This window comes from Lepisma saccharinum, chromosome 3, assembly GCF_977018435.1.
Source record: "Lepisma saccharinum chromosome 3, izLepSacc3.1, whole genome shotgun sequence".
NCBI classification, from domain to species: domain Eukaryota; kingdom Metazoa; phylum Arthropoda; class Insecta; order Zygentoma; family Lepismatidae; genus Lepisma; species Lepisma saccharinum.
In genome coordinates this window covers 113497324-113641502 of record NC_139231.1, presented here as the reverse complement: position 1 = coordinate 113641502, position 144179 = coordinate 113497324, and the positions used below count along the sequence as shown (strand labels likewise).

Genomic DNA, 144179 nt, shown 5'->3' with positions numbered 1-144179 from the left:
GATGTATCAGATTGGTAAAACTTGATAGCAATTAATCAGTCCCATCCTTGTTTTATAGTAAAAATGATTGAATGGATTGTTTCGATTGCTTTTGCATATGATACATAGCATAACAGGATGATAAAACTAGGCCTGTATTTGGTTCTCTTTCCATATATTGCAATTCAGTAGAAGTTCAATTTATTCTTTCTTTATTTCTTCACTACCTTCAGATGGTGGGAAAGCGTGGCTGTCCAGTGCATGGAAACTGTGTACACCTGTTAACACCACAGATGATGTAACTAAACTAAAAAAATGGCTGTCTGAGGTCTATACAAATCTAGCCATGCTGGATTATCCATATCCAACTGATTTTCTTCTGCCTCTGCCTGCAAATCCAATCAAGGTTTGTATGGACTTTATCTTTTACAGTACCATCTATCAATTACTGTACAATGGTTAAAAAGTAGTTCGAAATATTGTAATATGCAAGTATGCCGTTGGAACTATACCATATAAATCTGCAGAAATTTTACATGTCAGAAAATCTCAGTATTAAAATAACTGTCCTTTCAGCACAAAATTTTTATTTCCGTGCTATACTGGTGTAGAGTTAATCAAATAGTGCTTTGTGCATAGTTTCCAGGAGTTTGCATTTTACACATACCAAATGTCTGGAAAAGCGTTGGTAAAATTCCAATCAATACAATTCTGATAGCATTGTATTGGCTTAGTCCTATTCATAATATATCGTTTATAATAAATAACTTTGTAAAAATGTGACATTTTTAACAAGGGTGGGTCAAATGAAAGTGAGCCAAGCCCATGTTTTATACAGGAAGTCAATATATATTTATTCTTATGCGGTAAAGAAGAGGACCGTACACGCACAGTAACATACGTACAGTAGTTAGACATATGCACCTCCAGCATTGAGACACTTGTCCCATTGTTGAATGAGCCTGGTAATCTCATCACACTACGCTGTTCCTTTTTGAAACCTTCATTGCATGATGGACCAGTGTTTAACATACACCAACTCCAGAGCCACTGTGTCTTGCTGCATGACTATGCACAGGATGAAGGCACAAGGGCTGCTGCAGGGTGCCCACTTAATGCTACGTGACTGGACGAAACCATTAGCTCCAGGGGAGGGTTGGCTGACTTTCAGTTGACTCGGCCTTACATATTTGGTGAGAAACTGCAAGCATCTGTGTAGTAAGGAAAATGAAAGGGGGGGGGGGGGGGATTGTTAACTGTCACAGTCTGTTCAGTTCTTCAGAGTTAACTGGAATTTGATTCTTTGTGCATTATCCCCAGACATACATGGTCACACTGTGTTCTTGTATTTACGCAAACATTGTGTTTTCTCAAACTGTTGATATAACTTATGGATATTCTGAGCCCTTGTGAAGCAGTTCTGTAACACTGATGAATCTGAATGCTGCACTTTGACTACCAGTGTTCAAAATTAGCAGTCGCAAGTTGTAAAATTTGACCTAACTCAATCTGTAAGGTTGTTATTTTTGCTGCAACTATGCAATTCTGATCCTTATGAACCTGATAGAAATTTACATCTTACCTTGACTCTTAAATGGAGGAGCATGGACTATTTGATTTGGATAACTGGACAATGAGAAATGTCCAGGTTTCAGTTTATGACACATTTCAATTCTTTATGGAAAAGTTCAGCTTCACTAATTGTATTACGTGTTTTGAGATCCAAATAATCATAGTGATGTAGGTTCCTTGTATACAAGTTTCGACATCTGATGTTTTATTGTCTGAATCAAGTTTGGCTACCAATTTGTTAACTTTTGTGCCTAAAACTTATTCATTGGTCACAAAATAGCACCAACATATCTGTCTGGTTTTGAAACCTGGTGACTACCATCAGACTGAAAACTGGAGCACCCAGTCAAAGTTTGTTTACGTTCACGATATGCACAAATAGGCTAACTTGAACTGGACTTAGAGTTTTAAAGTGAAATCCGAACCACTATGTGACTCTGCAAGTTATTGAACCTAGGACCCTTTGATTGCAATATAACATTTTTACTTACCACTATACCATCAGGGAGGCCATGGACCACACAGAAAGTCTTGTGCTAAATAGGTGGGAATTTCTCACAAGTGTGTGTCACAGGACCTCATTGACAGTGGTGACATCTTGCAATGATTCTTGAGGGCCCTCTTTTTACTTGATGTAAGCAAATTTGATCCACAGATGCTTTATACGAAACAGTAATAATGTACTATATTTATTTTTCAGGCTGTGTGCAAGCAACTTCCTGATTCTACATTGCAAGATAAACAGCTGCTGTTGTCACTTTTTAAAGCTGTTAGTATTTACTTCAACTCCACAGGAAGTGTGAAGTGCTTGGATAGAAACTCCAGTGCCAAACCCGAACTGGGGGATGCAGGGTGGAGTTTTCAGGTGAGATCAAAATGCCTGGAATAATTTGTATTTTGTTAGTTATTGATGTTGCAGAATATTTTTATTTAGTTTAAATGCCAATGGTTATCATGAAGTTAACTCACAAATGCTTAATGTGTAGGGTGACCATAATATTTTGCTCCCAAAATGGGACATCACAAAATATTTTGCTTCCAAAATGGGACATCCTAAGGAGCTCAGTTTAACCCCAACCCAATTTCTGAAAAGTATGTTGCATCTAATTATTAAATTATTGTCATTATTGACGTATTAAATATATTAATTATGGATTATATGAATACATTGATCACATCACAAACAATAAATAAAATATGATCTCATGTTGCAAAATTGTATTTATAATTATTTTATAATAATTGTTAGGCTACTTACATATAGACGTCCCTGGTCCCTTCGAATCACCCTTTGATATAAATATCACACAGACGTTGAAGACGGCCAAAAGTAATTATCTGAATAACCAATCTTCTTCAGAACAGCTTTGTTCTTAAGTAATCGTTCATGAAACTCCCCGCAACTCTCGGTGAAATTTACTCGCACCAGCAAGAGAGACTTCATTGTTGATACATGCAAGGATGATTTTTCACCAGTCCACATATTGTTCACAATTGAAAAAACAAGCTCAAATGGGATGGATGTTCCAGGCAAGCACAACACCATTTCCACAGCTTTTAATAGAACGTCAACTTACTAAACACCTGTACCTACGAGGGGCAATCAGGTTGCTCTGACCCTAACATAGAAAGAGCGGCTATAGGGTTTCAATTTTTTAATTATTTTTCAACATACTCCCCTGCAACTCCAATGCACTTTACCCATCGGTGATCCAACGCGTGGATAGCTTGCAAAAAAAATTCTTCCGGCTGGTCCCCCAACCACGAGGCCACAGCCCTTATCACCTCAGAATCATCAGAAAATTTTTGCCCACGAATGTCATTCTTCAAATGTTTGAACAAATGGAAATCACTGGGGGCCAAATCTGGAGAATAGGATCGGTGGGGCAACAATTCGAACGATGCATCTGCGATGGCAGCCCTCGCAATGCGTTAGGTGTGGACAGGTTCATTGTCCTGGTGAAGGAGCACACCTCGAGTCAACATCCCACGCCTCTTTTTCTTGATGGAATCACGTAATTTCATGATTAGATCACTGTAGTATGTGCCAGTGATGGTTTGGCCTCTTTGTAGATAGTCCACAAGAAGGACACCCTTGCAGTCCCAGAAAATTGAGGCCATCACCTTCTTGGCTGACGTTTGCACCTTGAACTTCTTCGTTGGTGTAGAATGTGGGTGTTTCCACTCCATACTTTGTGATTTTGTTTCTGGATCGAAGTGATGGACCCATGTTTCATGCATAGTTACAAATTGGGCAAGGAAATCATCTATATCAGCACGAAACTTGTCAAGACGTTCTTGACGGATGAGCACTCGGGTACGCTTCTGATCTGGGGTGAGGTTTCGAGGGACCCATCTTGCAGCAATTTTTTTCATTTGCAATTCCCAGGTAATTATGTTTTGCACAGTGCCATATGACAGGCCACACATCTCAGCAACATGACAGATAGTGACTCGACGATCCTTCAGCACGATATCGTGGACTTTGTTAATGTTTTCTGTCGTCATGACAGTTTTTGGTGCTCTTCCTGCATGTTCATCCTCACACGACTCTCTTCCACAATTAAACTCACGACACCATCTCTTCACCATACTGTATGAAGGAGCAGTGTCCCGTAGTGTATCCACCAAGTCCTCATGAAATTTAGATACCGTCCACTTCTTCTTCACAAAATATGTAATCACCGCTCTCACCTCAGTTTTCTCCATTCTGGCACATTCACACAACTTCACTCAGTTATACCCCTGTAAAAAGAAAACTGTACGCTACTCAGACTTGCAATTCAGAATGAAAGCATATAAAGGATCACTAAACAATAACCAAGTAAAAAATCAATCATAACGTCATTCCTTCTACGTTAGGGTCAGAGCAACCTGATCGCCCCTCGTATTTATCCGAAATACAAACATTTTCTTCCCAGTTCTTTTGGAGTTGTATTATGATTTCTCTTGCACACTGCCGCTGATCAAACAGTTTTGTTTCGTCTTCTAAAGTAGCAAATATATGAACATTTACTAATTTCTCAGGAATTGTTGACATACTATTTTGGATAGTTGGCGCGAGCTAACTTCACAATGCAAACTACTCGACGACAATGATTCCTTCCTTCTTTGGTTGAGGCTTACGGCCAATTGACGACAATGAACAGAACATTTAGCTTGTTAACAGTTGGGCTGAAAAGTTCGTAGGCTAACATAGTAAAAAATATTTTTTTGACAAAATTCGATTTTATTATTCAATATAGTTGCCTTCGAGGGCGATACAACGATTATAGCGGTCATACAATTTTTCGATGCCATTTTTATAGTACGATTTCTCTTTAGCCTCAAAATAGGCCTCAGTTTCGGCGATTACCTCTTCATCAGTGATAAATTTCTTTCCAGCGAGCATTCTTTTAAGGTCTGCAAACAGGAAAAAGTCACTGGGGGCCAGATCTGGAGAATATGGTGGATGGGGAAGCAATTCGTAGTCTAATTCATATAATTTTGCCATCGTTTTCATTGATTTGTGACATGGTGCATTGTCGATTGTGAGCACGCGCGGCACCCGTTTTGCACACAGCTTTCGCTTGTTCAAATATTCATGCACAATATGTCCAACACGTTCCTTTGATATTTTTAAAGTCTCAGCTATCTCGATCAACTTCACTTTACGATCATTTAAAATTATTTTGTGGACTTTTTTGATGTTTTCGTCGGTAACAGCCTCTTTGGGGTGTCCACTGCGTGCATCGTCTTCGATGCTCATTTCGCCTCGTTTAAATTTAGCAAACCACTTCTCAACGGTTGATTTTCCTGGTGCAGAGTCCGAATAATGTTTATCAAGCCAAGCCTTGGCTTCAACCGTATTTTTTTTTCGCCAAAAAGCAATGCTTCATTAACACACGAAATTCTTTTTTATCCATTTTTTCACAATAACAAAAGCTGCTTCACTCACAATGCTATATCTCACGAACTAATTATCCGGCAGCTGTGAAATTTATACACGTATCTTTTGAAGGTTAGTACTAAGTAAAAATCACATGGATTTAATTGTAGTAACGCCATCTATGAGTCAGCCCAACTGTTATGAAGTGCTTAAAAAACAGTCAGCTGTGTTGTCACGGTGCTGTGTTGCAATACTGCTATTGTATCACTTTTTTAGTTGAAATATCTCCCAAATTTAGAATTGGGTTTCACATTAACTTTTAGACTGTTATTAAAAGGGACAAATAGCACTTTTTAAATAAAATGAATGGGATGGCCGGGACATGCCTCGAAATTGCGACTGTTCCGGTCAAAACGGAACGTATGGTTACCCAACAATGTGAGCACCCTCCGTTACTCTGCGCACATCAAATCTGTAATTTAACTCCATCCAGACATGTTTCAGCATGTTCTCATCAATGGTTTTCACTGCAGCACTAATGCAATAGGGTTCTTTGCTGGTCGATCTTTATGAAATTGTGCATGAAACTGACGTTGCACACTCGCAACTGACCTACTCTCTCGCAAAATGCTTTCTCCTCACCACTGGCAGCCATTTTACAACTGGTCAGCTTGGCACCTAGTGACAGAATTTAGGACTACTGGGACCATTAAAAAAAGAAAAAAGAACTTAATGAGTGTTCGAATGTATTTCACGGGATCTTCAATTGGCGATTATATTGTATTGCACATGGAATGTGTTTTTATCGTTCAAATCATTTTGAAATCACTGTATAATAATAAACGTGTCCCCTCCTGAAGAAGGAATTCAGTCAAATCCACTATTCTCACCTGAAGGCTGCTGCAGGACCCTCCTCATGAGGCAGAGGAGGAAGGGGGGAAGTCTAAGGGAAGGCATGCAGGAATGAATGCAGAGGATCCTGATTCCATTTCCTTTTTGCCATCCTGATTTTTTTTATTTTTAAATTCTTTGTTTTCAGTTTCACAGTTGTCCAGTTGGTAGGGCATCTGAATGTCAGGTGAGGGACTCAGGGTTCTGAAGGTGGGAATGTTTCTGAGGTTATTCATGCATCAAGTGGCTCCAGGGTTCACCCAGCCTCTAATAAATGGCAAGGCTGGCCAGAGCATGATGCTGATCACATCACCTCTAAAATTGGCAGAGATTTAGAATGTGTGGAGTCATAACTCAACATCCCCGTGTGTCTCTTTATGGCATGTTGCATTTTTTTTCATAAACAAGATAACCAGATCACAGAACAGTATTGCATGTACATACAGAATGTATCCTTAACCTTTTGGATCCCAAGCGTCTCGATCGAGATACACAAAAGTAAGCCTCACGGTCCCAAGCGTCTCGATCGAGACTCTGTGTCAAGGTTGTAGTTTTTACGTTATAACTTTTCTATTTTTGGCTAGAATTTGGATTTTTTTTTATATTGTTCCTAACACATGTATTTAACAGAAATGTTTCTTGCACCTTTTTTTTTCTTCATGAAAATGGAGGTGAAAAGGCGGGAAAAGGGACTTCTCCTTTGCCTCTCTTTTCAAGGGAAATATAAATTTCAACCATTTCAACAATTTTTTAAAATAATTTTGGGGGGTTTTCTCCCTTCCCCCTCCATATATACGCCAAATTTGCATAAATTTTGCATTTTGTGCATTTTGACATTTTTTTCGGGGGGAAACCATTTTTTTTAAGAAAAGTATTTTCAGGGGATTTTCCCCCTTTCCCCTCCATATATATGCCGAATGTGCATAAATTATATATCGTCTGAATCTGTGATTCATTCTGCGTACAACGGTATATAGTTCATATCTCCAGGGCAAATAAATAGTCTCTGAGCTAAACTCATTTCAAGGTACCGCTGCATTTTGAAGCTTGAATCAGTGGCGTGCCGACCATTCCTTTTGGGGGTACAACTCAAGTTACATTGGTCATATGATAATAATGCAGATATTTTTGTGTTCCTTACATGTCAACGATCATTTCCATGTGCATATCGACACTGTCATGTACTTTTTTCAGGGGGACGGGAGGGGGGCGAAACCCCATTTTTTTTTTTTTTTTAAAAAAAAGTATTTTCATATATACGCCGAATTTGCATAAATTTCATATAGTCTGAAACTCTGGTTCATTCCGCGTACAACGGTATATCACTCATCTCTCTAGGGCAATTAGTCTCCGATCTACACTCATTTAATTGAAACTCTGCATTTTGCTCAAAATCGGTTCGGGGCCATGAGGCTTACTTGTGAAAATGGCGTTGGGATTCAAAAGGTTAAATCATGTACAGATCACCGTTGTATATTGCATTATATGTTTTTGAAATGAAGAGGGGCTTTGTAAGGACTGTATTTTCATTTCATGTTTCAATGTTGCCAGGCATGCACAGAGATGGTAATGCCAATGTGCACAAATGGCAAGGAAGATATGTTTGAGGAAGCAAAATGGGATTTCCAAAGGTACTCTGATGATTGCTACAAGCAATGGAAAGTCCGTCCTCAAGAATTCCTGGCAGAAAAAATGTATGGGGGAAACCAAATTAATGCATCTAGCAATATCGTTTTCAGGTGAGTCTTCATTTTACAACAAGAAGCAGTGATATGTTTTACTAATAAAAAAAATCAATTGGAAATTGAAAAGCAAATATCCAAGCTGCTTCCATCTTCTACTTATTGAGATATACACATGGATAAGGTTCATTACAATCTGTAGTGTGACCAGTTGTATCCTTATGATGATACAAACAAAACACCGATAATCAGATCAGTAAATTCATGATAATTTTGCCAATTTGATATATCTATATATAGTCTGTAATTTTGTGCAAAATGTTGCCATTTTGAGTTTTAAGTCTACTTTATGCACAGATAGCTAATCGGGACTGTATATACAGTTTAAATTAAATTATAATCCGATCAATGTGTATCAAACCTGATGCTCTTTGTTTACAAGGTGTCTATATTACCACCATGCCATCATTGAGGCAACAATTTGTTCTTATTTTATGAATGTAAACATATAATTTGTATGCACTGGTTTTATAAAGTAAAAGTCTATAATTATGCAATTTCTTTTTCTAACGTATTGATCTTAGAGGTCCATTAACATATTGCTCATTTACACAAAGTGTAAACACTTTGCCTTAAAGAAATTAATATCTGCCAATACCATTGCAACATACTTTGTGTTAACAAATAATTCCTTCAGGTGTTCTATTCTTCTAACAATCAGCAATTATTTTAGCAATGGTCTTCTTGATCCATGGTCTAGTGGAGGGGTACTGCGTAACTTATCAGATTCTCTGATATCCGTCATCATACCTGAAGGAGCCCATCACCTGGATTTGAGGGAAAGCAACCCAGCAGATCCACACTCTGTGCAGGAAGCACGAAAAGTCCATGAAACGTTTATTCAAAAATGGATTGGTGTGAGCAAATCTTCATTTAAAAAAAATACGAAAACCCACACTTACAAGTATTCACAGAGAATACTTATTTGAACAGCAAGAGTATTATAAATGAAGACGGCTTTAATGTTCTGAACAAATACATATAAAATTTAAAATGTATTGATATTTTGATAAAGAAAGTGATTGCATCCATCAAAAAAGTTGTTTATTTCATAGATTAACACTGAAATTCGTAAAACCTAAAGGTTTATTATCACAACATAAGCCTTCCATCTGCCTCTATCCTAGGCAAGTTCATACAGTTCTTTGCTGTGAAGTTTCCTAACAAGAATCTTGTAAACAGAGGCAACAGAATAGAGATATTCCACTGGGATTGTGCTGTGTGGTACCCCCTTGACTTGCTTTCATCAAATTTGGTTTGCCTACCATACTAAATGCAGTGCAGCATTTATGATGAATCATTTTCTTTTCTTATACAGACTTTGCTAACAATTTATTACTACCCTAGTGAAGAAAGAAAATGACTGAATTCACAGAATAGAATGTGGCATTTCCTATGGTGTGTTCTGTCTATATTATTATATCCAGATATAAATTTCTGCATACATAAAAATTCCATATTTGACTAGGAAACATTTTTCAGAAAATTAAATTTCTAAAGACAAACAACTGAAATAATAAGCATTTTCTCACTTATTTTAATTGTGGAAGATGAAGATGGAGGGATAGGGTTGAGATGGACCTAAAGGAAATCGGTAAGGATGGAAACGATTGGATTGATCTTGCCCAGAATAGGGACAGGTGGAAGGCTTGTGCTGCTGCAGCCATAAAGAAGACTAGTGTGTTAGTTAGTTAGTTCTGGAACATACATTGGAACCCTGATTTTACATTTCTCCATATTATATATTTAATCTTTATTTTATGATCCTAATAAAGCACCAACTTATGTAGTTTTTCCTTCCAGATTTTGAGTCTACTTCACCTTCGTCATCTGAAAAAATGTTTAATCAAGGTTTCACTGTATTTGGTGTTAAACACACAATTTCAAATGTTTCAAACAGATTCATCAAGTGAGGTAACAAGTATAAATCAGATGTTCAGATAGCATCAACCTTGGCATTCTTATCTCACCTGATGAAAATTATTTGAAATATTGTGTTTAGAATCAAATAAGTACCAGAAACACCAATGATAGTGGGAAAAGCTTATTTATTTATTATTAATATTCACACAGAACATAAGCTATACTTCAGTTAAACAACTTCATGGAAAATTACAGGTGTGTCAAAAAATTATTTCTCAATCCATTAGTCTTCCCTCATGTGCTCTTATTTTTTGCATTTTGCAACAGTATTGGCTTACATAAGTACAACTATTGTGAGATTTTGGCTAATGGCACCCTGGGAGGTTGCCTGACTCATCCAGGTCTTGGTCTCCAATTTAGTATCATATGAGTCTGCTCACTGACAGTGTTGCCAAACTGGATGCAAATTAAAGAGATGTGTTGCACGTTAATGCTTGGGTCCCACTTGAAAATATCTGTTGGGAAGTTTCATTTTAAATATCACATAAAATTAATATTAGTGCTAAAAGTTCATGAATTACAAAGTTTATTTATTATTATTATGACAAATTGTGTAGCCATAAAGGTATGAGATGAGAGATTTTCTCCTATTGATGGCCATCTGCGAGCAAGTAACTTAATGTAGCATTTCGGAGGGAAATCACATGTCAAGTTCCAAGTATTTCAATGGACAAAAATTGTTTGAGCAATATTTTTCCGTCAATAAAAAATAAAACAAAGTTTAGCACAAATACATTAATTGGGACTATATTTACTAGACACTTAATAAGCCAATGGAAGCAGCTCATGGCAATCCATCCTTCAAGACGGTGGAGGTGCTATTGCAGTTTCCCATGCTTCACCAAGCTTCTTGTTTTCTCCTGCATGACATCACTAACAGACTCGAGCGGTAGGTCGTGTGACTTACTTGACTTATTTCCTATTGCTCCGTGAAGCTTTTCCATCTTGTCCAATTCTTCGCCAAGCTCTTGACTTCCAACCATGTCTTCTCTTGTTGCAGCATCTCCTGCTCGATTGTCCTTCTCCATGTACATCTCGGGCATCCTCTCCTTCATGCTCCCTGGTGGTTCCAATCCAAAGCGTCCTTTTCTATTGAGCCATCCGGTTTTCTCAGGGTGTGCCCTATCCAATGCCATTTCCTCTTCTTTATTTGTTGCATGATTGGTTTCTGGTTTGTGATATCCCAAAGTTTCTCATTTGTAATTTTATCATGCCACTTTATATTCATGATCCTCCTTAAGCACCTATTCACAAATGTTTGTAGTTGGTGTATATATTTTATTTGTTTGCTTCCAGGTTTCACAGCCATATAGTAAAACTGACTTAACATTTGTTTGAAATATCCTGAGCTTTGTTTTCAATCCAATTTGTTTACTTTTCCATATTGGATACAGTTGAATGAAAGCTATATTGGCTTTGCTTATTCTGATTTTGACATATTCTTCTGCTCCTCTATTTTTGGTTATTATTACTCCAAGGTACTGAAATTTTTCCACTTCTTCAACAATTGTGTTTCCTATTTCCAATTTCTGCTTTTTGTGGCATTTATTCTCATTTCTTTTGTTTTTTTCCATTTATTTTTAATCCAACTACTTTTGATTTGGTTTCAATGTCTTTCAATTTGTTTTCCATATCCTTAAAGGACTGTGAAAGGAGGCAACCATCATTGGCAAATTCGAGGTCCTCGAGTCTTATCTGTTCCTCTTCTCGTTTTGTCCAAAGCTCTCCTCATTACATAGTCCATCACTAATAGGAACAAAGTTGGTGCTAACACACACCCTTATCTTACTCCAGTTTTATTTATTGTTGGTTCCAATAGCTGCTTGTTGTGTATAACTTGACACTTGCTTCCTTCATACATGTTTCTTATCAGATTTAGTATTTTACTAGGCATACCTGTTTCGTGAAGAATCTTGCACATTTTGTTCCTATTTAGTGAATCAACAGCTTTTTCGTAGTCTATGAAGACTGTATATAGTATTGTTCTCCATTCTGCTAACTGTTCTAGTATAATTTGGAGAGTATTTATGTGATTCACACATGATTTATTGGAACAAATTCCTGCCTGTTCCTTCCTTATAGCTTCTTCTATTGCTTTCTTTATTCTATTTAATAATATTCTTGCAACTACTTTACTTGGTATTGATAACAAGGTTATTCCTCTCCAGTTACTGCATTTTGTAAGATCTCCTTTCTTTGGCAATTTAATAATCAATCCTGTTTTCCATTCTTCTGGATACCTCTGTGTTGTCCAAATTTGGGATATTAAGGGATATAAAAGGGCTGCTGAAGTTTCTATATCCGCCAACAAAACATCCACTGGTATTCCATCTTTGCCTGCAGCTTTACCTTTGTTTGATTGTTTAATTGATAGTTTAGTCTCATCTAAGTTAGGAGTATTTGTGTTTACTTTCTTCAAGCCTTTAATCTCGTACTTCCTCGTACTTCTCACCAGTTGCTGATGCTTCTAGATTTTGATTTGTATTTCTTCTTGATGTTCCCTGTTTAATAATTCTTGGAAGTAATCCATCTTTCCATTTGCTCTTTCTCTGATGTAAGCAACTTCCCATTAAGATCTTTAATTGGTTTGTTCTGCTGAATTTTCTTCCTTGCTAATTGTCTTGTTATATCGTATAGTTCTTTTAACCCTTAGACGACCGAGCATGTTTTCCCGGTAAACGCACGAACGGCCGAGGCGTTTTCAGCGGGAATTTTAAATTTCCGCTTGCTTTTATATAAAATTTTATATCTCTGGAACTAAGAATGCTGGAGTTACAAATTATACCTTGTATTGTTCAGTACAGATGTGGCTATAAGCCTATGACATAAAAGCATTATCATACAAAGAATCACACACATATTCAAAATGCTTTCTGGAAAAAAAATATTTTCCAATCTGAAGCACCTGAGTTTTTTTGAGTGGGAAATTTGAAATTCGGCGCACGTACATTATTTTTTTTTTTACTCTGAAACTAAGAACACTGGAGTTACAAATTATACCTCGTTTTGTTCAGTACAGATGTGGCTATAAGCATATGACATAAAAACTAAATTTTCCGCTATCGGATAGAAGAAGAAAGAAGGAAAACTTTTTTTCTTTTACAAAATTTGAAAATCGGCAGGCTCCCATGCGGCGATGCCACGACGTAAATGTGCAAAAGGGAAGCCGGAAGATTATTTTAGTGCGTTCGTTCCCTTGGTAAAAGTGCCATTACAAATCCCAGAACTGAGAAAATAATAATAATAAAATTTTAAAAAAAATGGAACGAGATTTTCTGAGGGCTGCTCTCTCCCCCAATATAACCCAAATGATATTAAATCTTACTGATTGTTTACCACATACCTCAAGACTCATGCAGAACTAAAAACATGTATATCCGAACAAAAACAGTGTCACAGTATGTCCCAAAAGTCAGATACTACACGCAAAAGCATCTTTTATCCTATAGGGCATGAACGGCCGTTGGCGTAAATATCTGCTGTCCCCTATAGGGGACAAACGGTCGTCTAAGGGTTAAGTTATTTCTGTTTGCAGCCTCTTCTGCTTGATCTGCTAGTTCATCTACCCATTTTCTTTTATTCTGTCGGACACTTCTTTTAATATCTTCCATCTTTTTGTTTGTATAAGTTTTCTATTTCTTGTTTTTGGTGTCTTGTCCTGGCGTTGTTAAGTCTTTGTTTCAATCCTCTTCTTTCTTCTATTTTCTTCCATGTATCAGCTGAAATCCATTTCTTCCTTTGAGGATTTTTGTAACCGATTAGTTCTTCAGTTGTTGTTTTTAGTACTTTAGCCATAGCCACTCTCTCCTAAGCATCCTCTGGGTCTTGAATTTGATCTGCTTGTAGTAATTCATATCAGTTTCTGAGTTCTATTGTACTCTGTTGTTTTACTTGTGGTATTTTAAGTTTATCTATTTCATATTTCCGTGTTTTTTGCTGAATTTTATTACATGCTGCTTTTATTTTGAGTTTTACTTGTCCTATTAGCATGTGATGGTCACTGTAAATACCAGCACTGCACAATTTTCTTACGTCTTGTAGACTTCCTTGCCATCTTCTACTTATTATGATATGATCCAGTGGTGACTCGTGACTTTTTCGGAGTGTAGGATGAATTTATGGTAAACCGAGGAAGGTTTGAAAGATTCGTTCAATTACATTCACATGTATCGCTTGTACTATCCTTTGCATTTAGAATGTTAGCTGCAGGCCCATGCACAAGGTAGAGCAAGGGACCCTTGTTCCTCACTTTGAACTATGACATATTTAAATGTGAACCTATAGAAACCGACGAAAATAACATGAACGATATTTCATATTTTTCAAGAATTTCAATTTTCTTCTCCCTCCCTGTCGTCAAGTGGATTCACGATAACAAAAGTGTTGCTTAAACTTCGAAATTATGCTAAATGTTTCTAAATTGTGCTAGGATTTATTATTAATCACTTTTTTTGAATAATTGTAATTCTGCATCTACTTTTCTAGAGTTTTGAACGTGCGTTACTTATTCTTAACAGTTATGTAATAGTATAAATTTCCCCCCAAAATTGTTTACCTCCAAATTTCCACGGATTTTCTACCACAAAATCTCGTGATGAACTAAATCAGGCAGGGTGAAGAAAATATAGAAGATGGATCGTGGCATGGTTATAAAAAATCTTGCTGCTGGATTGGCATACTCCCTTTCGTTTGAAACATGTCCGCTGGTGAAGTAGAAATAAGATTTGGACATAATATTATTTCTATTTCCTGAAAACATATTCCATTGAGTTTGATTTTTCCTCTCCCAGGGACTGGCGTTTGCAGATTTTACCATTATGTCAAAAGCAGGGTGCTAAGTGCCAACAAATATCACACTCTGCTTGGTTTAGTACCATTTTGCTGGTATTGGCAACGCTGATTGAGGAACAACTTACTGGTTCCTCAGTCCTCGCCGATCTTCGCAACCTCGATGCCCCTCCCTTCACTGCCCCTTCCACTCCTCACCCATCTGTCTGTAGGATGACCGCCGTGGTTCCTCAGCAAGCGACAGAAAGCCTGTGGCCATTGTCTTTCGGCTGCTGCTGGTGCGTGTGAAAGCAGTCAACTCTTGACAGTAGCTAATCTAGTCAATTGTACGTACATTGCGCTCATAATTTTATAACACATTAAACTCCTAAAAAGTAGAGAACTCGAAATAAGTACAAATGAACTGTAGGAAGTTCCTCACTTCCTACATGGAGGAATCGCCCCTAATATGATCTATTTGATTTTTTGTTTTTGAATCTGGAGAAACCCATGTAACCTCATGACAATTCTTATGTGGGAAGATTGTTCCGCCAATTATTAAGTCGTGCCTTTCACAAAATTCTGCTAGTAATTTCGCGTTCTCATTCATTTTTCCTCATCCATGTCTTCCCATTACATTTTCCAATCCTGAATTATCGTCGCCTACCTTAGCATTGAGATCTCCCATTATTATTTTTATGTCTTTTTTTATGTATTTTGCTAAGGGTATCCTTCATTGCTTTATAAAAGCTTTCTTTATCTGCTTCATCTGATGGAGCATAACATTGAATAACAGATATGGGTCTTATTTTAGAATAGAATCGAGCCATGATAATTCTATCTGATATTGGTGCCCAACTTAGTAATGTTTTCTTGGCTAAAGGCGACAATAAGAATCCAACTCCATTTCTGTGTTCTTCCTCATGTTCTTTACCTGAGTAGAGAAATGTAATTTTATCACTGGTTACCTCCCCAAATTCCTTCCATCTGGTTTCACTTACTCCCATGATTTCTATGTTTAGTCGTTTAGCTTCTTGTATCATCTGCGTCAATTTACCTTCTTCCCTCAGTGTACGAACATTCCATGTAGCTATTCTCGACTTCCTCTTCAGGTTGATCGATCAGTCTGACTATGCTTCACTTTGGTTTCTCTAATAATTGAAATTTTGGTGAGTGTGGGTTATCAGCCCTCAGCTCCCTAGTACCCTGATGGGGCTGCCATCTAAGCCTGGACACCTGCTGGCCTTTATGTTAGTATGTTTTATGGTGTGGTTTATTGATCTTTCCAGGCCTTCCACACCAACCTTCCTCCATTTTGAACCGGGCTTAGGACCGGCTATGGCGGAGTTGGTAGGTTGTATACCTACACGTTAAGTGCAAAATAGTTACTCACCACAGAAGCAAATAAAATCATTCAGAATTAACAGGTAAATCACGATCACACAATTCTAGAGCTTTCTGTCTTCTCAAGTTAAACCTGGCAACCTAAGAAATTCATGACACACTCAACAGATGTGTTGTTGTGTGTTTTTTTAATGCCTCTTCTGTATATCTTTAGAAAAAGCTGGATGCAACAATGAGATTAATGATGATTAGGAAAAAAAAACACAATAGAACATCCATATCATGAAGGCAGAAATCGCTGTTATATAATTTTCCTTACCCAGATGGGCAACATTGAAAGGATCCTTCTTGTTAGCATGCAGATTTTCATTTGTTTGTTTGATGTACACCACACCAGCAGAAAAATAATTCTCTGCCAGTCGATTAGATGTTTATGTATGGTTATGTACATCATTACTGTAACAATAATTATTTTACCTGTTGAGAAACCATAAAAGAAAATGGACTGGAAAACAAAAAAAATATATTGTTTTGATAAAATTACCTTTCCCACAAATGCAAGGACCACTTCATATAATATAATATAGAGACGAGACATTACAAGCTCAGCGTATGCTTTGTAGATTACAATTTCTTGATTAATAAAATTAATGACTTGCTTAATTGATTGACTTAGTTTATATTTACATCGCTTTTTTGACACTTCTGGCTATAGTGAAGATGAGGATGATGATGTTGATGAAGGAATACTCAAGAAGAACACCCATACCCAGACGGAAATTGAACCCAGGACATCTGGCATCGTAGCACGCCGTGCTAACCACTCCTACACTGAGGTCAGCTAACTTGCTCATATCCCGGTCATGAAAAATGTATAGTATTCGCCCAGTGAAAACCGTTTTGCTGTGTGTGCCATGTTTTATGTATTAGAACATTCTCCTACATACAATTGTTACTTGAGATGTTCTGTACTTCTGTCATTTCCTCAAGATCTTCAACCTCGCCATGGAAAGCAAGATGAACAATGCTACATGTTCCGGAGTGAAGGAAAGAATGAAGAAGCAAACTATTTCAGCGTTGAAGAAAAAAAAGGTGTCCCTTTCAAACAAAGATATTGAAGCTCTAGCAGAATTGTTCAACATGAGAAACTAGAGGCTTGTTCATGTGCAATACCTTTCCGAAAGATGGACCCTGGAGCGGTGGCAAAAACACAGTGGTCAACTTGGATAACTCTCTCAACCCGGGAACCCTCTGGATATGTTATTGGATGGAAACAAATTGAAACTTATGGTATATACAAATGTAGACACCATATACACACACATGTACTTCAGTGTGGTATTTAAGAAATTTCCAGAGGGGGGTGGATTCTACTGACTATCTAGAGAGCATGAGATAATGCTTACATACATACATATACACTAGAGGAGAGGGGTTGTGGGTGAGGTTTTCTCGACAATTTTAAATAGTAAGTGGAGTCACTCCCCACTTCGTTTTATGTCACTCAACTAAAAAAAAAAAAGCTTGAATAAAAAATATTTTAAATAATTGCTGAAAATTGACGATTTAAATTTGTATCAGAAAGAAAAGGCCAAGTCCACTTTATGATCAGAACAGCTAATCGGGACTGGGCCTACAATTTTTAAAGTGAGATTTTGACACCCACCCCTAGAAATCTATAGTATGGGACCTAACTTTTGGGGATCTGAATCGAACTTGGGCATAACTTGGGGGGGGGGTGGAATCACAAAGTCTTCTACTCCATAATATTAGCACCCAAGACTACTTTGCTAGGTTACGGTTACATTTGCGAAATCATAAAAATTACTCATTAACTTGCTTCTCAGGTCCCAGGAGGTTAACACAAGTTCCATTAGCTTTTTAATTCTGAAAATTTGTTAGATGGGCAAGTGCCCTCGCCAAGTTACAGCTAATTAGTCTGGTGCTCCTTGAATACAAAACAATAGCGATCACCACTATTATACAGTGCGATCGAAAAGTCCCCACACTCATACTTTGAAAATATGCTACGAGGTCAGTAGGCAACATGAGTTGGCAACGTTGTTAGTAGTGACTGGTATGACCTTGAAGAATGCGATAACGTCCCGGGAGAGCTGCACTGCTATTACAGTCAGTGGTGTGAGTCATTATTGTGCAGTCGGTCGACAATGCCTTTTAAGCGAGCGCAGCGAATCGCTTTGTTAGAAGCATATTTTGAGTGTAAGACATACAGAGGTTGTGTGGAGAAATGGAGACGTCTATTCCCTGATGATCCGGTGCCAGGAAAAAGTGCAGTGTATGATCTTGTTCGCCGATTTCGTGAAACAGGCTCAGTGCATGATCGACAACGAAGTGGAAGACCCAAGGTCGTCACACACGAATTCCTAGAGAACGTGAGTCAGCGAATGGTGCAATTTCCAAGAAAATCTATACGACGTTTGTCACAAGAAGTTGGAGTATCATATGGATTCACACAGAAGGCACTGAAAGTAGCCAAGTTTCACCCATATCGTGTGAAAGTCGTCCAGGAGCTGAAAGCGTTAGATAAAGATAAGCGTATCAAGTACTGCCGTTGGTTCCGTGCTTTCACACGCAACAATGTGGCCATTCTCGATAAAACTTTTTTTTACCGACGAAGCATGGTTTCATCTCAGTGGATACATCAACTCACAAAACACCCGAATGTGGGCAACTGTAAACCCACATGCCCTGCATGAAGTACCGCTACATTCTGCAAAGGTCGGTGTCTGGTGTGCCATTTCGCGACGAAGGATTGTTGGACCCCAGTTCTTTGAGGACACAGTGGATGGCGATGTGTACAGGGATTTGGTGCAACAATTCGTGGCTATGTTGGAAGAGGATGAGCGTGAATGTTGGTTCCAACAAGATGGGGCAACGTGTCATACTGCAAACGACACAATGGCTATGTTGCGCGAGTTTTTCGGGAACCGCATCATCTTCAAAAATTTGTGGCCCCCTCGTTCCCCCGATTTCTTTCTTTGGGGGTTCCTGAAAGAAAGAGTATATACACACAACCCTCGCACATTGGATGAACTCCGACAAGCAATTTCTGACACTATTGCTGCAATTCCAGCGGAAACATTGAGGAAGGTGTCGCGGAACATGTGTAAGCATGTAGACATGTGTTTACAGGAACATGGCCATTTTCAACACTTCCTATGAACTGGAAACCAAACACTACTTTGCAATGTCCATAGAGAGTGCAGCATAACCTCCATTGTGTATTTATGTGATTATGTTGTGTTTGTGTTGCGTTATGTTTGTGTTTTGGAAACTTTTTCCTCATGCGCTTAAAGTTATATGTAATCTTGTTTGTGTTTTACCGACCGTTGCCATTACAGTATACCTCACTTTTGGTTTACACATATTTTTCTGTGTAGTACAAGGACTAAAGCATTTATATATGTATTCCTTTCGTTCCCATGTGTATTACTTTCTACACAATAAATTCTTAAAAAGTGAGTGCGGGGACTTTTCGATCGCACTGTATATCTAACGCCCATCATTGTGTATGTAATTTCATAATCATTTTTTGTTACGGAACTGATCAAGAGAATGAATTTAATATGGATTCTTCTGTACTCTTTGTCATGATATTTTATAAATGTGTTTAGCTTGAAGCAAAATTAAAAAACTACCAACTTGACAACTGTTGCTGAAACTGAAAAATATTTCCAACAAAGGATACAACATTCCAAATCGCCAATGTGTTTTAGTTTGATTGATTGTTTGATTTAGTTTATTTTACTTCACTTTTATGCCACTTTTGGCTAATTTCGAAGATGGGGATGAGTGATGATATGATGAATTTGATAAATGGACACTCACAAACATCCATGCCCAGGCCAGGATTCCAACCTGGGACCCTTGGCATCGTAGCACAATGTTCTAACCACTCTGCCACGGGGACCGACCAATGTGTTTTAATTCAGTGATGTTGAAAGATAATGTATGTGTAACATCACTAGATACATCAAGCCATGGCAGTGTAATTTTTCATTTGTTAATTTGTTCACAGGCAACCAACAATCAAAAGGAACTCGCCACTTTAATACTCCTGCCTTCTTGTGTAGATGCACTTGCAAATTTTCAGAACCTATCCTTTGATCAACACAGCCTCCACTGCCACCAGATTTTGTTCATTTTGATGGCAGATTCCTGATATTGCAGAGTCTGGAACTCTTAATGCTCACTTTCTTCACTAACATTCTCGCTTCACAAAGAAATCTAGTTTATTTTTCTAAAAAAGAGCACACTTGTTCTTTGAAAAATGACTTCGTAAAGGGCTATCGGACTGACGTAAAAAAATCCATGTAGGCTAACTTCGCTTCATACATTATTGTTGCACTCATACAAATACAAGCATTCTGTGGTGACAAGTTTGAGTCACGTGACAACTCATTTGTAACTTTCACACTGATTGGAGGGGGGGGGACATTTTCTAACCAAATTCCGTGGACAAAGATAAGAGAATAGGGTAGGTGGTCTTCAACCCTGGCCACTTGTTTGACAGTTCCAGGAATAAGCAGCACTTGATGACACATCTGAAAGCTTCTAGTTATGTGACACAAAATGTTGCAATTGAATGGCGAAGTGGGAAAAAGTAAGTAAATAGTCAATATTTTATTGTTCCCCCCTCCCCCCTACAAATACCATGCCACTGTGTACAGTGGGATCCACGAGAATTATCGTGCAAATTGTCCATGACTGTTTTTATTAATATTTCTCTTACATCCTGTGTGTTTTTAAGGGATGGACTTTAATGTATGCTGGTACAGAAGTTGTCAACAGCTTAATTTGAGTTGTCTATTAATTCTTGAAGCTCTTATATAAAGTGCACGAACATGGTGATGAACAATTTGCACAGTAATATTTATGGATCCCACTGTACTAACATACTGTATCTCGAAACTGTGATGTAATACACAGGTATCGAGACTTTTTCTGAATTCCTCGCACTGGAATTAGCAATTACATTATTTCATCCAGGATGCAGAAAAAAGTTGAAATTTGTTCCCTAGCAGTAGCGGCGATTATTAGGGGGCGTGGTGGGTGGGTGGTTGCCCCCACAGGCATAACTTGGTGGGGGCAAGGGGGAGACTTGCCCTCCAAAATTTTCAGGTTTATTAAAATGTACAAGTTACTGGTACTTCTGCTAACCTTCTGAGACCTGAAGAGAAAAGTATTAAAGAGTAATTCTTGTGATTTTGCACATGTAACAGTTATTTTACAAATTATCCTGAACGATTTTTTATGGAATCGAAGACTTTTTGATTCTGCCCCCCAAAGTTGGGAACCAAGTTTGATTCTATCCCCCAAAGTTAGGCACCAAGTTCGATTTTACAACCTCCCCAGTTCGATTTTTATCCCCCAAATTCGATTCTGCCCCCCCAAGTTAGGTTCCAAGTTCGATTCTATCCCCCTAAGTTAAGCCCCAAGTTCAATTTTGCCCCCCCCCTAAGTTGGGCCCCAAGTTCGAATCTACCCCCCTAAGTTAAGCCCCAAGTTCAATTTTGCCCCCACCCCCAAATTCCATTCTACACCCCCAAAATATTAAGTCCCAAGTTCGATTCTGCCCCCCCCCCCCAACATTAGGTGCCAAGTTACGCCCATGATTGCCCACATACTATGCTAAACCTTATCTACCAAGGAAAAGTAACATGACCTTGCTCCCCAGTTTTGGCACCTTGCCCCCACCGTTTTGGAACCCAGTCGCTGCCACTGTTCCCTAGTGTTGTCTGCTCGTATAGCGTATGCACGTTGAAGTGCGACACCACGTCAGATTTTTCTCGCTGTAAAAGCCAGGTTTCGTATTCCCGCACAGTCGCCTGCAAACCTCATAACTGTCGAGGAAGAAAAACAATACCAAACCGACTAACAAACGATCTGTAAGCAACGAAATATTTGCAATTCAGGCAATGTACAAACATACATGGATGTTAATGTAATGTTTGTTCACTTGTGGTTACACATGGAAGTGCAGCTTCCATTTGAACGGCCCTATCTGGTTCTTCAGCAGTTTGCGTCTACGTTGATTGTCCTCGAACTCATGGCGGATTGCTTTTGGGGGAGTTCCAGCTTTACCTCCATATTTCATGTTTGTTGTTTTATCTAATTTTTCAGATGTTGGAATTGATATAGCGCCATGCATCTGCCGCAAACGGTGATTTAAAGGTTGGTGTTTGTCGTTTTAGATTAGGTGTACTTCTTAACGGGTTGGAGGAAAGAGCCGACGCGCTCCTTCGCTGGCGGTCACCCGGCGTTGCTTCACTTCAGTGTCGGGTGGGAGTGGGCTGTTTTCTTAGTTCAGTCGAGGCAGTTTGTATGTTCTGAGGGCTGGATGGACGTGCCCGATTAATTGAATCATCGGGTTCTGGTGGTAGGTATCGACGTCCGGGAGGAGGAGAAAGGGTGCGTGCCCCCTCTGGAAAATTATGAGGACGTCGTCGCCTTGTAATCAAGGCGTCCCGGGTTCGATACCCGGTGGAGGCAGATAGTGGTTCGGATCCCACTTTAAGTTGTAGGTCCAGTCCCGATTATCCTTATTGTGCATAAAGTGAACTTAAAACACCAACTTAAACAAACAAACTATTAGGGGGAAATATGCTTCCTTGCGTCCCCCTTCCCCTCGCTGGAAATACATGCTGGGGATGTCCATGGTGATACGATTGCATAGCCCAGAATGACATTGCCTGATCCAGATCGTGGTGTATCTATGCTGTTTGGGTGAAATAGTCTGCACCATTGATTATACGCAGTTCTCTATTTTGGACTTTTTGTAATGCATCTAAGCAACATGTTGAAATGTGAAGCCAAACTGCACAGGCGTAAGTCAGAAAAGTTCTTATAACAGTGAGGCGTGTTCGGAGCGGTAGCATCTGATTCTTAAAGATGGGAAATAGTTTTCCTATTCGCTGCGTCTTTAAGATGTTTGCCGATCGTAAGGCCGTGATCTAGCATGACGACGAGGTATTAGGCCGAATCTGTTTGAGGAATATCGCGCTGGTGGAGGCGTAGGTGGAATACCTTTTTCGTCTTGATGAAAATCACCGCAGCACTTTTTTCTGGGTTCACTTTAATGCGCCACAAGTTTCATATTGGTGGAGGTAGCGTTGTCATCGGCGAAAACAGCTACAGTAACTGAGGTGAGGCAGGGGCCGTGTATAGAGCGTAAAGCAGTGGTTCCCAAAGTGTGCGCCGCGAATTGTTCCATTATTTTCACTGAAATGACAGTGATGAAACTTACGGAACATCCAGCTCACGTAGAGGAAGCAACGGTTATTGTGCGTCAGAGAGATATTTTTCTTCAAAAATACGCGTACATGAATTCCCGGTCGAATAGATTCCACGATGGAAGAAAATACCTCCACGAACTTTCAGAATACTACAGAAACTCATTTCCGTAAGTAGTTTCTTCTGTAAAAATGAAGAGATCCGTTCGGCAGATATCGCACTGTTACCAAATTTTCATCTCCTGAATGAAAGAATCCCATTCGATTGCATGTGCAATAATTTTGGAGTCAGTTTTCTTATCATTCTTCCAATCAGCAACTGGAGATAGTAACGTAATTGCCATGAGTTTTATCGTAGCTTTGGGTGATTCGTTCTTTCATTTGGCACGTTATTGTATCTATTTCATATTATTGTATTTTCCTAGGTGTTTCCTTAGTTGTTTCAAATTTTGTCTTTTCTGTTGGATGAGGCATGTGTTCGAATCTCCTAGGTGCCTTTCGTGTTCTAGGCATTGTATAATTCCATCTTTAATATTCTGTTCAAAAGTGCAATGGGAAAATCTCACATAGAAATCGAGAATTCCACTGTGTCGGGGAATTTTGAACATTTCCCGTCCCGAAAATTTTCCGACTTGGTCTGGAAGTTGCGAATTTTTCCCGTCCAGACCAAAAAATGTCTGTTCCGCACACCCCTAAATACACCTAGGGGGACAGAATAAAATAGACACCTGCTGACAGAGCATCGTCACCACAATGGTGCTTCTAACTGATGACGTTTTCCATTCCAAGTTCGAACAAACAACAGGAAGGAAGGAAGTGAGACTGTCAACCATGCCACGTGCGACAGGCACTAAGGATATTAGCGACTTTACACGAGGGTGCATCATTGGGCAATGGGACCGTGGCAACAGTGACAGGGTGATTGTACAATTTAAAAAGGACAGGAAGACAAGTGTATATCACAAACCCGACCGACCAGGGCCATCGGCACGTGTCAGACGAACGATAGTGAGACATGTCCTCCGATATCCAGGGATCAGTGTGGCGGACGTCGCGCAAGCGGCACAACTTGCGAGAAGAACAATTGGACGGGTTAAAGTTACTGTGGTGTAAGTCACTTTCTTAGAAAACAAAATAACTCTGACTCACAGCACTTTGCTGATCAACAGCAGCTGTTTCCTTTATCATTAGACCTTAAACTGTCATATGTTGACTGTTGAATGGATGTCTGATTGACTTCACGTTTTCTGTTAGCAGATTGAATTATATAGATCTGGTTTCTGTGTCTATGTCATTTTTTTTTCAAAGTGATTTACACCACTGTAACTTTAACTCGTCCAATTCAGCGTTATCTCCATAAGGAAGGGTTTTATAAACGAGTGGCAAAAAAGAAACCACTGCTCACAAAATTCCAAAAAAACAGACATTGCAAGTGGGCAAAGGACATGACATCGCACGGTGACAACTTTTGGGAAACTGTCATCTTCTCTGATGAAAGCCGGTATTGCCAATTCAGCGATAGCGGGAGAATTTGGGTGTGGAGGTGTGCCTCGAGCCAGCTGTATGACAGATTTGTCAAGCAGAGGGTGAAATATGGCGGCATCAGTGTGATGGTGTGGAGGGCAATTGGGCATGGTGGACGTTCGCCACTCATATTTTGTGATGGACATATCAGTGCAGCAAAATATACTGCCATCTTGCACGATGGACTGCTTCCAGTGTTTCACAACATTCTGGATAAAACCCGGTATGTTTTTATGGAAGACGGGGCCCCATGACACAGAGCCAAAAAAACAACTGTTTGGAAACGTCAGCAAGGGATCCGTATCTTGCCTTGGCCTGGTCAATCGCCAGATTTGAATCCAACTGAGAACGTGTGGCACATTATGCAACAAAACATGGACAAGAGTTCCCAGAAGCCCTGCAACAAACATGAGTTAATGGAACATGTGTCGGAGGAATGGGGACGTGTACCACAAGGCGCCATTGACGGTTTGATTAAAACCATGCCATGTCGGTTACAGGCGTTGGTGGCTCACAAAGGTGGACAAAGCAAGTATTAAGATTCCACACTCACAGCAACCGCCTGTATAGTTGCTTTGCCAATAAATGTTGGTGTTCCGTATCATGGGTGTCTATTTTATTCTGTCATCCTCGTGTACTACTGTTTGTAGAAGGGTTTGTTAAAGGTCCAGGAATTTTAAATAAATTGAATTCCGGTCCAGGAGAAAATCAACAGCGTAAATGTGTTCTCGACCGTAAAGAACCTTTTTATCTGTAAGGGCCGTATTCATAGTTAAATCTCAAGACACTGTGTAAGAGATTCTTAGCCAAGACGATCTTGGGAAGGTAATCTCGTCTTGAGACAGTGTCGTTTCATAGTCGTATCTTGAGAAACTCTTGGCTAAGAGCCTCTCTTCCCAAGGAAAGAAACTTTCTCTTCGCCAAGACGACGATCCTGAGATACGATTGCCTGAAGTGATACCAACTTAAAAGAACTGCAAGAGAAATTGTCAAAAGAAGCAACAAAACACATTTTGAAATACATTAATAAATTACGTGAAGTTATGAACAGAGTCGTAAAAGTACATTTATTTCGATAAGTGATGATTTTGTTACAGAAGATGAATTACTTTCCTGGCTTTGTATGTTTTTCTTGGGTTAGCGATAGGGTTGTATGTTGGTAGTAAAACAAAAGAAAATCACGCAGCGGTGAGCAGTCAAGACGTAAATTCACAGCAGGCGCTGTGCTGTAGCTTCATGTTTTGTTGTTCATATACGTTGATGAAAGAGAAACAAGAACAACAAAATAATTATCTACTCACGGATTAAAACTTATAGATACTCGAGTTTGGATTCAAATTAAAAATGAACCAGTAATTAGTCTACATAGAAACGAGTTACATCAAAACTCAGCGTACTCAATTCTGCGTTAATCTATGCTACGCATTTTTTTTGTCTTGAGAAAAAAGTGTCCCCCCCCCTTTTTTTTGCATACGATCGCTCTCTTTGAAATTCTATAAAAAAGAAATGGGTGGTCCGATTCTAATGAAATTTTATTACGGTGCAACCTGGAAGGTTTTAAACAATTCTTAATTTTCAGATTTTTAAAATTTGTCAAAAAACTATTCTTATAAATTTTTGCGAAACTACATCCATATGCTACATCTCTTATAGTATTGTAGTCCTACAAATACAATTTTGGTCTTGCTTTGAAGGTCTTGGCATCTGTTTTTCAAATCCATTATCATTTTCAATTCACATTGCAAAACAGATTTTTAATCAACGGAGTACAGGGTGTCTACCAAAATAACAAATCCAAAATTCTTGATCTTTCTTCCCTTTTTCTTAACCTTATTTAATTGCTCACTACTTAGGCATAGTTGCAAATTTAGATATTTTTATTCAGTGAAAAACCCTTACCAGAAGGCTGGTGAAAATGGAAACTGAAGCTGTGCTTCACTTGCTTTAATTATTAATGCATGTAAAAATTAATGCTACAGATATCATCTTAGATGGGGAATGGCCACATTATGTTATGTAATATTTTTACAAAACTTTATGCATACAAATAGTAATTCTTAAGAACCAAAGTAAACAAATTTTAAACACAACTCAATATAATTTAAATTTCCAAATATTCAATATTATTAAATTCCAGGACAGGTATATAACAATTTAACTCGCTACACTGTAATAAAAAAATAGCAAACATTCTTGACCACAAGCATGATTTCTTGACTATCTTGACTGGTACACAGCCTGGAGTAAATATGTACATGGAACGTGTCCAACACTGTTAGCACTAAGAGCCTGCAGTTTCTATGGTTCAATGGACATCTATGCATTGATATGTGCGAGAACCATTTCAATTCAACTTTTTTGGGACACAAATTTGATACATTATATATTAGAAAAATCAATTCATTTGTGAATATATATCCATAAGCATAAGATAAAAAAAAAAGTTTTAGTTGAGCAAAATGGGCATTTACAGCTGCAGGCATACATTTGAGGAATCTTATGAACTTGAAGGTTACCAACCTTACCACTCTTTCACTGTAGCATCAATCTGTTTGAACATAATTTCCTTACATCAGTCATATCCATAAGTATAAGATAAAAAAAAAGTTTTAGTTGAGCAAAATGGGCATTTACAGCTGCAGGCATGCATGCATTTGAGGAATCTTATGAACTTGAAAGTTACCAACCTTACCACTCTTTCACTGTAGCGTCAATCTGTTTGAACATAATTTCCTTACATCAGTCTAATACTGGGATGCTTCTCCATTTTCTACCCAAGTATCAATTTGCAACAAATGAGAAAGGGCTATCTAGTCCAAACTTACCTGCACATTGTCATGTTCTTTTCAGAAAACCATAGAACAGATGTTGTTCACTTTGTTAATATTTACAATTTTTTTCCTGAAATCTACTTGATGTCCTCTTTCCACATACATAAAATAGAAGAAATCATGAAACTAAAAACTTCAGTAAATATCTGATATTCCCCGGACACCTATAACTTCTTTGTTTTGTCAATTTTTGACATTTGTATTTACCTATCTGCTTCGCGGAACATTCTTTAATTCATTCACGTTTTTTTGATCAAAGTAATTGTATTTTTTTTTTAATAAAAGTGTTTTTGTAACTGAAGAACGTACGTTTCCGCAAATGGTTCGTGGGGCTATGCGAGAATGGTGTGTGGGGCTACGCATATTTCTTTCGAAACCAATTTTTAACTATCGTAACCTAAACGTGACCCTACCTTACCTAACCTAACCTAACCGGGAATCGTTCATGGGGCTATGTGTCAATGGTTGAATTTCAGCTATGAAACATTCCCACATCACACAAAACACCTTCCAGATGTTAAACAATGCTACAGGAACTTATTACCGTTAAGTAGTTTCTTCTGTAAAAATGAAAAAATCTGTCCGGGGAATATCAGATTAGTATCAAAAGTACTTCTATGGATTCGAAATCCCAAGCGGAATACTCATAATGAATTTCCACAATGTGCATATAAATTGTTCACTCCTATTCTCAAGAGTATAAGCGAAATGCAATGACATAATTCGACACAAGTACAAGTAAAATTCATCAACGAAGAAAGCGTAACATCTAGAAGTTGGAATTTCAAATGGGTGGTTACAATACACGTGAACAAGATATGCGGAGCGATTATAGCCTGGCATTTATGCACAAAATGAGTGTATAGCAAAGGACATCAAATATTCAGAATATGTTAAGAGCTAAACTTTTGACAGAAGAAAAAATAAATCTACTGTCATTTAATGAATATCTGAGATGTATCAAAGTTTAATGCAAAAGTGTATACACTGGGTGTGTTTTTTATTTCATCATAAAACAGAAGGTACAAGATTATGGGATTCTCACATATGAGGAGATGCACAAACATTACCAAACTAATTTATCCCACTCCCTAATCACAGCCTCTCTGCCTTTGCTCATTTACGCTGTACCATAGGCTATAGAAACAAAGTGAGAGTCCATGGTCACAATAAAATGTTCCAGCGAGCTATGATCAATTGAAGGGCTTGGGTGGAAAACATGGTAAGTGACATTTTGGTATTTTTGAGTTACAAAGTAAAATGTGCCATCCTTCAATTTTAGAGTGAAATTGCCATGTCATACAATTTGCATTGGACTCGGTGAAGCCTTCTGAAATTGGTAAACACAACACAAAAACAATTTATCTACAGTATAGCGTCTAATAATTTTTTTCATAATGAACTCTGAAATGACCAAGGTGTCACTTAGCATGTTTTACACACAGAGACCTTCAATTGCTTCCTATGAACATTTCTCTTGCATAAGTTACTCATTATTTTTCAAATCGTATAAGGAGTATATATTTTTTTACCCAGTCAATTAGAGTAACATTAGCTTGATGGTACACTATCATCAGGCCTTTTCCCATTAATGAATGATATCAAGAGAATTTGATGCACTTACTTACCTGAGTAACTCTCAACTGTACCAGGCTATACTGAATAGTTGAAAGCATATAATTCCTGTTGTAAATAATTTTTGGTTTGATACCACAGATTTTTATGTTACTTTTTTATCGATTGTCTGTGCATGTGTGCACATGGTGCATACATACTCCCTCCCATGGCTTCCAAGAATATCCACATGTTACAAATTCATAAAATTGATTGATTGATTTAGTTTACTTTACTTCGCGTTTTGTGCCTCTTGGCTAATTTGCGAAGATGGGGATGAGTGATGAAATTGATGAATGGACATTCACAAACAACTTAGCCCGAGCGGGATTCGAACCCAGGACCCTTGGCGTCGCAGCGCAATGTGCTAACCACTCAGCCACAGGGTCCGGCACAAATTCATAAAAGAAACAAAGGAATTAAGATAGTTAATTTTCCTAGACACATGGACATCACTGAGAAGTTAATTTTACTAGACACATGGACATCACTGAGAAACATTAAACTGTGTAATAAATAAAAATCAAAACTAATTTACAGGTAAAGCACTAATTTATTTTGAGAATAATCTTGTTCACTGGTCATACATAAAGGAAGGTCACATTTCATTATTTTCTTTGACTCTAAAAAAAAGGGGAAAGAACATAAGTTAAATGAAATTATGTTGTCCACGTATACAAAATACACATGTTTTTGGTGACATTAAAACCATGTAGTAAAATGCATGGTTTTAAGGAAAATACAGTTTTGCAGGATAACTTTTCGATATTCTTAGTATCAATCAATAGTATCAATGCCCACAGTACTTGGATGAATACGAATTTAACGTCATGGAAAATGCTAAAACAGCGTTCACAATAAAAATCAAACGAAGAGATACCCAGGTGGCATCTCGTAAAACTAGGATTCCTAACACTATAATTCACTGTCACACACACATGCTGACGCAGAAAATTGTGTGCGAGAGAGAAACATTGAAAACTGAGTGAATAGTCTTTGACAAAGTATAAGCTGACCACATTGTTATATTCATATGAACAGTCTATTCACAAGAAGCTCCTTTGCAGCTCACCATTGTTACGATGCACACGTGTATGCTCTATTTCTACAGACATGATATCTGAGGTTCCTTGAAAATTTCAACATCGCCACTATATATGATACCCATATTGTGGAAAACTGCACACACGATAGCAATGTCTCGAACTGTTTCCAAGTCTTCTGGACAAACGTGGAAAATGTCGCTTCCATATCCCAAAGGTACTCTCCACAACATTCCTCTGCTGAGCATGGGCATGGTTGTACCTCTTTCAGGGTCAGTTGGTGGGTCTTGGAATGGACTGTAGAGGTATGGTCGAGCTGAGCTGAATATCCCTTGCCATGAAGAATTGCATCTTGGAATATCGAATTATCATAAATACTTCCTGCCCATCTAGCCACGAAGTCAATAACTCCCTTTTGGGACCTGCACTACCTGAAAAAATAACAACAAAATATCCTTAAGACTGGTCTCACAATTTAAAATAAAAACATGGAAAGTTGTAAAGAAAATTCATTCCACATAAATTAATGCCTAACCACAAATTAACCCAATACACATACCTGATTATTAAAATGTCCATATCTTGTGCATTTTGAAATGCAGAAAATACTCATTTCTGAAGTTAATAACATGAAAATAACTGTGATTGTAAAAGTTTTTCAGTATTATTCAAATCTAAACAATTGCTACATACCTGCCTAAACTACTTGCATAAGTGCACACGAGCAGGATGGTAAAATTATTCTCATCAGAAAAACTGTTCAGTATTTGCTTATAGGCACATGTAGAATATGATTTATGTAAATGCATGTGTGTACTATGAGAATATCGAAATTACAAAAGCAGAGTTTGGACCTATATTAATTTATGTCAAATAAAAATTATCTGAAGGGATACAGCCTCTTCTGTGTACACCTTTGGAATGGAAAATAGAAGAGAAATATTCATGATTTCACAATTATGCTTGTTCAAATATGTTCATGTTAAATCATATATTTTTGTGTAATCATATCTACTGTAGTAATAAAATAAAATCAGCGACTACCTTCATTCACCAGGTGATGAACCAAGCTTTGGGGCTATTTTCACCAGGTCTCGTGATTTGTCACTGTGGAAATTTATTTTTAAGACACAAATATTTTCTTGTATTCTATCTTTTGCACTGCATGTTAGGGAGGGCAGTTAGGTATTCAATGTGTGTCTAAAAATAATCAGAAATGTCTATAGTGCACAGGTTAGGTAGTTTGATTAACTGTTATTGTCTTGTTTATTTTCCCAAGTTAGTGTGAGTAATTTGACATAGGTACATACATTGAAAATGTGTGAAAGATATATCTGGTCTCACCACATTGTGCCAGTAGTTGCACCCAAAATAGAAATACTAGGTACCCTTAACAATCTGTACTCCCTCAAGAAAGTAAATGCCTTGCATGGTTTATGTTAAATGTTGAGGTTTTTCACTATTTTTAGCTCGCACAGATGTGTCATTGTGAAATAAAGTACGTCTGTTACCTTACTGTGAAACAGCTTGAGGGCTTCGTGCAAGTGAATATAGCACCCAGCACGACATTCCACAACAGGAGCTAAAATTTTTCGTCGTTAAGTTAGGAGTGTTAGGTTTGGAGTTGACGTGTTTTTTCGCTCTTTTTGTGTGCACATAAACGGTTTTTTACTAATAAAAGGCGGCGAAAGTAACCGTAGATGGAAGGTTTTAAGTTACGCCGGTCATACTTTGGAATCAAATACATCCGTTATTTGTGTTTTCCGCGAGTTGGAACCAATTTAATATTACGTAAAACATCGAAATCTGTCCATTAAAAAGAAAACAAAACAATTCTCGAGGGAGTACATTGGGTTAACGGCACCGAAATCCTATTGTATTCCATTATTTTGATACACAACTGAGTAACAAATCGATGCACTACTTCAGAATCAAATAATGTTCATGCAGAAGCAATATTATTATAATACAGGATTACACTTTTCTTTATGAATCAATAAACCGAAGAAAGAGAGGCAGTACAACCAATTAACAAGGTTTATGTTTCCTCAAACTACGATAATTACGTAGAGAGTAGTTCAATTTACATACCTGATGCAAAACTGAGGCATAAAAACTGGACAAAACAGCTGTTGCAATGAGAAAATCTTCAAAATATCCATCCTCTTCATCATAGTTTCTAACTGCAACGTCCATTTTTATTTTCTCAAGAGAACATTCTGTATCTCAAGAGACCTGTTTCGTTCTCTTGGCGAATACAGGATCTTAAGGCCCGTATTCATAGTCGTTTCTCAAGAAAGGAAAGCGTCTTGAGACCTCTCTTAAGACGCCATGCTGTTTCATAAACGTATCTCAAGATACTAGCCAAGAGACGGTTTGCTTCACCATCTTGGATAAGAACAGTCTGTGCCAAGAGACACTTTTGGCCTGGCGTTTCATAGTTCTCTCTCAAGATCCATCTTAAGATTCGCTGTTTCATAGACACTTCTTGGCAGCGTAAGAGCGATATTCGGTCTCTTAAGATCCTGTATTCGCCAAGAGAACGAAACAGGTCTCTTGAGATAACGAATGTTCTCTTGAGAAAATAAAAATGGACGTTGCAGTTAGAAACTATGATAAAGAGGATGCATATTTTGAAGATTTTCTCATTGCAACAGCTGTTTTGTCCAGTTTTTATGCCTCAGTTTTGCATCAGGTATGTAAATTGAACTACTCTCTACGTAATTATCTTAGTTTGAGGAAACATAAACCTTGTTAATTGGTTGTACTGCCTCTCTTTCTTCGCTTTATTGATTCATAAAGAAAAGTGTAATCCTGTATTATAATAATATTGCTTCTGCATGAACATTATTTGATTCTGAAGTAGTGCATCGATTTGTTACTCAGTTGTGTAGCAAAATAATGGAATACAATAGGATTTCGGTGCCGTTAATCCAATGTACTCCCTCGAGAATTGTTTTGTTTTCTTTTTAATGGACAGATTTCGATGTTTTACGTAATATTAAATTGGTTCCAACTCGCGGAAAACACAAATAACGGATGTATTTGATTCCAAAGTATGACCGGCGTAAGTTAAAACCTTCCATCTACGGTTACTTTCGCCGCCTTTTATTAGTAAAAAAAACCGTTTATGTGCACACAAAAAGAGCGAAAGAACACGTCAACTCCAAACCTAACACTCCTAACTTAACGACGAAAAATTTTAGCTCCTGTTGTGGAATGTCGTGCTGGGTGCTATATTCACTTGCAAGAAGCCCTCAGGCTGTTTCACAGTAAGGTAACAGACGAACTTTATTTCACAATGACACATCTGTGCGAGCTAAAAATAGTGAAAAACCTCAACATTTAACATAAACCATGCAAGGCATTTACTTTCTTGAGGGAGTACAGATTGTTAAGGGTACCTAGTATTTCTATTTTAGGCAACTACTGGCACAATGTGGTGAGACCAGATATATCTTTCACACATTTTCAATGTATGTATGTCAAATTACTCACACTAACTTGGGAAAATAAACAAGACAATAACAGTTAATCAAACTACCTAACCTGTGCACTATAGAAGTTTCTGATTATTTTTAGACACACACATTGAATACCTAACTGCCCTCCCTAACATGCAGTGCAAAAGATAGAATACAAGAAAATATTTGTGTCTTAAAAATAAATTTCCACAGTGACAAATCACGAGACCTGGTGAAAATAGCCCCAAAGCTTGGTTCATCACCTGGTGAATGAAGGTAGTCGCTGATTTTATTTTATTACTACAGTATATATTACACAAAAATATATGATTTAACATGAACATATTTGAACAAGCATAATTGTGAAATCATGAATATTTCTCTTCTATTTTTCATTCCAAAGGTGTACACAGAAGAGGCTGTATCCCTTCAGATAATTTTTATTTGACATAAATTAATATAGGTCCAAACTCTGCTTTTGTAATTTCGATATTCTCATAGTACACACATGTGTTTACATAAATCATATTCTACATGTGCCTATAAGCAAATACTGAACAGGTTTTCTGATGAGAATAATTTTACCATCCTGCTCGTGTGCACTTATGCAAGTAGTTTAGGCAGGTATGTAGAAATTGTTTAGATTTGAATAATACTGAAAAACTTTTACAAACACAGTTATTTTCATGTTATTAACTTCAGAAATGAGTATTTTCTGCATTTCAAAATGCACAAGATATGGACATTTTAATAATCAGGTATGTGTATTGGGTTAATTTGTGGTCAGGCATTAATTTATGTGGAATGAATTTTCGTTACAACTTTCCATGTTCTTATTTTAAATTGTGAGATCAGTCTTAAGGATATTTTGTTGTTATTTTTTCAGGTAGTGCAGGTCCAAAAAGTGAGTTCTTGACTTCGTGGCTAGATGGGCAGGAAGTATTTATGATAATTCGATATTCCAAAGGACAAGATGCAATTCTTCATGGCAAGGGATATTCAGCTCAGCTCGACCATACCTCTACAGTCCATTCCAAGACCCACCAACTGATCCAGAAAGAGGTACAACTATGCCCATGCTCAGCAGAGGAATGTTGTGGAGACTACCTTTGGGATATGGAAGCGACGTTTTCCACGTTTGTCCAGAAGACTTGGAAACAGTTCGAGACATTGTTATTGCGTGTGCAGTTTTCCACAATATGGGTATCATATACAGTGGCGATGTTGAAATTTTCAAGGAACCTCAGATATCATGTCTGTAGAAATAGAGCCTACACGTGTGCATCGTAACAATGGTGAGCTGCAAAGGAGCTTCTTGTGAATAGACTGTTCATATGAATATAACAATGTGGTCAGCTTATACTTTTTCAAAGACTATTCACTCAGTTTTCAATGTTTCTCTTTTTCTCTCGCACACAATTTTCTGCATCAGCATGTGTGTGTGACTGTGAATTATAGTGGTAGGAATCCTAGTTTTATGAGATTCGTTTGATTTTTATTGTGAACGCTGTTTTAGCATTTTCCATGACGTTAAATTCGTATTCATCCAAGTGCTGTGTGCATTGATACTATTGATTGATACTAAGAATATCAAAAAGTTATGCTGCAAAACTGTATTTTCCTTAAAACCATGCATTTTACTACATGGTTTTAATGTCACCAAAAACATGTGTATTTTGTATACGTGGACAACATAATTTCATTTAACTTATGTTCTTTCCCCTTTTTTTTAGAGTCAAAGAAAATAATGAAATGTGACCTTCCTTTATGTATGACCAGTGAACAAGATTATTCTCAAAATAAATTAGTGCTTTACCTGTAAATTAGTTTTGATTTTTATTTATTACACAGTTTAAAGTTTCTCAGTGATGTCCATGTGTCTTGTAAAATTAACTTCTCAGTGATGTCCATGTGTCTAGGAAAATTAACTATCTTAATTCCTTTGGTTCTTTTATGAATTTGTGCCGGACCCTGTGGCTGAGTGGTTAGCACATTGCACTGCGACGCCAAGGGTCCCGGGTTCGAATCCCGCTCGGGCTCGGTTGTTTGTGAATGTCCATTCATCAATTTCATCACTCATCCCCATCTTCGCAAATTAGCCAAGAGGCACAAAACGCGAAGTAAAGTAAACTAAATCAATCAATCAATTTTATGAATTTGTAACATGTGGATATTCTTGGAAGTCATGGGAGGGAGTATGTATGCACCATGTGCACACATGCACAGACAATCGATAAAAAAGTAACATAAAAATCTGTGGTATCACACCAAAAATTATTTACAACAGGAAATGGTATGCTTTCAACTATTCAGTATAGCCTGGTACAGTTGAGAGTTACTGAGGTAAGTAAGTGCATCAAATTATCTTGATATCATTCATTAATGGGAAAAGGCCTGATGATAGTGTACCATCAAGCTAATGTTACTCTAATTGACTGGGTAAAAAAATATATACTCCTTATATGATTTGAAAAATAATGAGTAACTTATGCAAGAGAAATGTTCATAGGAAGCAATTGAAGGTCTCTGTGTGTAAAACATGCTAAGTGACACCTTGGTCATTTCCGAGTTCATTATGAAAAAATATTATTAGAAGCTATAAGATAAAGGTAAAGTGCTCCCCTGTGCATAGCACCACGCCATGAAGGCATATAGGGGGTGTGGGGGTAACGCCCCACTGTAGATAAATTGTTTTTGTGTTGTGTTTACCAATTTCAGAAGGCTTCACCGAGTCCAATGCAAATTGTATGACATGGCAATCTCACTCGAAAATTGAAGGATGGCACATTTTACTTTGTAACTCAAAAATACCAAAATGTCACTTACCATGTTTTACACCCAAGCCCTTCAATTGATCATAGCTCGCTGGAACATTTTACTGTGACCATGGACTCTCACTTTGTTTCTATAGCCTATGGTACAGCGTAAATGAGCAAAGGCAGAGAGGCTGTGATTAGGGAGTGGGATAAATTAGTTTGGTAATGTTTGTGCATCTCCTCATATGTGAGAATCCCATAATCTTGTACCTTCTGTTTTATGATGGAATAAAAAACACACCCAGTGTATTGTTATACACTTTTGCATTAAACTTTGATACATCTCAGATATTCATTAAATGACAGTAGATTTATTTTATCTTCTGTCAAAAGTTTAGCTCTTAACATATTCTGAATATTTGATGTCCTTTGCTATACACTCATTTTGTGCATAAATGCCAGGCCATAATCGCTCCGCATATCTTGTTCACGTGTATTGTAACCACCCATTTGAAATTCCAACTTCTCAATGTTACGCTTTCTTCGTTGATGAATTTTACTTGTACTTGTGTCGAATTATGTCATTGCATTTCGCTTATACTCTTGAGAATAGGAGTGAACAATTTATATGCACATTGTGGAAATTCATTATGAGTATTCCGCTTGGGATTTCGAATCCATAGAAGTAGTTTTGGTACTAATCTGATATTCCCCGGACAGATTTTTTCATTTTTACAGAAGAAACTACTTAACGGTAATAAGTTCCTGTAGCATTGTTTAACATCTGGAAGGTGTTTTGTGTGATGTGGGAATGTTTCATAGCGGAAATTCAACCATTGACACATAGCCCCATGAACGATTCCCGGTAAGGTTAGGTTAGGTAGGGTCACGTTTAGGTTAAAATAGTTAAAAATTGGTTTCGAAAGAAATATGCGTAGCCCCACACACCATTCTCGCATAGCCCCACAAACCATTTGCGGAAACGTACGTTCTTCAGTTACAAAAACACTTTTATTAAAAAAAATTACAATTACTTTGATAAAAAAAACGTGAATGAATTAAAGAATGTTCCGAAAGTGAACAACATCTGTTCTATGGTTTTCTGAAAAGAACATGACAATGTGCAGGTAAGTTTGGACTAGATAGCCCTTTCTCATTTGTTGCAAATTGATACTTGGGTAGAAAATGGAGAAGCATCCCAGTATTAGACTGATGTAAGGAAATTATGTTCAAACATATTGATGCTACAGTGAAAGAGTGGTAAGGTTGGTAACCTTCAAGTTCATAAGATTCCTCAAATGCATGCCTGCAGCTGTAAATGCCCATTTTGCTCAACTAAAACTTTTTTTTTTATCTTATGCTTATGGATATATATTCACAAATGAATTGATTTTTCTAATATATAATGTATCAAATTTGTGTCCCAAAAAAGTTGAATTGAAATGGTTCTCGCACATATCAATGCAGCGATGTCCGTTGAACCATAGAAACTCCAGGCTCTTAGTGCTAACAGTGTTGGACACGTTCCATGTACATATTTACTCCAGGCTGTCTACCAGTCAAGATAGTCAAGAAATCATGCTTGTGGTCAAGAATGTTTGCTATTTTTTTTTTTTTTTTTGCAGTGTAGCGAGTTAAATTGTTATATACCTGTCCTGGGATTTAATAATATTGAATATTTGAAAATTTAAATTATATTGAGTTTTGTTTAAAATTTGTTTACTTTGGTTCTTAAGAATTACATTTTTGTATGCATAAAGTTTTGTAAAAATATTACATAACGTAATGTGGCCATTCCCCATCTAAGATGATATCTGGAGCATTAATTTTTACATGCATTAATAATTAAAGCAAGTCAAGCACAGCTTCAGTTTTCATCTTCACTGGCCTTCTGGTAAGGGTTTTTCATTGAATAAAAATATCTAAATTTGCAACTATGCCTAAGTAGTGAACGATTAAATAAGGTTAAGAAAAAGGGAAGAAAGATCAAGAATTTTGGATTTGTTATTTTGGTAGACACCCTGTACTCCGTTGATTAAAAATCTGTTTTGCAACATGAATTGACAATAATAATGGATTTGAAAAACAGATGCAAAGACCTTCAAAGCAAGACCAAAATTGTATTTGTAGGACTACAATACTATAAGAGAAGTAGTTTCGCAAAAATTGATAACAATAGTTTTTTGACAAATTTTAAAAATCTGAAAATTAAGAATTGTTTAAAACCTTCCTGGTTGCACCGTAATAAAATTTCATTAGAATCGGACCACCCATTTCTTTTTTATAGAATTTCAAAGAGAGCGATCGTATGCAAAAAAAGGGGGGGACACTTTTTTCTCAAGACAAAAAAAATTGCGTAGCATAGATTAACGCAGAATTGAGTACGCTGAGTTTTGATGTAACTCGTTTCTATGTAGACTAATTACTGGTTAATATTTAATTTGAATCCAAACTCTAGTATCTATAAGTTTTAATCCGTGAGTAGATAATTATTTTGTTGTTCTTGTTTCTCTTTCATCAACGTATATGAACAACAAAACATGAAGCTACAGCACAGCGCCTGTAGTGAATTTACGTCTTGACTGCACACCGCTGCGTGATTTTCTTTTGTTTTACTACCAACATACAACCCTATCGCTAACCCAAGAAAAACATACAAAGCCAGGAAAGTAATTCATCTTCTGTAACAAAATCATCACTTATCGAAATAAATGTACTTTTACGACTCTGTTCATAACTTCACGTAATTTATTAATGTATTTCAAAATGTGTTTTGTTGTTTCTTTTGACAATTTCTCTTGCAGTTCTTTTAAGTTGGTATCACTTCAGGCAATCGTATCTCAGGATCGTCGTCTTGGCGAAGAGAAAGTTTCTTTCCTTGGGAAGAGCGGCTCTTAGCCAAGAGTTTCTCAAGATACGACTATGAAACGACACTGTCTCAAGACGAGATTACCTTCCCAAGATCGTCTTGGCTAAGAATCTCTTACACAGTGTCTTGAGATTTAACTATGAATACGGCCCGACCGAATATCGCTCTTACGCTGCCAAGAAGTGTCTATGAAACAGCGAATCTTAAGATGGATCTTGAGAGAGAACTATGAAACGCCAAAAGTGTCTCTTGGCACAGACTGTTCTTATCCAAGAACAGTCTGTTCCAAGAGACACTTTTGGCGTTTCATAGTTCTCTCTCAAGATCCATCTTAAGATGGACCATTCTTATCCAAGATGGTGAAGTAAACCGTCTCTTGGCTAGTATCTTGAGATACGTTTATGAAACAGCATGGCGTCTTAAGAGAGGTCTCAAGACGCTTTCATTTCTTGAGAAACGACTATGAATACGGGCCTAAAGTATTTCAATTCGGTCCAGGAACTTTTTTTTCCGGATCAATTTAAATACGATGTAGGAACTTTTTCCGAATGAATTTAAATACGGTCCAGGACCTTTTGTTCCTAAGTGCCTTCTTGTTTGTCAGTTATTATTCGGAAACAGCAGGTTACTTTTTATTTTATTTTATTTTGTAATGTCAAATTCACATCAATATCAAAGGAAGTGACTTGTAATAATATTTACATATTTTTAATTGCCAAGACTACAAATTACAATTGTGGAACAGCAAGTCATGCATGGTGTACATTTCGTGTATTGTTCTTTTGTTGAGGGAATTTGTTATAGCTAGCACGGTCATTTCCACCTTTATTTGGAATGCAATTTTAATTTTATTTAGATTTTGCAATCTTCAAACGCATTTCTCAGAACCGTTGTATTTATTTATATAGCTGTTGTACTGGCATGCATTCAAAACCTTGGCAACAGCACATGACAAGAGACGGGAGTCGTGTAGTTCCATAGAGAGTAAAGTAATTTTGTGCGATAACTGCCAGTTGGTAAATGAAGATGTACTCGTTTCGGCTTCTGATCTTTAGTAGTCTTTTATTAGTGTGTACTTCGGGTTATGAATATGAAACAAAGTTTATCGAAATGCCGGTAAGTTACGTGATGCATTGTGTTGAAAAGATTAGTAGTGAAGTTGATAAGTTTCTGTTACGATATTGAGACATAAAGCTGGTTTACATTGGTCGAGTGGGCGTGAAAGTGACTGGAACGAGCTGCTCGACTCAATCTTTCTATGGCGAGTAGCTGTTTACACACTTTCTACTCGAGTCTAGGAATGTGCGATAATGGTTGCAGCTGTTTGGTGCTCTTTTGACTGAATGAACCCATTCGTAATTCGCGGTCACCTTCGTTGGCGAGAGAAAGAAAACTGCATGTGTCGCTGGACTGGGCCGTTTTTTCAATATCGTGCATCATGTCGTTTGGTTGTTATTTGCGTATATGTGCAGTGGCAGTGAATGGTTTCCTTTAGAGAGATTTCAGACCGCAGCGTCAAGCGACGCATGCCGTTTGGGAAAGAGCCAATCAGCAGCAACGTTTCACACCGTAGCGGCATACCAGGCCGCACAAGCCTGTGTTCGATCGGTGAAATCCTCAAGCGACAGGTGTCGCTTGTCGCTTCTGTGCGAATTCTTCCTTAGACTGAGGGGCCGGTGTTGCTTGTCGCTGTGGTGTGAAAAGTTTCCATGTCGCTTGTCGCTTGTCGCCTGCCGGTTGCAGCTTGCTTCGGTCTGAAAGCTCCCTTACTATTTGAAGTAAATTCGTTGAGGCATAAAGGTGAGTTGATAGCAAGTGACGGCATCAGGCTGTTATAAGTGGAGGCTACAGATTTCCTTTTCAAATTCTCGAGTGTGGGCGTAACTTGGGACCCAACTTTCGGGACGGGGAGGGGGGGGGGGGCAGAATCGAAAAATTTCCCATAGCATAATAATAGTGTTCAGGACTATTTTACTAAATTACTGTTACATTTGAGAGAATATATAAAGCACTCAACTTCTAGTTACCAATTCGATTACACTTGATTTGCCGCTGTTTATGGGGCATGCACATTGCAATAACACAATGCTTAAAAAGTGAAAGGCAATTTCGAACGTTTCAACCATTGCAAGCAAGGGTACTATTATGAGTCCTCTCTGCTTGGTAGCTTGCCATTACTTCAGGCATCAGCTTTAATTCGGACTTTAAACTGTCCGTATCACAACAGTAGTGGGCGGCGAAAGATTGTAGCTTTTCGTGCTCAAGAAAATCAGCACTTTCTGAATTGAAACGGCTAACTCCAATTAACACATCACTGCCCTTAGTAAAGCTTTCCTTTAATTTAGTAATTAGGTGATCAAGAACTGGAAAATAGATCCTAACTTTAATATCCTCTTCACATGTAGCTATTTTGCTTTCATATGCTGGAATCGAAATGAGCTACTATGACAGTAGTGCAGAAATTATTTTTTAACCTCACAAGTGATAATTAATTAATATGTAGGCCTAGGCCTAGGCTTAAGAGCATTAAAATTGCGCAAACGTGCTGCTTTTTGCACCATATTGCAATATTTACTAATAGTTGGTTGAATTTGTATTCACGTCCACTGCATGCACAGAGGCTAATCGGGACGAGATCCACAGCTTATAGTTAAACTTATAGTTCGTTTAATTTAAAAAAAATATATTTTACTCAGTGCCGGATCTACAAGCCGCAAAACCCCGCAGTGCGGGGGAGGACAAGTAAGCCTTTAGGGGGCCTTCAGCTATTCACATAGTAGAGGGTTCGCGTATCTAAAAAATAAACGTAGTTACTCAGAGGTACAGAAACGAATACAATATGTAGAACTGTAAAGTTAAAGTTCCCTGCGCATATAGCACCGTGCCATGAAGGATATATGAATATATGGATATATGGGGGTAGGGTCCCCACATATTTTCGATGTCGGACATCTTGGAGCTGATGTGATCGGCACCACTCTACGGCCGCCTTTACCCCCCACCGGGTGCCATTTGATTTGAGGCTGGGTAGGCCCTGGAGCAGCTTTTTGCGGGTACATAGCCGGAAAAATTCCGACCTTAGATCAAATCAGGCTACAATTTCACGAGAAATTATGTGGTGAAGGTTTCTTCAACCTATTTTTAATGAGGAAAAAGTTATGACTGCATGATTGTAACAAATGTATCATTTTCCAGGTGTGAGAAAATAGTGTCATATATATATATCACATCACCACCGGCGCCGAAACTGGGAGGAAGGAACACGGGGCCCCGGGCCCCTCCATTTATCGTTTTACCTCCCTATAAGGGGCTCAATGCATTTAACTTCCAACATAATACATAACTTTTGCACACAGAAACTTCGCATACAACAGGGAAATTACGCAGGATTCTGCTCTGAAAGGGAGAGAATTAATAATGTGGGATTATCACTCAGTTTGAGTGTCTTTCTTGTGCTTGTGCGTTTACTATTTCAGTATGTCATTTTTCAAACCGACAATGAATTAATGAAAACGCATGGTATATTATCAATGCATATGTGCGAGAATAGAGGATGTAGCATAGGAATACTGTAGCCTTCATGCTCTTGAATGAGCCAGTCCGTTGCAAAATAGGCACCTTTGTTTCCCTCGCCTAGATGGAAATTTTATCTTGGGCCTTCCTTTTTTATGTAAATACGTGTGAAGATATTAAACTCCTATAAAGGATTGTAGGAATAAGTATTGTAAACCGAATATGATAATAAATTTCTCAGTCAATTGTTGTATAATTACATAATCACAGTAGCGCAGTGATTTTTTTTGTCCAGCTAATACGAGTAGAGTTCGATGTACCCTGATATACTGTATATTTTATGTTGTCAAAGATAGTTATTGTAATTACTATTTTTCAAAGGTTATCTCAAGTGTATTAGGTCCCAACTTAAAGGAAAAGAAAAACTTTGGCCTTCTCCCCGCAAAGAGAAAGAAATATGTATATGCAGTATGTAACATTCTTATTCGTACACACGGATTTTCAAAGAAAATGCTTTAATATCTGAAAGGAAATACACTATTTTGAAATTGTTTCTTTACAATTCAATAACTAATATCATTACGAACATAAAATCTTACCCAAATTCTGTATAACCAATGACAATAATAAATTAAATGAAACTGAAAGAGAAACATGCCATTTTTTCTACAACTTTTCTATTCCTACACTTAATAATATAAAAGAAAAAAGTGTATTCAGTTCAAATTGACTGACAGTTCTAATACTTTGATGCGTATCCTTTGGCTTTAATTACTGCTTGACACCTGTTCTTCATAGAATTAACCAGTTTCCGACATGTTTCAGAGCTTATTTTATTCCACTCGGCTTGCACAACAGTTTTCAACTCTTGTTTGGACGCCTGCTTTATGGACTCGCCTCTTCAAAGTTGCGTATAAAATGCTCAATGGGATTTAAGTCTTGCCTTTGAGCTGGTGTTGTAGTAGTTTGGGCACATTCCATATTAGCCAATTCATGTTAACTCGCGCCTTATGCTTACTGTCATTGTCTTGTTGGAATCTGTTGATAAGCGGCACTCTGCTTTACATTGTTCTTCAATATGTCCAAATAGACATATGCTTCTATGATACCATCAATAAACTGGATGGTACCAACACCTTTGGACGACATACAGCCTCAAAGCAATAATGACCCACCACCGTGTCTAACTGTTGGAACTGTGTTAATGTGATCATTGTCTTTATTTGATTTTCTCCAGACCCTATTTATCCCATCTGACCGGTATATATTAATCTTGGACTCGTTTGACCATATGACACTATCCCAAAATTCCTGGTCCTTGTGGATGTGTCTAACTGTTGGAACTGTGTTAATGTGATCATTGTCTTTATTTGATTTTCTCCAGACCCTATTTATCCCATCTGACCGGTATATATTAATCTTGGACTCGTTTGACCATATGACACTATCCCAAAATTCCTGGTCCTTGTGGATGTGCTCTATTGCGAATGAAAGTCTATTCCTGCGATTCACCTTATTTACATACGGCCTCTTACGTGGTATTCTGCCATTATATCCATGCTTCCACAAGGCACGTCGAACAGTTTGATCGGACATCATCTTGCCAGTAACATTTTCTACTAACGGTCGTAACTGTGGAACACTTAGTCGGGGGGTTTTCTCGCACTCTTTTTAAAATAAAGTGTTCACCATGTTTATTTAACCGTCTCTCTTTTGGTTTTCTCGGCACATTCTGTGCTGAACCTTCCTATCTAAATTTGTTTACTATGTATTGAACTCTGGAGTGTGATTTATTGACTGTTTGTCCAATTTTTCTTAACGAATAACCTCTAAGGGCCAAATTTATAAAACATCCTTCAGGTCGGAACTACGTTCCTTCACCTTGCCCATTTCGAACACGCTGATAGATAGACGATAGGCCTACAACAATACCTACGCCAGCATTCCACTTGACGGGGAGCGCGCCTGCATGTTCAAACTTGTTACGAAGTTGCAAACTGCACGAAATCGCCCGAATAGCGGTGGCGCTCTATGCGAGGAAGATTTGCCTGTACGAATAACAATGTTGCATGAAACAGCGTGGTTTTCTCTTTTCACACAAATTATACGATCTGTTTAAACACTTTGAACATACATTTTTATTGACATTTGTTGGTGAAACCTTCATTAACAATAATTTCCAGTTACATATGAAAATGATTATATTTACTAGTAGATATGACATTTTTTCCTCGGAAATTCTATGTGTACGAATAACAATGTTACATACTGTATGCTTTACTTAGATTTGCTCCCCTCCCCCAATCTTTTAAGAAATCGGCGCCTGTGCACATCAGCAGTGGCGTGGTGTGACCTTTTAAAAAGTGTTACCGGCTATCAGTACGACTATTATGCCTGCCAGACGTTATTACAAACCCCCTTTCGGTAAAGAAAACATGTCTTCCAGCTAGATATTTGTTCATTTCGTTCTTGTTTTGCAATCAGCACAGTGATTTAGCCACAAACACTCCTAGAAAGAACTACCACTCACGAGACAGTTACCACGAAAATCCAATGAATGGTGATAGACCCTTGTCAATTCTTCATCTGTCTCCGTTTCTTTGCAATGAGCTGCGAAGGGGAAGAACCACACTTTTCCCGGGCCAGTTTGACGTTTGTGTGGTGAGCACTGAGCAGACGACAGAACTCCGCTCCTTCGTGGAAGGGAAACCCAGCTGTACGTACTACTGTTGCCAACTTAGTATTTTGGAGCAAGGTTTGTCCAAATCACGAATCACACCAAGGAACAGTGGCGTGGCGTGGTATTTTTAAAAGTGTTACCGGTTATCAATAGGACATTTAAGGGAGACTTGGGCGCGTCCCCACTTCATGCCCCCCCCCCCCCCCAATGTCTTCCAAGTAGTTCGTATAATATTAATCTGGTACGTCTGCAATTCAATGGCTACTAGATTTTGGTAAAGTTATTAATCAGGGAAAAAAATGTTCACATAAGGACTGAAGTGAAATCGCAAACATTGGTTGTTTACACAATAATACGTAATTTGATACTTACAGAAACATCGAAGGCTACTTATAGAGCAGATCAATCCGACGACTCTTCTTTGAAAATAGTTATATGATGCTGGGGTCCCGGGTACGAATCCTGGCTTGGGCATGGACGTTTGTGATGTATATTCATCAATTTCATCATATCATCACTCATCCCCATCTTCGCAAATTAGCCAAAAGTGGCACAAGCGAAGCAAAATCAATCAAATCAAATCAAGAAGTTCTATAATGCTGTCATAAAGTGAAGTTTTTCATTTGAATTTGAATTTTTGGGTGCGTCATGGTCATTGTTATCCACACCTGAATTCCACACGTTTTTTTTCACCCGAAAATAGAGTACATGGCCAACAAAAGAGTTTCGACAACTGCGCACATCCACATAACCACGGATAGTCGTTATACCACGAAACATTGAAATGTCGGTCATATCCAGCAGACGACTTGGTTTTTAAATCGTTCAAAATAGGCTTTGGCCTCCCTTTCGACACAATTTTGCTTTTTTCTGCAAAAGAATGAACCGAAACATTGCTTCAAAATATCTTTTATCGCACAATTACACACACTGTTCTCATAGGATGAATCCGCCACCTCGGAACTCGGAGCAAGCTCCATTAATTAATTGACAATGCTCGAAAACAACATAAAGACGAAAGACACCACTCACAAAACTCGCACTGCAGAGTCCCTCCCGCAAACCGTTGTTTACTTTTGTAACACGTGAAGCACCCTCCTTGCCCCCTCTCCTCTCAGCATCGGCCCTTCCCCAATATTTCCTTCGGAACCTGCAAGAAGTCCAGTTCTACTACTGTTGCCATCTTAGTTCTTTTGAAACCAGGTTTGCCCAAATCGCGAAACTTTTCGTTTCAAATAAGACGTATGCAGAGTAGATGTAGTCTTCATCTGTTTCCTAACTACTCCCACTCCCATGTTTAGCTAAATCTACAGAAATCTCATTTCTGACACCATTACTATTTCGTATATCTTACGTCCTTTGCTACCTTTAAGGCTTTCGCTTTATAGGATAATCGTGACGATGAGGATGCATGGTGAATTATTGAAATAAAATTATTATTTCTTTGTGTATGTAATTATTAATTTTTATAATTATGTAAGTAAAATAATAACAACGAACATTGAAATAACCATTTCTTGCTGAGGATTCGAACCTGCGACACCTGACACTTCAGAGCGTGTTAAGATAACAATCGGAAAATTATGCTTGTAAGTAATGTTTTCGCCCAAAAACAGTTCTACCACCTCAAAAACATTGCTTCAATCCGAAATTATTGCATTCCTGCGACAACGTATGTCAATCTCAATCGGCCCTTTCAACAATTATCACAAATTCCTGTAACCGAAATAATATTATATGTGTGAAATATAGAATTTTAGGTTGACATTTTTAGGACAGCGGACCCCTTGATCATACCCATCCCTCTCCTCTCCTTCTCGCCCATGATGTCGAAAAAGGACAAAGAGGACTTTCGTAATCGCTGATATTTAGAGTAAATACAAAGTATCACTTGGTAGTTTGCTTTTCCCCCAGTGTGATTTGATTTTTTTAAATTTTGATTTGGCGATTTAAGTGCACTTCATGCACAGTAATACTAATCGGTACAGTTTCAAGTTGGATCCGAACCACTTGTGCCTCCACCGGGTATCGAACCCGGGATCCCTTGATTATAAGGTGGCGACGCTACCACTGCGCCATCGTTACCCAGTGTGAGTGGACACCTTCTGAGTAAGATAGACCCGATTAGGCGACTTAGCTCTTTTCTGTCAATTGAATATGGCAACACTGATCTGTATCCGGTAAGAATCACCGGCAACTGCGCCGGCTAAACAGGCATGCCTAAAACCCGCCTTCTCCTCCCGCGTTCAGTCTTTGCTGCTACGCGAAGTCCTCCTTGCGGTGGCTCAGGGCCTTTTCCTCATGTTGCCTGAGGAGGGTACCGGATCAGTCCTCCTCTTCGCTTTTGCCGGTGTCAGAAAAAATGTCAGTCTGCAATGTTTACTTTATGACAATATTACCAGTTTATGTACGTAATAATATTTTAAGACGGGTTCTTCAATTCTTTATATTTTGGTGTTACCTGCGGTAACAGCGGCTACATGCACGCCACGCCTCTGGTCTCTATTACCTAACTGGTCTCAGTTGTAGTTAAATCCAGCCTTGGCTTTGCAGTCTACTCTGGTTGCTTCACAGAAATTGTATTCCTATTTTAGGCGGGATTTAGCTCTTTTCTGTCAATCCGATGTGACAACACTGGCTGCTCCGGTGGGTCTGAACGGCAACAGGGCCCTAACAGGCATATGAATAATACACCAAAGTCCTTCACCGCTCTTTCCTTGCATTGGCGCCCTATTCTCCCTTGTTGCCTCTTCAGGGTAGCGGAACGGCCTCCCTCTTCGCTTCTGTCGGCTGCAGAAAAAATGTCCTAGGCAATATCTACTCGACGGCAACGGTGTTCATTAACGTATTTAACAATGTTGTAATTTTATTGAAATAACTTTTAGATTCTTTACATTTTGCTGTTAACTGCGGTAACACCGGCTACATACCCTTCCCATTTAAGAGTTTTGAGTAAAATTCAATATGGCGCTTGGAACACACCAATACACCAATGTGTTTTGCCATAATCCTAACATGGTTCTAAGTTCTATCATGATCAATTGTACCCAGCCTAACTCCTTTACTTTATATAGGGGGTGTTAAGGAAGTTTTAAATCACCCTGCCGGCCCTTGTATGTGACTTTGTCAACATGAGATCAGGAATTACACACACACGTACATTATATATGTGTAATATATATATTAATGTGTGCATGAAGGTAGGTAGGTAGAGGGGGGGGGGGGGCGTTGGTAATATTTTGCAGGGGCTCAAGATTTGTAGATCCAGCACTGATTTTACTACATTTTTATTTTCAGAGTGAACTAAATTTTAATATTAACTATTATTAATTCTAATACAGCGCGTCACTGCACTAGTAGTTAATCTCGTTTCTGTAGTGCAGGGATGGCAACAGGGGTGGGCACGGGTGGGCAAGCGCCCACCCAAAAATGTCTGTGCCCACCCGATTGCCCACCCAATCAAATTCAATAAGTACATATACTTGGGGATATATGAATGATTCAATAAATTAGTGTATTCTGATGTTCATGACATGTATATTTTACTTGTAAATATTATCTATGCTAGAAATGTTCACATATTAGACTATCAACCCATAAAAAGCCAATTTTGTCATTAGAAAGTGAAAGTTATTACTAGAGCCATTGAAACAAAAACTGTGATCAAATGAATACTTCTATGATTAAAAGCAGCTAGTAGGCTTAGGAGGCTCAAAATTATGCAGGGTATGATCAAGATTAGATCAGAATTTAGGGTGAACGTGAGAACTGCAACTCCAGGCCTCCACATACGTATATAAATCCCGGCCTGGGTATTGTTAAAATAATCTCCAAATAAACTAGTGTTGCCTACGGGACGAGACGGGACAGGCTTTTAAAAATTCGAGACGAGACGAGATTGATCATGTGTCTCGAGAACAAATGAATATTTTCGAGACGAGACAGCATTTCCACGAGATGAGACAGGCCAAAGTCTCGTCTCATGGGCAACACTAAAATAAACCAATAAAAACATCATCTTAGCGTTAGTTCCTCCAGCAACACAATAAATTATTTCGATTCTTTTATTATTATTAGAATAATTTAACCAAAAAGACTTAGATGGGCAGGCCATGTGACGCGAATGGCAGAGGAGAGAATAGTTTACAGGATTCTTGTTGGTAAACCTGATGGTAAGAGACCAGTAGGAAGGCCAAGACGAGGATGGAGGGATGACGTTGAGATGGACCTAAAATAAATAGGTGAGGGTGGGAAAGATTGGATTGATCTTGCCCCGGATAGGGACAGATGGGAGGTTTGTGTGGCTGCAGCAATAAACCTTCAGGTTTAAGTATGCTAGAGAGTATAATATAGATTTAATTAGCTCTGGATTGAAATTCCAGAAGTGTCCAATTTTCATTTCATTACAATTGTCATCTTCAAATATCAATATGGTATGTGTAATATCGAATTTATATTCGTTCTACTAATAAGAATGAATCATAATAATCACTACAATACCGAAGTAAATAAATTTTAATAAACCAGTTATGTATTGAGAAAGCTACAGAATTATTCAATTGCTTATGAGTGGCTTATCCTATTTAGAAATCCTCCTTCCACACATAAATTTTGCCACATGGATCAGCCGAAAATATCAACAGAATCTGTAGTTGCAGCTGAAGTAAAGAAGAAAAGTTATGTCACGACGTATATAGAAGACGTTTTCGTTAGTTTGTTTTTAAGCCCACTTTTATGCTCAGATAGGCTAATCGGGACTAAACCTACAGTTTAACGTGTAGTCGGAACCAGTGTGCATTGTGCTTCCACTAGAAGAGGGGAGAGTCGAACACAGGACCTCTTCATTATAATGCGACAGCGTTATGTCATTGGAGAAATATATACAGAAAAAACTCGCACCAAACGTGTCATTTTTTCACCACAGAAGATGCGTCCGTTTTAAGAGGGTGATTGCCTGAGACAAATATTTGAGACTTTCGGAAAACAACGTCATTGTTCACGGAATTAGCTGCCTTGATCCACTAATGAAACGCTGTGCAATTGAAAGTACCACCTCAACTTTCTAAGAGCTATGAACTAATGGAAGTTCATTTTTGGAAGAGTAAGTTGTGATTGATTTGTTTTATTTAAAGCCATTTTCTGCTAATTTTGATAATGACAACGATAAGGTTCAATGGTGATAAGATGGAAGTAACGAAGGGGCGAAAACAAACAGACGCTGACACTCAAAATACATACCCTCATAAATTATTACTTCGACAGTGGTTCCAGGCGCCAGAGTTCCGTAGCTGAGCGGGTTAAGGCGCTCACTCGTCTTGAGATCGTTCGCTGTGGGATGGCGTGGGTTCGAATCCGGCTCTGGTCGGAATTTATTCGGCCTACGTATAGGGCCGGTGGCAACCCACCATTGTGAGGAAATTGGGGAGCTCCAAGTGAGTGAGCGTAATCCGGTCGCGAAGTCCTACAACGGCTGGGTGTCGGTCGGGTTGATCACCCGTCCCCCTAGTCTGGCTACAGATCTCCACGCCCCCTTGGTGGCTCGAGTGGGAGGGAGGCCAGCAGTCGGTAGGTAAGCCTTGGCCCGATATTGGGCTGTTGCGCTATAGGATTATATATTATGTTAATGAAAGTAAAGCATTCAGTTGCATGAACATTTCCATTTCTAGCCATGACTTGATGAAATGTGCCTCTACCACTTCGTTGGAAGACAGCCCGGTCATGCAGCTAGACTACTGGGTGTTGGGCAGAGTATAATGCTAAGTTAGTAGCAAGTTCAGCGACTCATGATTGGCCAAATGGAAGTTTTATAATGGAAAATATTAAGTAAGAAAACTTCGTTTTCTTATTTTCGGTCGAAATGCGTCTACCGTACTATAAAAATCTGGGGGCTACGCTGAGGTCAGTTTTGGGGGTAGCACCATCCCTGTTAATAGCACACATATTTTACCAGCATTTGTATTGGTCTCCTCTTCAGCATACATTATAACAATATCATCAGTTTTATAGCATTCTATTTCCCCTCACTTCCCCATTCACAAAATAATTGGAAGAAATACATCTTTATTGGATAGTCTGAATTGTAAAGGAAATCATAGACCATCATAACCTTACATTCCCTGCATAATTATTATTTTCTCTTCGAATGTAAGCGGCTTTTCTGTCTGACATAGACACTGTTATTTGGGGGTGGCGATCTCAAAAGTAAAAACCCATATGAGCCCATACTGAACTCTTATGTTAGGATTGCCAATAGAGACTACGGGTGCAGATTATACTATATCACTTATTTATCCAGAGTTTTTCATTTGGGGGCAAGGTTAAATTTCGCACCAATATAGCTAATCATAAAGGATGTAATGCAAAGTTTTGTAACAAATATAACATAATAAACAGAAACCAGCATGGATTCCAGAAAGGGAAATCAATAAACACAGCTCTAGCACAGTTAATCGATTATGTAACCGAAACATTAGAGAAACACGAAGCTGCAAACACTATATATATCTAGATCTTTCCAAGGCATTTGATAGGGTAAAACATGACCTGCTTATGGTCAAACTAAGCAATATAGGAATAAGGGGGATAGCTTATGAACTTATACAATCTTATCTACAGGACAGAATGCAAATTACTCAAATAAGCAAAACAAGTGTTAATGGGGGTACCCCAAGGATCAATCCTGGGGCCCCTGCTCTTTATTTTGTACATAAACAATGTACCAGAATACCCAAACACAAAAATTGTCACCTATGATGACACAACTGTTCTTGCCAGAGGTATCGACCCTAGGAAGCTTGAAATAAACACTTTTATCACCATAAACCAACTGGCACAATACTTAACTTCACATGGATTAATAATAAACAACAATAAAACAAAATTTATGATATTCAATACAATCTGAAACATGGATTTTGAGTCACAAACACTATGCATAGACAATGTGCTCATAGAAACTGTATCTTCAGTAAAGTTTTTGGGAATAACACTAGATCAAAAATTAACGTGGGAAGAACAAATTAAAAACATCTGCAGTAAATTTTCATCTAATCTATACCTGCTAAAACAAATGGCTGAATATAATTTAACAGAAATTAACAAATGCATATATTATGGACTAATTTACCCCTATGTTGAATATGGCATAATAGCTTGGGGTGGATCATTTTATAATAATACTGTCAGAATACTGAGACTTCAAATGAGAGCACTTAGAATAATGTACAAACTAGGCTGTAGGGAATCTTGCAAAGAGTTATTCAGGGAGAAACAAATAATGACAATATACTCACTATATATCTATAAGGCTATAACGTTTGTTCTAAATACTGGACGCATGACTAAAAATAACCAATTACACAACCACAATACAAGGGGGAAAGATAATTATTACCAGAACCAACACAGACTCAATATCTCAAAACAATCACCAATGAATGCCGGAAAAATATTCTACAACCAGCTGCCTCATGACATAAAACTGATATCTCCAAAAGATAAACAAATACTAACAATAAAAAAATATTTGACAGAGAGAGCTCTCTACAGTATCAGAGAATTCATGGAACAAGACAATACAAGGCCAATGTACTAAAAAATTTGTATTTAAATTGTATTCTTATTTCAATCATGCAACAATGATAATGTGTTTTTTATTTTTATTGTAGTGTAATGAAGTGTATTTTTTTATTTTTACTTTGGTGTAGTGATGTAATGTACTACACAATGTTTCTTCTTTTTTGTTATGATGTACTTAACTAATTATTATTTCATTATGTATCTTGACGTTTTCCATGCCCTTTTAAACAAAGGTCAATGGAAGAAAAATAAAATTCAAATTCAAAATTCAAAAACTGCAAAAGAGCATAGGAAAACTAACATGCGTTGGGGGTGGGGGGCACTAGGTGAAGGACCGCAGGGAGGAGTGGGGATTTTTGGGATTTTGCACTACTAGTAGTGTTTTCTAACAACTGACCAAAATTCAGTTTTTAAGGAATTATTTCCGACAGTCAACGTTTTTTTGTCCTTCATTGACTGAGCTACATGCTTTCAGTAGCACCACCTCTAAAACCTCCAATTGATAAAATGGCCCAATCCGACCAAGATGTGCAGCTTGTCGTGTTGCTTCGGTTTGGAAGGTTTTGTTTATTTCTGAAGGTTGGTTTCCGAGAGACACACAGTCACTACAGTCTGAAAGCTTCCATTCGAACCGAAGCGACACGACAAGCTGCACATGTTAATCAGACTGGGACGTTTCCTCATTACCATGCATCGTGTCACCTCGGTCCATTTCTTTTGCATGTGTGGTGAATGCTTGTTTGTCTCTCGTCGCACCGCTTGTCACTTCAGTGTGAACTCATGCTGTCACTTATCGCCTGTCTCTTCGGCCTGAAATCTTCCTATGGGATATTTCAGTTCGAAGCGAAAAGCGACATGTGTCTCTTGGAACCAAACCATCAGCAACCTTTCAAACCAAAGCGACACGACAAGCTGCATGTGTCGCTCAGACTCCCAATAGCCATGGCGTGCATCGTGTCGCCTCACTCTGTTGTTCGCCCATGTACGGTAAATGCTTGCTTGTAGACTGAAGGGGCCTTTCTCGCTTGTCACTTCAGTGTGAACCCTTGCTGTCGACTGTCGCTTTGGTCTGAAGCCTTCCTAAGAAATGTAGATACAGATAAACGATCCACATGATTGTAACAAAATGCAAGTCATACAAACGACTGTCTTGAGCTGGGTACCAATCCTTTCTTCATATAGCTAGTATCCACATATTTTTTCTCTCTATGTCCGAACCACTAAGTGCCTCTACCAGGTATCGAACCTGGGATTCCTTGATTACTAATGCTGTCACCTTATAATTGAAAGGTTCTGGGTTAGTTTCCTGATGGAGGCACATTGTACAGTGTATCAGATTCCATGTTTAAGGTTCAGTTCCGATTAGTTTATCTGACCACAAATCAGACCTAGAACAAATCCTTGTAATTGCTGCAATGATGAATATTATTTTCTACATATACAACGTGCCAAAATTGATTGATTTTACTTTGCTTTTCTGCCGATTTTGGCTAATCTGAATATATGGATGAATGTTGACAACATTATATTGGTGAAGGGACAATCACAAACATATGTGGATGACACAACTTGAGGATTATACTGGACGTGAGCCCAGATGTCAGAGCTTTGCTAGTCTGAAAAATACAGTCTATGGTGTGCCATGTGGAAGAGAGGTTGACATTTGGGTGTCTCAAAGAATGGTACACCCCACAATGAAGAAAAGGGCTTTCCAATGCAACATTCATCGTCCATTTTGGTACATTTTGCACATCTACCAGCACACTGATGATGTTCCTGATGCAATGTGAGCATGACATCACCAGAACACTGATCCGTTAAACTTGGCAGAACATGTCAGTTCGGACAAAACCAGATCCAATGTGAGAAAAAAAATATTGTATTTTTTATTATTATAATAACTATACCTTGTTTGTATTTTTGTGTAATTATAGGTTGACCATTTTAATTTTGTGTCCAATGAAACTTTCCAACTAAGGTATCTGATAAATGGAACATATTGGAACCAAGATGGTGGACCTATATTCTTCTATACTGGAAATGAAGGTGACATTGAAATGTTCTCGAACAACACGGTAAGAACCATATTTCATATCAAGAGATAAGTGATGTGTGCATTTTGTACCAACACAAACCATTATCTTCTTTCCTTTTCCATATTTTAATACTGCATTCTAATATCACAGATTGCAATCATATCTGTTAAGTCTGTGGTGTAGAATATGCGTATTATGTCACGGTCATTGTTGGACATGTAAATCCCTGTCTAATATTATTTTTATTATGTAATTAATCAATATGTTACTGATGTAATGCGTGAAAATTGGGTTTTGAGGTTTGAAAAGTTCATAGGTATCCATCGGCAAAATGAAATTCTGACGAGACAATGGAAGTTGGGGGAAGGTTCGGAGTCACGGCGACGATTGTCACAAAGGTTCATTTATTACGACGTCCCACCTGTACAAAAATAGGCCTTATGGAATATCTCCATTTCCAGTCGGCAGATGTACTTGAAATTTGGACAACCGCATGTTGTAAAAGATACCTGAATGTAATTTCAAGATGATCAACAGAATATCGAGGATGTAAGATCAAATTGGTTGTAAAAAGGCAAATCATGGACCATGTACGAATCTGCAATTCTGGCACCGGGAAGATGGAAACTTAATCCCTCCGTACCTAGTGGAGGACACGTGCTGCCCACGTGAGAACACAATGCACCCAGGGTGAACAAACCTTGCCGGAAGGGGAAGCGACGCTTGTTTTAACGCTCTTCCAACCAAAATTTCAAACCAGGTATAAAACTACAGAACCCTGAAGTTCCGACATAGCTTGCCGCGATTCTCGTAGTGAGAGCACTTCTGTGCTGAATCTCAGTCTACTGTGTACTTAGTATTTTTCATGAACCACCAGCGTGTGGCTGCCAGTGATTTGTGATACAGGTGTGCTTACATCAATCGCTGGAAGTCGTCGAAGTGAGACTGTGATTCTGTGATCATATACAGTTAATTGTTTTGTGAAACGAGGACAATCAAAAGCCATGGCAGGCTAGGAGGATAAAGAGAAGTCTCTAACGATGCCGTCACTATAGATCGACCACAAGGAAAAAAACCTTGGGACGAAATGTCCCCGTGCAGCTTTCCCTTCTTCCCTTCAGCTCAGGCCATAAGGAAGCATGGTTCACTCTCCCCCGCCCCTCCTCGCGGAAGTATGGTGCACAGGAGTCGCGGGTCTGCGCAGGTTGTTTTGCTTGTGGTTGCACTATACCATCAGGCACGACGTGACCCAACAGAAACGATGCACCATGCCAAGGAAACCAGCCAACAGAAATGACGAATAGATGCCAAATGCCTGAGAGGAAGGACCCCAAGCCAACGCTCGGGAGATGCCCGCTAGATGAAGCACGGAAAGATGAGATGCCGAGACTACCCCAAGAGACGCCCAACGTCAGAGTGAAGAAGAGATAAACGACAGGGAGAGGTAGTGAAAGTGCGAAGTGTCACCATCGACGCCCTTCGTCGCGGTTGTTAACCGAAGAAACATTTTTCGTCACAATGGAACCATATGTAATTACCCGCACCTTGGAAAAATGGACCACCCAATGATGCAGCAGAGTTTGGTACAGTATTCATCTGTCGGTTAATATCCACGTACGAAAGTATTGTTTTCTTTCATCGCCCTACCACGAAAGATTAAAGCCATATTGATTCGCGAACTTTGAAATGACTCGGAATCCAGAACCTAACTTTCGCCCCTTGTATTTGAGTATTGTTATAAAATATGTCATTTTGTGTTTGTTTTTAATCTCTTTTAATGGTCAGAATTTAAAGATAAAGCTCCTATATTGCGTTAAATTCTATTGTAACTTGTCAAAGTGTGCTCCATAGTACAGTAATCCGCTGCCCAGTCGTTTGAATAACTAATCTAGGATTGACTGTTTAGTCTTTTATTTGTTGAGTAATGTGTGTTAAATTTGCCCAGGTTGCGCAAGTGAGGTTTTCTTTGTTATAGAGTTGTAATGTAATTGTTGCTCGCGCCGAAGGTTAATTGAGATATTAAGACAGCTGGAGTCTATTTGAGTATTGCGTCACGCAGCAGAGTTGTAATTTTTTTTGGAGGACGAGAAGGGGCTTGTAGTAAATATCCCTGTCTGAGGAAACTGGTTAATTGATACTTGCTGTCTAGATGCGAATGTTCTTGTTGAACGAAAAGTTCAATCACGTCGACCGATTACTCTGACAATTGTTTTTATAGAGGGCTGGCACATATTAATTGTAAGGAGCACAGGAGCAGAGATTAATGACCTAATTCAAGGAGTTCATGTTAAAAATGGAAAGGGTACATTGATTAAATATAAGACTTGCATGTATAATTTTATTATGATATGCCTCAGAGAATGAATGAGTGCTTCAGCTGTACTGTGTTTTGTTTTTTATATGTTAGATTCCAATACATATATTTTTTACTGGATGTACGCGTCATTATTTGTTGTTTCAGTTGTGTCAGGTACAATGCTATTTGTTATTTCTTTTTGGTGCCGACAGGTGTCAGGTAAAATTAAAATGGTATATTTTAAGGTATTATATCCCCGTCCCCACACTGAATGAGCAACCATCACCGTCCAGAACACGAACTCAAACCTGTATCGTTTGCTTACGCATGAACGGCACTCCCTGCCTACTAGTGTGTGGTAATTAAATGTGATTTTTTATTAGGTTTATTCTGTTAAAAATATCAGAAGTAGCAGGATTCTTAGCTGTGACCTGATGAAAAATTCTGGCTAAGGATAAGATAACTTATCCACGAAATCTGATACAGGAATATCTGCACATAAATGCCACATCCCAAAATAAGTCTAATAATATTAGGATAAAAATAATTAAACACAATGAAATATGTGAAATTCATGTGCCAAAATATTTTTAATTGAAAGTCATTATAATTAATTTTTAACACTTTTTGCATATTGAGCATTACATGTGAATGATGTGATTTTACATAACATAACATTTGTGCTCCATGTACCAATATATTGTTTCACATTGCTTTGATATATTTGCTTGGCTATCAGAACAATATATTTAGCCAGAAATGTACTTTCCTCCTGTATCCCTCCTGGATAAATTGTCTATGGTAAGAGGAAAAATAGGTAAATCAAGACTATCATGATATATTAAAAAAATCATATCCGTATTTAGGTAGGTACAATGCCAAATTTGTTTATTCAGTGAGCATGCGGGTGGACAGGTTACAGAATATAGAAACTTTCATTTTATATGGTAAGTGGCTACTACTTTCTTCCATTATTATTTATCTGCACTTCTGCCCCCTTTCCTTTCTTTTTTTGTGCACACATGTGTACATTATGTTGATTAACCCTTAGATGCCTGTGCCAATTTCCCTGGGTTTACCTTAATGCCTGGAGCATTTCCATGCAACAAATTTGAAATTCAGCAAGATTTCAATATTTTTTTTTAACTTGGAAACTATGAATGTTAGAGTTGCAATATCGTGGAAACTGTGAATTCTAGAGTTAAAAATGTTATCTAGTTTCCTTCAATATACAGATTAGGCTATAAATCTATGGTCGAAGAAATCAAATTTTCATTTATCAATTAGAAGACGAAAGTTAAAATAAAAACTTTTTTTATAATTATTATTATTATTTTTTAAAAATTTGAAACACATCAGGCCATTATGTAGGCAATGCCAGGACATGAGAGTTGAACACTGTATAGTGGAACCACAAGCAAAAAGACCTGCGCAGACCTGCGACTCCTGTGCACCTTACTCGCACCTGGAGGGGCAGGGAGAGTGGAGCATGCTTCCTTATGGCCCGAATTGAACGGAAGAAGGGAAAGGTGACCGGAGATTTTTCGTCGAACGTTCTTTTCCTTGTGGTCGCTCTATACCTACATACTGATATGTGTTTAATTATCGTTGCAAGAATTGCCCACTTGCTGCTGACATTTGGAGAAAAATAATATTCTAATGTAAAGTCAATTTTTGTTTTCGTCGGGAAATCTAAAATACCCTCAAGGTTTTCAAAGAATATTATCTATCTATGTATGCTAGAGTTGCAAATTATAGCCTTATGTTTATCAGTTCAGACTAATCAAAAAACTGGCATCTAAGGGTTAATAATAATAATGTAACAGGTTTTTCGCTTCTTATTCACTTTTTCTTCCTGATTTTCTCAAAATATGAATTCTCTTTTTAGGGTTTTGTCTGGGAGATAGCACCCAAATTTAAGGCTCTTGTTGTATTTGCTGAGCATCGTTATTATGGAAAATCTTTACCATATGGAGAGAAGTCATATTCAGTATGTATATAATTTTTAAGGTGTTAAATATTAATTGCAATTATTGATACACAGTTATCATTTTGAGTAATGCATTTTATATTAGTTTTTTGAAACTTGTAAATTTCTTGGAATGACACTACGAGCACGGCCATAAAAATAGGCAGCTGGGCAGAATTACACTGGTGACACATATGGAAATAGAAAAGCTAGAGCTGGACAAAAGTTGCTGGTTCCTGCACAATGTGTGGCAATGTCAACTGGGCTGAATTGCCTAGTTCGAGCGTCAAACCAACCTCTCTCCAGGGCACTTTCGTGTCCTGGTCGATACGGAGCTGGTGATTGTGTGAATTGAAAATTTGTTACAGGCCCCAGAAATGGAGTCCCATATCTACACGTCGGACTGCTCTTAAACCTCCGAACACGTAGGGTTGTGCTCTGATGTGGCAACAGTGCGAACTTCTGCCACTCACCTAATTTCATGGCAGTGCGTTTAGTTGAGTTTGTGCAGCCATTTTATCAAAACACACTGTATGAACTGTAACAAAGTGACTTCATATCTTCCCAGGATCCCAAGTATTTGGGCTACTTATCTTCTCAGCAAGCTCTAGCCGACTATGTTGATCTAATATATTACTTGAAGTCAAACCAAACGGCAGGGAATGAGAGCCACGTGATAGCTTTTGGAGGGTCGTATGGAGGAATGCTTTCTGCATGGTTAAGAATGAAATATCCACATGTTGTACGAGGGTAACTATTGTATTTTTCTCTCTTATTGAAGGTAAATGAGACAAGAGAAGAAATCCATTTGGTATTTTTTTGGCGGCGGCCAATTATTCTATTTGTGCAGAAAGTGGTTATAAAAATCTATTTGCTCAGGTATAACTTACTCAAAATTATGAAATGGACATTATAAACATAGACACAGATTTAAGCTATAGAAGCTGTGAGATGACCACAGGTTGGCTTTGAAGCTCAGTTGTAGAGCATCAATGTGGAATGCCAAGGGACCTGTGTTCGATCCCTGTTGGAGTCACAGTTTTGAATAACTCTTAATAATTTTCTATCTACTTTGTATGAATATATGTTATGAAATGAAAGTGAAGGAAATTGTAAAAGAATTATTTGAAGTTTTCTGTGTGATGTATGCTATTCCTGTTTGATGAAATAGGAATACAATATTACAATATTTACAAGTACATTAATTACAAAATTTAAATAATTAAACATAAGGAAAAGTGTTTCCTATACATTGTATGTGAATAGTGTTAAAATGAATGTGAATATTGAAGAAAAGCAAATAAGCATACCAGATTATGCATTCTGCTTATGCAGTGATTGCAATACATCAGAAATTTTTTATGAAGAATGAGATAAAATATTATTGTATTTCTCTTAAATGTAGAGAGAAAGAGTTTCAAATTAATATATTTTTCTTGTATTTAATTATTTTGACACTAAATTTTCTTCTTACATAATCTCTATTATTGAGGATATATTTTTAATGTGCTTAAAGTCTTTTTTGTGCTGAATTATACTAATTTGCTACACAGTTCCATTGCAGCATCAGCACCAATTCTGCAGTTTCCTGGACTAATTCCCTGTGATGCCTTTTATCGCATTGTGACCTCAGATTTTCAAGTCCAATCTTCAGAATGCTCAGATTCTGTTCGAAACTCATGGAAGGCTATAAACAATATAACTAGTTTAGGTATGTTTTTTTTCTTACTTCTTGTTTATTAACCTCAAAACATCAGAAAGGTATATTAAGGAATTGAAATACTGAATTTGCCTTTTTAATTGAGTTTCCTCTATGTTCTCTATGGTTATTTTAATGTTAATTTTAGAGATAATGAAGCATGTCTTTCATGAGATTTATTGTAAGGAAAGTCACTTTACTCTCTTCATCATTCTTGGATTTACAGTAAGGATGAACCAATATTAAATTTTGGCTGATGCCAATAAAGCACCAATATAAAATTTACCGATACTAATATCAATACCAATCTGATATAAAATTCCAAAAGGTCTTTGGAAAAACCTGAATGGTTCATTGACCTCGTTAATAAATGTACGTTACCAGATGACTGGAATGCAAAAGAAGCGGCATTTCCTTTTTTAAAAAATAAAGTAGGAAATGACGTTTATGTCCATAAAAATTGTGACTTAATAACAGAATAGTGCAATAAATTATGAGATACTTATAGATATATCGAATCAGTGAAATTATAGGTAATTTTACCAATACACAGATATACCTATATCGACCAATACCAATAGAGTACTGATTAATCTGCACCATTCCAAATTTACAGTAAAAGTGATTGAATGGATTGTTTCAATTGCTTTTGCAGATGCACTCGATAGCATAACACAGGATGATAAAACTAGACTTGTATTTGGTTCTCTTTTCATATATTTGCAAATCTGTAAAGTTTGATGTATTAATTCTTTAATTTATTTCTTCACTACCTGCAGAGGGTGGAAAAGCCTGGCTGTCCCTTGCATGGAAACTGTGTATGCCTCTTACCACCACAAATGATGTAACTAAACTTAAAAAATGGCTGGTTGAGGTCTACACATATCTAGCCATGCTGGATTATCCATATCCAACTGATTTTCTTCTGCCTCTGCCTGCAAATCCAATCAAGGTTTGTATGGAACTTTATCTTTTACAGTGCCATCATTCAATTACTGGAACTACTTAAAATGTACTTCAGAATATTGTCATACGTAAGTATTCCATTGAAACTATATCATATCCATCTGCAGTAGTATTTTTTTTTTAACATATACAGGGTCCGGCAGAGGACCTAATTTTCAAAGGTACAGAAATGTATTACTACAGAAATACAGGTTATTGTATGCCATTTTAAGTTATTGTATGCCAATTGCCAGATGTCCTTCAAGTGACTTCCATTTACGTGTACACACATTCGAAGCCTCTCCCAGAAGTTGCGGACGGCACGTTGCAATATTTCACCATCACGCAATTTCATCTCTAATTGCAAGCTTCAGGTCATCTAATGTTCGAGGTTTGTTCACATACACTTTAGATTTGAGGAATCCCCACAGAAAAAAATCACAGATTGTAAGGTCTGGTGACCGAGGAGGCCAGGGTATGTCACCAAACAAGGAAATTACATGTCCTGGAAAAAGTTGACGAACAACAGCCATAGAGTTTCTAGATTTGTGAGCCGTTTCTCCATCTTTGTTGGAACCATACGTCTTGCTGATTTATCCTACACCTACGGCAAAGCCGACGAAGTTCTGGTAAAACAAAAGTATTCATCATTGCGATATAGCGTTCGGAGTTCACCATCACACAATCCCCATCTTCATCTTCGAAGAAACGTGGACCGATGACACCATACCGTCACTCGTGAACTGTGAAGCGGCCATTCATGAAGCTCCTGCGGGTTTACGTTTGACCAATATCTAAAGTTTTGCTTCTTTACAGATTCATTTAAATGGAAATGTGCCTCGTCACTCATAAGAATAATCGTTTCCTCGGACATTTGGAACATCTGTTCAGCAAATCTTTTATGATTGACAAAGTCATCATCATGCAGCTTCTGCACAAGCATAATCTTGTATTGGTAAAATTTTAGATCCACATGTAACATTCGTCGTACAGAGCGATCTGAAATCCCCAACTCTACAGCATGCTGGCTGGCTGACCATCTTGGGCTCCTAATGATAGCTTCCCTTACTCGTCCTATGTTTTCTGGTGTCCTTACGGTTCGAACACGGTCAGGTGGTGACCTATTCATAGCTGATGCTGTCATGAAGTTCTGCACCCACCTGAGGATAGTGTTGCGGCTTGGTACCTGCCCATGGCATGCCACATGAAAATGACGTCGAAAAAGATGCTGCATTTTCAATACAAATTCTCCAGTTTTGAAGAATTCCTCCACAACAAACGCTCGATGTTGCACATTTGAGGGCTCCATGCTCACTGGTTTGATAAACAGTTAAGCAGGTCACCAACTTCTCACCGGATCGCCGATTTGAATTTATTTCAATTGTTCAAACGGACAAAGCGCTGACTCAAGATCTTCTTACGTAGGTCATTTAAAAGGAAAGGAAAAAGGCCTTCGAATGTGTATAGAAGTAAATTGAAGGCATAATTTTTTGTACATGCTAAATAAAAATGGCATACAATAACCTGTATTTCTGTAGTAATACATTTCTGTACCTTTGAAAATTAAGTGTGTTATTCAAATTTTAAAACAGTCTAACTCCTTCCTTCCCCCCCTCTCTCTCTCCCTCCCCCCGTGGGTGGGTGGGTGTGGGGGGGGTGGCCAATAGAGGGCTGTTGCACCAAGGAGTTTAGTTGTAGTTTGTAATTTTACATATCAGAAAATCTGAATATGAAAATCTAATCTGAATCTAACATGTAACTGTCATTAATCACATAATCCATTTATGTGATAAACAGCAAATAGTTTTAGTAAGGAAAATGAGAGGTGGGAGAGATTTGGCAACTGCCACAGTGGGTTGATTTCTTCAGAGTTAACAGAAAATTAACTCTTTGCACATTAGCTGCAAAATGCATGACCATCCTGTGCTCTTGTAATTACATATTCTGTTTCCTCAAACTGTTCAGATAACTGATAGATATATATTCTGAGCCCTTGTGGAGGAATTCCCTAACATTGATGAAACTGATGCTGCACTTTGACTACCAGTGTTCAAAAATAGCAGTCACAAGTCATAAAATGTGACCTAACTCAGTCTGTAAGGTCATTATTTTTGTTGAAACTATACAATTCTGATCCTCATAAACCCGATGGAAAATTTACATCCTACCTTGACTTTTAGTAGAGAAGCATGGACTATTTCATTTAGATAACTTGGCAATGAGAAATCATTCTTTACATTTCTTTTAACAGTTAGTTGTATAATTTTGAACATGTATGTGATTGTGATTGAATGAAAATGTGATAAAATTTATTAGAAAACTATTGTGAGGGATTTGTATCCAAGATAGCTTCATATTACCATTCAGTTTGGCTTCCTTGCACTGTCTGGCACTGAAGTTTAATTTGTTGATAAGTTTTTGAATTGTTAATGTTGACAAAAAAGTTTCCATTTATGAGATACAATTCAAGGCGAAAAGAAAGGAATGTTTTTAATAAATTCGGCTGTATTAATATTATTCCATCTTGTGTGATTCAAAATATTGTAGTGACATAGTTCCTTGTATACTAGTTTTTATAACTCATGGTTCATTAATTGAATCAAGTTCGACAACAGTTGTCAACTTTTGCATCTAAAATGGAATAGCAATGTAAAACAAAATAACACCAACATATCTGTCTGGTTTTGGTGACTGCCATCAAACTCTGAAAACTGGAGCACACATTCAGTGTTTCTTTTAAGTCCACTTTATGCACAGATAGGCTATTCAGGACTAGACTACAGTTTTGAAGTGGAATCCGAACTATTATTTGCCTACACTAGGTATCACCCAGGACCCTTGATTACAAGATGGCCATCAGGGAGGCCCTGGAACATACTATCTTCTGCTATATAGCTGGCAAATTCTCACAAGTATGTTTTACAGAACCACGCTGACATGGAGACATCATTCAATGGCTGTGAGAACTTTTTTTTTTTTTGCATGTAAACTTCATCCGTAATTGATTCACGAAACAGTAATAATGTGCTATATTTATTTTTCAGGCTGTGTGTAAAAAACTTCCTGACTCTACGCTAGAAGAAAAACATCTTCTGTTGTCACTTTTTAAAGCTGTTAGTATTTATTTCAACTACACAGGAAGTGAGCACTGCTTGAATATAAGCTCTGCAGCCAAACCCCAGCTGGGAGATGTAGGCTGGAGTTTTCAGGTGAGAACAAAATGCCTGGAATAATTTGTATCTTGTTTAGGGATGGGACAGATTAATCGGTACTCTATTGGTATCGGCTGGTATAGGCATATCAGTGTATTGGTAAAATTACAGATTATGTTACCGATCTGATATATCTATAAATATCTTACAATTTAGGTCAAAATTCTGCAATTTTGGTATAATTTTTATGGATAATCTCAATGGCCTACTTCTTAAAAAGTAAATGTCAAAATATGCAACTTCTTTTGCACTGCAGTCACCTCGAAACACACATTTATTATTTAGATCAAGATCCATTCAGGCTCTTCAAGGATCGTTTGGAATTTTATATCGGTTATCGGTAATTTTTGTATCAGCACTTTATTGGTATCGGCCAAAATTTTAAATTGGCCCATCCTAATTTTGTTAGTTATTGAGGTCATGGAATATTTTTTATGCAATTAATACACGTTCTATTGTTTTATCTTCAAAAGAAGTAGTGTTTACCTGTACCAATCGAACTGAACTTATACAAAAGGTATGTTTTAATATTAAAAAAAAAACTTTGCCTAATTATGCAGCTTCAAAAGTAGTGTTCTAGAGAATCTATAGACCATGGTTAGTTACTCTGCACTTTTGCTTCTGTGTGGCAATAACAACTGTGAGGGCTGTCCTTTATAAACTTGTTGCTAAATGTCCAGAAAATAAACAAGGTCCAGATCCAATTAATCATTTCTCCTTCTCAGCAGCTTTAGACAAGAGCTGTAGTAATAGCATATGCCTAGAGGAATGCATATTTTGTTTTGATGGAAACATGAAATGTGAAATTACACATGTTCATTTTTCATGTTTTTTGAAGAGGCGTGAGGTACATTTTCCTACCATGTTTTTGTCACGAAATTTCGAGTTTATTTACTGACGCGACACTTTCTGAAGTCTGAATTATCCTGAGAGTAATGCAAATCATGAAAAATGAAATAATTCTGCTGTAAATATTTGAGAAGTAAAAATGGACTGTTTTATATAGAAATAAACTGAATACTCTGATAACTATGTAAATGTGCTGAGAAGCGAAATGTTTATTCTGTGTAATAAGTATAGTTTTTAAATCAAATTCAGGGTTTTATTCACCATTTTAACACCGAAATGCCATTTTATATACCACTTTTGATCCCAAAATGTGTCCAGTTTTTGTACCGAAATCTTGATAATTTATTCACCATAAATATGTGGCTCTACATATACCAAAATTGAGAACCTCAACTCTGGACTGATTCTTTCTTTCATTGTTCCTTGACAGAATGTAGGCGATGCACAAAGAGGACCTGAGGTGGGCATGATTAAACAATCACTGTAAACTCTTTCTTTCCTCTTCAGATCTGGAACAAGGTTTTTATTGCCAGATGTATAATTTTCTCTCCTGGTCGCATTGCTATGATTCGCTGTCCTAAGCTCCCAGAGGTACTTTCTTGTAAACATAATTTTTTGCAACTTTTCGTCCTCTGCTAGGCTTCCCATAGTAAAAATGATTCCGTGCTTTAAAATACAATGGGCTTCCAAACTGGCGAAAGGTGTATCAGGCAAGTATTGACACTCAATAATAGAATTTTGTACGATTGCACAGTGATCCGGAATGCGAAAAATATCGGCAAAAATCAGGAGCTCGCTATTTGACCCCTAAATCAATACAAATGTGTAATAAAAATTAGCAATTTTAAGGAATAATTCACACTTTGGGTCCACAGAATTCACATGAGATTGATTATTTTGATTTTTATACAAAAAGTATATTTCAATGCACACTTGAAACCACAGTAAAACTAAACAATACACTTGAAAACCAAAATTCATTTCCAGAAATAGATTAAATAATAACAAAAATAATGAAGATAAGGATTATAATGAAAGTAATAATAAATGTGAGAGGTATCATTAAAATGAATTTAAGCGAAATAAATGTTTAAAGTGAGGAAAACAGACTTCCTATCAAATCACTTTCAAGATAAATTAATATCTTTTGAGGCATTAAATAATATTTATTTACTAGTTTCGATATCTTTCCTACTTCCTTTAAATGCACTTTGGTTGTGAATGCGAGTTCCTTAGATGCATTTTTCCGGCGAAGCACTTCACCTATTATTTCTGTCCCTACTTTCTTCAAAATTGATAATCTGCTTTTGAGATTGCGTAGAGTATAGAGTGAAGAAAAAGTAAACAGTGGCAAGAGGGATGCAAGTGCAAGGGGGGTTATGGGGTTTAACCCCCCCCCCCCCTTTGTTGAGCTTGTGAAATATTATGAAAAATTCTGTGGAAAAAAAACTTAAATGGCTAATTTATCAAAAACTCAATATGCTGACCAAAGCAGTAATTTATTTTATTATAAAACATAAACTAAACGTAATGTTATAATTGGCCAATTTATCATAGTCAAAGATCTGGGACAATACTATTACTACTACTACTACTACTACTACTACAAATAATAATAATTATTATTATTGAATTATTATTTCCATGTATTTTTTTGTGTGAACAATGAGAATTAACTAAAGAAAGTTCTTGGTTCATTGTAAGTGGCTAATGTATGGACAAAGGCTAGGTGGACAAGAATACAGTCACTAGTCCACCTTCCCATTGTTTACCGCAGCACGTTTGAATGTCTCTCTTTAAAATGTCTCACCTTGTTGACTAGACAATTATTCAAACGACAATAAGCTTCAACCAATTTCGGGAATCGAACCCGGATCTCCCACGTGGTTGTCAAGACGCTCTACCAACCAGACCACCACAGCTCCTTGGATGAGTTCCATACTTTTATTATTTCAATTTATTTTAATATATTTTCTTGTTTTTATGGATATTCCTCACACTTAAAATGTCTCACCTCGTTGACCAGACAATTATTTCGTAACAAAGAAACAAAAAAAAAAATGCTCCCAGAATTTGATAAAAATCGAATGACTAGAAAGTAATTTCGTTCTATTGCTTTCATAAATACTATATTTATGGAGATCTCTACTACTTAATAGTAGTAATGGTATTAGTAGTATTATTAGTAGTAATTCAGCTAATTCATTAATTATAAGTATTATTATTTAATTAAAGTATAATAAAACAATAGTAATGTGAATTTGGAGAAAGTTTTAGAAATAACCCCCCTGATAAAATCCTGCATACACTACTGACTACAAACACCACATTTTTTTAAAAGTCAACTGAAATTATTTTTAAAGAAAATGATCTTCTTTTCGGCAACAGTTTTCATATCCTTAAAATACTTTGCTGCAGCACCGCGACACATCAATACTAAAGGTCATAACACAATCTTAAGCGATATTTTTAAAATTTATAGAATCTAACATGAATGAACCAAATGATTAATCTGATAATTTCTATCATCAGATTTTTCAGGAATAATGTTTCGTGGATTTCTATGACACACCATCACCATTAACCCGCAAAGGACACGTGAATGGGTAAAAATGGCCCAAAAGATTTTGAAATATTTCTTTCATCTTTACCAATGAGTGTGCCTGAGGCGACCCTTCCCACTACCTTTCCAGTAAACACTTTCGAATGTCATGACCTTGAATCAGGTATGATGCTTCCTTAGTTGCCCTCACAGGGCCGCAGAAACATCGCCTATGTAAATTTCACCCACATGTGCGCTCCTGCATTTCAGCTTGGTATTTAAACATGATCTTTTCTCTCAATTTCATCCATTGTCAAATACAATAAGCATGTTCAAAATTAATACAATTAGTTTATCCAATAAAGATATTGTTAATCAAATGCTTTAATGTAATTTTAACTCCGATTTACGAAGTAATTTTGCTTCTGGGTAATATTTACACAGCCGAGTCTTTGGGGAAACTTTTAGGGAGGGTGTTGATGAAAGTTTTGGAAGGTGTTAGGAGTTGTTGGGGACATTTGAATATATTTCTGTTACACTGCACTACTTCTATATGTATTAAGCATCAGCTGATAGCGAAATTGGAGACGACCTATTCCCCTAGCACGCACACACATGACCATGTTTGATTCAGGGTTGCCAGCTGACCCATTAACAATGGAGCACATGTTCACAAATAAGCTCAATTTGTCAAAAATAGCAAAAATTTTCTCCCATGCCATTTTCACAATACTTTAAAGTATCCTTTGCTTTAGAAATCATCATATTGTCCGGCGAAAAAATAATTGCTACAACAAGTTTTAAAAATAAGTACAAAATATAGTCCGAAAATTCTATTTTCTTGAACCTCCATTTTGAGGGCCGAAAACAAGAACAAATAATAAATTTAGAGAAAAAATTTATGGCAGTTGCATGCCCCATTTAGTTGTTTACAGAAGTGGTAATGTTTTATCCCCTTACTGAAAAGTCAAAATTTCTATTTTGCAGACTTTTTTCGCATTCTGGATCACTGTGGATTGGAATAATTTTCTTCTGAAGTAATTTTGGATTACTTCAGAACCTCGATTTTATATTTTTTAGGTGGCCAAAGTGAACAAGGTCATCTCACTCCATCCACTCCTGCATGCATATTTCTCAATATAATAATTATGTGGCCTCCTCCATGGAAGGCTAGTAGGCCCAATTCAGTATATGTATTTACGACCTGCTCATATACTTTTTCTTGGTCGTCGTTTTCTGACACAATTCAACACTAACAATATCCCCTGCATGTTACATGGTGCCTTTTCTACATCTACCTCTGTTGAGAGGATATTTTCTGCCTTTAAAAAAATATTGTGACAGATAAAAGGAGCAGTTTTACTGTGGAAAATTTGGGAGAGAAAAATCTAATAATTCAATGTGCTGCCAATTATGAGAACCAAGATTAATGAGTGCAATGAACTGCTGGATCAAAAGTGTTGCTGAAATTATGTAAAACATTCTTAAAAATATCTGTGAATAATAGGGGTGTGTGGGACAGAATTTTTTGGGTTGGGACGGGAATTTTTTTTAAATCCCGACATTCAGGATGGGAAGAATTTGCAATTTCCTGACTTGGGATGGGAAATGTTCAAAATTTCCTGAAGCTCTGGAAATCTCAAATTCTATACGTCATTTTCACTTTAAGTGATTATTTTTCATTTCTGGTACAAAAATGAACATTTTTCGATAAGTTCCAGACATTTACAATGCAGATAACATCGAGAATTAATGACTTTTTAAAATGACCTTTCGATATTTCCGGACTGCTCGGGAAGTAATTTCCCGAAGTAGGGATCAGGATGGGATTTTTCCCCCCGATCCTGGTCCCGACTTTTCACATTTGTGTAACAATAAAAGTTTATTAATTTGTGGATTTTTATAATTATAACTTTTTATAGCTTTATGTAAAACTAGTTGTAAAGTTTGCATCAGGGCCTAATTTTATACATTGGATGCCTATTTTTTAAGTGTCTGAAGTTGTTAGGATTAATCCCTGTTCCTTAAATCATGTAGGGATCAGCATATGTTTTTGCAATGAAATAGAGTTTGCAAGTATTGTATTTTTAATGTTGCCAGCAATGCACGGAGATGGTAATGCCAATGTGTCCAAATGGCAAGGAAGATATGTTTGAAGAATCAAAATGGGATTTCCAAAGGTACTCTGATGATTGCTACAAGGAATGGAAAGTCCGTCCTCAAGAATTCCTGGCAGAAAAAATGTATGGAGGAAGCCAAATTAATGCATCTAGCAATATCGTTTTCAGGTGAGTCTTCATTTTACAACAAGCAGTGATCTAATTGTTGTACTAACAATATATATATATGGGAAATTGCTTCTACTTATTGAGATATACACATGGATAAGGTTCATCACAACCTGTAGTGTGACTAGTTGTATTCTTATGTGTAGTCAAAGGTTTGATGATACAAACAAAAATGCTGATAATCAGACCAGTAAGTTAATGATAATTTTGCCAATTTGATATCTATAAATAGTCTGTAATTTTGTGCAAAATTTTCCCACTTTGAGTTTAATTCTATTTTATGCACAGAAGACTAATTGGGACCAGAGATACGAGGGAGGGGGTTTTGATAAGTTTCCTCGGAAATAAATAATTGCACCAGTGGCAAATGAATGCCATTTTATTCAACATAGCTTCCTTTCGGGTTGATACACTTGCAACAATTCTAACCTATGGCAATAGAAGGTTGTATCTTGGTCGGCAAACCATGCCTCTACCAATGAAATGATGTCACTGGTGTCCCTCAAATCAGTACCTTTGAGGTAAATGTTGAATTTGAGGAAAAGATGATAGTCTGAGGGGGCCAGATCGGGAGGATAAAGGGGATGGTCAATGAGTTCATATTTTAAATCACGAAGTTTCTGCATCATGATGCCTGTCTTGTGGCAAAGAGCTTTGTCTTTTCCTTCAAACGGGAATGTACTTTATCCAACAGGACCACATAACTTTCAGCATTCAAGGTGGGGACATTTTCCAGATATCCCCTGACAATCTTAAAATACAACACCCATTACTTTTCCTGCAGATTTCAGTCGGTAACATTTTTTAGGCCGTTGTGATCCACTATGGCACCACTGCATGGATTTTTTTTTTTTTCCCCCTCAGGATCATACATGCAATGCAGTTTCATCCACTGTCACTATTCGTCAGTGGCGTGCGGTGACCATTTAGATAGCCGAAGCACTGAATATATAATTTTTAAATAAACAATAGTACATCAAGGGCAGGCTTGCCTTGATAAAAACACCGCATGCCACTGCTTTGCGGCATTTTACTCTTTCGCGGACTCCGCAAAAATGCCTCTCGGGGGGTCTAATTATCCTCGGAAATATGCAAAGTTCGAATTCCATTGTAGCTTACCTTGTATGCATGCCACTGCTATTTGTTCAATAACACTGGCTGAACTACGTTAAAATCGGTCAAACAGTGCCTTAGCACTGTCCCTTCTTTTCCGCTTGTGATCAGCTGTCAAGAGTTTGAACACCCACTTGGCAGAAAGTTTTTTCATCTCCAATTATTAATGCACAATGTAATGCACCCGCTCTAGATTGATGCCTAGGTTGCCTGCTATACATTGCAGACCAATCCTCCTGTCTGCAAGGATCAGGTCGTTGACAATATCAACAATTTTCTCAGTCACTACTGTTCTGGGCCTTCCTAGCCTTTCATCTTCTGTGCTTGTTCTCCCCCTCCTGAAATCCGCCCCCACAGTATCACTGTGCTGTATGAAGGACAGTCATTGGGCATTGTATGTGTCAATTTGTCGTATATTTCCTTGGCTCCGACGTTCTTCTAGAAGAGGTAGTAATTGATTGGTTGAATTGGTGTTTTAAGTCCACTTTTATGCACAGTAAGGCTAATCGGCACTGGATCTACAGTTTAAAGTGGGATTCGAACCACTATTTGCCTCCTCCGGGTAAGAGGTACTTGATGACAGCTCTCATCTCCAATTTGGAAAACTGCACACTCTGCGCTGCCAGGGTCACTTTAAACTTGTAACGCAAAAGTATTACTAGCTGTATCCGTCTCAAATTTTGCACAAGATGTTATGAAACATTGACTCACAACATACTAAAACATACTCTTCCAATACTTTCCCTGTCAGGCTGAAAACTTATCAAAACCCTCTCGTACAGTTTTAAGTAGAACCACTGTGTGTCTCCACTGCGTATCAAACCTAGGACACTGATTGCAAGGTGATGATATTACCACTATGCTATCATGGAGGCAACATTTTGTTGTCTTTTATGAAAGTAAATGTGTATGTATAATTTGTATGCTCTGTTTTACGAGTAATTTGTTTTTCAAAGGTAAAATTCATTTTAGTTTAGTTATGTAACATTAATTCATCATCATCCTTCGCCATTTCCTGCCTCTGGCTGGGTTGGCATAGAAGTCAAGTCTCTCTATTTTCTTCTGGTCTTCCACCACTCCTCTCTTCCCACGGTGTCCCAATCTTTCCCTCTTCTCCTTACACTCTCAGCTCTTTCCACCAACACCTTGGTCTTCCCCTTGGCATTATTCCAACTCCTTGTGCATTGTAAGCTCATACTGGTAGTCTTTCTGCATCCATCCTCTTCATGTATGTAACATTAAGGAGGTTAATGAACCATTAAGGAGTCTTCAAGAAAATTTGTGATTTTATATTGGATCAGTGTCACTAATTTTTGTGTATTGCTCTTTAAAGACATTGCCTGGAAGGAATTAATATATGCCAATGATCCATTGCAACATATTTTGTGTTAACAAATAATTCATGCAGATGTTCTATTCTACTATCACCAATTATTTTAGCAATGGACTTCTTGATCCGTGGACTAGTGGAGGGGTAATGCGTACCTTATCAGACTCTCTGATATCCATCATCATACCTGAAGGAGCCCATCACTTGGATTTGAGGGAAAGCAACCCAGCAGATCCACACTCTGTGCAGGAAGCACGGAAACTCCATGAAACATTTATTACAAAATGGATAGGTGTGAGCAAATAATTTTCATTTAAAAAGAACAAGAAAACCCACACTTATAAGTATTCACAGAGAATATTTGAACAGCAAGAATTTTACGAATGAGGAAGGCTTTAATGTTATGAACAATTACATGCAAAATATTGTATTGAGTTATCTTATTTGGGTATTTCAATAAAGTGATTGCATCCATCAAAAAAGTTGTATATTTTGTAGACTAACACACTGGCATTCTTAAACCTGAAAGTTTATTATTACAACATAATCCTTCCATCTGCCTCTATCCTGGGCTCATTTGATTCTTAACCATCTCGACATTGTTCTTCGATCTTCCTCTTCGCCTTCCTACAATTTTTGCTATTAAGTTTCATAACAAGCAGTGACGTGCACTGAGGAGTAGCTAGTCTAGCAGAGATAGATCAATCAATCTCACGTCTCTAATTATTTTCAAATCACAATATTTATTATCTTGAAGCCTCAGTTTATATGCAACACTTCTTTACACGAGCTTCTCGTCCCTCGATGTGATCAGCTGGCAAGGCTGAATACCCTAGCTGGCTCTTCTTCCGCCTTACCAGATCCAGGTATAGACAACCGCTCGAAGGGAAAGGGAAGATGTCTGCCTGTACCCCCCTTGCCACCTCGCCCCCCGCTCCCATGGTCGAAAGCCCGTGGTTTCAGGTCCTCCAGTCTATCTCCTATAGGACAGATAGGGGACAGGTTTCCTTTGATTCCTTTGTAAATCCTCTAAAGAACTCAGGGGAAAATTTTCTGCAGTACTTATGTTAATGAAAAACTAAGTATGCTGACCAAGGAAGTAATTTATTTTATTAAAAACATAAACTAAACGTAACATTTCAAAGAAATGATGTAAGTGAGGTGACAAAAAGAAATTTTATAAAGAATATGGAGGACAGAATCAAGAAAATATGCATGAAAGAATGTGAAAAAGAAGGCAAAATAAATAGCCTATGGAAACAGCTGGAAAAGAATGACTATGAGAAGCAGGATAGACTGGACATAAACATAAGAAATAAGAAAACAGGCAGGGGAGAATTGGAAGAGAAAGAAAAAGAGGAGAGAAGGTTTGGAATAAGGAGTATGGGGAAGACAACAGAAAAGATATGCAAAGTGCTTAGGAAAGCGGGAATTAAAACTTACAGGAAGGGAGGGAGAAGCATCTTAGGAATAGCGAAGAATGCAAGCAAGAAAAAGGAGAACAGAGAAGAGGTAGAGGAAGGGATTATCTATGAAGTGAAATGTTAAGAATGTCAGAGTGTGTACATAGGAGAAACGAAAAAAAGGCTGAAAGACAGGTTGAAACAACATAGGGATGATGTACGACTTAAGAGAGAGAGAAATGCAATATTTAAACACACGAGAGAAACAGGACATGACATAGAGTGGGGTGAGGCTAAGCAGATAGGAAGGGAGAAGAGAATGCTAGTGAGAAAATGGAAGGAAGCCAAAGAAATAGAGAAGAAAGGTGAAGAAGACATAATGAACTGGAATGGGGGACTTGAGTTAAACAAAGAATGGAAGAAGATGTTAGAAAGAGTGGAAAGGACAAGAGAGAAAGAGGAGAGGAGAAGGGAGAAAAATGAAGGAAAAAGAGCGTGAGATAAAAAGTCCAACCACATTCTATATGAAAGTAATTATGTTTAGCCTGTTGGGTGAAAGCACAGTTGGCAAGTGAAAGCCACCTGCTAGAATGTTCCTAACAACTTTCTAATAGTCTGGAGGGAGTAATGTTTGTGTATATATAATGCCCTTTTTGTGTATCTTTTTACTATTGTACTTGATACAGAGTCTGAAGAAGACCTTGCTAGTAGGTTGAAACGTTACGTTTAGTTTATGTTTTTAATAAAATAAATTACTGCCTTGGTCAGCATACTTAGTTTTTCATAATCATGGAAACAAGGCTTAATGGTGTTATAAAAGTACTTATGTTCTCTGCATTTACACAACCTTTTAAACGTTGTACAATATGTATGTATAATATGGGATGTAGTTTTATTCGTATATGAATGGGAACATACTTGTATTATGTGCAGACATAAATGTTATGGTTTCTTTTCTTTTTTTTCAAATATGGAATATGTAATGATTAAATAACAAATATCTTGCTCTCGTTTTATTTAAATATACTAATAATTTGGCCTCCAATAAAAGAAATGGGTAAGCTAAACAGTCATAAATACGAATGTATTAATTTGGGCGAGAAAACGCGCGTTCTAATTGTTGTTGTTGTTTTGGTTTATTTTACTTCCCCTTTATAACACCATTAAGCCTTGTTTCCATGATTTATGAAAAACTAAATATGCTGACCAAGGCAGTAATTTATTTTATTAAAAACATAAACTAAACGTAACGTTTCAACCTTCTAGCAAGGTCTTCTTCAGACTCTGTATCAAGTACAAAAGTAACAAGATACAAAAACAGGGCATTATATATACACAAACATTACTCCCTCCAGACTATTTAGAAAGTTGTTTGGAACTTTCTAGCAGGTGACTTTCACTTTCCAACTGTACTTTCACCTAAAAGGCTAAACACAATTACTTCAATATAGAATGTGGTTGGACTTTTAATCTCACGCTCTTTTCCCTTCATTTTTCTTCCTTCTCCTCTCCTCTTTCTCTCTTGCCCTTTCCACTCTTTCTAACGTCTTCTTCCATTCTTTGTTTAACTTCAAACCTCCATTCCAGTTCATTGTGTCTTCTTCACCTTTCTTCTCTATTTCCTTGGCTTCCTTCCATTTTCTCACTAGTATTCTCTTCTCCCTTCCTATCTGCTTAGCCTCATCCCACTCTATGTCATGTCCTGTTTCTCTCGTGTGTTTAAATATTGCATTTCTTTCTCTCTTAAGTCGTACATCACCCCTATGTTGTTTCAACCTGAAACAGGACATGACATAGAGTGGGATGAGGCTAAGCAGATAGGAAGGGAGAAGAGAATGCTAGTGAGAAAATGGAAGGAAGCCAAGGAAATAGAGAAGAAAGGTGAAGAAGACACAATGAACTGGAATGGAGGTTTGAAGTTAAACAAAGAATGGAAGAAGACGTTAGAAAGAGTGGAAAGGGCAAGAGAGAAAGAGGAGAGGAGAAGGAAGAAAAATGAAGGGAAAAGAGCGTGAGATTAAAAGTCCAACCACATTCTATATTGAAGTAATTGTGTTTAGCCTTTTAGGTGAAAGTACAGTTGGAAAGTGAAAGTCACCTGCTAGAAAGTTCCAAACAACTTTCTAAATAGTCTGGAGGGAGTAATGTTTGTGTATATATAATGCCCTGTTTTTGTATCTTGTTACTTTTGTACTTGATACAGAGTCTGAAGAAGACCTTGCTAGAAGGTTGAAACGTTACGTTTAGTTTATGTTTTTAATAAAATAAATTACTGCCTTGGTCAGCATATTTAGTTTTTCATACTTTCCCTTTCTGCCACATTTGGTTATCGCGAAAATGAGGATGAGTGATGATATAATGAAATTGATGAAGGGACCTCACAAAGAACAATTCAGGCCGGGATTCGAACCCGTGATGAGCAGGCACTCTTGTTCCTAAGTGTTGTACTCTGAAGTGAATAATGAAATAATTTGGAATAAAAAATGTATCCCAAAACTAAAAAAGCCAAATGAATATTGTTGAAGAAACTACAATAAAGTGTGTTTTGTTACCTGTTCATCCCCTCTAATATATTTAATTTTTGCCACCTTCCATCACTTTTTCTAGCTGTATAGATTTAATCGCGATAAGTAGCTAATGAGCTTATGGAAGTCACGAGGGACAATCATAAACAGAGAACTCTGGACTCCTGATTTCACAGCGCCCTGCAGATGCACTGGGAGGAAATTCTTTTCTTTTCTTTCTCCTTTCTTTATCGTTGCTTTTCCATCACTTTACCTAACTTGTGCCATGACGATGAACGTTGATTAAATTAAACGGATGAAAAGTGGTTACAAAGGAAAACTCATGCACAGGCCAGGGCTCGAGCCCGGATCCTTCAGTAGCGAGATCGTGAGATGGAGAAATTAGGGAAATCAAGCAGTGTAATTTTTTTTGGAAAAACGTTAATCATATACAAATATGGTGTTTACGTACCACTGAGTAAATATGCAGTTTGCTTTACCGATACTCACGTATCCGAATAGTTCGAGCTTTCCACCAGTCTTTGTTGTCCGCCGACCTCCGTGGGGGAGTGCAAGTGGCCCCAGATCGGTACCAGATGGAGTAACATAGTGGTTCGGATCCCACTTTAAACTGTGGGTCCAGTCCCGATTAGCTTTTATGTATATAAAGTGGACTTAAACACCAAATCAACCAAACGCGGGGGAGTGGTTATGACTGGATGCTATGACACCAGGAGTTCCGGGTTTGAACCCCGACCTCGGCATTGGTGTTTTTTGTGTTTTTCTCTTCATTAATTGCATTGTACCATCTTCGCGATTAACCAAATGTGACAGTGGCATAAATCAATTGATTGATTGATTAATTCATTCCTACACTTTTGGCTAATTGTCAAGATGATACGATAAAATTGATGAAGGGACAAACACAAATAACACCCATGCCCAGGTCGGGGTTCGAACCTGGGATCTCTGGCTTCATAGTCAAATCAACATGTTTGGATTTTCGAAAGTGGGTGGGATTAACACGTGCTTCTTGTCACTAGTCCTTCCTCATTTTGCAGTCCTTTCCTTCATTGACGTTCTATTTTTAGGAATACTGGGCCCTAAAGGGAAGAGGGATTATGACCCACATCAACCTCCCTTGGGCAAGCCACTGTCTGCTACCCCAAGTGTCGACATCACCGCACGTCACTGATAACAAGAATCCTGTAAAGAGGCAACAGAATAGAGAAATTCCACCAGGGTGGTTGAATCTGTCTGGTGCACACTTCCCCCCATCCCTTTCCTTAAATAGAATAGAATAGTCTTTTTATTTTTTACTGAGTGAGGTTCTAGGGCTGCTCTACCACCATGAGCTTTTGCTTTGGGGAGGCCAGACTCTGCGAGAAGCATATGATGTACCTGAGGGTTATTGAATATCCCCTAGGTTATAAGGGGTCTAAAAGGCCTTCCCCCGAAAGAAAAGAAAAGAAAAGAAAAGGAAAAAAAAAACCACTGAGTTTTAGGCCTTTTAGATTTGAAAATGTTAAATTTCCTCGCGTAAGTAAACAAATATTAATTAGTACATTGGTTGTCAATTTTAAAAGGAGCAAGACAGTATGATTACTGCATTTTGCATTTCATTATTTTTTTATTGATACAATACTCGTATTACTTTCAAAAAAGTTATGGTACAATAGTAAGCTTTAGAAATTTTAGAAAAAATAAATTGAAAAGTTCTTTTGATGCCTCAAAATTAACTGTTGACTCAACACAAACTCATTCTACGTTTTTCTTTCTTCAAACTGTACACATTAATCAAATCGTCTAAGTTAATTTGTTTAGCAACATCTGATTCAGAGTATAAGATCATTAAATTGTTCAATCTCTCTTGACCCATTGTGCAACGCCACCATCTGTGGATTCGCCTCATAGCAGAAAATGTCCTCTCACAAGTGGCACTATTTGATGACAGAGTAAGAGCAATTTTCAGAATGCTAAAATTTGTGCGCGTTTCTGTATGTTTGCTCAAAACTGTGTCCGCTATCTTTAGAACAACTCCGTTGGCTACACTGGATCTTTGAGCTATTGAGGTAGCAGCTTTCTGAAGGAACTGGGATAAAACATTTATGTGGGGGGAGATATTCAGAAAATACAATGAAATCCAACGATTTTATAGCTGAAAGCAGGCCATTGGGTTCGGGCTTTTTAGAACGTCAAGATGTGCGGTATGGCTTCATAACAAACATGTAGTAACTGAACTTAATCATGTGTTATTTTCTTTTCTTTTTTTAAGTTGGGGGGCCAGACCCCCTCCTGGCCCCTCCAGAACTACGCCTATGTCTACCACCTAACTCAGGACAAGGTATTACAAAGTATGATTACATGTAAGAAGTATTACACAAAATGGTTACAAGGTGGTGTCCATCTGAGGGATGTAACCTTCAAACACTGAACACAATGCAAAACTTCCGTCCATTGGCAGTGTTTTCCATATATTTGGTAATAAATGTTGCTTCCTACATGCTCTACATATGCATTTGAAATGTGTCCCATCAATATGGCCCACCCTGTATAAATAAATAACATAACCCGTGGCACAAGAGCCCATTGAGGGTCCTACCTACGGACTGCCAGCCTCACTCCCACCTGATCATACTCAACCACTCACCCAAGGTGAGAGATTATCCACTTATGGGGTGGTGTGGTCAGCATGACGAGCCCCTAGTCGTCGTCGTAGGTTTTCATGACCAGGTTACGCTACTCGTTCGTAGCTTCCCAATTTCCTCATGATGGTGGGTGGCCACCAGTTCCATACACAGGCCGAAATCTCAGAAGAAAAGTTGTTACGCTTCCCCTCAGGAGACTCGGCATGCCCAAAGCATGATGCCTTAGACCACACGGCCATGGTGGGGGACCACTCCTTTCCTTGGTTTTGCTGCCAAACAAAATGCAATGCAGCTTTTAGGATGGATCAATTTATTTTCTTATACAGACATTGCTAACAATTTATTACTAGCCCAGTGAAGAAAGGAAATGACTGAATTGAGAGAATATGGCATGCATTATGCTATGTTGTTTTCTGTCTATATTGTTATATCCAAATGCAAAGTAACTACATACATAAAAAATCCAATTTGTATAGGATATGTTCTTCAGAAAATGTATTTAATTTAAATTAAAAAGATGAATTATATTAAATTAAATTATAATTAGAAACAATGGTAGTTTCTAAAAACAAATAACTAGGGGCATGCATATTTTGTTTTTGACAAAAAAACGAAATTTGAAAAAAAAAACACATTGTAGTGTTAATTTTCCATGTTTTTGAATGGTGTGAGATGCATTTTGTGACCATGTTTATTCACGAAATAATGCGAAATGAACTGCAAAAAGCGAAATTAACTCTTCAACACGAAATTCAGGGTTTATTCACCAACGCGACACCATCTGAGGTCTGAATTATCCTGAGAGTTATGCAATTCCCGGAAAATTTATTATTTCTACTGTTAATATTGAAGAAGCAAAAATGGACTCCTTTACACAGAAATAAACTTAATACTCTGATAACTACATAAATGTGATATTAGAAGTGAAATGTTAGTTCTGTGGAATAAGTGTAGTTTTAAAATCAAATTTAGGATTATATTCACAATTTTAAAACCAAAATGTATTTTTATGTATCACTTTTCATCCAATTTTTCACCGCTATAACACTGATATTTTATTTTATTTACCGCTTTTGAACCCAAAATTGACTCAGTTTTTTTACCGAAATTTTGCTTTTTTATTTACCAAAAATATGTGCCTCTACAAATAACTTAAGTGAAGCTTGATAAGGGATCGAATCTGGCTCCTAGATATTCTGGGAACTCTGTCCTAACCCTGGTTATGCATTAAAATTTCATTATCTTATAAGTAGTAATGTGATGAAGCAGAGTATTATGCCATTCTGATATACATGATTATTTAACAAATACTGTAAAAAATTCTGTTTGTATATTAGAAATATCTGTAGATATATTGTACTGATACAGAAATTGTTTTCACGTATTGGGATTTGAAGTCATTATAAGAAAACAAGAATTTCAAAATTAATTTGTTAGAATACTATACAACACTAAACTTAACAAATCTATATCAATATGATCCCCCGTGATCAAAATTTTGAAAGTGAAAAATTTAATACTGGACTTAAATAATACTAATACTCAAATTTACTGTTTCAAATATTACAATTTCGACTGAACATTTTGACATCAGAAACTGGGCCTGTCACACACCTACTTTTAAGTAAGTTAATTTTTTAAAGTAGTTTATTGGCTAAGTGGCCAATTTGCTCACAATTGCACCACTGAAGATTTTGAGTTCAAATCATTTGTAGTTCCTTTGTTACTGTCTCTTCATCAATGTCATGTACTCATATTCATTATTTCTCTTGTAGTCTATCGTTGTTACAAGCATAAAAACACAGTTTTTTGTTGTGATGTTTCAGGAGAACACAACTGTGTTTTTATGCTCGTAACAACTACAGACTACAAGAGAAATAATTCTAGAATGCAAGCAATGCATACATACAAGAACAATTACTCATCTTTATTGTCCCAAAGGGACTGAAAGTGATGTGAAATAAAACTACATACACAAAGAACCTAAAAATTATTTTTGATATCGACTCTTGTGAAGTTTATAACAAATGGCCAATAGTTACCTGAGAAAATTATTTATTTCTGCATACAAAAATGATTCTAAAAGTAATTATGCATATTTAATAAATTACAATAAATAAATTATATCTACACATGTTTATATGTGTTGTTTCACATGTTTTTTTAAATCTCTCCTCTCTGCATAGTCTTTTTTACAAATAGAGCACTGAAATCGTTTAATCTTCAAATGTCGCAACACATGGTCTTTAAGTTTGTCAGCTCTACCAAATGCTTTCCCACACATGTCGCACACATGACCCTTTTCTCCTGTATGGATCTATAAGGAAAAAAAATACTCGCAATTACTACTGCATTTTTTAAATTTTATTTCACAATTCTTGTCAGACCAACAAGATTAGATTTAAAAATTGCACTATTAATCACATTATTTATAGATGACAAGATATAACAGGGGGATCATGCAGTAGTGTCCTCATTTTGTAAAACAAAGTCAAGATTATGTCTGAGCCAATAACTACTTCATTCTCCATAATTTACAAATATTAATATGAAAGTATTCTATGCATCAACTTACCAGGGTTTTGATTTGAAGAATTCGAAGAATTACATAAGAGGTAATCATAATATTAAAATAACTCTTATCTAACCACAAAATCCACATTTCACACACAGAGTTGGTGTAAAATTAATATTTACAAATTTTGCATAATTTATACAAAAAAAATAGACTGCAATATTGTCATGTATTTCTCCTGACCCTGTACAATAACCAACTTCTGGAAAAGTATTGGCCAGTATAGATGATAAAATTTGAACCACCACTTTCCAATACAATACATTGGTGTAACAGCTCACCCACAACATGTCCAGATATTATTAGAATAATTAAATCAAGAAGACTTAGGTGGGCAGGTCATGTGGCGCGAATGAGAGAAGAAAGAAAAGTTTACAGGATTCTTGTTGAGAATCCTTATGGTAAGAGACCTGTAGGAAGGCCAACACGAAGATAGAGGGATAACGTTGAGATGGGCCTAAAGGAAATCCGTAAGGATGGAAAAGATTGGATTGATCTTGCCCAGGATAAGGACAGATGGAAGTCTTGTGTTACTGCAGCCATAAACCTTCGGGTTTAAGTAGGCTAGAGAGTTAGTTAGTTAACAGCTCAGCCATAATTAAGAGCGTAAAACATTATACATTATTTTTATCATTAATGTGCTTTCTTTAATACTATAATGACACTGCCTTTTTTCTTTCAACTCTCACTTATGAAGTAAAACTGAAATTACCATTTTAGCCTTTAAAAAAAAAAAAAAAATACCATACATACATGTTACGAATAACTAAGCCCAAAATAGATCAATCAGTGACTACAATCTGCATCAGTAATATACAAGTCCCCTATTATTTTGAACATACCAGTCAATTGATTGATTGATTGATTTGGTGTTTTAAGTCCACTTTATGCACAGTAAGGCTAATCGGGACTGGACCTACATTTTAAAGTGGGATCTGAACCACTATGTGCCTCCACCGGGAATCGAACCCGGGACCCCTTGATTACAAGGTGAACATGCTACCACTGTGCCATCGGGGAGGCCTTTCACATACCAGTGAAATACACAATTACAGTGCAGAATTGTCCGAATTTAAATTGGACCATACTGTTAATAACAATAAACATTTTTGAACATACAGAATTATAGATATACAGATTTTACATTTTCCCCACATTCAATCCCCATGGACCCAATACAGCAAATTGCTATAAAATTTTCCTGTTAATTTTAAGTCTTTTCACCTTACTTCCCTGAAAAAACGTGAAATTAAGGTTCCATTATGCACCTTTTGTCTCATAAGTACGTTATTACATTGGACAAATTTTTAAATGTGATCTAGTGCTGATTATTTACTGAAGCTACAATATGAGTAAGTAAATTTACTTTAACACATGCCATTACAATGTATCGTAAAAGGTGATTTATCATCACTAACCAACTCACGTACAATTAAGCAATTAACTTCAGTAATCTCTCATCAATGAAGCATTATTTGGATCTTTTCTGCACACAGATTGCCATTCTTCTTGCATATTTTAACATCGTCAGCCAAAAGTAGCTTTTCAGACTTTATGAAAAAGTCTGGCAAATCGTTAACAGAGATTAAACATAATAAAGAGATTTCATTACCCATACATACCATCCGATGATTTTTCAGGTTAGACGTGCTTAAAAACTTCCTGTTGCAGTATTCACAAGTAAAAGGTTTCCTTCCCGAATGGATCATATAATGTTTTGGTAAGTAGTCTTCTCTAGCAAATGTTTTTCCACAGATCTGGTGGGAATAAAAAACAATGTGAAAATAAAAAAATGCATTAATTATAATAATACAAAACCAGCAAATCTAAACAATAAGACACTGAATAATATAATCCACAGATTCAAAACAAAAACATGGATGAAAATGTGATCACTTATATTTATCTAATTTTTATGGGAAAATGACTTTTGCATCCAGTTTTCAATGTACACACTGATAATTTCTTAGACAATTTTGATACAGATATTTAATTGATTTCAATATATATGCTTTTTTTAATATAAAAATATATATCTGTACATTCCATCGCATTAAGGCACACTGGAAGTGTGAGGTATGACTGTACACATTCCCGATCTCATCCATAGTGAAGTGTGAAGTGTGCAGTGACAGTGATTTCTGAATATAAATTTGTGTAACTTGAAATATGTTCACACCAACACGGAAATAGTTATCTAAATATGCAAGACTGGAATAAGGTGTGTGAGATTTGATAGTACCGTGCGTCCATTTCGATCTCCAGCCGAGAGATCAGGAGAAGCGTGGCGGGCGGCACTGACGGAGATGCCGACATTTGCGGCCTGAAATGCCCGCTTATTTTTATGGACATATGCAGACATTTATATAAATATTGCAAAACGAGCACTAACCTGTGTTATAAGAGTATGGTTTTAATTTTAGTAGCTTAGTGACTGTATGTGCCGATGATTTTGACACGCCCACCTCTTGTGAAACACAGCGTAGTGGTTTGTTTGGAGAACGTTCTAACGCTGCACCAATATCATCGAGTTTTGCTTCGGTTAGAATCCGTCGTTTTTGCTTAGGTGTTTTAAAATTTAACGATACAGTTTCTCGTAATTTAAGGACAAGATGTCTAACCGTATCTCTGTGTGGAGTTGAAACGCATGGGAATTTCTGTACAAATTACCTACACACGTCTCGACACGAGTTTGTTTTCACGTAGGTACGTGTCATACATAAAAAAATCTTTGTTCTAACGTGAATCTTGTGGCTGGCATTCCAATCGTCTCACTGACACGTCACACATACACACTACAATAACACAAACAAGTAACTGCAAGTAACCAAGAATAACACTCTTGCGCACAGTACGAAATTAACACGCTCTTGGTTTACATTGCTCGCTACTATATTTACAACTCTGTCTTCATCTAGTCGCGAAGGAACAAAAAACTCGAGCTCGGAGATTTCGGATTGCAAGGAAGCTCACGAACACTATTGACTTTTAACGGTTTCTTCTACAGCGTAATCTTGATACAGTGTTGCACATTCAAAACCTCCAAACGATCCCCATCGGCACAAAACTCTTTCAAGGATATAAACTTAAGCAGGACGTTACTGGTCAAAACTATGATTAAAATGTTTTATTATCTGTGGCTCTTAACATCGTTTCTAAAGCGTATTTATTTGTGCATATAAGAGCAGAACTTGGATGAATTACAGAAGAACTTTTGCATGTTATAACACAGGTTAGTGATCGTTTTGCAATATTTATATAAATGTCTGCATATGTCTATAAAAATAAGCGGGCATTACAAGCCACAAATGTCGGCATCTCCGTCAGCGCCGCCCGCCATGCTTCTCCCGATCTCTCGGCTGCAGATCGAAATGAACGCACGGTATTTCAAGAAAACAGAGCTTACAACATGCACACAATTCACAGGTTTACCCAAACTATTTGTTGATTGGTTTGGTTTAGTGGCTCCTCTGCCACTTTTGGCTAATCGCGAAGATACGGATGGGTGATGATATGGTGAAATTGAAGAAGGGACACTTACAAAGAATGCCCTCTTTGAGATGTCCCATTTTTAGGTCAAAATGTTATGGTCACCGTATTAAATGGACACTCATAAATATCCATGCCCAGGCCAGGATTCAAACCTGGGACCCTTGGCATCGTAGCACGATATTATGCTGCTTTGAGACATGGTGGAAAAATGCAAGAGAAATGCTCATGTGGCTCCTGAATTGGCATGCACCTCAGTTCCAAGTTTAAGGTAAACACAGCTGGTGCAGGGTGCCAATGTGGAAGCAGTGTCTCCATTTCATGGCAATTATACCAAGTGAAATACTCTGGAGTTTCTGAAGAGTTCCACTATCTCGTGGCATAAATGTGAACTAACTCAGTGAAACAAGCAAGATATATTTTTTCTTGCATTTGCTTGGGTGTTTCACTCCATCTCGGTCCTTGATTTTCACTTATAAAATTAAACTATTGGTCATAATGTAATGAAATTTGCTACGGACATACCTTGGTGTGTGAGAAGCATGGTGACGTCACAGCGAGTGCTGGAAGTGGTCTCTTAAATGACTCTTTTCACTTTGTCGAGAGGTTGAAATTGTTGCACAGCAGTAACACGATATGCATATAGCTTTACTTTTTTGACAGCTTGTTGACATGTGCATATGGAATCCCATTTCCTGCGACAGTCTATGCAATGATTTCTTTGGTGAAGCCAGCAGTCTCACTTCCTGCACCTTTGTTTCTGGCAGTTTTAGACATCCTCCTTCATGCACATCCAACAATGTTCCCGTTTCTTCACCAAATATTGAATGGAAGACTTTGCAGGCAGTTTCCAAACCCCAAACTGTACAAAAAATTGTCACTGGCATGCCTTTATGGACTCAGTTTTGGCATTTAATGGTAGAATCGCCCACATGCACGCCATGCACATGCAAGGACTAGACAGACTGTGGCGCCATCTCCAATGATGTTACCATGCTTCTCTTACATCAAGGTATGTCTATAGCAAATTTCATTACATTATGACCAATAGTTTGATTCTTATAAGTGAAAATCAAGGGCTGAAAGCTAGTGAAACATCCTGTAAAATTATTTCTCTGTATTTTTATGTTTGTAACAACCGGAGACTACAAGAGAAATAATCACACAAGATATGAGCCAGGGAATGTCAAGAACACACATATATCCTTCGCACCCACTGCAAATAATATGATGGTATGACAGACATATCCATCATACCCATTTAGAAGATTAAATACTCACATCACATACAGCTCCTTTCCGGCTATTGTGCGTATCCAAATGTCTTTTGTAACTGAGTTTCGACAAGAATCGCTTCCCACATTTGGGGCATTTTAAACATCCCACTCCTCCATGGCTCATCTTACAATGTTCTTTCAGGCATATTGCAGTGGCAAAAACCTACAACATATAAACATTCAGTATCATAATTTAATTACCTATGTGCACATACTGAATAAGGCAATGTATATTCACTTGATAATTATTTACATGCAACAAGAGATTACTTCTTCCATGGAATGTACCTCCAAAAATATGCAATAGAATAGGAGATGTCAGTAAATAAGTCACAAATGATCACTGAAAAAACAGTATGCTAGTTATGAACCTGAAAACAATTAATATTAGTTGACATGAATTGTGTCAATATCCAATGTTTAATTAATGATTCAAAAATATCAATTTCGAAGTTTTTGTAGATAGTTGTTGCAAGAACAGGCCCTTTTAGCTTCATTTTATTTTTCTAGTAGCTTTATTGAATATAGTACCTTTGTTATTATTACAAAATATCATGAATATAATATACCTAAGTGTATACAATAGGGATGGACCAATATGAAATTTTGGCCGATACCGATATAAAATTTACTGAAACCGATAACTGATATTCTACCGATCCGATATAAAATTAGAAATGGTCCTTGAAGAACCTGAAAGATTAATTGACCTCCTTAATAAATGTGTGTTTCAAGGTGACTGCAGTGCAAAAGAAATTGCATATTTAGACATTTACTTTGCAAGTTGCAAGAAAGGGATGCCTTAAACTTTAATTGTGTGTCACTCATGAATTTTGTCTTGCTATTTATGGTGCTTGAAAAAACCGTAAATGGCAAGAGAAATAATTCTATATAATGAAGAACTTTAAAAAGGTCTAAGATCAATTACTTACTTGTGTCTTGGCCTCTGAAACGTTGTTTTGATCGACAAATCGTACTCACACACGTAAGTAATTGATCTTACATCTTTTAAAAGTTCTTCATTATTTAGCTATGAGTAATACACACATTACAAGAAAAATTATGAAATTTTGATTGTGCCTTCAGTAGATGTGTACTATTATTAAGGAATTTTTAAATTTTGAAAATTTTGTTGTAAAATAAAATTTTGAACTTGCAAAAAAAATGTTCAAAAAACCAAATATGTTATGTATAAAATAAAAGCCTTTTTAATAAGCTTTAAAAAGGGACCATGTCCAGCCCTGTAGTTCAAACAGGTCTCTTGCAAATTACATTTAAGTTTCAGCAGTGAGTAGTTTGAAGGGGGGCAATTTTGTTAATTTTCAAAATTCAGTAACGCAAAAATCAGCAACAGGGAAAATAAAAATATTTTAACATTTGATCAGAAAAAAAAATACATACACCAAAAATTACACACACCCATGACATCAAAGGTTTATGCACTGGTTGATTTGATATGAAATTGCCCGTAATATAAGCAAAATGCATATACAAAAAAACAACAGCAAAACTCACCTTATGACAAAAATCACAGTGATAATAATTACTGTGTTTTTTACTTAAATGTCCTTTCAAGCTTTGGGATGAATAGAGTACTTTATCACAAATTTCACATATAAACACTGAATTTTCAGATTCAAACTTAACTTCACTGGGTTCATCCACATTGCTATTTTGACTTTCACTAGAGAGCAAATTAACATCGACATCAGTATCTTTTTTTAGCTTATGATCTTTTGATATCCTTGTAGTTTCATCTTCACAATTCTTCTCTTCAATTAATCTGTATACACTGTCACTTTTTTCTTCCTGGGCTGTTAACACTATATGCATAACGTTTGGTGTAGCATCCACAGAAAATTTACCGTTTTTTGAGATCACGTTGGAATACGTTTCCAGTAATGGAACAGTCAACTCATCCGGTATAGTGAGCATTGACTTCACTGGTGCAGTGGAAACAGATGCAGTCTTTCCATTGTTTATCTCGCTAATGTCTTCCTTCTTTGAAGAATATATCTGAAATAAGAAGTATCTTGTTACAAAAATATTGCAAGGATACCTAACTCCTTAAATATTTACAGTACAATTGGTATTAATATAGTTCCAGATAAACTTAAAGAAAGCCAGATCTTATCTTCCTCACAATCTTGTTGAGGCATGTGATAATTACATGACCACATGAGTGTCACATGGCTCTTCATGCCTCGTCAAGATTGTCTGGAACTATACCTTGCAACTTGAATGTGGGCCACCAATTGATGAACTATGGGCATGTTTTCTACTTTTGTTATTGCTAAGGATAACTTTGTAATTGATAGATACCTCCTGTAGAAAGAAAAAGAGTTTTCTAGAAAGTTGGACATTGTGATTGTGATTAAGGGAGCTGCCATCAAGTGAATTGGTGGTGGCATGCAGCAGACGACTCAGAACTTGGTCTCAATATTGAGGGCTGGTGGAAAGTGAAGGACAATCATGAAGTCAGAGCTATTTTAAATGCTCCCTTTGTCAAACTTGCAGTGATGCCGGACTTCAAAAATACAGTCATGTGTGTAAAGGTTATTTACAGAGGTCCCATTATTTCTTAAGTAGTTTGAGGTTCTTACGCATATAAACACAAAAATTGTGTTTATATGCTTGTAAGAATCATAAACTACAATAGAGATAAATGAGGGGTTCAGAGCACAAGTGTCGTAACTCCAATTTTCATGGAAATGGAGTGACACGTATAACTTAAAAGTGTGAAGTATCCACATTTCAAAGCTAGAAGTAAGTTATCTCCTAAGTTTTAAATTCTTCCTCATACAGGCACCACTATGTTTGCACTCCAACAGCTAAACATAGTACTAAGTTATCTAAATGTGCATTTTTTGGGGCCGTTTACCCATCGTACAATAATTATTTAATAAAAACCCTTTGTATGCACACTCAAAAAGCGAAAGAACAAGTCGATAATAACTATTGGTAACAATCCTAATCTAACTACGTAAAATTATAGTTGCTTTTGTGGAATATCGTTTTGGGGGCTAGATTCACTTGTGTGAAGCCTTCAGGCTGTTCTTCTTCATGGTAAAGTAACACAGTAAGGTAACAGACATACTTTATTTCACAATAACACATTTCCGCGAGCTAAAATAAACTGAAAATGTTCAGTACAGAGGGTTAAGGGTACCAATTTTTTTTTTTTCGAAACTGTCTTGAATGGAGTTACAACAAGTCTCTAGGATTTAAATCCAAACCTTACCTTGTCATGTTTGCCCTCTTGGATTTCTGTAATATCCAAAAATTCTGGTCCACTAACAGCATACGCTTCGATGGTTTCAGCTCCAGCAGATGTCGGTAGGCTTGCTTGTGTGATTGCCACAAAAGCATTTGTATCACATGTAACAATGATGTCTCCCCTGGATGAGGTCTCAGAAATGAGGTGGGATTTTAGGAATTCCGAGTCCTTCAATGACACTGTTGTTATAGTAGCATTTTTTTCTCCATTCAATGACGGCTCCTTCTCTTCAGTTATGCAAAATGAATTCACTGCATCTGTTTCACTCTTGGCCACCGACTGCACTTGTAAAGGTTCAGATGGAGCTTCGCATATTTTTTCCAAGTGTAATGGTGGGGTGCTGATTAAAATCTGTGATGTTTGTGTGCCAACGTCTATGGCAAGATCTTGTCCGGGAATGTGAAGTACCTTCTCCAAAAGATTCTGGAAGATTTAAGATTATTTCAACATCGTTACAAACTTGTATGTAGCGAGTAATTCAAGTCACACACACCAAATTCCATCATTATTAACATGAAAATCACAAAATGTTATTCACCTTTGGTAAAGATAATAACATGTAATTAGTATCACAGGTAAAATATATTTCTAGAATATAAAAATTGATAGTACAAAATTTACACAAAAAAACTGCTTCAATATGTTTTGTAATGTGCCATATGGGTAGAAGGAAAAGTGCCACTTTTAGTAACACAAATGCACGCAGGCAACAGACAGGTGGGATATACAACGTATGTAAGTGTAAGAAACAGATGATAGGCAATTTTAGTACTTGTATATGCACAATTTCATATCAAATCATATGCTTTAAAAAATAACTGGTCGCATGTCCATTTTACAGAATTTTCATTTGTAGTGCATATGTTTCGACTAGTGCAACCATTTTTCCAACATGACACGTGGTATTTTTTGCTCACATAGCTTTTCAGGGAAACCTTAATATTTCAGAAACCACTAGAACTACAGGCATGCAATAACATTTATTTTTTTAGCTATTGAAACACACATTCAACCTTTCAAAAAAAGAAACATAAAAGTGGTTATAACTTTATATTATTTTACCATGTATCCATATGTACTTTGTTTCTTGACGTTGTCTACTGCTGTACTATCTTAATGACAATAAATTATTATTATTATTGTTCAAAAATGTTTAAGCAGGCTTTGCTCAAAATCACTCTTTACCGAAAAAAATTGGACGTAAATTTGAGTAAAAAATTGGATTTTCAAGTCAGATATTTAAAATGAAGTGGGTTTAGTATAAGGCTTGAATTTTTGTTATGTGCTGACCTAGGTACAGTCTCTCTGCAAAAAAAAGCATATTCCTCAGAAATGATTTTGTTCCTCCATGAGCTTGGGGCCTTTCTTTTCAAGTGCTTGTTTCTCAATTGCCATTGTATGCCTTCCTCAGTGTGTGTCCTATCCAATACCTCTTTCGGTAATTGTCTGTTATATCGGAGACACATTTCTATCGGATATTTTCAGTTTTAAATGGTTCGTACTTACCAATTGTGTATTGCGGAACATAGTTGAAGGTGCATTATGCTTTTTACACGAAAATAACTTACATTTTTCACATTATGAGTAATTCTTTTGGGTCCTTTCTTCTGTTGCGGAACAAACAATATGGCGCGCACAGCTGTGGATCGTCGTGCTTGTGTTTTGTCAATTTGGTGGGTATGCAGTGTTTCAACCTTCTTAACCAAAAAATACCTACTTTCGTGTTCATTATGTCATCACAAACCATTCACGAATAGCCCCAAAAACCATTCCCGATAGCCCCAAAAACCATTCACGATAGCCCCACAAACCATTGACGGATAGCCCCAAAACCATTCACGATAGCCCCAAAAACCATTTCCGGTAAGGTAAGGTTATTTTGGGTTACGTTAGGTAAGCATAGTTAAAAAAAAATCTGGTAAAAAAAGGCAAGTTTGGAAACACTGGCGAGACCGCATGACTTTCGATGCTCGCGCCATCTGCAGGTACATAATGGAAACAACGGCTGACAATGTTGTCGCTTTGCACAAAATGCAAGTTTATTATATCAGAAGTGCTTATTTCTTGTTGTGCAGCATTCTACGGTGAGAAAATACCTCCAAGAACTTTCAAAATACTACAGAAACTCATTTCCGTAAGTAGTTTCTTCTGTAAAAATGAAGAAATGTGTCTCCGATATAACAGACATTTACCCCTCTTTCTTCTTATCTGGTCTTCTGATGCGTATGTCCATAGTTCTTATTTTAGAACTGGCCCCCATGAAAAAAAAAGTACACACACAAAAAAAAAATGCCCCGATAAACTAAAACATGTGCAAACCTATGTACTAACAATTAAAACTTCGTAAAATGGTCATGCAACCACTTTTGAATGATCGATATGGAATTACCCATATATTTATGTTACTGACCACAGAAAATTGCAAATGAGTAATTTTTTTGGCAAAAAAAAGCAAAATAAACATGTACGTAAAAGTAAAGCACTTTCTTTCTTGAAATAGAGCATTTAGTGCATCTTACCTGCAAATTTCTTACACACTGACATATTATATCCCTGAATTTTGCCTGGACCTCGAAGTCTACAACAGCTGCTTGGAGTTGCACTGAATAATTTGACAACAATCCACATTCAGAAAGCTGCAAGAAAAAATGAAATGTGCTAATTGCATAAACTGAGATCACTATCTGATAACTAATTAATTTAATTTAATTTATCGGAACTGGGCCTATTGTTTAATGACAAGACTAAATGCATGAACCCTTTAGTTGTATGGTTAGATCTCAAACCACTGTGCTTAAATATTATTACTACTTTAACCCACACATGGAATTTAGATACAGAAGTTTTCATTATTTCAGCAACAGAACATTATAATCCCATCCCACTCATTCAATGTTAAAAATTGGAGAGTGGTCCGGTATTGTAAATTCGTTCCGTTAAAGTTTTAAGCTTTAAAACTTGAAACTTTGCACTAGTTAGTTTGTTTACTTGACGTGAGATTATCCTTTACAAATGTAATATATAATTAAGAAAAATTCCAATTTCTTTAAATTATCACAAAACGCAACGTCCGATGCTGTCTATTGTTCTACAATCTTAAAACATGTACTCACACTAATTTTCAAAGCTTCAAAAGCTTTCTTTATCTTCCTCTACACCTTGTGAATATCGTCCAGCATACGGAAGACAGGCCAAATATACAAGAGAGACAGTTACATGAAAACTTACACCTCTAAAAAAGATTTCCAGAGTACTAGCGAGATCTGTTAAACACGTATCCAGGCTTCCCATTGCTAGAATTTATTGAGAACTGTAGAATCTCAGATCATGGTACAAAAGAATTACCAGCATAGAAAAAGGCAAAAAACACACTTTTTCTCGATATTGCAGAAGTTGGAATTATAAGTCTTCTGCAACTTCATTTGTTGTTATCTGTTGCAAATTATCCATTACCAAATAGCAAATCTTAATTATATCTTGCTCATGGTGAAATATCACAACCACTACCTAGCACGAATCGAATATAATAACATAATAAACCAACAGATGAATTCCATTTAGAATACAACTCATAACATTTTTCGCATTTAATTTATTGATATAAAATTACTATTAGTGTCAATTGATCTCAGACTCGGCCAAAATTTTTTTGTATCAAGCAAGACGAGCGATTGTCAATTGTTCTGTAGTTGAAAAGAAAAGAAAGAAAAAGAAGCAAATGGAATTTTATAACCTGTGAAATTAAGCAAAACAGAAAGCAAACTGAGCGAAAGAATAACATTTTGACATTCAATTTCATTGAATAGTGAGTGATTTTATCGGTATTTATCATCTACAATAAAAAGATGCCGGTAAGCAAGCAGTTCTTATTATCTAATGTTCTTCTTCAAGCATTTTGTATGCATAGTTCATTCACCAACTTGGAAACATTTGCGCTGATGTCCCAAGAACGAAACACTATTCGTAGAAAACTATTAAGAAATCATTAATGAAAATTTCACTCTCCTCTATTGTTTGACAGAATCGCAAATGGTAAGACTGCAGAATATGGCCTGCTTAGGAGGAACGCGGTTCATAATTTTTTGGTAATGTTTTGTAGTTAGTAATCGGGAAAAGTAAGTTTGAAGGTGCGGAAATTTTTTTTCTTTAAAAAAAAACGAGAAATACGTATCCAGGTTGGGCGCTCTTCGAAGGAAAAAGTGACATGGTGGCGCACATTCCTGCACAAATCTAGTGAAAGCAAAAAATGCCTACGTTGTTGGGTAGCTAGGTTTAGTTCTCTTAGCCTGAATAATAATTTGTCGTATTTATGCTGTTCTCTTAGCCTGAATAATAATTTGTCGTATTTATGCTAATGGAACCTAACCTAACCTTGTTAGCGTTCCTCGTCGAAATAATGAAAGAAACTGTGCGTAAACAATATGGACGCGAACGAATAGAGAAATGCATTGCTTTTAGTAGCAGGAAAAACATTTTTCAATGCTATTGGAACCCAACCTAACAGGCGTAACCTAACCTTGTAAGCATTCCTCGTCTGAAATAATGAAAGAAACTGTGCGTGTGTGGGTGGAATCCGGAGAGACAAATCAACTCGAATTCCACGAAATGAAGGGTCTCACTTATCGCAACCTTGTGTTCTAATGTCATGGGAAAAAGCATTTGGTATGACTTGAGATGACCGGACCCCTCGCCGATTTTCTTTATATTTGACATACTCACTAATTGAGGCCTCCTAATCACGAATCTGAAGTTAAAATTTGTCGGTCATGTCTAGAAATTGCGAACCATTGACGCTAGCCACACGAACCATTGGCGCTAGCGCCACGAACCATTGGCGCTAGCGCCACGAACGATTGGCACGTGGTTAGGTTAGGCAAACATAGTTAAAATTTGGTGTATTGTGGAACATAGTTCAAGGTGCCATTATGCTTTTTACACGAAAACAAACACAATTTTTCACATACAGAGTGATTTTTTTTATTCCTTTCTTAGCTTCCGGAACACACAATATGGCAGGCACATCTTGACTCACATTGTGGATATGCAGTGTTTCAACTTTCTTCACCGAAAAATACCTACTATCGTGTTCGTCACAGATGGAAATTATACATTATGCACGGGTAGCTGACAATAGCCTGGGTAGCTGATGGATAGCACCATGAACCATTTCCATAAGGTTAGGTTAGGTTGGGTTAGGCAACAGTGTGTTACGTCATCGAACGTGCAGAGCATGCAGCTCACGTACGGGAAGCATGGCAATTGTGCATCGGTGGGATATTTCTCTTGAAAAATATATGATTTGCCGGTCAAATAGATTCCACGATGAAAGAAAATATCTCCACGAACATTGGAAAGCTTGGAGAAACTCATTTCCGTAAGTAGTTTCTTCTGTAAAAATGAAGAAATGTGTCTCCGTTATAACAAACTGTTACCAACTTATTTATACAGCCTCTACATTCTGCTTCAAACTCACTCTTTTTCTGTAATCAATCGAAATAACTTTTTCATGCATCTTTGAGCATGTAATAATTTTCGAGTCCTGCACCCTCGATTTTGCAAGGATTTTTTTTTATGAAGATTGTGTGTTGCAAATTCTGAAGAACAAAATTTTGGAGGGCGGAAACAAGTATTTACGACTGTACAGTCGTTTAAAGTTGAGATGTAGCCATTTGAAGTTGCGAGATGGAACTGTACTTGCGGCCATGTTAGTTTAGTTGCACCCATACCAATGGATATACCCCAAGAAATTTCATAAAAATTGCTGGCTCCTAATTTCCCACCGATTCCAGGCTCCACCCCTGGGGTAATTAACCCACACCGCCTTCTACTGCTACCGTGGTGCCGCATCGGCTTCGCTCCGGTCTGGCTAGAAACTGGCCGGAGTCACCTGCCGATCACTATTTTTACCAAAAAATTCAACCTCAGAAGGTAACTTACCTCTGTATCCCAAGGCCAGACACTGAATTGTGGGTCAAAGTTAAGTCATATGTTAAATGTCTTTGTTGTCAATTTCCACAGAATAGTACCCTCCCCTTCCGGTTGTAACAAGTCTCAAATTATCCCATCCCACAAGTCAAAAACCATGTTGACGTTACATACGCAAGGAATTTTAATATTACAAAAACATAAGTTTCGTAGCACGTAGATGTGAAAAAATTACCTTCCGCGCTATTATGAAATACCCTTTTTTTAGAAGAAACTCATATTTTGACGAAAATATTTGAAATGTGTTCGAAATCGAGGGTGTAGGATGTGACCACGGTGCCTAATTTTCTCCCGATTCCAAACTAGCGATGACATCAACACGAACACTGCAATGCACTTACGTATGTAAGGTGCGAAATAAAGAAGTCTCGAGGCTTTGATGCAACAATTCCTTTGTTTTTGTTTTCTGCAGCTCTTGTGTAGATTCTTCAGTGCAACAATGTGTTTAAATTAATTTTTCTATTTCTCCCTCCTCCCACTTAAACAGTGACTTGTTTGATTTGCAATAACAATTTCATCTCTCGGCAAATTCATAGATAATAATGATAAAAAAATGTAATACTAAATCTCACAAGGTGGATTGATTTAAATCAGGGTGATTTAAATCACTTTACATAAGTAATTTATAAAATAATGTACATAACCATTTTGTAGATATCAGAATCACTTTTGGTGAAAGTACATTAATCTTGTAACCATTTAATAGTGTTTATTAGGTTCTAAGAAAGGAAGAAAAATATATGTACTGATGGGGTGAAGCTCATACGAGACAAAACTTAATATGTAAACTAAACACACTTAAATTCTCTTGACTTAAAATAAATATTTTTATAGGCAAAAATAGCAAACATTTTGATTAAAAAAATATAAAAAATACTAATCATGTTAATCTGTAAATAAACATGGTAGTTGATATTTTGCACACTGTCATTAAAAAATTGCCAAAATTTAGCTACAAAGACTTTTAAAAATTATTTTAAGTTACAATTGTAGAGTAGGCTACATCCAGAATGTTTTATTTTCACTGAAGGAAAAGTTATATTAACACACTCACCAAATATTTCCATAGTTGGTCCATATATGTAGTATCAGAAACAGAAAAATGTATATTGACATAATTTTTTTATTTGCTTTAATCAAACTGTTCAATATTTTACAGAGGTGTTTACTAGAAAAAGCTTTTCTATAATAAATACATAGGCTATCTATATGTATGGTGCAAAAAACCACACCAGTAATTTTCAGTTTTTTTTTTAAAAAAATAGGTTTAAATAAAAAGATTATTTTTTAAAAAATAAAAGTCACGATTTTTATCCACTCTAAAATCTCGTCATTCCGAGAGATATCCAAGTCTGCCTCTGAGACTGGGAGTGTGAGGTCGATTCCGGAAGTTTCTCGGTCATTCTAGGAGGATTAGCAGGTCTAGCCAGAAGTTGCAGCAAAACCTGTTTATAGGCATCAGGGGTAGACAAAACTACAATAAATTAGGTGCCACTCATTTTTTTTCAGTGAGAAAAGTATATAATGTCATGTCTATTATTCTGATTTAGCATGATACAGAAAACAAACATACATTTTAAAAAACACATTCTGTACTAGTTATTTAAAAAAAAATAGAGAATGGAAATTTCCATAAGTGAACTAGAAATATTAAGAAAAAATTAGATCTGAATTTGGAAATTTAGGTGCCAGATGAAAATTTTCAGGTGCCATGCTGACCGAGCATCCTGTATTTATGTACCCTTGATATGCATGTACCTGTATACAGTGGTTCCGGCCAAGGAATGGACTTGGACATTCTTTTATTTTTTGTCTTTTCTGTCAAAAGCCATGGAGGGTCACATGAACCAATTGGCTTTGTCCAGTTGCCGTGGTGAGGGGAAATTCTCATGGTGTTCTGCATTGCCAAATTTTTCGTTTTGGGTCGTTTTCGAAACAGGTGGCACCCTAATCAGAGCCAGCACGGCGAAACCTAATAGTTGCCGCCACGTAGCAAGCGAATGGGTCTCCGATTCCCTGCCTCTCCTTGACAGGAAGAGGTGTCGTGTACGACTGGACAAAAATCAGGTGTGTAGCAACCGGTAGCAACACTGCTTTTCCCCCCATGAACTGGAGGTGAAAAGTCTGGGTTTCCTCAAGTCTATTCTTTGGCTGGGCGAACTTTAGATTTCATATAGAAAATGTGTGTGTCATAGTGATACCAGAATTACACAGTCAGAACAATTTTTAGTTGTTAATGAGGGGCTTTACTCTTCTGTAGTTGTAATAAATGAATGGATGAATTATAAAAAAATCATATACTTTTTTTTAGTCTATTTTGTTTCTCTTTAAGAAGTCTGTCCTCCTAATGTGTGTGCCAGATGCAAATAGTCATTGTGCTGACACACTGATAATTTTAAACACAAATCAATTTGTCTCAGAAAATGCTAACATTTCAGTGTGGTGTGGCCATATGTCTGCCCAAATGGATTATGGAGGCTGGGATATGCCAACCACACCACTTATTCTTTGTGTGAACATGGGCAATGTGCAGGATCTACATAAAGATATTTTTTTCCTTTGTATGTATTTTTCAAAGTGAATACTGGTATTGGGTCATTGTACTTTACAAACTCATTACCACTTATGAGGAATACTTAATTGTTAGAAAGGAGGAAATAGGAGGGTCTAAGTTCCAATTGTTTAATTTCAAACTAATCATTGTAATTACACACACATACTTTTAACATGGTCCGATACCTATTCATGTCTTTATATGCATACTTCACTGGCATAGTGATTATTTAATACATGTTTAGTGGAGAAACACTTCCCCTGTCATATATTCCCATATGCATCTTTGGAGCTTCCATTCATTACTGCTGTCTTCGATATGACTGCTGCTGTTAACTGTGCCACGTGACGTTGCGAACTGCTTTCATTGTTAGGTTAGGCATGTCACGTTTAGTGCTGTTAGCATTAAATTAACACCCCTATGTGCTTGAAGCAGCTGATCATGTGATATCTGGTCTGAAGCATGACACCTCCTTTAAGCCTCAGTAGTTCATACCTGAGATGATCGTAAACCAAGAAAGGCAGCTTGCTGGGAAGCATGGATGCTGGTGTCAGCTACTTTTCAAATCATATTTCCTCTGGCAAATGATACTTAGTGAAACTTTTAACTGTGTTAATTAGTTTCTCCAAGCTTCAAACTTACTCCCACTTCCACAATTATTTACACTGTTCTAAAACACTTCCTAGTACTTCTACAAAATTTGGGAAAACCATTTAACATTCAGAACCGTTACCAATGGGAGCATAATAGGAACTTCTCACTACTAAATCTCAAATCTTACTTTGAAATAAAGTCTACATGCTTCCATCTTGACACATGCAGTCATGGTAATTACTGTAGGTGAAATGTGTACACACACACACTGCCAAACTTGCTAAATTTTCCTATAACTTTCTTTACTTTCAGAAAATTAATCCAATTTGTTAATATTATTCTAATATTATTTGTTGTGATGGAAGTCGTTCAAAAATTTGATGATTACAGTGGAGAAGGTGTAGAAGAAAGTAAGGGAAAGCAAAAGGTAATGATGATGAAACATTCAAGACACTTCTATGCATCATGTTCTATTGCTTGAAAGACTATTATTACATTAAACATGCACATTGCTAGGCATGTCAGAGAGTTACTTCATGCTTGCTAGCAGTGATTAGAAGTAATGACCTACTATTACTATTGGTGGTGCTGTAGTAAAATTTGTTAGCCATAGTTGCAGTAAAATATATTATGTAGCTTTCCTTTTAATTACTATTGATACACTTCTATTTAGTGGTAGTGTAATGATGAAAATAATGAAAGAATTATCGAATTTATTACAGGGTGATTCAAAAGTTTCGCACTGTAGGACAACTCCATTAATAGTGTAGATAATGGAAAATGAAATGAGGGGGAAGTTGTTGGAATTGTGTAGTTTTAAATCTGTGCAGAATTTCCAATATACAATGCCATTGAGGCTGTACATTAATTCAAGTCTGCAACATACCTCCATGTCACTGAAATGAATTACCCTTTGCTCCCATAGTGGTAAGCAGGAATCCTAAATAAGCTGCAGAGAGTTTCCTCAGGTCATAATAAAACGAAAGCTTGAAATTTACATGCCTTGGAAAGGGGGGGGGAAGGTGATGTGATGATCACCATTCTCCAGCCACCTCGGGTCACATGAATAATAAAATGAAAGCCTGACATTAACTTGTCTTTTTTGGGAGGTGATGTGATCATCACAATTCTCCTGCCACCTCTAGTCCCTTGATTTGCCCGTAGGTACCCATTTGTTTGGAAGTGTGGGTTGCACTAAAGCTGCTTTATGCAGGGACAAGGCTGGGGAAATTCCTACCTTAGAACACCCATGTGGCAGTCAGGCACCATACTAACTGAACCAACCATACCTCCCAATGCTGTTTAATATGTAACCTAAAAAAATTAATTTGATTGAAATATAATTTTTGCAAAGCATCGCCCTAGCTGTCTCATTGTTACCATGTTAAAGCATAGGAGCATTCCCCCAGCTAACACCAAGGCACACCAAACATCCCCCAGCTAACATTTACCACTACGAGCACTAGTCAAACTACTGTTAAATCTTAGAGGTAGATAAACAAAATTTTATGTTTGTAGTTTCTATAGTTGCTGAGATTTAAACAAAAGAGAAGCACTTCCCATGATTGCCATGATAAAAATATGATATAAACACATGCATTAAATTTAATTTTTCATGTGTTCAAGTAGGACCATGGATGAAACTCAGGATCCAGTAGTTACAAAGCAGCAGTGTTGCCACTGTACCATCAGGAAGTCACAGGAGGAGTGTATAACTTCATAACAGGTGGCTTGCTTTTAAATGATAGATAACCAAACCAGAAGTGACAAATAGCAAGGTGGTATTTAGAATGTAGGAGTTGTCCTGTGTGTGTATCTGGATATCACTTCAAGAATTAAGAAATGGAAGCGGGACAAGTGCCAATGTTTGGCTCTCTTAATTTCAGACAATTCATGGATGAAACTTTTTTGGGTCTGAACAACAGTTTTTGAATGTGTGCCCCAAAACTATCTTAATATTTGTGAAAGTCATGTTTTCTTTTCTTTTCTAGGAATCAACCGGTGAAGTGGAGAATGTGCGGGTGGTTGTGAGAGTTCGTCCACTAAATGAAAAGGAGATATCAGGGGGATATGTGAATATTGTGGAAGTTGATGAACTGAATGGAACAATATCTGTTGAGAATTGTAATGCAACCAGTGGGGAACCACCTAAAGTGTTCACATTTGATTTGGTGTTTGGAACAGATTGTAAGCAAGTAAGTGTCTATTGTGCTCCTGCTTTCATGGTGGAGTGGTTAAGGTAATATGCTGTTAAATGCAGAGTGTAGAAATATGTGTCAGAACTACAATAAAAACCCTATGAATTTATATAATTCTTATTGTATTGCACATTTTTTTATACATCTTGCCACATACAATGGACAGTGAAGCCATATTTATCGTACACTGTAAGAATCACATGACCGTGACAACAAAGGCATGGCCACCATGCTTGGCCATACTGTTATATGTGTCAAGATGTATAATTTCTACAAATTTCTTTGCTGAATATTTTCTGAGACTACAATAAAACTCTCTGTGATATGGAGTCGTCCATCAGCACTTATTAAACCAATTCATGAACCCTCATCACTAGTGTGCATGAAATCATTATGAGTTTTTTTTTCATAAACTTTGAGTTTCGTTTCTTGCGAATTTCAATAACTATTTATTTTCCTCTTAGGTTGATGTTTACAATCAGACGGCCCGGCCAATTGTGGAGAAGGTGCTCCAAGGTTACAATGGAACAATATTTGCCTATGGGCAAACAGGAACCGGGAAAACCTTCACCATGGAAGGAGATCGCAATGTGCCTGAACTCAAAGGAATTATTCCAAATTCTTTTGCCCATATATTTGGGTTCATTGCCAAGTCGGAAGGTAACAAGAAGTAAGTTGCAATCATCATCATCCTTTGCAGTTTCGTGCCTCTGGCTGGGGTGGCATTAATTTGTAATCACTATATTTAAAGTTTCACATTACAACATGCATTGATGACATGTGGAGGATGTGGAGGTAGGGCTCCATACATTCACAATCTCGGCCCTTCATATAGGTGATGTTGGAATAATTCCCACTTGATATCGCCCACTTTGGGAATCGAACTCAGGTCTTCCGCATTACCATGCGGAAGTCAGATGCACGCTTCTGGAGAATCAGAACAAGAGAAAGTCACTACAAGAAACTTTTATTGTATTATTTAGTAAAACACACTTGCTGTTAATAGCCAGCACATTCCCTTGGAAATGCAAAAATGGAGATTTTTTTATCACTTTTGCAACAATATTATGTGACAAAGTGATTTTATAATTAACTGATTTATTTACTCTGGAATAACCCCTATATCTATTTCTCTGCTAATAATAATAGTAATATTGTAGGGTGCCAGTGTTTTTACAACACACCACAAAGCTTACTTGTGAGCAACCTTTTATAGTGAGGTAAGCTGCTATCTTTGAAATTCAATCCAACCGAAGAAATTAAGAAACTTTGTAGAATGGATAATGATTTTGAATTACCTGATGACATTTGGTTTTCTTCATGAAAATTTTATAAGATCTTCAGTTGGAAAAATGGTTGCTGGTTTCATAGTTGAGTCATTAGGTTTAAGCAGTGTAACATTACTGACAAGATTAATTGTAAAACTACTTCTTTTAGATTTTTTGTTAAATATATCATGTTGTTATAACTGTAAAATTGATCAAACTATGAATAAACGTTTAATGAAGGGAGTGTGTTTTTCTCCCGAAATGTTACATCAAAAAGTGTGTTTAAATGCTTCTACAATGCAAACGGTACACGTTTATATTTGTTGCAGGTTTCTAGTTCGAGTTTCATACCTTGAAATATATAATGAAGAAGTCCGGGATCTGCTTGGAAAGGATCAGACCAAAAATTATGACGTGAAAGAACGGCCTGACATTGGTGTTTATGTCAAAGATTTGTCAAGTTATGTTGTGAACAATGCTGATGACATGGATAGAATCATGACTGTTGGCAACAAGAACAGTAAGTAGGATTCATTTTTAAATTCAGGCATGGTGGTCGGTCAATTCAGAATTTCATCTGAATATTCCTAATGCGAGTCCCTTCTATTGGTGTAATTTCATGATCATTCGTTTGTTTTATTATGAGCTGGAAACAGATCATCTGAGATTATGCTTTTTAAATTCATATATTCAACTTGTAAATGATGATAAAAAAAAAATATTTCAGTATTTTCAACAAAAGATTCTAACTTATAAAAATGTGTATTTTAAAATGTATCTGATTGTCTTGCTGTGTGGGGTGAAAATGTGTACACACACACAATACAGTGGAACCATGATTTTATATTTTTGTGTATTACACATTTAACTTAACCTGATCTCAGTGCAACAAAATATTTCGATGGCGATGTCAATTCTCCTTCACAATTCTGGCAGCATATGGAAGTGAAGGAATGTAAACATTGTCTTTGATGAAACCCCACAGGCAGAAATTGCACACTGAGTCCCATTGGAAATGTCACACAAGACATGCTTGAGAAGATTTGTCGAGAGTGGGAGTACTGATTGGACATGTCACACATGGGATGCACAACAAATGCATTTAAGGTTTGTGTGAAATGGAAAATATTCCTCTTTTAAATGATTGTAGAATCATGCATTCACTATTTGTGAAAATATGGCCTTACAAAATCTACCAATAATTTCTGAACACCATGTATAATTGACATTCCACTGTAGATGTGGGATGTTTGTTTTTGTCACGTAAATACGTATATAAGCATATTTATTTTTTGACGGAAATGCTAAATGTGAGGTTATACACTGCAATCTTAAATTAAATTAGATTTTTGAAAGGTGTGAAGTACATTTTACTACTATCACAAAATTATGCAAAATACGAATTATACTCTTAAAACATGAAATTAGAGTTTATCATTTAACATCGCAACACTCGTGGGTCTAAAATAACTACTTAAATGAGTCAAAAAATATTTTATAACAATATTGATGTAGTAAGTGCCCTGTTATAACCTATATGTTAGCATGTAATGTGCATATTTAACATACACTAGCGGCAGAAAGTTTAAACTCACCTATGGAATTTATTGTTTAAATGAAAATAAAATGCTATTAGTTGAAACCAGCCATCATAGTTAGAGCTAGGAATTTTAGGTGCTGCACCTTAAATTTTTTTGTGTAAAAATGGGTAAAAAAGTGACTCATCCCCAAAATAAGCATGTATTGAACTCTACTCATGATGTTTTGGTTGCACCTTTTTGCACCTTTTTCACAATCTCAGAACCTTTTCCACCTTTTTCACAATCTCAGAACCTTTTGCACCTTTTCGCCCTTTTTGCATCTTTATCATTTCTTTTAAATACAACTCGCGCGCTGTTTAACCCCACCCACATTTGAGGCACGGCTTCTTGGCACGCGATTCTTGTTTACCGCACAACAATGAATCGGCTTTCTTCAGTTCTTGGACGTTAATGTAGTAAGCGCACGGACTTTAAACAGTGCCAACAATGACACGTTACAATTGCTAGAAGTTGTGCTCTTTTTGTCCTATGCTGTACTGTTTACGAATTGTTGTAGGAAAGCTGTTTTGTTTTTGTTACCTTCTCCCGTCTCAGCTAGCAAGGTAACTGCAGTCTGTGATCGACTGATCGATGCATCGGATTTGCTTGTTCACCATGCCAAAACATACAGTAAATGTTGGGAAACTGCAGGACATTGTTAAACAGTTTAGCGGTGACGGCATTCAGAGTGATGGATCTGTTCTGAGGTGCGATGTGTGTGATATTCCTATTGTTGTAGATGACAAACACCAACGCACTTGGGTTGTGCAGCATCTACAAAGTGGGAAGCACGTCAGGAATAAAGAACTACGAGATGGTAAAGGTGGGAGGCGACAGCAATTCATTGGTGAGGCACTTGCATCTTCGAGTTCCGGAAATACAAATGAATTTTTCAGTGAGTCAGCAAGGACAATTATAGCATGTGAAATATCTCTTTCGAAATTTAACAATCCTGTCATGAAATCATATTTGCAAAAATATACTGGGAAGTCAGTTCCAGATGAGAGCACCTTAAGGAAATCTTACCTTCAACCTCTTTATGAAGCTAAAATCTCGCAGATCAGGCAAGTAGTAGCTGACCATCCAGTCTATTTCATACTAGATGAAACCACAGATAGACAAAACTGGTACATTTTGAACATTTTAGTAGCACCTCTCAGTGGACATCAAGTGAAACCCATGCTTTTAAAAACTTATTTTCTCGGAAAAACAGATAATGCTAGTGTAATGCAAAGTATCAATGATGCATGTTTTGTATTGTGGCCCGAGGGCGTAAAATATGATAGTGTGTGGTTAGTTCTTCAACCAAGCATCTTACATGTTAGCTGCATTTATTCTTCTAATCTGAAGAATATGTATCCCAACTTAAAACATGTGACCTGCATTGTTCATGCTTTCCATCGAGTTTGTGAAGCTCTTAAAGATGAATATACATATGTGAACGAATTTGTTTCTAGCATTAAGAAAATTCTGAAAAAGGCTCCTTCTAGAATACAGATGTACGTAGAAATTACGAAACTTCCACTACCACCCTCTCCCATTCTCACTAGATGGGGTACATGGTTAAAAGCTGCAGTGTTTATTTGCAATCATTTCCATACAATATCGAAATTTTTAGATGCTTTGCCTAGTGATTCCTCAGCTGTAGAAAAAGCCAAAAAACTTGCACTTAAAACAGGAATTGCAAGATGAACTCTATATTGCACATGGCTTCTCTTTCCTTACTACTGCAATCACAAAACTGGAGGAGCAGTGGGCTGTTTTGATGGCTGTGCAACGAGAGCTGCAAGGGGTCGGGAAAGAGAAGTTAGAACAAAGTTTAGCCAAAAACCCTGATGTTCAAGAAGTCGCAACCAACAAGGATGTGGATTACCAGTTGAAAACGAAATACGCACCACTTGTATCTGCTTAGTGACCGCAGATGTAGCCTCACTCAGAAGAACATAGAAATTTTGAATGTAATCTATTTTAACAATTTTCTAGATGACTAATTCTAAGCAAGTAAGAAGAAGCATGTTTTCCTTTATGTTGCTTTCTAATGTATCAGAGAATTTTCTTTGCTTAGTTATAGTAAACAATTTAAAACCAGAAAATATTCTATGTGTTTATCCAGACAAGTTGAATCATATATGTATGCACTGCTCACAATAAATTTTACATCTGAAAATTAGCACCTATTTTAGCACCTTTTTTGTACAAAAATTGGCACCTTTTTTGCACCTTTATTGGCAAATTTTTGCACCTAAAATTCCTAGCTCTGATCATAGTGCATATATTTGAACTTGTATGGGTATGTTACACACCAACCTACATATAACACTATATAGAAGACACCAATTTTTCACAAAAAGTTAAAAATGTTAAAAAAAAGGCATCAAAATTCATTTTCATCACACTGCCTGTTCGTCAATGTTCCTCCCCTTGATTTAATGACAGCTTTACGTATGCGTGGCATTCTTCCTGCGAGTTTTTCTAATGTGTCTGTTTTCATACCTTCCCAGGCTTCTAGTAGACACTGCAACAGCTCCTCCACAGAGGTTGGGGTCCTTGCTTTTGCCTTCCTGTCAAGTTCCTCCCACAATAGCTCAATTGGTGACAAATCAGGTGATTGGGGAGGCCAAATCATTGCTCCTTCGTCTTCCTTTCCTGCGACATATTGCTTACACAATTTTGATGTGTGTTTAGGATCATTATCCTGTTGTAGAACAAATCCTCGACCAATTAATATTGTCCCGGATGGTACAGCATTGCATGAAAGAATATGATGATACTGTTTCTGTTCCAGTGTTCCTTGCACTTTCACTAAATCATCAACCATATTGTTACCAAAACATCCCCATACCATGACACTTCCTCCTCCATGCTTCACTTTTGGAATAATACAAGCTTCCAAAACTCTTTCTCCAGGGAGGCAACAAATGTATTGGCGGCGGTTAAAACCACATTTTTCATATTTTGATTCATCCGTCCAGTTAGCATGATCTTTGGCCCACTCCAGTCTTTTACGCTTGTGTACGGCTTTCTACAATGGTTTACAAACTGCTACTCGACCAAATAATCCAGCTGCCCGCAGACGACTTTTCACTGTTGTAACAGACACTGGTTGCTTTCTTGTTTTATTTATTTCTGCGCATATGTCCACTGCCGAACGCCTTCTGTCACGCTTACTGAGGATGACAATGTGGTTGTCCTTGACAATAGATGTCTTCCTTTGATGCCCACAGCATGGCCGATCCTCATGACTGACAGTTTCCTCTCTTTGTATAACTGCTCCACAGACACTGCATTCGGAAATGTTTAATTGTTTTGCTATTTGTCGGTTTGACCATCCAATTTCCTTATATGCACATGCCTTGGCCCTAATTTCTTGGCTTATATTAGCCTTTTCCCCATAGTTGCTGGTAAATGCAAACTTGTTCCCGCCTTTACGTCCAATTGGGCACTAATACTTCACAAGGTTCAAATACAAATAGCAAAACACTAGCAGGTACTGTAGGTTAAAATTACACACAATCACTTCTGGTATAAGTACCACTGACCCCACAATAACTCGTCAGTAGGCTGATGCAACCACTCACAATCAGTAATATCATTGCAACGTTGAATATTAACATAGCGAGAATGCATTAAAAGACAGTGAGAACTTGTTAAGAGCATACCGATAACAGAGAAAAAAGTTTATAGAAGAGGACTGCACACTGATATTACATAAACATCAACCGATAAATAGATTAAAATTTCCAAGACATATCAAAACAGCTTTTAAAACATTCTATAAATATCAATAGTGAAATTCCAGCACAGTAGTGTCAACTGTTGTCACATTTTAAACTTTACTTTCAGTGAATTACAAATTTTTACAGATGAGTCTAAACTTTCTGTCACTAGTGTACATATTTAGCATGCTCGCAGGAGTTAATAATGGTGTGTGCACTGATGTCAGCTTAGTTCCAGAAATAAAGAATTCAGATTTATTTTATATTATAGAAAGACAGATATTCCTTAGTGCCTGTATTGGCAGAGAATTACCAAGAACTTATTTTTGTTTTAGTCTTAGATATGCTAAACAGTGCTGAACTTGGGAGTTTAAATTGGGATGCGAAACACTCAGTGTGCCTCCACTGGCATTCAAACCAAGACCCCTTCAATTTCGAGGTGACAGCATTATCACTATGTCATTGGGGAGGCCTGTTTGTGAAGCATATGCATGTCCTATCAAGATCATCTTATTTAAAGAAGAATGATTAAGTTTGCCCTTTCATTGCACAGGAGGAGGGGTGAAATCATTGGTTACTGTGGTAGTAAAGTTGCCAAATGTAGTTCAGTTCTAAGTTGGTTAAAGTGGAGGCTCACTGGTTCTGTTCAGGACACTTGGGGTTATTTTGGGTTATTTTTACTTTTCAAGCCATCTTGTGGATGTTATTTTTCAAGTGTCACTTGGTCATCAACCTACATCACCAAAGTTAAAATTTCTCTAAAACTGGTACATTTTAAACTCTAATTTCCAATTTTAAACATTTACCTTTTTAGAATGTCTTCTATTATATTGAAGTGAATCTTTGTGCAGTTTATTTTGAAAATAATAAAGTGAAAGCAAAGTACATAAAGATCTGTGTGAATACTCTAGAAGAAATTCTATAAAAATAATAATAACCTGTGGTGCAACAGCTCATGAGGGCCAGGGCCTACCTACCGACTGCCAGCCTCACTCCCACATGCCTCAGCAGAGGGGGGGGGGGAATCATTCAACCAGTTAAGGGGTGACGTGTGGTTAGCACGAGGAACCCCCATGACTGGGTTATTCTACTCATTCGTAGCTCCCCAATGTCCTCACAATGGTGGGTGGCCACCAGTCCCATACACATGCCGAAAACTGAGGAGAAAAGTTGTTACACTTTACCCCGGGAGACTCGTTGAACTTGTCCCATTGTTGGAGCCGAAAGCCTGACATTTTGGACTGGACGGCCACGGTGTGGGACGTAGAAGGAATTCTCAATATGTGTAATTTTTCAAGATCGGAATATCATAGCAGTTTTTTTTAAAAAGAGAGAAATTTTTGAAAAAGTCATTGCTGGTGCAGAGGCCTAGTGGCACTAGAAATGATCCTTACATAATCTATGCATCTTTACATGTATTTTTAACTTCATTTTGTAATAAGCAGTAGTTAAAGCACTAAAGTTTTGATTTAAAATATGTCAGTACTTTTTGCACCACCATGTAAATCCACCCATTTTCTTGATGTAAGAACTTTTGTGTGTAATCTAGAAATTGCAATGTGTTATCTTATTAATGCAAAAAAGTTCCTAAATTATCTCTTAGAGAACAATAGTTCTCATTGTTGCTGCTCAATGTGGTTGTAAAAAATGTTATGCTGCATGATGTTTCCTCACTCTTGGCAGCAAGAGTTCTGGCAATTAACATGTAAAATCTGCAGTTTGGTTCCATTTCTACTGGTATACTTAAAACATATCCAGTTATCATTTAAAATTTCTCTCAGATCTTTGCCTTTTTTCCTTACTGGTGTAGGATGTGTGCTTTGTATTTTTGTAGAAATTCATCGGGATTGATAACTTAAATTTTATTACAGGGGCAGTTGGATCGACGAATATGAATGCACACAGCTCCCGATCTCATGCTATCTTCACTATTACTATTGAGAGCAGCGAGAGGGGATCAGATGGTCAACAGCATGTTATAATGGGAAAACTGCACTTGGTGGATTTGGCCGTAGGTTTATTGATTTCATTGCCAATAATGTTTGTGTATCTGATTAGAAACAATATAATTTAACATTTGTGATTTTGCATGTGCACTATCACCAGAGCAAAGGTTCCATCTGGCATTTCTGGAATCAGCCAATGCCAATGGTTTTGGTATCAAAATGTATTAGTTCAAATTTATTACTAGCCAATACTTTTCCAGAGTCTTGTGTCTCATGGAGTCTGCAAAAATGTCATATGGCACTTTTATGTAGTCTAAATATCATGGAAATTATGGAAAATAATGTAATTTTTCTTATCTTATTCTTACAACAATATTGTGGAGAGATAAGAATTTTGTGATTAAATGAATGTCTTATGTCAAATTATGAATACAGTATTTTAAAGCAAAGTGTAGAAGAAGGAATATTCATGTATTAAACTTTGTAATTATTGTGAAGTACTTTGAATTATTACAATTTTCAAGTATATGTATTGGTATTAATGGGAATCGTTAAACATATAAGCATTGGTATCTGTATCATTTCCAGTAAAGACAACTGTTTTACTTCTTACGTAAATGTTTTTATTGAATGTTAAAGCCATCTTTGTCATGCCCTGTAAAGTATATTTAACAATCTAATTTCAGGGATCAGAAAGACAGAGTAAAACAGGAGCAACAGGTCAAAGATTAAAGGAAGCTACAAAGATCAACCTGTCCCTATCGACCTTAGGAAATGTAATATCTGCTTTGGTGGATGGAAAGAGCACGCACATTCCATATAGAAACTCAAAGTTGACACGATTGCTTCAGGATTCGCTTGGAGGAAATGCAAAAACGGTTATGGTGAGTGAGCAGTCTTTCCTCAACGATTTGCTGTGATACTATCCAGCGCTTGAGGTGGAAATTGCTAGTAGCTGGGGGATGCTTTGTGAAAATTGTGCTAGCTGGGTGGATACCATCCCCCCTCACTTCGAGCACTGATAAAATATCTTTAGCTGAGAAGTTATATAAATCGGTAAAATAGCTAAAATGAAAGACGTACGGTTACTTGAATGAATTTTAAAGGCCTCTGTAACTAGACCAAACACTGTGATGCAGCAGTGCTTGAGGATCAAGACTTACAAAGAAACTTTTTATTGAGTGATATACTGCTTTCTTTGGCATTCTCTCTGATTTCTTGCAATTCTTTGCAATTAGCTTCACGATTGTCCTCTTAATGCTGGATCAAAGTTTTCTGGTTTCTCCAAGAATCAAAATTGGGACCACTTGCACCAAAAGTACTAATCATTTGATTATGTTGTAATGAATGAATATGAATTGATAGAGGGTGTCTGTGTGTTGGCCCATATTAGCCCACATATGTGTAAAGTGGACTTAAAACAAAGTTTTTCAAACTGTCTGCCTCAGTCACAGAGTAATTATCACATCGTGCTATGATTCCTGAGGTTCCAGGTTCGAATTACAGCATGGGCATGGGTGTTGTCTGTGAGTACACTAGACTCTCGCTAATCCGGCCATTCCTTGCACATATGGGTGCCGGAGAAATTATGTACTACTATGTAGTTTAAACACATAGGGACTATACAGGCTGTACGTTATGTGTTTCCTTTTAGAAGCCATAGTATGTACTGAACTTTACTGTAAGAAAGTCACAATTTCAAATACTGTATGTATGTATAGCATTGTTTAACATTTTTAACTAACTACATTGTGGAACACGATAATTCATTGTTGTGCACGTCATTTCTGCTTGAGTGACTACAGGCCGGATGTGGGCCAAACTACTGAGAGGGCGGACTATTGAGGGCCAGATTAGCGAGAGTCTAGTGTATTTCTTCATCATTTCATCACTCATTCCCATCTTCGTGATTAGCCAAAAGTGGCAGAAAAGCGAAGTAAAATAAACTAAATCAATCAATCAAAGTCTTTCAAATTATTTCTTGCTAGAATTTCTTATGTTTGTAGATAAAGGAATGAATGTATGGTACGCAATACTTAAAGTTGTTGATACATGCAAGCTAGACAAATAAGGAAGAGGAAAATCAAAAAAAAGGAGGGGTGAAAAGAAGAAGACAAAAGAATCCATCAGACTTAGATCAAGTCAGGTCAGATCCACCTGATCAAGATTGTTTGAAACAGTTGAAATGTTAACTTAACAAACATGTGGCAAAAACATATTATAATTACTTATTATCGTGTTTGTACTAGGTGCAAGCTATTGTTTGAGTAGAAATTATTATTTGCAAGATTATCATGGGGGAAAATAATGGCATTTTTATACCTGATTTTGTAATCACATACTCCAATCTAATATGTCTGTTGCTTTTTTCAGTGTGCAAACGTTGGACCTGCAGATTACAATTATGATGAAACAATAAGCACACTGAGGTATGCCAACAGAGCCAAGAGTATCAAGAATAGAGCGAGAGTTAATGAAGATCCTAAGGATGCACTTCTACGTCAGTTCCAGCAAGAAATTGCAGAACTGAAGAAAAAGCTGGCTGATACTGGCACTGGTGTGTATAACTTAATGTTTGACAGTCTAATATTATAGAACGCGATCAATTACTATCACTTTATGCATGAAATTGCTGATAGTTTTGACATATAAAAAGATATATGAGTTTGTAATTCTGCCATTTGCTTGCTTTAAGTCAAATTTATGGACTGGACCTTGAGCTTAAAGTGGGCTCCGAATCACTTTGCAGTGCCTTTTGGGGAGGCTATTTCTGATGTTACTGGAGGAAAGGAGTGGGGCAGGGGGGTGCATATATTTGCCATAAATTTATTATGGTCAGAATCCTTACAGCAAAAACTACTTTTGGATATAGTCACCAGCATTGCTTGGCACATACTGTATGCTGTACCAACTGGTATTTGCACCAAATATGACATGGTACAGCTTATGTACCAAGACTTATTTTTGTCTTTTTTTACATTTGGCTCAGATAATGTAAATGTTTTTTTATTTGCTACATGAGTCTTGAAGTGTGTCATTAGTAAACAGTAATTCTTAGTCTGTGTGTGTGTGTGTGGAGGCTTGATAAGCACTTTTTCTTGATTGTTTTTAATTCGTAAGGATGCATGTATGGGTATAAATTACCCAACCAATTTTGAAGTATATTTTTTGATCATTTCTGACGGGTGTCTGAGGCCAGCCACCCTTCTGAGTACCTTTTCTGAGTGTCGGGACATTGAATCGACTGTTAGTTGGTTTGTTCGTTCATTCACAGGGCCGTAGATACACTGCCTGGGTAAATTTCTCCCAACACACACTCACACTTTTCAGTTTGGTATTTCAACATGTTCTTTTTTCTCATTTTTATCAATTGTGTTATTCAATGCAAATGTTCAAGATTAATAAAATTAGTTTAAGCGATGAAGACGTTACTACTTACATGCTTTAAAACAATTAGAATTCAGACTTAAGAAGTGATTTTTCTTTTGGGTATTTTTTACCCAGCAAGTGTCCTTACTTGTCTTACCGCCTTTTTTTTTTCTTATTTTTTCTCAACTTCATCTTTGCGTAATGAAATAAAAATGGTTAAACTTAATAAAATGATAGTAATAAATGGAGGTATTATTATTTACATGCTTTAAAACAATTAATATTCGGACTTAACTGTGCTTGTTGGTATTTTTTACACAGCACATGTCTTTGCATTTTAGCAGAGAGCATGTGTCTTACTGGTTTAATAACAACAGTGATGTTTTTCCTTTTTCAAGCCCAAACATGACTTTTACAAGGAACAGGCGATTTTCTCCAGCCTACAGATACACATGGCAAGTTTCTTGTCAGAGCAGGCAAGCGATAATGGAATGGGAAGGAAGGGAGGCAAAGAGTTTCATGTAGGCTATTATGTACCTAAATAACCATCAACAATGCCACTTCTTTTCACAACCAGCTGGCACAGTTTGCATGATGTCGCCACTTCCTAATAGCAAAGCCGCGAGATATTAAATTTTCTTTGTAGAAAGTATGAAATTTTGAATTTCCTGTTGAAATTAGTTACTGTTAAGTTACTCCTCAGGTCATGACACAGACTTTTTAGATCCTTGTCATAGAAATCAGCCACTTGATTTATTGTTGGAGTAAAAGTTTCCATTTTGCACCACACCTGTCAATGTTCTTTCATTGAGCAATTCACACATGCCCTTAGAGTGCACGAGTAACCAATTGTTTGGTGAATGTGATCTGTGTGTGTTTACTCTGAGCTCAAGGGTTGACAAAAAAAGTTGGATGTTTCACAATTTCTCATTTGTGATTGGTTTCCCCAAATTTCACAAGCTTTACTGTGTGAAATTGTCACCAACAAGTTACAAGATTGGCACAATGTGATTTTGCATATTGCATGCACACTTGTATTCATAACAAATGATCTGGCAAGTGTAGGTGAGAGACTGTTTCCTGTCTGATGTTTCTTAATGGTGAAAGCTATATGGACAAGTAGTTATGGTGTGAGAATTCTGACCATAATGACATGATAAATGTGATGAATAAGTTTGTTCTTTTTTTAAAAAATCTACTGGTATTTTTTGAATACCCCTCGTATATTAAGTTATATTAGAACACAAATTATGTTTTCAGGAAGCACAGAGACAGAAACAGAAGATGGAGAAAGTAGCGAAGAAGGTATTGGCACTGATAAAGAGATGAATAACATGGAAAACAATTCCACAGAAGTACCAAAGAAAGAGAAGAAGAAGAAGAAAGGTGGCAAGAAGATAAATGATGAAATGGAAGAATTAAAGGTAAGTATTTTGTTTGTGGTGCATGTGTTGCGCTGAAAAAGTGAATTGCTTTGCAAGGCTACACCAAGTGTATATTTATGAGAGAAGCATGTGAAGTTCAATAAAATGCAATTTGGTTCAAATTAGAGAAGGATGTTACAGATACAGGAAATACATAATTGCATATTGTGCACATGTGATTGGAACTGAATTGGTGTGTATATGAGATACTTAGTGTTTTTAATTTGTCAATATGCCATGCAGATTTGAATTCAAGGCAGCTGTGAAATTTGCATTTCAGTGCCATTATCATCTTTCCTTCTTTCCATCCGGGAACTTTTCTAACGTTGGAAGCGGCCCCGGCACCCACCCAGCATCGAATGACATGGGTACCTGGGGGAAACCCTGGGGGGGTAAAGGCGGTCAGGGGCGTGATGCTGATCACATCACCCCCACTCATGACCGGATCAAGAAAGTGTGGGGCGTTACCCCCACACCCCCTATACGCCTTCATGGCGTGGTGCTAAGCACAGGGGAGCACTTTACCTTTTTTTTTTACCTTCTTTCCAACCATTGTGTTTATCTTGAATGTGTTCTCAAATTTTCTTTGTGTTGGAGCATTTTACCATTTTCTAAAGGGAATTAATAATTAAGATTTGGCTTCAGTGAAGCACATTTTGATCCAAAGTTTGGTTTCATGTGATAATAGAGGTGGGACAGATTAATTTGTACTCTATCAGTATTGGCCAATGTAGGCATATCGGTGCATCGGTTTATCAGGAAAGTTACCGATTGTTTTACCGATCCGATATATATATATGAGTATCTTATAATTTAGTGCAAAATTCTGCCATTTTGTTATAATTTTTGTAAATAATCTTCATGCCTCACTTCTTAGAAAGTAAATGTCTAAATATGGAACTTCTCTTGCACTGCAGTCACCTCAAAATATGCATTTATGAAGGAGGTCAATGATCCATTCAGGTTTTGCAAGGACCATTTGGAATTTTATATCGGATCAGTACAACATCAGTATTCGGTATCCGTAAATTTTATGTTGGAACTTTATCGGTATCGGCCAAAATTTCATATTGGCCCATTCCTATGTGATAATAATATATGATCAAATAAATGTATTGTCAATGGAAATATCTCCTATTGTTGGAGAGTACTATAGTTTTTTTAAAAAAATGTAAAAGTACTGTATTCACTTGTTCCTTTCTTCGTTAGAAATTGTTTTAATCGCACTCTGAACTTCTTTCCTTTTGAACAGTCACTTACACATAAACTAAACTTTTTTTAAAAAATTTTATTTCTTCCAGGTCAAAATTTCAAATGAGAAAATGATTTTGGAAGAAAGTAAGGATTTAGCAGATGAAGAGAAACAGAAAATTACTTCAGAACTTGAAACACACGAGAGTGAACTTCAGAGAACTCAGTATGTATGAAGCTTACTGTAATCGTAATTTTGCCCACCTATTGTTAATTTTCTAACAATAGTTAGTGTGAATATATTCTAATTACTGGCTTAGAAACATGGATTTCTTTTATTATTGTTATTATTATTTATGTTGGTTAACATATACATGGTGGGCATAAAGTGGAGAGCAGTATGGATTAAAAAGTCTATGCTTAGAAACTGGTAATTTCTGTATCTGGATTCAGTCATGGACAGGTGGAATGAGCTTCCTCACTCTGCAGATCGTATTTCCTTCATTCATGCTTCTGGGATATGCTAAAGGCAAAAGTTTATAAAGAAAAAATTAATGACATACTTCATCTTAGCAGTCCATCAAAAAAATTAGTATGTCACCATCGACAGAAAGACTACATAGTGAAGTATGCATTGCCAGTGGCGGAAACCATATCAAAATAGCCATTCCTTAAAAATGTATGTATTAGCTGGCATGCACATCCTATACACAGTATATTCTGTCAAAAATCACAGAAATGGATACTGCATTGTTTGAATATTTATTTATATCTTACTTAAAGGTAAATAAATACAGTACAAAATTGGCATAAAAATACTTAAGTCTGTGTACCATTATCAGATTATTGATAATATGGGTGCCTGGATGCCTCTGAATACATGTATTGTTTCCATTCTATCAATTTTAACTTTGCAACTTCCTTTTATCTGTCCTTGACATACATTGTGTTTTTTTTTTACATTATAGTGTTAATTTTTACTAGGGCTGAGCCAGTAATGCTTTAAAATTGTAACAATTAAAAACTATTCAAAATATTGATTAATATTAGTGGGTGAATATTTCCACTCCAATTATAAGAATCACTTTTCCAGAGTTTTGCTTTGAAATATTAAAAAAAAAAAACCTGTTATGTAATCACATAATACAGTTTTTCCATGTAATGTTGGAGCATTAAAAGTGGCCGCGGTGGCTCAGTCGGTAACGCGTCTGACTACCATGCTCAAGGTCCCGGGTTCGATCCCCGGCGGGTTCAAATCCAGGAACTTTTCTAACGATGGAAGCGGCCCCGGCGCACACCCAGCGTCGAATAACATGGGTACCTGGGGGGTAAAGGCAGTCAGGGGTGTGATGCTGATCACATCACCCCCACTCACGACCGGATCAAGAAAGTGTGGGGCGTTACCCCCACACCCCTATACGCCTTCATGGCGTGGTGCTATGCACAGGGGAGCACTTTACCTTTTTTTACCTTTAATGTTGGAGCAAAATAATTGGAAAATTTCCAGTAGAGTGTCGTGCAGTATTTTTGTGGACAATGCGAACGATCAAATTGCCGGGCTGGTATCAGTAAATACAATCCAACCGATACTTACCGATACCGATACCACTGGTATTGGCTGATACAGATACATCGGCATCAGCGCAGTCCTAATTTTTATATTCTTGTACCTTGCATTTTACATTAATGACATTTACATTTTACACATGACATTTTTCATGACGTCTCACCAGTTATGTTACCTATCTGCAGGGGTGAGCATGAGATGCTGCAGGAGAAGTTAAAAAGCTTAGAAAGGAAGATTCTGATTGGAGGAGAAAACCTGCTGGAGAAAGCAGAAGAACAGGAAAAGCTGCTCGCTGCTTCTGCTCAGGAACTGGAAGAAAGAAAACAGAAGGAGACCCAATTGAGACACAAACTGCAACAAAAAGAGGTAATTCTACACCTCAAATTTCATAATAATAATTTTCTTAATTTCCATATTTACGTGTGTATAGGGATTGCAGTGGTTCAGTCGGTAACGCATCTGACTGCCAGGCTGGGTAACCTAAGGTGGGAATTTCCCAACCTTGAACCTGCATAAAGTGGATCTGGTGTTCACCTAGCCTCAAATAAATGGGTGCCAGGGGAGAGGTGGATGGTGCTGATCATGTGAACTTCACAATGAATGAGATCGTAAATATGTGGGGCCCTACCACCACATCTCACGTATGTACCTTCATGATACGGTACAATGAGAATGGGGTAACCTACCTATGTTTGAGAACTATAAAAGGAAAAAAAAAAATTTTTTAAACAATCTTGTCTCAATTAATGCCATGCACCGTGTAACAACTATCTGATAAATATTGGCTGCAGTTGTGCATTAACAACAGTCACTGTTTATTATTTTCTTGAGTATAATGCACCACTTGCAATTTATATTTTGAGGTGGAACTAACTTGCTTGTACAGCCACAGACAGTTCTGGGTTGTGGGTTGTAATGGTGTCATTAAAAGCCAGTGAGGTTGTTAAAAGCCAGAAGTGTCCTTGACTGTACTTGCCCCATGTTTTGTTGACTAGTGACCAGCCCCATGTTTTGTTGACTAGTGACCAGTGAACTGAAGTAATAATGGAGAAAGGAATGCTGACCAATACTCAAACCATTTTGTTGTCTAGCAGATGCGCACTTAGAAATTTGCAGTTTCCTCTTTCATCTGTGCATAAAATTCCAAGAAAGCTATTTTTTTTCTGAATAGTAGTGTCTCAAAAATAAAGGTGTGACCTTAGAGTATAGAAGGAATAGAGAGAGCGTATGTGACATCAGGTGAAGCCAAAATAGCTTGCGGCGGCCGCCATGTTGTGATGTGCCACCTGGCTGTTGTCTATTTGTTAACATTCAGCGAGAGGGAATTTCGTCGTGAAAAATAAGGCTGCTTGTTATGCTTCTTTATGGTTAAATCATCAGAAGCAATAGCACAAAGTTCTTAGTAACTAATTTTGACAAAGAAACAAACAGATCTAGACCTTTTTTGTGCTGGGGCATGTTCATTTACCATATGTAATGCTCTATTATATCTCGTTAGTACACCTGAAAATGTTTAATGACAACAATAGAATCAAAATAGGAGTTGCATTATAACTCCTACACTCGTAAATATATCACAAAACTTTATTATATAAAAATTTGAGCTACGTACAAATGTATAACACAATTTACACCACCTCAATAAGTAAGCCTAAGCCGAGATTAGAGATTATACGTAGTTTCAGATGGAAACATCTGGCGATAAGCTACACACAATAGCCGACAAAAGACAGGAGCCCATTCATTCAATGGAAGCGTTCAGACCGAAGCAACAGGCGACAAGCGATAAGCAACACTTTTCTCTTGGCAACCGACTATCAGAAATGAATGCAATAAAAAAATTGCATTTATTTCTGTCCATTTTCGAACCGAAGCGACACAACAAACTGCACATGTCAACTGTGACTCGCATGTCACTTGGACTGGGTCGTTTTACCAATACCATACATAGTATCGGTTTGGTGTGTTGTTCACGCATCTGTGGTGAATATTTTGCTTTGGGGAGAATTCTCACCGAAGTGACAGGCAACACGTGTCGCTTGGGAACGAGCCAATCAACAGCAACGTTTCAAACCGTAGCGACATGACAGGCTGCACAAGCCTACGTTTGGTCGGTGAAATCCTCAAGCGACACATGTAGCCTGTCACTTTGGTGTGAATTCTCCTTTAGACTGAAGGGACCACTTGTCGCTTTCCACTCCTGTGTGAATTCTCATGGGATCGTGCGACACATGCCACTTGGGAACGAGCCAATCACCAGCAACATTTCACACCATAGAAGCGTGACAAGTCACACTAGCCTGCTTTCGATTGGTGAAATCCTTAACTTACACATGCCGCGTGTCACTTTGGTGTAAAATCTCCCTAAATGCAAGCATTCACCATGCATGCGCTACAAACAGACTGAGGCGACACGATAAACGCTATTGGGAAAATGGACTAGTCTGAGTGACACATGCATCTTGCCTTGTCACCTGCGACATGTGCCACCAACAAACTGAGGTGACACGATGAACTGTATTAATAAAATGGCCCAGTCCTAGCGACACGTGCAGCTTGGTGTGTCACCTCGGTTCGAAAGGTTGTACCTAGTCTGGCCATAAATACTGTTACAAACTTTCAGCTTGGACTGTACATCCGGTAGTCAGGCGCATAAACCATGCTAGTGCTGAAGTTCACTCCTGACCATTGTGTGTTCAGCTATGAAAGAGCAATCATGTGTCTTCTTTTGCTTAGCATGGAATGGGGCGAATATGAAAACAGAGTAGCTGTAATTGCTCTGCATATGGTTGGGAAGTCACTCGCTGAGATTTTCCAGCCCCTAAAAATCCCGAAAATCAGCAAAAGGTTTGTGTATCAGACAATCCAGAGATTCACTGAGACTGGTAGCATGAAAGATCGCCGAAGAGTTGGTCGACTTCACACCATATGAACAGTGGCGGCTGTTAAAGCAGTGGTGGCTGGCATCTGCCGAAATCCCATCCGGAAGCAAGTGATAATGGCACAGGAGCTGAACATTTCACAACAATCAATCTTCAGGGTACTTAGTGAAGACCTTGGAATTGGTCTTACGGTTGGAGTACTGGAAATTTCCTGACGCCACAAGTGAAGAAGCAGAGGGAACTGAAATCGACATGGCTCCTGCAGCGATACGTTGCCAATCAGCATTGCAGGATTATCTTCACTGATAAGAAATTGTTCACCACTGAATAAAGTTTTAACAGCCAAAATGAAAGGGTGTATGCTTCAAACTCTCGAAGTTTGTGAGAGAGTTCCCAAAAATGAGAGATGCCACCAGCCCTCCTCAGTCATGGTTTGGTGGAGGGTGAGCTATGAGAGTTCCACCAGGCGTCATTTTTGAGAAAAGGGCTTAAAAGCCATGCGAAAGTGTATGTGGAAAGTGTCCTGGACCCTCTCGTGACACCGTTGAACCAAACAATGTTTCACAATGAATCCTAGATGTTCACGAAATATTCTACCCCAGCTCATAAGGCAAGGATGACACGACGGTGACTGGAGACCAGTGTACTCAATTTCATCTCCACTTTTGATTGGCCATCTGATAGTCATGATCTCAGTACCTTGGACTACAAACTGTGGCCAGAGCTAGAGGGGACTGTCTGTAAGAAGAGGCACCCTATGATTGAAAGTTAAGGTGCTCCTCGATAGCAGCAGGGGTTTACATTCCGATCAAGATCATCCATGTTGCAATAGATGCCTGGCCAGGGTAACTTCGAGCCTGTGTGATGGCAAAAAGTGGGCATTTTGAAAACTGATCGGTGCTATTTGTGTGTAATATATGTAAGTGTAACATACTAAAAGAACATTTAAAAATCTGAAACCATATTACATTTATTCACAAAATAGTGTGTAACAGTATTTATGGCCAGACTAGGTATTTATTTCTGATGGTTGGTTTCCAATTGACGCGTTTCTCTTTTCCCATGTATAAAGTCTCTTTGTTCGTTCAATGAATTTACATTTCACAAAGTTCTCAACATGTATGAACATTTGCAATAGTTATTTTTATGAAACTTGCGAACGATTTTTGCTATTCTGATATATCACAATTTTGAATTAAAAATTTTATACATACCATTAATAATAATACCACTAATAAAATCGCAACAGAAATGTGTGTATAATAAACGTAAATATGTTGTAAGCATGTTTGTCTGTGGACCTCTCAATTCCTTCTTTTTTTTCTAAACATTTCTTGCCACTTCTATTGTTGCATCCGAAAGCTGTGCACAGAGGCATAGCTTCTTATTTATTATCTAATCGCAGTGTCACTGAAATGTACAGATAGTATGCACTATAAACAAACATTCCACGCTCAAATCCCTACTTCCACCACTGTATCAGCTGTAACGGTGGCACATTCCAAGATGGTGGTTTTACCTCACTCCCTTCCCCTCACGGCTTCATTCCTCTCACCCAGAAACACGCTTGGGTTCTCTCTATACCTTCTATACTGTAAGGGAGTGACTTCACACACAATTATTGTAAAGTTATTGAGAAATTATGGCTGAACCAGAAATAAAACCTGTCTCTCCAAAATTCCATGTCTGTGCTTGTCTAAGCCTACCTCTGGCTTGCCAAAAATTCCACAGTTTATATATATATATCCATAAATTTTTCTATCTGTTCTAGGTATTGTGTAACTCTCATTGCTGAACTTATTTATTTATTTATTTATTTATTGAACTCAACAGGTACATGCCTAATTACAGAGTCCATATGAAGGATACATAGTCATTACAATTACATATACGTATTTCTGTAATATAGAGATAGAAATTATATATATATAAATATATTAAAAATATTTATTTTATATATATACATTTTATCACACAATTTAAATACGAACTTATGTGTTTAAGCTTAACCTCCATGTGGAGTTGTGAATAATTATGCCATCTTTCTTAATTGCCATTAGTGTTGGATGAAAGAAACAGTGTCTCCATTCCCTTTAGGCATTAATTCAGAGACTTTGGCTTTGTATTGAGATAGTGTTCTTTATTGTCATTGACTTCATGAGCTTTCGTTTCTCTTATAGGCTGAGCGAGTAGATATTGAGGAGCGGTATTCAAGCTTACAAGAAGAGGCAGCAGGGAAGACTAAGAAATTAAAGAAAGTCTGGAGCATGTTGCTGTCCGCTCGAGCAGAGTTGAAAGATCTTCAACAGGAGAATCAGAGGGAGATGGAAGGCTTGTTGGACAACATCCGTCAGTTGTCAAGGGAATCCAAGCTGCAGTCAATTATTATTGACAGCTACATTCCACGTGAATATCAGGTATGTTAATTAAAAAGTGCATTTTGATAATTTGAAATATATTGTATTAAACATGTGCACTTAAAACTTATTTATCCCAAAAAATCTGGTTTATCCAAAGAATTTTTAGTAAATTTTAAAAATGCACAAAATATTTTTGAGTTTTATAATCCATACACAAAGAAGTAATATATATGTAATATCCAAATTTGGTGGGGCCATTTCATTTTAAGTACACAAAATTTTGTATAATCTGGAATATAGTTTTAAACATGTACTTACTGTACATAAAAAGAAAATACAGTAAATATGACAGAATAAACAAAAAAAAAATGTCATTAAGAGAGTTGATGGACGTGCTTGAATAGAGCTCCGTGCTTTCACCCCTCAGCTAGCCTGGCATTCTATTCTCCACCGCTGTACGTTGCCACATCTTCCGCCAGGTCAATAGCTTCACCGTGTGGATCTTCGGGGTTGTTATCATGTCCAAGCCTACACTATCAGTTGTTTCGACCAAAGTGGAAGAAATAGGCAAGACTATGGAAGCATTCCAGCAACGGCTTGATGAGTTGCTAGACAACCATGGATCGGTGCAAGAAGATGCTGACCTCCGCAAGTCACTCCTGAACCTCAGAGAGGAGTTTGTGCAATTTAAGAGATCGACGAGCGACTCCATGACAGAGCTGCGGCGAGACCTAGAGAGCAGGAACAAGCAGATACGCACGAACACCATTGAAATAGATGACCTAGCGCAGTACTCTAGGAGGAACTGCATTTTGCTGCTTGGGGTCCACGAAACCACCAACGAAGACGTGGACAGCATCGTGCTCCAGACTTTACAAAATAAGCTTCAGTTGCAGCACATCAAGCGCGAGCACGTTGACCGGTGCCACAGGCTTGGCCCTCCGAAAAGATCGTCTGCGGAAGTTTTGAGATCGGGAAAACGCCCCATCATAGTGAAATTTGTAAGCTACCGCTCCAGGAACGAGGTGTGGAAGTCAAAGAAGATGCTAAAGAACTCGTCCCTATTAATTACTGAGTCGCTAACTCCCTACAGACAGAGGGTTTTGCGGGTGGCAAAGGATCACGTAGGGACACACAATGCCTGGAGCCAAGATGGGCGCATTTTTGTATCTCACGGAGGTCGTCGCTACCTTATATCTTCTCCCGAGGATCTTGACGTTCTCCCTTGAGATGGGGTGCAACGCGAACTAAGTGTGAAGTGTAATGAAGAGCATATGTGACTTTTGTCATTATGATACGCTGTGTATGAATAATTGTGTGTGTGATGTGTTCAAATCATGTGTGTTTAGTGTGAGTTTTTTGTCCGGGTTCTTGTTTATGTTATCGTTTTTTAATGTGTGTGTGTGTGTGTGTGTCATTCCCTGGTGCTTTCCTCCATGCTATTCTGCTTGACAGGGTAAGTAATAATTCTAAATTTAATTTTGGTATGCTAATGTTTCTTCTCCCATCTTGTTTCTGTTCGTTAAACCTCAATTCTAAAAATGGCTAATCTGGCAACAACGCATCTCGGTGACAGTGGACGAAATTCTGAAGAGGGTCGTCGCTCTGCTAATTGCCCTGGCACTCCGCCCCCCGCGGTCAGCCCAGCCGAAATTCTCGGAAAAGAGCTGAAGACTTGTCCGAACTCACTGTTGGTTTCACACGTGAATGCACAGAGCATCGAAGCGCACCTCGATAGCTTCAAAGCTATTTTCTCCCCCCTGAATCTCCACTGCATTCTTGTATCGGAGACTTGGCTTAATCCCCTCACACCCTCCAGCATGGTCTCCTTGCGAGGCTACAACGTCTTCCGAAACGACAGGTTGGGGAAACGAGGTGGCGGGGTGATGGCACTGATAAGGGAAGATATTACTGCGGTGGTTGTAGCTAAATCTGACGGTAACTACGCACGAATGACAGAATATCTTTTCCTAGAACTTACCATCAACAAACAGAAGCTACTGCTAGCTGTTGCGTACCTTCCACCTGGAACGTGCTTTGTAAATTGTGAGGAGGAACTGGCTAAACTCATTCCCATGTACTCGCATGTATTATTACTGGGCGATCTGAACTTTCATTTAGAAACAGACAAACCTGAAGTAAATAAATTCCGTGCTGCTATCTCTTCTTACAATCTAAATATTTTGAAGCTCGATCCTACCTTCCACACGGCTACATTGCATTCTTGGCTAGATGTCATCTTAACAGGAGACTGCTCTCGAATCACCAAACATGGACAAACGAGCGTCTGCGGTCTCTCGTTCCACGATCTTATTTACGTTGCTTACTCGCTCAATGTTCCGAAATCCAAGCCAAACATAATTGAATACCGCGATTTAAAGAAAATTAACCCCACTTCACTAAATGAAGATGCTACAAGAACCCCATGGAATTCAATACACAGCTTCACTAATATTAACGATAAGCTTAAGGAATTAAATAGTCTAATCTTACACCTTTTCGACAAACATGCTCCACTAAAGAAAAAACGCGTCACGCGGCCTGCTTCCCCCTGGATGACCGACAGCATTCTCGCACTTATGGTGGAGCGCGATTCGGCTCACCGCAGGTTTAAATCTGACAAGCGCCTCAAATCTCCAAATACTTTAAATAGTTTTAATAACTACCGCGTGTTGAGAAATCGATGTAATCAGGCCGTGCGCAACGCAAAGAGGAGGCTTTCTTACGAATTATTAAATATGCAAGGCAACCCCCGAATGTTGTGGAATAACTTAAGAAATCTAGGGCTAGGAATGAAACGTAACATAGATCCTACTCGTGTTTCGTCCCTTGATGAATTAAATACACATTTCTCTCTCTCTAATTCAATGAATAACGATGCTAAAAATGTTACTATTAGAGCTATAGCAAACCACAAAACAGAAACGATAGAGTTTAATTTTAACCCAGTCTATGAATTCCAAGTTGCAACTGCAATCGGTCGGATCAAATCTGGTTCTGAAGGAGCCGACAACCTCCCATTGCGACTAATAAAGCTGATTTTACCTCATGTATTGCCATACATCACTGACATTTTTAATCTCTCTCTGCGCTCTGGTATTTTTCCAGATAAGTGGAAAATAGCACACGTTCTTCCTCTCGCCAAGACTGACCCCGCCACTTCCGTTGACAATTTCCGACCTATTAGTATTCTTCCCGCGCTATCCAAAGCATTAGAATACACTGCTCACGACCAAATCAGCCGACATACAAATGAAGTTCTGGCTCCGTTTCAGTCGGGATTTAGACCTAATCACAGCACTAGCACCGCCATGACTCACATAACCGACGACGTCAGACAAGCTATGGACTGCAGACAGGCGACAGTTTTAGTTTTATTGGACTACACGAAAGCTTTCCAGTCACTCGACCATGATATTCTCATTTCCAAGCTAAAATCATTTTTTAATTTCACCACCTCTGCAACCGACTGGGTCAAATCCTACTTAACTGGACGTAAACAAAGGGTGGTTTATGATGGCAAGTGCTCGGCGCTATCTGAGATCACTTGTGGCGTTCCGCAAGGAAGTGTACTCGGCCCTTTATTATTTTCTTTATACATTAATGACCTGCCAAATATCTTGAAACACTGCCGTTATCACCTGTATGCCGATGACCTCCAGTTGTACTATTCTGCACCCCCAGTAATGTTAAGCGATTGTATTTCCAAGGTTAATGAAGATATAGAGAGGATTGTTAACAGGTCGCTAGACAATGGCATGTATATTAACCCTAATAAAACACAAGCAATTTTGATTGCTTCCGATAAACTGAAACGTTACGTAGATCTTAACATTCTGCCTTCCATTCTTGTAGATTCGACTCACATTCCATTTTACCAAACTGTTAAAGATTTGGGAATTGTATTAGACGGAAATTTATCATGGTCACATCACACGAGTTCGGCGTGTAGAAAAGCTTTCGCATCTCTGTATTCTATAAGATGCATGGGCAAGTTCCTCCCCACCTCTATCAAGGCCAAACTATGTCAGTCCCTAGTTTTATGCCATTTAGATTATTGTGACGTAGCGTATTCCGGCTTAACAGGTGAGTCAGCTAGACGTCTGCAGAGTGTTCAAAATGCCTGCGTACGATACATTTTTAATTTAAAATATTGGGACCACTTATCACCTTATTTTCTCAAATTGGGGTGGCTACGTACTCAAGAAAGACGAACGCTGCACACTCTGATTTTACTTTACAAAGTTCTCAACCTCAAGTCACCTTCCTATCTCCTCTCTCGCTTCCAATTTCTTCACGAATTTCACGATCACGACACCAGATCACGCAGGTCCTCAGTTCTCTCTATCCCCGTCCACAGATCAAACTTCTTCTCCAACTTTCTCCATATCGGCTGTAAGACTATGGAATCAGTTGCCAGAAAGCACTAGAGCAGTAAGCTCCGTCGCTTCCTTTAGCAGAAGTGTTCGCCACTCTCTTCAGAGTAGTCGTTAGATCTTCTCCTGTCAAGCAGACTAAAAAGCATGTGCAAGTGAACGAATTCTTAAAATACCTTGCAGTTACTTAAATACAATTTTAAATTTTGCATTCTTTCATTCCATATTTAGTTTTTTGTGTATTATATATTTTGTATTTTGTGTGTTATATTCAGGGCTTTAAGACTTGTGTGTATGAGTATAATGTGTGTGTGTGTGTGGTGGACCTATGTGAAATGACTTAGTGTACTTTGTGTATAATATAATAATGTATAATTTTAAATGTATGGTTGAGTGGAAGAAAAGGCTTTGTACGGCCTTAACTCCGCCATTTAAAACAAGGCATTAATAAATAAATAAATGTTATGTGTACAATATTATATCATGTGGAGTTGCCTTGTAATCAAGGGGTCCCGGGTTTGATATCTGGTGGAGGCACATAGTGGTTCGGATCCCACTTTAAACTGTAGGTCCAGTCCTGATTAGCCTATCTGTGCATAAAGTGGACCTAAAACATCAACTCAACTCAGTATAATCTCGATTAAATATTGATTTCTGAAAAAATGATTTTGTGTTTTTTTTTTAAATATACTAGAAGCCATTTCAGATACACATGATAATTAAGTGGATTGCATTTCTGATCTCTAGTATTAAAATAATGTTTGGACTTCATGCATGTAAATATATTTAAGTTGAAATTTCATAAAGATTGCTGCACTGTTATTTTTGTTTCAGGATATGATTGAACGCTTTGTACACTGGAATGAAGATATTGGGGAGTGGCAGCTGAAGTGTGTTGCATACACAGGAAATAACATGAGGAAACAAGTTCCCATCGCAGAAGCTACACAAGACAAAGAGGTTTGTTGGGTACCTTTTATATTGTGACTACAGTGGAATCAGTGGCGTGCCCAGGATTTTTGGAGGAAAGGAATTACATGAACTTTTTAGTAGTTAATACTCCTCATTTTATCATATTTTCCTGCATCTGACATTCTTTTTATATATATATATATAATACAGGGCCAAAGGGGGGGGGGTTGTGACCCCCACCAATCCCTCCCGTGGGTATGCCACTGAGTGGAACTTTGGTTTTACATTCCTGAGGTTTGCATTTTCTGACTTTATACATTTTACATTTGTACTCCATATAATAGAACATGGTATAAAATCTCCAAGATTTTCCATTTCCTGTATTATAAGTTCTTTAGCTACGAGCATCTTCTAAACATAATTGATGTGTTGGCATACAGTGCTCAAATCGAAACTCCTAGGTAAGGTGGAGCAGGGGGTACTTACACAAAATGATCCTGAGATGTGGCACACCCCCCATTGAGCAGTAAGTATAGGAGTCTGAATTTTTATATACACTCAATTTTTGGCATCAAAAGTGCCAACTATTGCAGGTTACACTACAGCTATTGTGTTCTCATCCACTTAGTATGAGTATGTAAGCTCCTAAACACCATAATCACATCAGAGGAGTGAAAACAGTTATTGGAGTTTGTATTTTTGTGATCTTCAGTTATTTCGCTATGGGAAGAATCTGAAAATGTCTCATTGAAAGTTACGTATTGTGGGGAGAAATGTGTAAATGATCTTTAGGAAAAAGAGTGTAAGTGTTGTGATGTACAGTCCCGGACACTTCTGGGTTGTAATGATCCCATTGAAAGTCAATGGCATCATTACAAACCAGAAGTGTCCTTGACTGTACAATGAAAGATATGCCACTGGAGATATTGTACATAGAGTTAGATTTATCAGTCCTTTGTGTCAGGACTATTGAAGAAATTGGCAAAACTAAATGAATGTAAGGCAGCATATTTTTGGATATATTTTCACTCAGAAACATGGTTTCCACATACACTGACTTGAAATCAGCTTGGGGAAATGTACTTGGATGGCAAGTAATTAACAGTACTCACACAATTACAAGTTGACTTAGCAGTAAGGTGGTTATTTCATAAGGACTCAAGCTGATTCCTTTATCCTCTTAATTGGCGTATATGGTGATTGTCCTGATGATGAATTTTACTTAAACGTTGCTTTGAATAATTTATTTTATTCTTCTTCCAGCTCCTTGAACCAAATTTATCAAATGTCTACTTGTCATACACATCAGACAGAGTACTAAATGCCGTACGACCTCGTGGATCACGGGCAAAATCCAGCAGACCACGCGGCTCGACAGGTGTTAGGCCAAAATCTTCAAAGATACCAGTCTAGCTAAGAGTTTCTGTAAGTATAACTTACCAAATATAAATGCCATACCTGAGCTGATACCATTGTGTCAATATCAGCTGATATTGGTGGTGTCGGAATCTGAAATTCCTTAAATAGAGCACTGCTATGAGTCTGCTTTGTTTCTCATCTCACATGTCTGCCATTTGTGGTTTGCATTTGTTATTTTTTTTTAATCCCATGACCAAGGTGGATTGATTTAAGATTTAAATCAGGTGATTTTTTTCAAATATCACTGATTTAAATCACTTTAATAAATTTAAATAAATAATTTATAGAATAATGTGCAGAAGTATTTTGTAGATATCACAATATCTTTTAGTGAAAGTACATTAATCTCCTAATCATTTAACGGTGTTTATTAGGCTCTAAGAAAGGAAATAAAATACATGTACTGATTGTGTGAAGATCATATGAAGGAAAATATAAACACACATTTCTCTTGATTAAAAATTCAATAATTTTCATATGTAAAAATAGCAAACGTTTTGTTTAGAAAAGTATATAAAATACTAATGATGTTAAACCATAAATAGTGTCATTATCATTAAACTGTAAATAAACATGGCAGCTGATATTTTTTAAACTAAATCAGCTACAAAGACTATAAAAATATTTAAGTTCATATTTTAAGTTACACTTATAGAGCAGATCCAGAATGTTTATTATCACTGGAAGAAAAGTTACTGAAAATTATTATAGTTTCATTAACACACTCAACGAACATTTCCATAGTAGGTACAGTATCAGAAACAGAAAAAATGTTTATTTACATACAAATTTTATAATTGCTTTAATCGAACTGTTCAAATATTTTACACTGCCGTTAACTAAAAAGAGCCTTTCTATAAAAAAACATGTATCTATATGTGTGGTGCCAAAAAAACATACAAGCAATTTTAAATGTTTTTTTTTAAAAAGCAAAAAAAATCGATTTAAATAAAAAATCTGATTTGAATCACAGAGATCAACAAAAATGATTTTTTATATTAAAAATCATGGTTTTTATCCAACCTGCCCATGACACACTACTCATATTGATGTAGTCGTCACCTTAAACTTGCTGTGGCAGGATGTCTACCAGTCTGAAAAACCTGGAAATCATGGAAATGTCAGGGAATTTACTTTTTCTGGAAATTTCAGGGAAATGTGTGGTGTTTCTGCGATAATTAACATTTTTGTTTTGCATTCAAAGTAATAGGTCTTCTTGTATGTACGTATTGCTTGCATTCTAGAAGTATTTATCTTGTAGTTTACGGTTATTACAAGCATAAAAACACAGTTTTTCGTAGACTACAAGAGAAATAAATAATTCAAAGTAAGTTTTAGAAGACACGAAAATAAAACAAGCAAGAAATTTTATATTTGTTGTGGACAAACTATACTCCAGTTTGATATACTGAGTATTACCAGTAGTTAAAGTAGAAATTACATATTAAACACTCTATGAAAAGGTTATGTAGAAATCTACTGCAGTAAGTGGCTATTAGAAATTTCCACTTCCATGTTGCAGTTTTTGGGTTGAGTTTGATAGATATTGGAATTAATACAGATTACTAAATTTTACTATATTTATGTATTATTTATGATATATTTGTAATGATGTTTTATAAAAAATAATTCTTTGTTAACGATAAGTCAATCCTGCCATTATCACTTTTACATGTGAAGTGAATATTCTAAAAACTTGGTTAAGTGGTGTTCTGAGTGTGGTGTTAGCTAAAATATAGTGACGTTTTTGCACATGTTTACTTTCCCTAAAGACTTTGGTCTGGAAAATTTTCGTTCTTGGTCTGGAAAACTGGAAAAGTGAGGAAATTTTGTTTTAGCAAAATTGTAGACATCCTGTGTGAACACGTGGAGCAAAGCCATCAGCAGTTAGAAATTCAATCACGAAATGTTACTTATACTGCTCTGGGATTGGGCATTATGTGCCTCCATCTAAGAGCCATCCTCTGCATACAACTCTTTCTCTTACCTAAGAATTAAATTAGAGATTGTAAGGAATAAGTGAGTACTTGTAACAAGTCACAACTACCAACAATTGATCAGTTGTAGTCTGAGGCACTTGTTTCCATTCATTACTTGTATTGATTCATATTTAATTATTAATAATCATATATAATTATAATTAGAGCTGAACCGATACCTGGCTGAACATATGCCAATACTCTTACGATACTGGTGTTTGAACGTTGTAACAATTAAAACTTTTGTTCATAATATTTATAAATATTAATATATAAATATTTCATTGCAATTATACACATGGGAGTGGTTGTTACAGCATGCTATGACACCAGGGGCCCTGGGTTCAAATCCCAGTCTGGGCATGAGTGTTCTTTGTGAGTGTCCCATCATCAACTTCATCATATCACTCGTCCTCTTTGCAATTAGTCAAAAGTTGCCACAAAATGAATTAAAATGAACCAAATAAGTCAGTTGTTGCAATTATACAAGAAAAAAAATGTACTCACAAGTGGTTCTGATCTGCCATCCTAGTTACTTCTTAGAAGCTTCTTACCTTTTGGCTAATGTGTTATTTTTTTTATTTTCCTTTTTTTCCCCACAAAAAGCTGAAGATTGCCTAGGAGGTCTGATTTTGCAAAATGCTGACTGACACACTCATGAAATTCAAATATCCTGTTTTTGTTTATTATGAAATGGTAACAATATTAATTATGGGTGTACCAATGGGAAATTTTAACTTGTACTCATAAAACAGTAGCAAAATTTGCAGATACCAGTAACTGGTATTCTATTGATTCGATATAAATTTTCAAGTATTATACATAGATCTTAGACAGTTAATTCACTTCGTTAAATAATGTATTTAACTAGAAGTTTTTAATGGGTTTTGTTTTAGGAAAAGAAACTATATTTGAAAATATACAGTACTTGCAAAACGAGGGTATATAAATTATACCTCTCTGTTCTGTTTTGTGGCTAATCTGCAGTGGTTGATTTATGTTGAATTATTTGGACATTTAACCACTGTACTTGGTTTATTATATATAGGCATGAGACCGATTAGTCGGTACTCTATCGGTATCGGTCGATATACGAGGGTCACTATTTATATTTTGAGCCTTGGCAACACTGATTGAAGTTAGGTGCGATTTGACGTTTGCACGGAATCGTCTGGCATTATTGACCATAATGTACTTCAAATGTTTTGTCAATAGCTTCATTTGAGTTCTTTATGTTGCCTTGGAGAATGCGCGACAACAATAAAATTGAATTAACTCGTGAACATTTTCGTGCGATGATTTTTTACAATTTTCGACGTGGATTTATCAAGACAAGAGTGCATCGATCAACTTACTTCCACATTTGGCGATGAAGCCCCATCCTTTGCCACTGTGAAACGCTGGTATAACGAATTTAATCGTGGCCGCCATTCGCTCACCGACGAGATTCGCGAAGGTCGTCCAAAATCAGTTGTTGTTCAAGAAAACATTGATGCTGTGCAAAACCTAATACTGCAAGATCGTCATGTGACATACTGTGAGATTGAGGCAACCATAGGCATTAGTTCCACCAGCATATATAAAATATTACATGATCATTTAGCTGTGAGAAAGGTATGTTCTCGTTGGATCCCACACAATTTGACAAAAACTCAAAAAGACGCTCGCGTCAATTGGTGCAAACAAATGCTCAATAAATACAATTGTGGTGCTTCAAAAGACGTATATAAGATTGTAACAGGTGACGAATCATGGATATATGCATATGAGCCGGAACGTAAACAGCAGTCGACTGTATGGGTGTTTCAAGATGAACCCAATGCAACAAAAGTTGTTCGCGCTCGAAGCACATCGAAACAAATGGTCGCCTGTTTTTTCGGGAAAACTGGTCATGTGGCAACTGTGCCTTTAGAGGAACGTAGAACGATCAACTCTGAATGGTACACAATAATTTGTTTGCCAGAGGTCTTCGGTCAAATACAGAAAACAAACAAACGCCGTCGGATCATTCTTCATCAAGACAATGCCAGCTGTCACACATCTCGTCTAACAACCGACTTTATGAACAGTCAAAAAATCGAATTGATGGGTCATCCGCCGTACAGTCCTGATTTGGCACCCAATGACTTCTTCTTGTTCCCGAATGTCAAGAATAAATTGCGTGGACAACGATTTTCGTCGGCGGAAGACGCCGTTGATGCATTGAAAAACCATATTATGGAGGTGTCTCAAGAAGATTGGAAAAACTGCTTTGAAAAATGGTTCGAACGAATGCAAAAGTCTATTGACTATAAAGGAGAATACTTCGAAAAACAATAAAGCAGTTTTCAATGCCAAATTCCTGTTTATTCATTGTTAGGCTCAAAATATAAATAGTGACCCTCGTAGGCATATCAGTGTATCGGTAAAATTATCGATTTTTTTACCGATCCGATATATCAATAAATATCTGATAAATTAGTACAAAATTCTGCCATTTTGTTGAAATTTTTATGGATAATCTCCATGCTCTAATTTCTAAAAAAGTAAATGTCTAAATATGCAATTTCTCTTGCACTGCAGTCACATTGAATCAATTTATTAAGGAGGTCAATGAACCTTTCAGGTTCTTCAAGGACCACTTTTATATCGGATCAGTAGAGTATCGGTAAATTTAATATCGCTACTTTATTGGTATCGGCCGAAATTTCATATCGGCCCATCCCTAATTATATATATCAGCATTTCACATCTCTGTCTTCAGGATAGTTTATTTTTGCTATGCTGTGATATTGTCAGTAAACCCCAAGCACTTTTAGGGAGAGTTTCAGTATGAGCAGTCAGTGGAAAAAAAAATGCCTGGGAGGATTATTTAGCAGTGCCCAAGGCTCCACCTTGTGCAGTAGTCTGGCCAGGTAGAACTGCTTTGGTGGTGTGAATGTGAATTGTAATGAAATGACTGTAGAGAACAGAGTGCCAGGGAGGATTATAACTGTGGTGGCCCAGGCTTCACCATGTGAGAGTGAAATTTTGCCTTTTTATTTACCAAAAATATGTGCTTCTAGATATTGGTATTGGCCAAAATGTTGTATCAGTCCACCCCTAGAATAGGTAATCAACCAAGTACAGTAATCAAACAATTCAACATATCTGTCTGTTTCACAGCATCTGCAGATTGCAGCACAGTCTTTTGCAGAGGTTAAATACCCTGGAAATTTTGTAAAATTTACAATTTACATTTATTTTTTACCAGAGTTTTGTGAGAAAAATAAATTCTGTTGTTAAATAACATCTATTTAATGTTGTAAATATCTTATATTGTAGCACCAATGCCAAAAACCACGAATGTGCTAAATAGCATTTATATGTTTTTTGAAACTTTCCAATTGTCAGTGTTCAAATATTAAAACTGGTAAGAACATCGACATCACTATTAGTTCTAAGTAGTATCAGCTCATCCCTAGTAAAAATTAAAATTTTAAAGCTGTTTATATTGAAAACAATGAAGTGTTTTATCTTAGATGCATCTTACAGCCTGATGCAGTTAGCACTGTGCTTTCACCTAATTTACTCGTTTCACTGTAACCCCCACTTTTTCTTTAAAGATACGACACGAATGTTATGAAAAATAAAGCGTAAAGAGGAATGTATGTCTTAAGGTATGATCTTTTCTTTTTTAATATAAAATTTTCATTATTTTGAAACCAATGCCAGTGTTCAGGAAGTGTTTGATAGGTTACCATAGTTGAGTGTTTATTTTTACTCCCCATTCATTTACTTCTTACTTAAATGACCTACCTGCTTTTGCAGATTTATGGATTAAGAAATAACTATTTATACTTGATGTATGCTTCTAGTGACAGCAGGTTTCAGCATTTGTTGGCTACTACTGGCATGCATGTTTATAAGTGTATTTGAAATGAAGATGCTTGGAAGTGTACAGTAATGAATGAAGCATTCAAAACTGTAACTTACCTCCTCCCCCATTTTTCTCAAAGATTAGAACCTGGCACATTAATTTTTTCCCATAAATTTGTCACCCCACATTTTCAGTAAAATTTCCATCTCTACTTCACTAGCATAAGCATGGTGTAGAAATGTAATTAATCTAAGTAATGTTCAGTAATTGTTCTACAAATAATAAACTGAATATTGTCTCCATTTTCAGAAATATGGTGGAAATTCTAGTCAGCAGAAATCTGCACAGAATGCTGTTAAATGAATTGTATGACTTGTGTCTTAAACAGCACTACATCAAGTGCAATAGCAACATAAAGGTCTCACATTCAAATTGTAACAAGAAGCATTTTTATATTTCACGGAAAGTGCTAGTCGAATTCTCAAGTAATGAATATAAAAGGACTGGTAAATTCGCATTGGAGACAGAGATGACTTTGTACTACAGCATTAACAAGTGACTTGTAAAACAATGAAACTTTTTACAAGAATTGTATGCATGCTATTGATTTGAGTCACACTGAATAGTGCACCGATTGTATGGTTACTGCTTTACAATGTTGATGGAACGAAGTATATGTTTGTATAATAGGTACAAGGTGATTCTTATAGAACCGGCTTGACAAAATGAGCTGTAATATGAAATATACCATACAGATAATAACGTAATTTATACATGACATACCTTTGATAGTGTGCCATTGATGTTTCATTGTGATGAGAGCATGTGTTGAAAGTATCTGCCGTTTTCAAGAAGGCACACCTCCACTCACGTTTCCATATTCGCCGCGACTCGCTACCTGTCAGATCATCTGCACACTCAGCACGGCCCATGGATTATGTCATAATTGTGAACTGTTATATGTATCACCTGCAGCATTATTAGCAAATTCATCAGACCAGTTCTATAAGAATCACCCTGTATATTGACTAGCCATTAACAGGTCTGACAAAAAGTGCCTTGACAGAAGATAACATAAGCAATGATTGGAAATTTTCATCTAGCTTTCCATGCTCTAGTTTGTGCTATGTTGTATCAGTTTATAATAGATGTCTCCACTGTATAAGGTGTTTAAATGTAATATGCTGTGATATCCCCCCCTCATCTTCCCCACCTGTCTACAGTTACTTTTGTTGCATCCTGTATCACTGTGGAAGAATCCAGCAGGTACCTTTCTAATGTGATAACGTTGTTAGAGCCTCTGGCATGCCTCTGGCATATTGTAAAAGTGGGTGAAAGTCATGTGATTATTTTTTTTTGGTTGGTGCTACATTTTTTTTACCACCATTGTATTTAATTTTTGGAGGGAGTTGAACCAAAGAAAGTATAGTATGAAAGCAGTCAGATGCAGTGTTTGTGCAAGGATATGTTTCACTGTTACTTATCTATATGTGCAGCTACGCTTTTATTTGTAAATAAATGCATATATAGTTTTTTTTAAAAAAACTGCATTTTGCAGGATGAAAGCAACTTGTGGTTGGGAAATGATATAAAATTGATTCTAAAGTGAAAAATTATAAAACTGACAGAAATAACCATCTTTTTCTTCATCTTAGACTTTCTTTCACATGTCCTATCCAACTATTTATTTGTAGTTCTTTTTGTTGTTGCATTGTAAATATAGCCCATTAATAATTTGTTTTAGTACTGACCCATCACATTTCAAAAATGTTAAATTATGTTGAACATTTTTGTGGCATTTCTCCTTTTCAGTGGCAGAATCAAAGATGATAATATTAATGACAGAGCAAAATACAGCAGAATCCCAATTAATAAATAAATGCATGTATAGTTTTGTTTTTAAACAATGTGTTTTGTACGAAGAAAGCAGCTTGTGGTTGGGATATGATATAAAATTATTCTAAAGTGAAAAATTATAAAATTGAGAGAAATAACCATCTTTTTCTAGAGCAAAATACAGCAGAATCGCAATTTTACATTCCTGAATGTTACCTATTTCCCTTGTGATACACTCAATTTTTCCCAACTTCAATACAACAAATGCAAGAATTATTTCCTGAATTTTAAAAGTTTTCATGCACGTTAAGGTTTTTTCAGAGTTCCAGAAAAATGTTTCTTTTAAAATTTCATTGTATCAAAAATTTCTTCTTGTTCGGTGTTTCCTAATTCCTTTCATAATTTGTTACGTACTATCCATTCCAGCTCTCTTTCCTTTTTTTTGACAACCCCAGACATTTTGATCTCCTTGCCCGTTTTCCCCTCCCTGATGGAGTAATGTAACTTTAGTTTGGATGTTCATTGTAATTCTACCATGTTTTTTAAGCAGTGAATGGATTTCTACTACCAATCAAAATAAGAATGTGAACCTTTCAGTATATAGTGCATAATGTTGTACTTGAGAGACATGTCACATACAGTTATCTTGAATTGCAATGATTTTCAGTGTATATTAATGAACTGTCAGAAAAACACAACATGCGTACCAGATGAATAATCAAATACTCATTATTAAGACTTTCTAATTCAGTAGGTCTGAAAATCATCACGCATAAAAATCAATGAGAGTATAAAATTGCACATAATGTTTATATTTATGGACTCTTCACTCTAAAGTTTAAATGTAGAAATGCTGTTGTCGGTACATGCTATGTTTCTTGTAGTACATATTTGTTACATATATATGTATTTATATTACTATGCTGTAGTGCAAGGGCACCACCAGGAACTTTTGTAGAGGGTGGATTGTAGATATAAGATTCATTAAGGATGTAGTGCAATCAATAATAACAATTACAAATTAATAATTTATTATTTATATTCTTTGGGAAACTTTTTATACCAAAACTTCAGATGACCAAATCTCTTGAACAACTGTTTCCCTTCATTATTCAGATTGCAAACAATTGCTGCAGAAATACATTCATAGTCACACTCACATTTTGTTATGAGCAGGGCCCGGATTTTGATGACATTTCATCTTTTAACTGGTGCAACGTAGACATTACTAACTAGTACAGAAATCCTGAACACCCTCCTCAGGTTGGAGAAATGTAAATTTTTGGGGTAATTTTTTTACCATTTTTAATTTTTCGGTCATTTTTTAAAATTTTACATCATTTTTAGGCCATTTTTTAAAATTTTGCGTCATTTTTTTAAAAAAATTGTGTCATTGCATGCTGAAACACAGAAGTTCAACAATTTCTGAATTGTCTGAATGTTATCTTGCGGTACTTACTCTATGTTAACTACCTGCGCAACAAAGCCTGTCTGAAAATCACGAAATGCAACATTGTAGAGTTTCTTATTCATAGTCCGTACAACACACCATGGTGAAGAAGCAATTGTTAAATTGTTTGTCTTGGAAAATATATATATATATATATATACTATTTTCAATAAGCAGATTGAGTTTTGTACGAATTTTTGGGTCATTTTTCAAAGATTTTTAGGTTGTCAAAATCCGGGCCCTCGTTATGAGTTTCGAGCTCAATCAAGGGGAATCTGGGTTCGAACCTGTTGTCAAGAACTTAACATCATCGAAAGCTAAGTCGGTGGTATGTGTCCCATGATCATTTTTTATTTCTCAGAAAACATTTTCAAGACAACTGAATTTTTCCTTTAGTTATTCTGCTGGAATACTAAACTGAAATTCCAGGGAGATTAACTTGAGAGGCTACAGTCGTATTTATGGGTACTGTAGTCCACTAGTTTTACAAAGCATTAAATGAATTCACTCCATGCTTTCCTGTGCATAGTGATGTGCCATTATTAGAACTATTTGAAATGGATATTTATTTATTAAATCATAATTTGCATTTGTTACTGTCTTGTCTTTTTAGAAATGAACTATATATATATACATACGTATTTTGCATCAAAGATTTATTTGTTGTATGCTTGATATAATATGTAGTGTGCGTCTTTTATACAACTGTTGTCATGTAAAATAAGATTCATATTTTCTTTCAGTGTTTATATATTGGTGCTGCTTCACTTTGTAAAATTTTTATTCTTGTTGTTTATCTACTTGGTAAATGTTTGCACTCTTTTGCATTCAGTAAATTGAGCACAAGAAGCTCCAAATAATTTATTTCTAGCATGATCATGCATTGTTAAGAACAATTATCTCATTGTTAATATTTCATGGTATTGCATCTCTCTGAATTTTACAAATAGCAGGTTTGACATTCTATAAATTCTATAATGAACAGCCTTTTGTGAATGGTAGCAGTGAGTTACGAGAATCAACAGACAAATAAATTGTGTTTTTTCACAAGTTATACACAATTATATATTTGCATAAGAAGTGAACAAAATATTGAATATTTTACATTGCTTTCATCTCTGCATAAGTTGCTGTGTATAGTGGAAAAATCGATATGAAAGTCAACCATTCATACTTCTCGTGAAAATAAAGTAAGAACCTACTACAGTTATGCTATAAGTTTAATTATTTGCAGCTTTCTTGTAAAATTCCTTATTAATAAATGATGCATTTGACATACATAAAAATTAGAGATGAAGTTTTATTATTTTACACATTTCTACTAAGTCAGTACATCAATATCTGTGGATTAGATAGTAAATGGTAGCAGTGGAGGCTGGTGGTCTGGCTCGATGAATGTGCACTTCAGCCTCACATCCAGAAGTTATCCCTCCTCTCAATTACTCAAACATACACATACATTATGTTTTTGCATACGTAATGATGCTAAATGTAGTGGCAAATCTAGTTATGATCACCTTTCACTGATAATGACGCTATAGCAGGGTTGAAAAATTTTTAAAATATGAATTGTTTACAAATTTGAAATACCTGTATTTTTTTCCATCTATCATGAGAATGAGAGATATTATTGGGCCATGTAGATAATTCAGCATTATATGTAACCTGACAAAATCACTCAAAACAAAGAAATACTGATCTACAATATCAACATTATTGTCAATTTGCAAAATATTTTGTAAAAATTTCCATCCTTGGTCCGCTGATAATAGTGAACAAGGAGAATAATAATGTTCCATCAAACAAGATAGCTTATCTGACTACCACATGCAGAAAATCAATTGTAATTGTATAGCAGTTGTTGACAAAGACACTAAAGGCCTTATAATTTGGCACACACAGATGTACTACATAGGAATTTAGTGAAAATTGCAGACTTGACCAGGACTTAAAAAACCTGGGCCTCCAGTATACTATGCTATTGCTCTACCTGATTTACCTGTCAAATTGTCTGTCAATGATACCACAACCTTTGAAACACTGATGATATTGAGGGTGCCTAGTTTCTCCCAGCATGGAGCTGTATATTTGAGATCAGGATTTGAATTGGGGAGGGGGTGGCATTCTGTGCTGTTGCTATATCAACTGAGCTGCCAAGCCAAACCTTTTTTTTTGGGGGGGCAGAGATTCCTGACTGACAAACAAATGATTTGTCACTAAGCAATTCCATGATCATATAGACACCTGTCCTCAAGAGTTTTGTCAATTTTCATGTAATTTGATGCTACAAAAGGTGAAACTTTTACTTAAATATAGCTGTAGGCAGATTTCCATTAAGAATTTGAATAACTATTGGGGTGGTGCGAATGAAATGTCCGCTTTGACGTCTGGTGAGAAACTCACCTCAACAACACAACACAGGGATTGACTCAGGTCACGGGTCTAACGTCATAAACTCTGTATACGTCCAGCAAACAGGCTGGAGCACCCAGACAGTCAGGAGGCAGTGTGTTGCTGAACAGGGTCGTCTGAAAGTGCACCATGGAGAACACACAATTGCAAGTGATTTTTCTTTACGAATTCAAACTAGGATAGGACATTCTGCTCAGCAAGCCGCCAAAAACATTAACAGTGCATTTGGGCCAGGAATGGCAAATGAACGCACCATTCGCCTACTGGTTTGTCAAATTTAGTTCCGGTGACACAGTATTTCAAAATGAGCCCCGTGCCCATCAACCAACATCATGTTCGGATGAGCTCCTCAGGAACGCCGTGGAAGCAAACCTTCCGAAAAGTGTTCGTACTATTGCAGACGAGTTAGGCACTGTCGTTCGGCGGCTCCGTGCAATCGGTAAAGTGAAAAAGTTGGACTCATTGGTACCACATGATTTCACACCGGCCAACAAGACTGGAGGTGTGCAGTTCTTTGAGTGTATGGAATAACCGGGATGGTTTTCTGCATCGGATTGTCACTTCAGATGAAAAATGGATCTGCTATGACATTCGTAAATGATCAGGACAATGGTTGGATCATGATCAACGTCCAGGGTGGTTTCCGAAAACACCTCTTCACCCACGGAAGGTGTTGTTGCTGGTATGGTGGTCTATGGTGGGTGTGATCCATCATGTCTTTCTCAGGCGAGGTGAAACCATCAATGCAGATTGTTACAGTGCTGAACTCCATGAAATGCACCACAAACTTCTCTGCACGCATCCAGCAATGGTCCACAGACATGGTGTCCTCATGTTGCACAAAGGATGGTGCAGGCTCTCCATAAGTTGCAATATGAAACCCTTCCTCATCCAGCATATTTTCCCGACCTCTCCCCCACTGACTACCATCTCTTCTGGCATCTCGATCACTTCCTGACAGGGAAGACCTTCGCTGATGATTGGGTGTTGCAACATGCCGTTGAGGAGTTCTTTGCGTCACAGATTCCAGACTTCTTTCTCCATGGAATTCAATTGTTGGCTGAGCAATGGCAAAAGTGTGTGGCTGAAAACTGCGACTATTTTGATTAACCAGGTATTGTAGTTTTGATTTTTTTGGCCTTTGGCAATGACGCACCTGGGGCGGACATTTCATTCGCACCAACCCAATAGCTTTGATTCAGTTGGGGATAATAAAATAGTTATCGAAGCTAGTCTAAATTTTGAGCTTTGGTTTACTGTCATCATACTACTATCAGTTTAAATTATTTTTGTGTATAGCCATTGAATAAGCCTGAAGAAAGTTGTCACCTGGAACCCTTATTTCACAGTTAAAACGAACTACAAAGAAATATAAGTCTTGAGCCATGTTGGGGGAGTTATAAAACTGATTCATATGTAATTTTGTTTTAAACTGATTACTCGTTTTCATTTAAGTGAAATTTAAAGATAAATTTGGTTCCGAGTGACATCAGATCGATCATTTCAAAGAGCTCTAATTCAAAGATTACAACAATGAATTTTTCCAAAACAAATAAAGAGATGATATTTCACATCAACTGCTTCTTGCCACTATATTGTTGTGGCAGGAAACAGCTGCTCGGCTGTTCCTAACTAACCACTTTTTGGTACATGAAAGTTCCTTGATGCGCACTACTAAAGACTTACTTGAAACTAAAGCATAATTGGAAATTTAAAATATTTTTAGATTAGTTCATCAAAATATAGGCTTTAGCTTAATGCTATTTAAATAGTATTTGGACTAACTACTTTCTGAAGTGGTAGGAACACTTTGTCATGGATTGGCTGAGTACTTAATTTGGAAATTTTGTACTAAAAGCAGCCAGTACATCTTTAAAAGTCTGGTATTTCTCCCCACCATGTATCTTGTCATATGACCATGGCAGTGATGAAATTAGTCATCACACTTAAAAGATCATGTAACAATGCACACTAATCTTCAGAACATCTATAGAGGTATCTTCTCAAAATTGCAAGTTACATCACCTCGTGACATCATCTACACTATACCAAGCTAGTACGGATTTATCTAATTTACAGTATAACTTTTTATGAGTATTAATTCATGATGGCTATGCAAAGACTGCTTAGTTCTATAAAATGCAAACATGTCAGATTTCTGAAAAAATACAAAAATAAAACATGTGGTAATTAGAACCTAAGACTTTGAGAAAGGAAGGAAATGAAGTCAGCTGACAAGTAACAATGTGTGGTTGTAACCAGGGTTTCGGAGCGGAGTGGAGGGCGTACTAAAGGAGCGCTCCGGAGCAACTTCGAAGCGTCACTTCTACTCCGCTCCTCGCTCCGGAGCGGAGCGTGGTACGACAGCATTCCGATCCGGAGCGGAGTGGTTCAACTTTTTGAGAGAGACGCTCCGCTCCGGAGCGGAGTGGTTCGACTTTTTAAGTTGCACGCTCCGATCCGGAGCGGAGCGTGATATGACAGCACTCCGCTCCGGAGAGGAGTGATTCAGTTTTCTTAAGACGTACGCTCCAATCCGGAGCGGAGCGTGATACAACAGCACTCCACTCTGGAGCGGAGTGGTTCGGCTTTCTGAGACATAGGCTCCGATCCGGAGCGTGGTGCTTTTGGCAGCATGCTCCGATCCGGTTAGGAGTTTT

At 37.2% G+C, this 144179-nt stretch overlaps 4 protein-coding genes across 7 annotated transcripts in view; 3 read left to right on the top strand and 1 right to left on the bottom strand.

The window, feature by feature from the left end:
* Positions 1–9085, top strand: part of LOC145985969 (lysosomal Pro-X carboxypeptidase-like) — an 18918-nt gene extending 9833 nt beyond the window's left edge. For both annotated transcript variants that reach the window (XM_083120118.1, XM_083120117.1), the window contains exons 6-9: positions 213–385; positions 2252–2416; positions 7862–8049; positions 8726–9085. In XM_083120118.1, the coding sequence (XP_082976244.1) occupies positions 213–385; positions 2252–2416; positions 7862–8049; positions 8726–8981 (782 nt within the window). In that variant the 3' untranslated portion in view covers positions 8982–9085. The remainder of the gene's footprint in view (positions 1–212; positions 386–2251; positions 2417–7861; positions 8050–8725) is intronic.
* Positions 9086–40374: 31289 nt separating this feature from the next.
* On the top strand, positions 40375–73972 carry LOC145985968 (lysosomal Pro-X carboxypeptidase-like). The gene is made up of 9 exons (XM_083120116.1): positions 40375–40556; positions 55146–55286; positions 59432–59533; positions 60081–60262; positions 61066–61223; positions 61991–62163; positions 65201–65365; positions 70860–71047; positions 73601–73972. The coding sequence occupies exons 1-9, from the start codon at positions 40461–40463 to the stop codon at positions 73794–73796; spliced, it is 1401 nt and encodes a 466-aa protein (XP_082976242.1). The 5' UTR covers positions 40375–40460; the 3' UTR covers positions 73797–73972.
* Positions 73973–82093: 8121 nt separating this feature from the next.
* On the bottom strand, positions 82094–94084 carry LOC145985967 (uncharacterized). Its single transcript, XM_083120115.1, has 7 exons — positions 93892–94084; positions 93183–93299; positions 90628–91086; positions 88902–89402; positions 87391–87549; positions 84243–84377; positions 82094–82362 (listed from the first exon to the last, which is right to left on the bottom strand). The coding sequence occupies exons 1-7, from the start codon at positions 93952–93954 to the stop codon at positions 82183–82185; spliced, it is 1614 nt and encodes a 537-aa protein (XP_082976241.1). The 5' UTR covers positions 93955–94084; the 3' UTR covers positions 82094–82182.
* Positions 94085–94392: 308 nt separating this feature from the next.
* Klp64D (kinesin-like protein 64D) lies at positions 94393–140396 on the top strand. Of its 3 annotated transcripts, XM_083119206.1 has the most exons (15): positions 94395–94514; positions 100109–100223; positions 101788–101991; positions 102459–102664; positions 103592–103782; positions 110430–110569; positions 111191–111388; positions 112878–113061; positions 115134–115297; positions 116599–116714; positions 118241–118421; positions 123118–123354; positions 128508–128633; positions 129849–130010; positions 136131–140396. In XM_083119206.1, the coding sequence occupies exons 2-14, from the start codon at positions 100155–100157 to the stop codon at positions 129996–129998; spliced, it is 2166 nt and encodes a 721-aa protein (XP_082975332.1). In that variant the 5' UTR covers positions 94395–94514; positions 100109–100154; the 3' UTR covers positions 129999–130010; positions 136131–140396. The 3 variants fall into 3 exon arrangements, with proteins under 3 accessions (XP_082975333.1, XP_082975332.1, XP_082975334.1); XM_083119207.1 differs by lacking the exon at positions 100109–100223 and having other exon boundaries at positions 94393–94514; XM_083119208.1 differs by lacking the exons at positions 94395–94514; positions 100109–100223 and adding an exon at positions 94675–94695.
* Positions 140397–144179: the final 3783 nt, after the last annotated feature.

Excerpts from the sequence above, each read along its gene's own strand:
- LOC145985968 (XM_083120116.1), top strand. The coding sequence starts at position 40,461 with ATGAAGATGTACTCGTTTCGGCTTCTGATCTTTAGTAGTCTTTTATTA. Across the intron at positions 60,263-61,065 it reads TATCCACATGTTGTACGAGG|TTCCATTGCAGCATCAGCAC; the intron begins GTAACTATTGTA and ends TTTGCTACACAG. Across the intron at positions 62,164-65,200 it reads TGCCTGCAAATCCAATCAAG|GCTGTGTGTAAAAAACTTCC; the intron begins GTTTGTATGGAA and ends TTTATTTTTCAG.
- LOC145985967 (XM_083120115.1), bottom strand. The coding sequence starts at position 93,954 with ATGGGAAGCCTGGATACGTGTTTAACAGATCTCGCTAGTACTCTGGAA. Across the intron at positions 91,087-93,182 it reads AGTGTGTAAGAAATTTGCAG|AATCTTTTGGAGAAGGTACT; the intron begins GTAAGATGCACT and ends TAAATCTTCCAG. Across the intron at positions 82,363-84,242 it reads ACCTGAAAAATCATCGGATG|ATCCATACAGGAGAAAAGGG; the intron begins GTATGTATGGGT and ends TTTTCCTTATAG.
- Klp64D (XM_083119206.1), top strand. The coding sequence starts at position 100,155 with ATGGAAGTCGTTCAAAAATTTGATGATTACAGTGGAGAAGGTGTAGAA. Across the intron at positions 103,783-110,429 it reads GACTGTTGGCAACAAGAACA|GGGCAGTTGGATCGACGAAT; the intron begins GTAAGTAGGATT and ends ATTTTATTACAG. Across the intron at positions 128,634-129,848 it reads AAGCTACACAAGACAAAGAG|CTCCTTGAACCAAATTTATC; the intron begins GTTTGTTGGGTA and ends TTCTTCTTCCAG.